Source organism: Leptidea sinapis, chromosome 43 (genome assembly GCF_905404315.1).
Source record: "Leptidea sinapis chromosome 43, ilLepSina1.1, whole genome shotgun sequence".
NCBI classification, from domain to species: Eukaryota; Metazoa; Arthropoda; class Insecta; order Lepidoptera; family Pieridae; genus Leptidea; species Leptidea sinapis.
Window position 1 is genome coordinate 2,243,332 of NC_066307.1, and position 144,179 is coordinate 2,387,510.

The 144,179-nt window shown below is 35.2% G+C and overlaps 3 protein-coding genes across 4 annotated transcripts; 2 read left to right on the forward strand and 1 right to left on the reverse strand.

The window, feature by feature from the left end:
• The first annotated feature begins 13,844 nt into the window (after positions 1 to 13,844).
• Positions 13,845 to 58,509, forward strand: LOC126977112 (transmembrane protease serine 9). The gene is made up of 12 exons (XM_050825815.1): positions 13,845 to 13,980; positions 35,590 to 35,692; positions 38,300 to 38,384; positions 41,119 to 41,242; positions 42,539 to 42,614; positions 45,382 to 45,491; positions 46,658 to 46,779; positions 48,025 to 48,263; positions 50,806 to 51,008; positions 54,861 to 55,017; positions 55,140 to 55,298; positions 55,994 to 58,509. Exons 2-12 carry the CDS (start codon positions 35,633 to 35,635, stop codon positions 56,111 to 56,113), a joined length of 1,455 nt encoding a protein of 484 aa, XP_050681772.1. The 5' UTR covers positions 13,845 to 13,980; positions 35,590 to 35,632; the 3' UTR covers positions 56,114 to 58,509.
• Positions 58,510 to 77,327: 18,818 nt separating this feature from the next.
• On the reverse strand, positions 77,328 to 93,394 carry LOC126977116 (glutamine synthetase 2 cytoplasmic-like). 2 transcript variants are annotated; one of them, XM_050825818.1, is made up of 8 exons: positions 93,277 to 93,394; positions 89,270 to 89,448; positions 88,406 to 88,567; positions 87,279 to 87,492; positions 82,503 to 82,575; positions 82,102 to 82,286; positions 81,463 to 81,602; positions 77,328 to 78,274 (listed from the first exon to the last, which is right to left on the reverse strand). In XM_050825818.1, the coding sequence occupies exons 2-8, from the start codon at positions 89,433 to 89,435 to the stop codon at positions 78,126 to 78,128; spliced, it is 1,089 nt and encodes a 362-aa protein (XP_050681775.1). In that variant the 5' UTR covers positions 89,436 to 89,448; positions 93,277 to 93,394; the 3' UTR covers positions 77,328 to 78,125. The 2 variants fall into 2 exon arrangements, with proteins under 2 accessions (XP_050681775.1, XP_050681776.1); XM_050825819.1 differs by lacking the exon at positions 93,277 to 93,394 and adding an exon at positions 89,877 to 89,893.
• Positions 93,395 to 101,181: 7,787 nt separating this feature from the next.
• LOC126977111 (uncharacterized) lies at positions 101,182 to 109,613 on the forward strand. Its single transcript, XM_050825814.1, has 5 exons — positions 101,182 to 102,325; positions 103,100 to 103,322; positions 105,861 to 105,990; positions 107,062 to 107,163; positions 109,537 to 109,613. Exons 1-5 carry the CDS (start codon positions 101,306 to 101,308, stop codon positions 109,541 to 109,543), a joined length of 1,482 nt encoding a protein of 493 aa, XP_050681771.1. The 5' UTR covers positions 101,182 to 101,305; the 3' UTR covers positions 109,544 to 109,613.
• Positions 109,614 to 144,179: the final 34,566 nt, after the last annotated feature.

Below are 144,179 nucleotides of genomic sequence, written 5' to 3' on the forward strand. Positions count from 1 at the left end.
TTATTCTTCGACACTACGGCAGTCATTGATATATATAAAGGATAAACTTTTTGGTGGTAAGGCTCAAAATACGCATCACCTTGTAAAATATTCACTTTTTTGACATTCACAATCGTACAAAAGTATTATTTAATGAGCAATGAATTGACATTATTTATATAATTATATATAATATGATTAATTTATATGTTAATATTTTTTTTGAGTATTTAATTCAGGATTAACATTCCAACCGAAAAGAGTAATTGTTAATATTTTCCTAAAACAACATTAGAACACCGGCTCCTTGTGACATTGTAGTATTTTGTGAGTCCATCAATTCGTACAATTAAATACAGTTAAATAAATATTTTATGACAAGTTGTTCGTTCCTACATAACTTAATTTCACTAACGATCTGCGTGTTGTACGTTCTCACTCCTGAGGGCCTACCATCAACTTTTAATAAGGGATTTAATGTGCGATTCCTATGCAGTTCAGTTTGGGTACCTAAACTGAATCGCTAAAATTTGTACCATGAAGTGCCTTTTACTGAATGGCGTTTGGATCGCTTATGAGGAATGAACGAATTAAATTTGTCTGTGGTCCGCGGTGTGAGAAAGAGATGACGCTGTACAGTCGTTGCATAAGTTTGTCTCTCTTACTTGAACCATATGCGTTGCGTTTCGAAACCTAAAATGATATGATTTAGCGATTTTTTGCGTAGAAAATACTAAAAATACATTTTAAAATTGCGCTTTATAGCGTCAAATTATAAACCATTAAGCCCTTTTTTGTACTTATTAAATAATAGTAATATAAATAAATATATTTCTTTGAATTACAAATTAAATGTTTGCTTATGTGTTTTCGTAAAAATAACGAGTTATGAACGCACCTCCTGTGTTATGTTTCATTTGACAGGAGCACAGAGTTCATTTTTTTTTTATTAAAGCCCGGGCCCTTACTGCCTTGTCTTTAGTCATTTCATTTTCGGTATTTATTTTCAGTAATTTGTTTTACAAAAAAGTCCAATAAACTATTCTCATCGCATCTTTCATCAATAAAATTTTCCTTTTCTGTATGTTTTCACTATTTTTTAAAAGTTATTAACAACACGATTCACTTTCCTCTAAGGAAGTAGCAACTTTTTTCGAATCGCTCACTTTGACACATAAGCTATCCAGTTTAGGTTGAAATATTACCTCATGGTACGAATGAATGAGCGAACTAAATCAGTTTGCGATTCAATTGACATCATTTTTGACCTTCAATTGACAGCATTGCGACTTAATCAGTTGATTTGACGTCAACCTTAATTAAATAGCTCTAATCACGTCGTGGTACGAAATAGCAAAGCAGTTCATTTTAGGTTGTCAATTGAATTCATAAATACCGATTTTGAATGTACCCAGGAGTTGAAGTTAAAATAAAATCAATCTGGGACCATTATAAATGGTAAAACTGATTTAAAACAGATTTAATGCCTAACTGTTGCACACGAAATAGATGTATCGTCTACAGACAGCTGTCAAAATAAACTTAACATATGTGTTTATATACAATACACAAAAGAGAAGTCTCGCTTCAAAAACACCTACCATAAAGTGAGCCCCACGTTCGTCGTGATGACTGACATAAGAAACCGGCCAAGTGTTAGTCGTATTCGCTCACGAAGGGTTCTTAGTTATCGTTCAAGATGTAACTCTACGTCCTCTTTAAATACTTTTGTATAAAATAATTAATTTTCCTTTTAGGCTGCTTTTGAATTCACCATCTCTCCGTCTTATCACTCTCTGTCAATATACCAGCTTTCTAGCTATTTTTTTTTATGACAATAAGGGACGGGTAAAAGGGTGAAAGATTTTCAAGTATAATCCAACTGTAAAATTGTTTAATGTATGATCCAATAGAGTATAATAATAATTTATACGATCGGCTTAATGTGTAATAGGTGTCATAAACACAATTAAAATGTCATTATTGGTAATTAGCTCGTACCGACCGCGACGTGAGCACAATGGTGACACTAACAACATTTTATGACACTGTTGATAATTTGTTACTTAGTAAAAAGCCTCCTCAATAATGAAATTGAGCTAAAATAGTGGCTTGTACAACGGAATTGCAACAGTACGGTTAGCAAAAAAGTTATACCAGCTGCGATTTTGCATTTTATGTCATTAACTGTCATTGATTTTAATTGCACGCACTGATGCCGCGTGTATAATTAATAATAATTGGAAATGAGTTGTCTGTTAAAATAATAGCTAATGTCATGCTAATGTGGTCATGGTGTCATGATAATGTAATAGACGAACCCTGTGTAAAAGTGAGATAACTATCCTCACTTAAATTAAAAACCTAGGTGTGAGAAAGAGACGGAATAGGCGAAGACCATGAAACCATTTTGAAACATTTTAGTGTCTTGTGAAATTGGGCTTCATTTTAATTTTAGTGTTTTTATAATAATTGTTCTGTGTTTTAACGGATATTAATTAAAAATATATAATATAGTATAACGTTATCGTGTTCTTCTATACTGCTTTCGTGGTGCTTATTTTTGTATTTTTGTAGAACATATTCACTAAAAAACTTTGTATTACATTTTATATACGCAGAACACAGTTTATTTTCTAAAGAATATTTTAATTAAAAAAAGTATGAATAAGAAAATAAAATATCGTATACGTGAATATGACTCCATTTAGTTTAGTCAAGATATTAACTAGTTCGTCTGTTTAAGACTAAATTTTTAAATAGAATGATAAACGTGACAATAATAAATAGACATCAGCCGATATCAATTTTAATATTTATTAAATAAAACAAACATCATAACAGATAATTCACAAATTATTTAAAACAAATAAAATTATTAGTTTTGCTGACTGTACTACGTTCGACTGTTAGGTTCGTCCTTGTATCAATCTTTGAGGATTATACTTAGGTACTTGTTAGAAGTACCATAATTATTGGTTATATGTGTAGAATGAACACATAAATAAATTCCGTCCATTTCGAATACAAAGAGTACATTTAAGCTTGTATGGAATAGTTAATTGTATAATGAATGTTGCCATGAATGAGATAGTCACAATATATTATTGAATGAACGTCAGATAACGTATTGAGGTGGTCCGTGTATGGCGGTACCTTGATTCATGTGTGAAACTAAGTTATTTGAAAATAGAACGCGAATTGATAAAAGAGGATTCTATCTTTTATTATTTTACTTACATACAGTTCTATTCAGTAAATTCTCTATTAAATAAATTTCGAGTAATACGTATTTTGTTGCATTACTTTACATATATTGTATTTGAAATGATTTGTAAAAAATATGAAGCTATAAATGTTGTTTTTAAAGAGTGGCAATGAGTTTCTTGCCACTTCTCATTAAGGCGACACTAAATGCCAGCGACCTTGAACGATATGAGTTCACGGCTGCCGGCCCGCCATCTATGTAGCAAAGCCAATATTTTCAAAATTCTTGGGTGGAAAACAGATTATATGCTTACAATCCTCGTTATTCACTACTTATCTGAATAAATGAACCTACACAAAAAAGTACAAGCTATAAGAATAACTTTTCTGAGAGAAGTACCAAAAAAAATGCGTCACGCCATGCCAAAAAACTTGTTTAACTTCAAAGAAAAGTGGTAGTTCAAAAAGGCTCGGCAGCTGTGAACTCATCTCTCAAGGTCGCTGGCATTTAGTGTCGCCTTAAGTTATAATTAGCATGCGCTTATATTATATAGACGCTCCTTTAATTAAGTAATGTTATTGATTGATGCACATACTCATATTAACATATTGTGACACATTATTATCGAACCATACTATTAATATTAATTCATAACTACACAATTTTGCTGTTATTTTGTAATCATATTTATAGTGATGTATATCTTATGTAATATCATATTTTGTATTAAATGATGTTTTATAAACTTTGTATTTAAATCGTTTGAATTTTATCGTCTGTTACTACCTACTGTACCAATTCCTAATTTTACTTTTCCATTATACACGTGGTTCCATATAAAATTCAGCCAATGCCAGTGCTAAAGTGTACAAGAACTACTTAAAAAACAGCAACGCCCCTGGGATGCCTTAAGATTTAACTATTTGCACGTGTTTGTTCCTCTAAAAGAAAACCGAACCCTTTCATAGGACCATGTTGTTCGTCTGTCCTTTTATCAATATCCTTGTAATAATTTGTACAATAAAATTGTTCTTGTGTTAATTTATACTAAACTCTGCGATCTCTTGAAACTACAATATAATGTAATATAGTGACTTAACTCGGCCACTACACAGAGCTGCAATAGGTTCCATTGAAAAATCGGTACTCGTATTTAAGTGATTTTGAAATTTATTATCAAACTAATACTACCAGTTTACGATGAAAATGCTTACTACTTGTGCTATAAATTGCTGTACGTAGCATCTTATGGGAAGTTTTTGTAACAATCCAAGCCGCGGCGACAATAATTAGCGGCGATTGCTCCTCCACCATTTGTATTTATTCCAGGTATGATACAAGTTTCTAAATTTCAATGAAAGAAAAACTAATATTATACCTTACGAAACCAGATCTATCAGAACACCTTAAGAACATTTTCGTTATTGGTTAGAACTAATTCGTGTAACACTATGGCAATAAATATTATATGCCCTCCCTTGCCCAAAACATTGGCAAAAACGAAGCATGTACCAAAAATAAAGTTATGTATATAAGTCATGACTGCACTTAAAATTGTATTGAAAAATCAAACATAAATCCTCAAATTGCAACACATAAGCCGTCACAAAATTGAAATTACGGTGATATGTGGTTAAGAAGGGGGTCTTAGACTTCGTGGTATTTTTTTTATAACTACCCAAAATATTTCCGGCTGATCAGAGCAGATCCGAATTGTGATCTAACTTTCTACATTATAGGTTACTTTAGAGTTATGTATTTGCTTTGAGCAGGATAGAATGCTGCTAAATTATTACTTATATTTTGATACGTAAATCGGTTGTTTTAGTAATCTCTTCCTAGTTGTGTTGACTGTACAAAGTGCGTTTTATTTTATCACATCGGATGATAAAAGATTCTTGAAGTGTGAATCCAACATAATGTAAAGCGCCTGCAATACATCGATAGCAATAGTGTTTCCTCCTGTGTTAATTATAATAATATAGTATGATATTTCTCTTTTCTTCCCCCTTTGATTCCCATTTCTTTAATCATCATTCATTTGAAAATCAGTTAAATTACATAAATTCTCGCCTTTAATAATTAATTCAAAATGTTATACTTATTTTGTTTCGTAATCGGCACTAACATGTTTAGCCATTGACCGATTATATTTACACATAATATGCCCATTATTAATCTTGAGGTCTCATTGAAAGCGATATTAAAACGTAGTTGGTACTTGGTAGTGCCTTGGCGTGCATTGCATTCTACTTTACGGACAACGGAACACTAAATATATAAAATTTACCATACCAAATGTCAAAAATGTTGATGCAAGTATTTTGTTAAACGGAGAGGTGATAAAACCGGTGGAATCTGATATATTTCTTGGCATTATTTTGGATTCTAAATTATAATGTGACCCCCATATTGAAGGATTGGCGAACAGACTTAGTTCTGCAGCATACGCGGTTAAAAATATTAGACAACTAGCTGACCCGGCAGACTTCGTACTGCCTCAATCGATAAATATAAGACCTTAACTTTTGTATAAAATTAACTTAAAACCGTTACCCGTGTTTTAAGGAAGTTTATTTATATAATTATCATTGTTTATTTACCTCCTCAGAAAGTTAGAAAGATATAAAAATTCTAATTAGTTATTCATTTTAAACTATTATTTTTAATTGATTTCTGAAAGACGGGGTACACGTCGGAGAAAAATCAAAATTGTTGTTTTTATATAAAAACGGGGATATTCATGTTTATTCAAACCTTTTAAACCTTCCCTGGACTTCCACAAATAATTCAAGACCAAAATTTGCCAAATCGGTCAAGCCGTTCTCGAGTTATAGCGAGACTAACGAACAGCAATTCATTTATATATATATATAGAAGATTAACTGACATAGATACGGCGCGACTACTCGTAGTATACTTTAGTTATTTCCATAGTATTATGTCCTATGGTATATTGCTATGGGGCAACGCTGCCGATATTAATACAATATTTGTGCTGCAGAAGAGGGCTATTCGCGCTATTTATAACCTAGGTCCTGATGAATCATTGAGGGCAAAATTCAAAGATATTAACATCTTGACTGTTGCTTCTCAATATATTCTTGATAATGTAATGTATGTTTATAGGCACATAAGTGAATTTGCTAGAAACTGTCATAACCCTAACGTTAACATCAGGAACAGACATAAGCTTGTAATGCCTACTCCTCGAATAAGTCGAGTTAGTAAGTCTTTTGTGGGCGATGTATATGCTTGTAACAAGATACCAGAAAATGTTCAAAACAAAAGTATTAAGTTATTCAAAAAAATTGTTAAAAAACATTTGCGTTGTAAAGGTTACTATAACATAAATGACTTTCTTAATGATACCACAGATTGGGAATTATTAAAAAATAAGTTTAATTGTACAATATTACTTGCCATATTACTTACAAAAGGCCTGAGCGATTCATTTTGGAATGGGTGGTAGTTTTTTTTAGGTTAATCCTATTTTGAATAAAAATATTTGAATTTGTACCTTATTTTTGCGTTTTAACCTATGTTTAACGCTTATGGTTTGTTTATTACATAATATATCTCAGCCATAATTTTTTGACCAGAGCTATTTAATCTGGGTCCTATCACTACTGTTAAATAAACACTAATTTTATTCTCCCAATCTGTATTTGTAGCGTTCCTCTACGGTGCGGTTTTAAATTTCCTTACTACTACTATGTACTTACTATAGAATGAATTTATGTGTAATACTTTCAGATCCTTAAACAACTTATAGCCCTATCGAAAAGGCCGGCCACTCTGCTTTAGCAATAGAACGGCAGTTTTCACTTACCTAGTCTCATCATCATCATATCAGCCGGAAAATGTCCACTGCTGGACAAAGGCCTCCCCGAAAGGACTCCATCGGTCCTGCGCTGCCCTCATCCAACATATTCCGGCGATCTTGCCCGGATCATCGGTCCATCTTGTGGCGGGCCGACCAACACTGGGTCTTCCGGTACGTGGTCGCCATTCAAGGATTTTGCTGACCCAACGGCCATCTGTTCGTCAAGCTATGTGCCCTGCCCACTGCCAGTCTACTGCGTATAAAAATAAAACGCAGTCCTTGACATTCGCCGGGCCGACAAACTGATTAAAGTGTGAAACAAAATAGATTCTACCTTACGTTAAATAAACAAACAGTATAAATATATCTCCGTGCAGAGTTTTTGATTCGATGCAGACTACCTGTCTACTGTCTACCGTCTACTGTCTACTCCTACGCATTATTATACTGTTAGTCATAGTGTAACTCACCTGTAGAAAAGAAAGATTTTATTTTTGAAAGAGGCATTGATGAAAAATAATTTAGCGTGTGACGAAAAATTAAGTACATACATATACAATTATGCCTGTTTTTGAGAGGCACAGATTATGGAATTCCATTTTCCACGGTCCGTCTGACATTCTTGTCTAGCTTCTTCGACTAGTATCAAAAAAGTCAGATTCTACATCGATCGAAGACCACATCAATGTTCTTTATACGAAACGGAATATTTCCTGTTGGCAACATTGAATTGTGCTATCATACTAAATCAATTAACGCGTTTTAAGAGCGTCCTGAGCGTGGAACTAATTGTGGGTTCAAGGTCTAGAGAATACCGTTACGAAATACGAATACTTTTCACTGTCTGCGTGTAAGGCCGTTACCACGTCCGCGAGCCTGCGGATACCAATACTAATTATTTGTGACAAGCTAATTACTGTGGAGTTACATTTTAAAGATAGGTATCTCATGCTGGCATTTTAAAAGTTAATATTAGTATTTTTTATAATTCAAATCATAAGGTTATCGTGTATTTTCATTGGATTTCAAACAAGTCGATCATAAGTTATCTTGTAAAAAGGTCAAATATCTTTAGGACCTAAGACAGCAATATAATTCGATCATGCTTGGAATTTATCTTAACCCTTTTTTATGTAGGAGGGGGACAAACATGCGTGTCGGTCATCTGATGATAAGAGATGATCATCAGCCACACTATCTTGCAACATCAGAGGAATCACACGCTTTTTTTGGTAAACATGTGATGTCAGCCTTTATTATTCCAAGACGTAACGCTAGAATTGTATACTAAGCCCTTGCATGTAAAAGGGTACAGAATCAATTTGGGCTTGAATAGCTTGCTGCCGCAGAATGGTCGTTGTTTTGATAAAAACATAAGTAATTAGTTGTACCTACGTGGCGGAAAGTTCCTTGAGAACTGCACCGTGGCGGGAACTTACTCATGTTGAAGAATATATTCATGTTTATGGCATATCTTACAAAGGTGAAATTCAATCAATCAAGTCAAATAGCTCGTCGCAAGGTCTTCGGAGCACTCCCCGTGATAAATGCGGCCGAAGACATAATGAAGCGACGTCTCTCGTCTCTAAACGTCGAGTTATGAAGCCGATCATAGAAACAGAAACCTACTAGACAAAAACATACCTACTAGATACAGAAATCGAGTATATCTGTATTGTATGCGGTCAAACGGTTCGAGCTGATTCTGGGGTTAACCAGAGATGAGAACAATACACCATGTGTGGCTGGACCCTGGCCGCGCTCTGTTGATGACTCCCAGTGTCTTAAAATCCGTTATGTCTTTAGCTTTCACATGATTGCGGAATTGCCAATTGCTTGAAATTTTGAGATCCTATTTTCTGAGCAAGGCATTATAATTACTAGAACTTAGCCCCGTTTTTTAGTTTAGTGGCGATACGACAATTTTTTCTGTGCTTCACTTGCAAACTTGAATCTTTTTGGGGTTTGAACATTGAACCATGTTCATTTAACCCATTCCGCCACCACCTCTCAAGAGAGGATTCGATAGAAAACTCAAGTTTGATCCTGCACAGGTGGATATTCTTCAGGGAGTAGGTATATAAATAATAATAATACCTTTATTATTAACAGTATCTACAGTGTCTCATATTATGCCTCAATCATCAGTGTATTCAAAAATTTTAAGCTGAGCTTTTCTTTATGATTTTTAGTTACATTTTAAAATTTTTGAGTAACGCAAATTACATGAAACGTTTTAGTATTGTTGTTGCAACACTTTACAAAAACTGTTTTAAAACATTTTTTTAAATAATATCAACAGATAATGATTTGAAAGTGTGGCATTGAGTTTCTTGTTAATTTTTCTCATTAAAGATCAACATTTTTGCAGCGTTGGTAAATGGTAAAAATGTATAGCTTAGACACATTCATAAATATAATTTATTTAATTATCTTCTGATTTTGAAAACAAAAGTATTTACACAGTCAGTCTGTTTGCTATAGGCTCAAACAGGCGTAATAGACACCTCCCCGGACTTAACGAAATATATTGGGAGAAATTTTGAGGACAAGCAAGGATTTAAGGTAATTTCATGCGCTGAAGAACTTGCAAGAATTGGAGCCAAAATCTCGCAATTAGCCCTGAACCCTTTTGTGGTGTCTTAAGGTGTACCCTAAGGTGACCCCATAACAAACTTTGGACCGTCACTCCTGATTTAATACACCCCAAAAACCTAATCCTAGCCGATACCAAAAAGGCTGCTTGTGAGGCAGCAGTAGGTACTTAACGCTAAGTAGGGAAAACTTAGCCTAACTTAACCCTGGTTTATTAGTTAGGCTAACCTGACCCTAACCTTCGGACTGAATAAACACTTCTAAATCCGGGTCGCAGGGAGCCTAGATTCTGTGATAGTACCATTGAAACCTCGTTACGTATTTTATGCGAATATGGCTGTTTGTGCGTAAGCGATACAACTATTTGGGGATACTAATTCTTGTCTGAGATTTATCAGCGCATCGCGAGAGGTGAAAAGAAAATCAATGTTAGCAATGAGCTAATGTAAATAGACATAAGAGATCATATTGGATACACAGAACTTCATTCAGCCACTTTTTTTCATACTTACAAATATAAATAAAAAAAATTATGGTATCATAACACTCTTTAAAGAATAGATCCCCATCAAAATAAACTGATTTAGTAAAGTTTTCAAAACGTTAAAGTATTGTTATTTTTTTTTATATAAGCTGGGTCATATTTTCAAGAGGGCTACGTGACGGAAGGTGGTGAAACAATCACCCATCGACATCCGCAGCACCAGGGGTCCACAGATGAGTTGCAGGTGTTTTTATTTATTTAAATGTGAAATTATTAACATAATTATATTGTCTTCATAAAATAATGATGACACAGAACGATTATAACATATGAACCTATTCCTAATTTTTTTGCATACCAGGAACCCTTCTTATTTTAATTTTTATTGAAGGTTTCGAATAAGTAATCACCATAAACTATATACTAAAACCTTCTCCGAAACACGCTGCATTTTATGTTATTTATATTATTCCGATCTGTTCAGTAATTTTCGCAGTATAACCGAACAAAATAAACTAGCACATAAAAATAGATAGACTTTTATAGTAAGCGAAAAGCAATGAAGGTTCTCACGTCTGGGGCATACTATTTCGACTAGGTGGCAGTTTATTTATTTATTTTATTTATTTATTTATTGACACACCAACAGCATTACATACAAAACATTAAAAATAATTATGGTCTTATAGGTTTATAATCTGGTATGAATGCCAGTTACTGGTGCATACACCACTCTCATTGTAAGATATTAATTTAAATACAAAATACAGTTCGACCTACAAATTTAACAAGGATTTTAAGCAGATTACTAACAATAATAGATACAATATAACGACAGTTTTAGACTTTCAATACGTGAATGCTATTTTGAATTCAAATATTTGTATTTTTAATATTTGGTTCATATCACTTCATATTCATTAGTTGCAGTGGGCAGACCCCTTTAGAATGATGATTAGAATGATGATTCAATCATTGTAATCAATGTAAGTCTATGTAAACATTTTATAACACGGTCAACGATCTGAGATAATCTCTGATTGAATTTATACATTAATATGTATACATTAATATGTATAATACTATAATTAGTAGGTTTTGTATGTCAGTTGGTTGTATCATTATTCAATGTCTCTACTATTACCTAATGATGTTCATGTCGAATGATTTATTGAATGATGACTAATGAAATGTTAGTACCTATTACCGCCAAATCAACAAGCCAAAAGGTCCTTTTGTGTCTAACAAGTACTTTCGAATTTAATTTAATAATTTAGTCGGAGTCCTCTTTGAACAAGATGCTTAATGTAATACCTACCTACTACTAAAGAGAACGTGGTAATTTAAAATAGTCTTATGTTTTTTTCTTTTGTAGAATTTATCATTTTTTTTTATGGAATAGGAGGACGAACGAGCGTACGGGTCACCTGATGTTAAGTGATCACCGCCGCCCACATTCTCTTGCAACACCAGAGGAATCACAAGAGCGTTGCGGCGTTGCCGGCCTTGAAGGAAGGTGTACGCGCTTTTTTTGAAGGTACCCATGTCGTATCGTCCCGGAAACACCGCACAAGGAAACTCATTCCACAGCTTTGTAGTACGTGGAAGAAAGCTCCTTGAAAACCGCACTGTGAAGGACCGCCACACATCCAGATGGTGGGGATGATATCCTAATTTGTGGCGTGTCGTGCGAAGGTGGAATATTTATATGTCTGCTGTTTAAAATTCAATTAATGTAACTAATTGGGTCATATTTCAATGAAAATATTAGGTCAGAGTTGAATCGAATTTGTTACACTTATTCAGCCATAAAAATATAAAATTATCTATTTGAACTCGTACATGTTTTAACCTAAATTTTTACGATATTGCTTCGTGGAGTTCTAACAATAATTATTACTCATAATGTTAATAAAACTACTGTTGCATTTGTATGACGATATACTCGTAACCTATATTAGGGTGGCAATGTGCTTGTAAGTTTATTATTATATATACGACATACTAAGTTAAAAATATTTGAAGTTGTCGATGCTTTTGACTGATATTTTTACGGTTGTCACAAAAAAGTAAACTTTATTTTAAATATTTTTTTATAATAAATTTTGCTGAGTAGGAATGGTAAAGATACATTAAAAAAACCTAATATTTGTTGTTATATATAATAAGTTGGTGTTGTGTGAACGCAAGTAGCTCTTGTTTCAGATTTCGTCATGCTCGATTACATGTCATTGCTTGTGGTGGTGTTGTAGGGCAGGTCGTTTCCTTCCATGAGTCATGCTCGTGACCCGGCGCTACATATTGATGATCCTATCTGTCATCAAGAACCCTGAATTATATTATTTGACAGTGTGTGTGGATTGATGCACCTATACTCAATAACACACGCGGTATTTATGTTATGATTTACTAACATTTTTTATTTTTTGATATAATTTTGAGTATTTTTGTTACATTTATTTATATTCATTGTTCCTATTTAAAATAATTTGTAGAATGATGAAGCTGTAAATAATGATATTCATTTTAAATAGTTGTTCTTTCTTTTCATTAAAACGTTACTTTTCCGAAGTGATGATAAATTATAAAATTTGGTGACAAAGTAAACAAAATTTGTCTTTCCTAAGTGTCATTTCCTTGACGTAGATGAATAAAGTGACTGATTTGATATTCATTTGTTTTGATCGTATTATTGTCAATTTCGCGGAATATTCCGCTTAATAGACTATGGCTAATCTGCTCGTATTTTATTTTATAGTTAGCTTGTGACAAACATTCTTCTTAGCATGCAATTTCTTTTCATAATCTGTAACGCCCTGCCGCTTCTTCTGTGTGTCACTCGTTTTGTGGAGTTATAGTTATTATTTAACAGTACTGATTTAGATTTTCTTATAATTATGGCTCATAACATATTATATTAATAATATATTGGCAGCCTTTTACACAAATAATTTTGTCCCCAATTAGGCATAGCCTGTGCTATGGATTGCAAGACAACGATAAATTTAATACCAATATATTGACTTAAACATACATAAATACAAATAAACATCCATGACTCACAAACAAACATACATATTCACCATACAAATGTTTTGCACCTAGATTCGAACACGAGACCTCACTAACCACTGGGCTATATTGATGGTCAAATGTAGTCAAAGGGTATATGGGGAAGGTTAGTCTAACATGGTCAACGTCTTGGTCTGAAATCTTTCGAGGGAGGCTTTTTTCCATTGTTTTTTGGCTGGCTGTATGTGTACTGCGCCTTATTCTGCCATCAAGCTATAATGTGCTAGCAGTTTGTATTTCGGTATGAAAGGCGCCGTAGTTTGTGAAATTTCGGGGAATTTAACTCTTATGAAACTGACAAATCTAAAGACCGGCAATGCTCCTGTGATTCCTCTGGTGTTACAAGAGAATGTGAGCGGTGGCGATCACTTAACATCAGCCGACCCTTATCCATAAAGAAAAATCAAAAATGTTGAGCGGCACTGAATTGTAATGGGCAGGGCGTATTACAATCAGGTGAATGTCTCGCTCGTTTAGTAATTTATTCTCATAACAAAAAATCTCAATGTTTTTGTAGAAGTGTTATAGTACTAACATCGGCAGGACATATTATGTACTACAAAGTTTTTTCAATTTCATCATAATATTCAGAATAGTAGTAGGAACCAACGGGATTGCCAAAGGTTTCTTTGTAGAGTGTACGCTTTGAAACTTATTCCATAGATAATATAGTGGGCTATTGGCCGTCTGGTAGCGCCGGCCGCCGGCGCAGTTTAGTTTAGATTTGGTTACCGGAGAGTCGCATCTCGCGCAGATCAGAGCTACGATGTTGGTCACGCGTGTGGTTTGTGAGACATAGACTCATGTTGGATGAAGGTAAGATGTTTGTAAATATACTAATGTACAACAATATACATTTAACATGATCTGAAAATTCAATAAACTTTATTTGAATACGCGAATAGGTTTTCAATCGTTTTCTTTTAATTTTTTGAATTTAACAAATGATTTGAAAGAGTAGAATTCGTAAACTATAAATAATACCATAAAAGAAAATCAGAGTACACTCTTCTAATGCACAAGTTTTTGTGTAGTTTTGGAATTCATGTTTTTCAAAAAAGGATTAACTGGACTGGGCAATGTTAAATAAGGCTAGATAATTAAATTAATTTAAATATCTTCTCTATTTCGTAATATTATAATTTAAAGCAATTTGAAAAAGGTTTACGTGTATTAATTATTTTATGACAATAAGGGAGGAGACGAGCAGGACGTTCAGCTGATGGTAATTGATACGCCCTGGCCATTAAAATGTAGTGCCGCTCAGGATTCTTGAAAAATCCAAAAATTCTTAGCGGCGCTGCGATTGCGCTCGTCTCCTTGAGACATAAGATATTAAGTCTCATTTGTCCATTAATGTAACCAGCTACGAAACCTCTGACAGAAACACAATAATGCTTACACATACATTACTGCTTCGGCAGAAATATGCGCCGTTGTGGTACCCATAATCTAGCCGGCATCCTGTGCAAACGAGCCTCCCACTAGTTATAACATACTATTTTATGTATAGTATAATATACAAATTAAATAAATTTATTCAAACAAAACAAATCTTATACCTATATTTTCAATACTAGGACTACATAAAATTAAAACTATCACTACGTGGAAGCGTACCAAGAATACTGGTAGTATTACCACGTTGGATAGCTAGGCTGATTCGTTGACCAAAATAGCTGCCAGCGCTTTGGTTCCCAATAGCTCAATAGTTATTGAGGCGAAGATAGTACTTTGTACATTTTCCGCGCATCTGGGCCCCACGGGCCAAGTGTCTCGACACCAAACGACACAAAGATGTACTCACTGAGACCGACGATTTGCGACGTTTGCTGTCTTCGGCAGTCGAAGCAGCAGCCCCAGCACCAACTGACATAACTTGGACATGAGAAGGAGCCAGAGTGTCGACGCTAGTGGCGTCGTGTCCAAGCCACCAGGGTCATTCCATCAAGACGCTTGCCATCGCGGCGGGCATACTGTTTTGCTCTAAAACATCTGGTATATTAAGAGCGACAAATGCCGTGCGGATGACTTCATTAATGCTGGAGTGACGACTGATACGACCTGCCGATTTTAGGCAGGATAGCCCGTGACGCCCAAGAGCATCTACCTGAACACCACATCTACATTGATGTAGTTCATTAATTTCATCATGTCATTCAGTTTTATACCTAGCCGGAGTTATGCGTATATTGGCAATGTCATGCTATCAAGTAACGTTCCAATCGGCGCAGAAGGCAAGGCCTGTAACCAAAAGCGTGACTCATTTTGTGTCACGGCCAAAAGAGGAGCACCCTCTGTTCTGTCAGTAGATGAGATCAAAAGATCATCAAAAGCTGACTTACAATTAAGTGCGTCCCATTCTTTTTTACACTTTACAACGTCTGTCAAATTTTGAATATTTGCAATATTTTCTCAAGCATTGTTAGATTCGTTCAAATACGCAATCTCGTGAGTTACCTGATACATGATTTACAATTCTAGTAACGAAAGGCTGCGCAATATAAACTCAAGATAGAAATGCTGGTAAGGCAACGCCCGATACTTTACGAGTACCCAACCCACCAAACCGTATCGGTAAAGAGGCTTGAGACCATGCAAGATCTGTAAACGCGCAATTCAAAACGGTCTCTCAAATATTTTCAAGTGAAATTTCAATCACATCAAGTAAATTTGGGAATTTAACGGGCGAGACCTTGGCACAATTTTGCAACAGATGTAAACAATATATTTTATTTTTATTTTTTTTGTTATCTTGTTCAATAATTGCATTTGATGTCGATATTCTATTTATAAACAGTATTATGTAATAATATATATAAGTAACGAGCATTTTATTAATTGGGTAATGAATTAATTTGAGCTATCATGCTCGGCTGTGTTACGCTCGAATGAAGTCGACTCGAATCGACTTATAGCCAAACACGTGATCGGATCTGGTACGGCAGAACCATCGCAGTCTGGTAGCAGACTATTATGATGGTATGTCGCATTCTCCATCGCAACAAATTTTTAACCCTCCGGACCGCACCGAGTACGACGCCGACGCCGGACCAACTGGTGTGAGGCACCAAGGAACCGTCCGAACCAAATCCCATCATATATTTAGGCTATAAGGGAGCGGGGTACTAGGTAAGAATCATAAAATATAATGATATATATTTTTTATTGTTATAACTTTGTTCCCCCTAGTTTCCCTTTTTGTTTAACCCCCAGGTTACCTTAATCATAAACCTTTGAGAGGTATGTCAATTTTGGAACAAATAAAATAGTAGTAAATAGTTAAGGCCATATGAGAATTAATTTTAAATAATCTGTCTAAAACGTTATTAAATTTTTTAATGTCATCTTTATAGGCAATATATTCTTTTGCAAAAAAAAACGAACACTTAGGTAAATAACCAGTTTCACTAGCATCTTCACATTATTTCATAATTGTAAGTAGCTTATATCATCATAATTCTTTAAATAAATAAACAAAAAGTTGTTTCTGTCAATTTCATCATTACATTTGGATGGAATTAATGAAAAATTATCCCAGAGTCTAAACAGCTAGTTGCGTATCTGTTCATTAAATAAAAAAGCAGGCTAAAAACTTAAATTGTTTTTACATTTGTTGTTACATTGTTTTACAAAAAATTAATATCGGGTTGAGTGTGGCCCCCTCTTGCTAAAATAAGCTGTATTCGTCCGGGCCTTCTATCTATGCTATTCTTAATTCGTTATTGTCCATAAAAATCAAATTTTCTCCAAGAACCCAATAACGATTTTTCAATGCCTGGGTTTCCAGAAAGTGATCATCTCGAGCTTCAGTGCATGGTTTTCTTACAGACCCAACGCTCTACTGACGGAACCAGTCACTTGATATCGTTGCCAAGTCCTCTGGACAGTCGATCGACTCACACTTAGCCTCTAGGACACATAGTGTTGTCGTTCTATCACAACACTATGTGTCCCAATTTAAGAGACCGCTAAATAATGGTATCATGACTTAAAAATATCAAGGCAATAGGACATTTCGATAATAATTATCTAAAAATAATGTAGACTTAATACGAGCTATCAACGATTCCCGCCATGATACGTAATTAACTGCAATTTTTGTTAAAGTCCGACGATGTCTTTAATTTGAATTTGGAATAAACTGTTTTATGAACCAGAATACTTCATAAATGTGCCAGTAATGTTCTCCAATGATTAAAATTTAAAACCTCTTTTGGTATTGTATTTTCTAAAGACGGAAAAAGTTAAAACCGCCCGATTATTTTGCGAATGAGTTTAATAAGACATTGTTTTATTTACACCAGAATGCTAAAACAGTATTCGTTATAGCATTAAGAATGTGAGAAAATATCAAATGAAATAAAAATTGAAAACTGAAGGAATCTTAATAAGTATAAATTTCCCTTTCCCTTTTCAAACCCTTTTATTGAACTAATATTTTTACGTAGGGTAATATATGACCGCCGCCCACATTCTCTGGCAACATGAGAGGAATCGGAAGAGTGCGGCCGGCCTTTTTAATAGTTTCGTAACTATGGTTTACTTTAGATGTATTTATAGAATAAAATTCATTTTCATTTTTTAATAATACCTAAGCTAAAAGTGAATTGCTTTGTCGTAAAATGATCAAATCACCACAATGCTAGTCTTATCATAATAAAAGCCAGTAATTTTTCATAGGAAACTACTGAATATTTTAAGCCCAACTCCAAAATCAATCTAAATCTGCGTTTGCTTAGGGTTAGTAATCGCTTTGTTCTGCCTTGTTATAGTAATATGCAAGCATTTGTGTATTTAAGCGCGGAATGAAGTGGCTAGTGCAATAATTGTTCTGAACGACTCTTGGAAGGACGTATCACTAAGACGAGAACAGGACATTAACGCTCCTGTGATTCCTCTGGTGTTTCAAGAGGCGGCAGTGATCAGGTGGTGTCATCATTATTTATAAAATAAGATGGGCCAGTTCAATAAACAGTCATGAGCCAACGATCAAACAAGTCAAGCCAAGTCTCAATAAATGTAAGATCTAGCCAACTCAGTCTTATGCGATCCTTATTTACATCAAAAGACAGCTTTTAACCTTAGGTAGGCTCTATTGACGAGCCAGAGTTTAACTTACGAGTGGCTTAAGCATTTGTCTGTCGAGAAAAGATTCCGATGTTTTATACTCGAATGCGCGACGCAAAGACAAACTCATCGAATTCAAGTAATTTCTTTTATTCTTCACTTAATACAGTTCAGTGAGACAGTTCTTTCCATTTACATTTTTATTTGGGATATTTTTCTTAAAAAAGAAATTCTATTCACCGCGGACATGGATTTTGAGCGGTGCCGTCAATTAAGAGGGCCCTTCCCAGTCCTATCGCCTATATAAGCGGTATGCTTATTGACATCAAGCAAGAGAAAGCGATAGCATTGAATGAAAAATAGTGTGCAGAAATTAAATAAAACTTCTTCCTGGTAATAATACTTATTTTTGAGTAATAATTTGTGAAATAAATGTTTTTCATATAGAATCTATTACTTGTGCGAGGTTTCTATCGTAACGTTACTTTTACATTTTCAATTTTGTAAGTACATTATGAACGGCCAAAGTTCAGGTAAAATTTGTGCAAAAAAGAAGATCTCGGAGGAAGAGGAAGGAGGGTAATACTGAATTTGTTTCTATTTTCTGCTTCGATAGAAACCTAGGTAGGTACAATGAATACCAAACAGTTAATTTTTAATAAAGATTTGTTAAAAGGCCATAATCACGTATGAACGTTAGTATGAAAAATATGAGGGGTTGGTCGCTAAAAGTAGGTTCTGACAGGATCGCTGGGCGAGATGCGTACTCCAAAATCATTGCGTGAAACTGTAAGATTTTGAATCACTTTAACTGGTCGGTCGGTCTGGTATTTCGGAAAACAAGATAGCGCTCAAGTAGGGAAGAAACAGCTCTTACTGGTTTTGACTTAGAATATTGTTAATGAACGAAATATATTAAATATATTTAAAAAAAACTTTAAGCTTCTAACACGACTGAAATATATTTATTATTATTTACTTACACTATTAAATATATGCTTGCAATACTCTTATGATGGAGACTTATTAACCAGTTCTGTGCTGTTAAACGTTGAAGATATTCCCTTAACTCCCTTGACCTTAAGGTTAGCGCCTGAGTCCCGGTCATGGTAATTAAAACGAGTTGGTGTGTGTACTGATCAAGAGTTCCTTGATGTGGAGCTTCTTAATGCCGCTCCAGCTCATGCTTATCATGATATTATTATTATGATAACAAAAGGTTTATGCTTAAGGTAACCTTACATAAAGGGAAACTAGGGGGAAAGTTATAACAATAAAATATATATAAATAATTATATTCTATGATTCTTACCTAGTACCCCGCTCCCTTATAGCCTGAATACATAATGGGATTGGTTCGGACGGTTCCTTGGTTCTTCACACCAGTTGGTCCGGCGTCGTACTCGGTGCGGTCCGGAGAATAATAATTTGTTGCGGTGGACAATGCGATATACCATCATAATAGTCCGCTACCAGACCGCGTTCGATGGTTTTGCCGTACCAGATCCGATCATGTGTTTGGCTATAAGTCGATTCGAGTCGACTTCATTCGAGCGTAACACAGCCGAGCATGATAGCTCAAACTCATTCATTACCCAATTAACAAAATGCTCATTACTTATATATATTAATACATAATACTGTTTATAAATAGAATATCGACATCAAATGCAATTATTGAACAAGATAACAAAAAAATTAAAAATAAAATATATCGTTTACATCTGTTGCAAAATTGTGCCAAGTTAAAAAAATTATATTCAAGACTTATTTGTTTAAATTATAAACTTCAAAAAAATTTAGAGAATATTTTTTTTATAAATTTTAATTACCTTTTTTAAAACATGAAAAATGTTTATACCTACCTACATAAATTTTAACAGTTTCAAAATAATCATTCACGATAAAGCTGTTTAAATTTCTAGTAATCGACATGTAATATTAATAATTATATGATAAAACAAGTTATTACTTACGAATCGTGTGATATTTGGTAATTTAACACGGATTTGTGATTTCTATTAGTAATTAGCACCTTGAATTGAAATACGGCCCATATTAGTCGTTAAACGCACATTAATTAGCGATTAGCATCTTAGTGTAGATACTTCATATGAACATATTATTAATAACATGATCCAATATTTACAATTAGTAATCATTCATTTAATAAACCGTCAAGTGCGAGTCGAACTCGCGCACGAACCATTATTTATAAAATACATTATCAATAAAAATCACATTTGTTGTATGAGCCCTTAAATATTTATTTTATTCTGTTTTGTAGTATTTGTTCTTATAGCGGAAACAAAAATACATAATCTGTGAAAATTTCAACTGTCTGTCACGGTTTATGAGATACAGCCTGCTGACAGACGGACAGATGGATGCACAGTGGAGTCTTAGTAATAGAGTTCTTCTTCTTCGTCGTTACACTCTTGACAGAGTGGTCGTGGTCATCACGTAGTGAGATCTTTTTGGGTAGATGTGATTCGCCCTACGAAACTTCGCCATTTTTCCCCGCTGGCCGACAGTCTGGTGCACTCATTCAATGGACCGCCCACAGCGGACTTAATTTGGTCGGTCCATCGGATGGGCGACCGTCCCCGCCCTCTGGGGCCCTCCACTTTGCCCTGAACGACAAGGCGCTCAATGTACTCACTCTCGTGCCGGGAGACGTGTCCGAAGAACTAATGCGACTCTGTATTAACACCCAAAGGCGTTGTTTTATGCCAAGTTCTTGGAGTATGGAAACGTTGGTGCGAAACCTGGTCCCTGAAACCCCTAGCATTCTCCTCCATCACATCTCCAGAGCATCAAGTTTCTCGGCTTGTCGCAACGTCCACGTCTCTGCAGCATACAAAAATATGGGAAAAACAAGTGTTTGGACGAGCCGGATTTTAGTGGCTTTTGTAATGTTTTTGTTCTTCTATTTTTTTTTCAATTTGTCCATCGCAGTTCTTGCTATCACCATACGGCGCTTTACTTCATCTACGCATCCTCCATTGTTTGAGATTAAAGCACCAAGACATACATAAGATTGTACGACTTTGCAGTTCCCAATCTGCGTGAGGTCGGGTGTGTTATTGTTGATTCGATATACAATCATCACCTTGGTTTTACTGCGGTTAATCTGTAATCCAAACTCTAGACTCACGCGCTACATTTTGAGAAGTAGCTCTTCCATATGAATAACATTGGTCGCAAACAAAGTAGTATCATCGGCGTAGCCCAAATTTGATATTTTGTATCAGCCAATAGTAACACCACCCGTTCAGTCTTCGAGAGTAATGCGCATTATGAGTTCTGTGTAAGCATTTAAGAGAAGCGGTTATCATACTATAACCGCTTCTCTTTCCGCATCCTTGGCGAAAAATGTTGATGCAAGTGTTTTGTTAAACAGAGAGGTGATAAAACCGGTGGAATCTGCTATATTTCTTGGCATTACTCTGGATTCCAAATTACAATGGGGCCCCCATATTGAAGGATTGGCGAACAGACTTAACTCTGGAACTTTTAATTGTAGCATACGCGGTTAGAAAAAATTGGACAATTTCCATAGTATTATGTCCTATGGTAAATTGCTATGGGGCAACGCTGCCGATATTAATACAATATTTGTGCTGCAGAAAAGAGCGATTCGCGATAGGTCATAAAGAATCATTGAGAGCAAAATTTAAAGAAACTAATATCTTGACTCTTGCTTCTCAATATATTCTTGATAATGTAATGTAACATACATTATACACATAAGTAAATTTGCTAGAAACTGTCATAACCATAATGTTAACACCATGAACAGACATTAGCTTATAATGCCTACTACTCGGTTAAGTCGAGTTAGTAAGTCTTTTGTGGGGCGATTGATATGCTTTTACAACAAGATGAAAGTGTTCAAAACAAATGTATTACGTTATTCAAAATAATTGTTAAAAAACGTTTGTGTGGTAAAGGTTACTGTAACATAAGTGACTTTATTAATGATACCACAGATTGGGAATGGAGTGACCACCCTCAGGATATTACATAATAAGTTTAATTGTAAAATATTACTTTGTAAACATATTTTTGATGAAAAAAAAAGCCAGCTGAGTTTGTTGCGCCCGTTCTTCTCAAGCCTGAGGCATAAACGGGTGGTAGTTTTTTTGACTTTCAATAAGTGAGAATACTTAAGGATAATCAAGAATTATTGAGTATCGGTATACATGGGCTGCACAAATTATAATGCTTACTGTATTTTGTATGTGCAATATTTGGCCAAGCATTGTAAGCTTCGTTCAAATACGCAATTTCTGAGTTACTTGGTACATGATTTACAATTCTAGTAACGAAAGGCTGTGTACTATGAACTGAAGATAAAAATGCTGGTAACGCAAAGCCTGAAACTTTACTATTACTATTATTTTAATATTTGTATTGTATATTCTGGACAGTAGAATCCAACATTGAGTCTATAATTTTTGTTATAAAAATAATTAAAGGAGCTGGGCTGGTTATAGTAACTGGCCAACACTGCACGTTCAATGAATCCAATGAAGGGACTAATTGCAGAGCAAGAGCCCCCACACCATTTTATTTATTTCCAATATTCGTAGTTACTTGCTAAGTCACCAGTGGGCTGCTGCCAGTCAGCGCTGTGGTGGTATCTATATATATTTGAATCAGCTCATTATTATAGCAACGACTGAAACCAAAAAAAAAATAATCGATACTTTATGTACTTGTGTTTTCTTTTGTAACTATTTTGTTAAGATTTTTTTCTAAACTCTGTAATACTATTTTTCTGTATTATTCAATGTGGTTTATTTCTGGTTTTAATCAATTATTCAGTCATTCAATTTTAGACTAATTCAGCCTTATATAATATTGATTATGAATCATAATAGACGATTAATTAAATCGCATGTTAGGCAGAATAATTTTCTGCAACTCAAAGCCACATTTTTTGCAAGTGAAATAATGTGCAAGCATTATTGAGGTTTATTAGCAAACGAACACTGATTGTACATGATAAATGCTAATTCCTTTGACCCAAATATTAGGTTGAGATTCCTAAAATTCTTATGACTTATTTACCGATTCGTGTTACATAAATCAAAAAGTTGTTCTTTCTATAAAATAGTAATTGTTGGTGAAAATCTTCAAGAAAAAGATAAGATAAAGTTTAAGAAATATTTTTATGTAAAATTGCTGGTAGATCAATAAATAAATAATTAAATTGATCGTAGTGTGGAACACCAAAGGCAAATGAGGCCGCGGGCGGTCTCCTATACCAAATCCATAACGTTATCTATATTGTAATCGTTGTTATAGAATATTATAATATGCCATTATATTTTGGCGGAATATTGCTTTCAATAAGTTTACACCAATGACCCAAGACTACGAAATGAAGCCCATTAAAACTTCGAAAGCTTTCCTAACGACTATTGCTATTTTAAGCAATGGAAAGCTTTTGTGTCGCTGCAACATTTACGATTTTACATTGTCTTTCTGCCTTTAGTGTCTATTACTCATGGGAGTATTTAAAAGACGCTTTACTTGAAATTTTGGTGAACTAGAATTATTAGTTAATACTAACATAGTGTATTCAAAAAGTTTTGAATTCTGAGAGGTGAGAGGTTTGTATTACAATAATTGAGAACGCTAATTTGAGACAAACGAGCGCACGGGTCACCTCATAGTTCTGGTACACAGTATTCTTGAAAAACTATTATACATTAAGTCTCGGCTATGGCGCCCTTCAGCCGAAACAAATAATGTCTGCTACTAATGGATTTCGGCAGAATAGAGCGGCGCTGTGGCAACCATTTATATTTTATCATGTGTTAAGTTTAAAGGTTTGCGGGTTTAATTTGCACTGAGAACGTTCTGTGACTGAACGACTGTTATTCCAGTTTGGATGTATGTGGTATGATGTAACCAGTATTTTTGGGCTTACCACATATTGAAAACTTAACTAATATATTATATTAACAAAGAAACTAGTGACCGAATTCGAAATTCGATATCGAATATAATTAAACAAATTATTATTATTTAATCTAGAGAAGTAATTCAACTGCAAATAACTCTATTATATTGAGATAGTTCAAATAAAACAACGTAATTTGATAGCTGTGAACAGACAGAATCAAATGTTTGAATAAAATGGTTTTTACAAGATTATAAACTGAGTTCAATTATTTCATAAAATCAGCATCTTTTATTAATCCCGGTGTTTAGTTGATTCTCAAGCTTTAATTGTCAGAGATTTATTTTGCATTAAGTAGTCTAAAGTGCGATTCTATAATTCATGTAAGCACATTGCTGGAAATGAATTATAGAATGTGACGAGTTCAATACATAATTTTAATGCGCATTGCTCGAATATATGTGAACGTCTATCGAGGATCCGCCAACGTTTCAAATCCCATCCAATACGCTATTTTTCTGTCTTTTCTCTTAATTGGAAATCGTTAAATTTCCAACGGGGCACAAAAGAGAAATAACCATACGAATATGAGTTCAGTTCCTTAACGGCTAAGCCAATGGTGATGGAATTTTTATGGTATATTTTGATGTGCTCCTGAGATGATTCCTGTTGGTGCTGTGAGAAGAATTTTTCTTCTTTTATTCTTTTTTGTTTCTCTTACATTTTGTAATTATCATTATGTTGATGCTTTATAACCAACGTTGACCGTTTCATCGCTTTTTGTATAAACTGTATTTGTTAGTAATTACAAACTTAGACAACCTCACGACCTAGTGTATTAGTAACCCTAACTTCCAAGCTTTGGTCTTTGGTTCAAATTAATTATAAATACCAATGTTTATTCTAAGTCATGGATGAATGTATTTTTAAGAAATTTAATATACGTTGTCTGACGCCCATAGCACGTGCTATATCTAGTTAGAGGCTAGATGATTTCATGCTGAAGTCCTTAGAAGGCATGATTTGTTCTAGTACACTCACCCCCCAGTGGAACCCCTCGCATCTATCGATGACTCGATATACTTTAATTACTATGAATTGAACAAAATATCTATCTCAATTAATTTAAACCAAATGAGCGAATGATTCATCATATTTAACGTCAAGTAAGAGTTATGCCTCTGACGAATTCTCATATAACAGCAATAAAATTAATTAACGCGTAATTCATGCAGATTGACAACATATCGTTTGAACCGTCCAATGTAGGGGCAGGGCGGTGATTGGTGGATTTATCGTCGTATCTCGTGTCCATTGAACCGCAACACTTGGCTTTATTTTGAAACACGTTATGGTTTCCGGTACGCTACGATATGGATGACGAACAACTTTTATTGTCAAATATTAACCTTGACTGATACATTTACCTTTTGGTGACATCTATTAGCGAGCATAAGATAAACTGTCTCGTTTTCTTGTTTCTTCATCAAGATAACCACTGCGATGGTCCACTGGATCAACTCGCATCAACACTTTGAAACAATCTCTCTCCCGATACTATTGACCTGAACAGTGCCTCCCTAATCTGATCGTTGAATGTACGTGGATTTCTTCCACTTCTGACGTAACAGTCACGCCTACTATGCATAATAACATGACCTAGCCACTTCAAGAATCCATATTTATTTATTGTTTTTTTATTTACATTATATTACAATAAACAATAGCTTGAGTGGATCGAATAGGACTTGTGGGATACGGATTATGTGAGCAAGGAGTGGTAAACAAAACGTCCCAATCGTTAAGTCTAGGGCGCGCGTACTGGGCCATACTTCATATTTAAGATATTAATAATGGGGTTCTTATTCCTCAAAAGCTGAGAATAAAAACCAAATTTGCTTTTTTTGAATTTTGTAATCTACCATTCTGACTATAGTTTGACATCGATATAAATAAAATGATAGATATTTTCATCACGGAAGAGCTACTAGAAAGATATCTATCTATAAAAATTAAATATTTTGTGTAAAAGTGTGTCAATATAATAAAATCATTTCTTCATTTAATATAAAGTTATTAAAGTCTTAAGAAATAACATTTTTATACACATTACGTAAAAAAAAATATTGAATTAGGCGTTACTTTGCGGAAATCCATAATTATACAAATGATTTAAGTTTTCTAAAGTTCTAGTTCTAGTTTCTAGTTTTCTTTTCTAAAAATCTGGCACGAGACTAAAAAAACTATTGTGGCGAGACAACACGTCCTGAGGATGCCTCGTGTAGAGGCGAAACACGTGTCGCATTGTTTTAAAAACAAATATTGGCGGAATTAACACTAAAGAAAACTTAAATCATTTGTACACATTACGTACTCTGTCAGTATAAACAAAGATCGAATTATTTAATTTAATTTCTTAATTTGTAATGCTTGCTATAATGTTATTCATTTCAACTTTCAGTGCTTATTTCCTCCAAACCAAAGTTGTCGTATGAAGTATTAATATAAACATAGATAGTTGCTATATTATAAGTTTAATCCTTTTCATAACTATCAGCCCAGTTTGCGGAGGGTATTTTTAAACGTTTGTAATTTGTTTTAACAACTTTTTTCTTAACTTTATGTGAGTCATTCGATTGGGCGCGTTATCTGATGTGTATAACATTACATCATTGTTTATACAAAATAAACTCTGTATTTAATTTATCGTTTTACTCTGCGGTAGGTGGTTTGTAATATACTTGGATTTGTTTCAGTCACTATTTGTTTTATTATATATTCACGAGCTAGACGATGAATTTAAAGTGAGGTTTAAATATATATAATGTTACGCATTGATAGAGCGAGATGCTTTTTAGGGTACCCTACTACAAGTGTAAGAAACACTATTGCTAGGACTACGTTTACATTTTGTCTGTGTGTCAGAAGGCTGTATCTCATAATAGACAGCTGAAATTTTGACGATATGTGTATTGCTATTACTAATAGCCAGTATAAACATAAACAAAACGGTGTGTTTATAAAGTTTTTCAACGATTCTTAAAAAATAATTTTAATTTAACGAATATCTGTGAGAAAAAAACCTTACTCTTTTATAAACAGTACATACACCATTCAGTGCGATGTCTTTTTCTGTTTTGAAGTACAACTAAGCGTAGTACAGTACTAGTAGTAGATATTGAGAGTTTGACGCAAGACTATATACAATACACACACACCGCCATGTAGCTCGAACTGTATTTAAAACAGATTTTCTCGTAATACTATGCGTACATACACCGTCATGTAGCTCCAACTGTATTTAAAATCTAGTTTGTGTAAGACTGTGCAAACACACACCATCACGTAGCTCCAATTGTATTTAAAACTGTGAGTTTGTCGTAATACTCTGCATACACACACCATCACGTAGGTCCAACTGTATTTAAAACTGTGAGTTTGTCGTAATACTGTGCATACACACACCATCACGTAGGTCTAACTGTATTTAAAGCTGAGAGTTTGTCGTAATACTGTGCATACACACACCATCACGTAGGTCTAACTGTGTTTAAAGCTGAGAGTTTGTCGTAATACTGTGCATACACACAGCATCACGTAGGTCTAACTGTATTTAAAGCTGAGAGTTTGTCGTAATACTGTGCATACACACACCATCACGTAGCTCTAACTGTATTTAAAGCTGAGAGTTTGTCGATATACTGTGCATACACACACTATCATGTAGCTCCAACTGTATTTAAAAGACAGAGAGTTTGTCTTAGGACTGTGCATTCCATATAACAGAATATATCAGATCTTATGGGTATATATATAGGGTTCATCTTAAGCAAGACGTACGTCAGAGTAGTCTTAATAAACCACATCACCAGTGGTCATGGTTGACCTGCTCTCTGGTATGGAATCGGTAAGGCAGAGTCTAATTTTAAAAACAGAAAGACTCTTAGAAGTAGTTTCAGTAAGAATATTATAGAAGGTGAATTTTGACCCTAACAAAACACTATTTATAATATGGATTGTATAGCATCAATGCAATTTATCTGAAGTGCGGATAAATCTTGGCAATTTAATTCAAACGTTTTGGCGGGAATCTCAATGACGCCATTATGCCAGCAGTACAATACAGAGCTGTCATTGGCCAATGAAAGAATAGATTGCTAGTTTTATTAAACTTTTTCAATTCCATTCCAAATGTCTTTTCTACGCTGCATGTTATTTTATGTTATTTTGAGTTTGAGGGATAAGTCAATAATGTTTTAGATTTCATCGTAACAATACGATCATCGCAATTCTTACAGTTAAGCTTCTACTACTACTTCGATCTACATTTAGTTTAGCTTTAGAGATAGTATCTATTTATTTTAGTAGTATTAAGAACGAATCTTTTAAGCGTACATGAGTTTTTATAATATTTAGAAAAAATATTTGTTTATTATAATAATTACTTATTTATGGAGTACATACGATGTTGATGATTTAGAAAGTCGTTTCTTCATATTTCTATAAGTAGGACTATTATGAAAATAAGTATAAAATTTATTTATTTTGAAACAAAGACATCTCTTTGAACGCTTGATTAAACATAGGTAAAATTTCTACCTTAATGTTAGGAGAGCCCTAAAAACGCTAACCAAAGTGATATTTTAAAAACATAAAAATTAACACTTCAGCTGAATCCACTGCCGGACAAATGGCAGCATTTGTCCAAAAACCTCCACGACGCTCGGTCTTATGCTGCCCTTATTCAATCCATCGAACAGGGTTGGTTGGATAAACTGAATTATTAGTTGTTTAAGAGTTAGTGGGAAAAGTTGTTAAAGTTGGTAAGGATTGAGTCCCCGACCATAACGCTACTACTCTTACTATTTAAAGACATCACATAAAGCTCAAATCATATAAAAAGCAGACATGGACTGAACGAAAACGTGACACATCGAATTCAAATCAAATCAAACATTTGATCGAAAACAAAAATCAAGGTCGATGAAAGCTTTAACTTTTGAATAAATTGTGAATGTTTTATTCATTTTTATAACATTATAGAATTTTAACTTTGAACAAAATTGGGATACTTACGTGATAATGTGTGTGCGTTTCAAAAAAAGGAGTTTGTTATAAAATATTTATGTCTAGCTATTTTTAATTGTTTGTCAAAATGAATTAATAAAGAAATGGTGTATATTTAGAAATTTTATTACAAAAAGGGGAGAAATGGAAAGCAGATCGCGAAAAAAAAATTGTGACATTTATAACCTAATAACCTAATGCAGTGTCAGGAAGAGTTGAACAAAGTTAGTTTAACTGTTTCCAATCTGGAATAGTATAAATGTAAATAAACTTTTTGGAAAAATATCTTGAGTTTTCCTATAAAATGCGAAGATGCTTATTCCCCAACCAATTATGTGCCCTGGGTTTCTAGTGCTTAACTCTTTAGAGTAAGGGTTTTGAGATCTGCTAAAACAATTTGATTTTCTAAACAATTTGTTATGTTTTTAAAGTGAATACCCTCACTTCTAGGATTAAAACACAAATAAAATTTGAATAACAACAAAATTTTCCCGCGTCGTTCATAAAATTTTGTTGTTTTTCAAATTTGATTTTCTCCAAAACGATACATAGGTAAGGTAGGTACATAGGTGTAATAGATTCATGCTAGGAAACAAGGTAGTTCCTCAAACCAAAAAAAAAAGTTATGAATTTTAGGGCTGTAAGTACATGTTTCTATAGTGTAAATATATCATTGACCTCATTTTCTTCAGTATGCGTTAATATGCGTGTCGAGCCCTCATTGTTAATATAAGTTGAGTAATTAAAACATGTGTCAAGTCATGTGTCTTTATGTCAGAAATGGACAATGACCCTTTGAATGAGCATCTCTACAGCCTCTTTATTATCAAACTCCTTTAATTCTACTCTTCTTTAAATAAAATAACCATTAAAAAATTTAACAGGAAACACTAATCTATTCAAGTAATACTTCTTTTATGGTTTGACAAAGTAAATTAAAATTAGAACGTAAATTCATTAACTACAAATATATTTAACTATAACATATTTGTAATATTCTATTAAAATATCTCGTCCCCAAATAAATAAACATATTCGTGAAGTCTGTAAAAAACGTGGTTAAATTTATGTTAACGTTTCGGCGTAATTTTACTTTTGTTGAGGTTTCCCTGACAGTAACATCATGGCGGCTACAAAACGGGCCAATAAGGTACAGAATTCCGTAGTTACCTACAATATTTCGGTGAATACTGAGGGAGAAATTCGCGCCCAAATTACAAATTTACCTTCAATGTTCCACAGAGTTGTTCAAAGCATTTTAGACGCACAAGATTTAATGCGTGAAGTAAATTACAAAGTAGGTATGTTCGTAAATTACAAAGTCAATTTTCTTCAGCGTTCAAATTAGAATAGCTCGCTTTAGAGAAATAAATGAACGTATTCACTGGATTATTTCTACGTGTTCGATAAACTTTTCTGTAAAAAACCTAAACGTAAAAAGGATTGTGTGGTTTTATGAAACCACGGTAAAAGTGAAACTTTTTTTCACATTTAACTAAAATTACATTTAACTAAAAATTTTGGGAATAATATTCCATTAAGGGTATAAAAATCGCTTTATCAATCTTAATTTTATAATAATAAATAACAACATTTACATAAAACACTGATAAAAACAAACGAAATAGCGTGGAGCACTTAGACAAATGATGAAATGAGTAATAGTTTATACACTACACGGTCAGTTGATGCGAACTATAGGGGCCTCCCGACCGTCACGCGACATGCAACACACAGACGAAAAAGTTTGAGACGATGTAATAAAAGTTTCACTTTAAAAAGTAAAAATATCAATGCTATTGGTACAAAATGTCCGAAATATTTCCGATTTTGAACAAACTAACATTAGATTTTTATATTGATATATAAAAACACACTTCTGAATGTTTTGTAAAAATATCAGAACAATCAGTTATCTTACAACTTTAGCAGATTTGCGGCTGACAAAATTAGTTTTTTTTTATAAATGAGTATATTATATTAATTATTTTTCAAAAGTTGAACATTGCAATAACTCATTTAAAATAATAGCTCGCTAATCTCTGAACCTATAAGTTGTATTTGAATAATTTTTGGTGTATATTATCTTATTGTGTAATAATATTTTTTTTAAATAATTTAGAAATAAGCAAAGCCATTTTAATGAATAAGAAAAAAGAATAGGTATAGTATAGGCTACCTAGTGTTAGTCTACGCCTAGCCTCTTTGATTAATGTGAAGTAAGCTGGAAGAATAAGAGCTCTTCTATGGCTTGTGGTGGTATTCTACAAGATATCGTACATCCTAGAAAAGTCCATCCACTATATTATCTTTCGTATACACAGTAGTATTTTATAATAAACTAGCAGCCCGCTCCGGCTTTGCACGGGTATAAAATATAAGGCCTATGTCATTCACTGAAGATATGATTAAAATCGATTCAGTAGTTTTGATTTATTCATTAATTCCTGTGGCCCGCACTCGTGAAATTTAGAGTAAAACAATTCTTCTTTCCCTAAACCATGAAGAATGAAGACTATGGTCTATGACACGTCTAAGCTATCGCTATTTATAGGCACGCTCCCGCCGGCCCGGCCAGCCGGAACCGTCACAAACGCTAGGTCCCGCAATTTTTTAAATCTGTAATATCTTCGAAAATATTCATTTAAATCATATGCTATAAAGGGCCATATAGACCTATATTAAATCAACAATGTATTGAAGGTATTTACTTAGATAAGGATTAATGCTGTATTGGTTAAAATCGCTTCGAAAATTAGCCATTATTAGTCGTAAAAAGTAAATGACAAAAAAATGTTATTGTGGGATATCCATAAGAGATAGACATATACCATAGCGGAGTTTTCTATGACCTTTTCAATGTGTACAATACTTAGTACATTATTTTAATAAATCTCGTAGGGTTCAGTCTGCGTTTGCAATGTAAGCGGAATAAATGTAATTATTTACGACATCACAGTAGAAACCTCAAAAAAAAAACAGTATTTCTCCACTATTTAACGGATGTTATTATACATATAAACCTTCCTCTTCAATCACTCTATCTATTAAAAAAAAAACCGCACCAAAATCTGTTGCGTAGTTTTAAATATTTATTTTTTAAAGTTTTAAGAATGCATACATAGGGATATAGAGACAGAGAAAGCGACTTTGTTTTATACTATGTAGTGAAAATTAATAAATGCGGGAAAAACAAAAAGAAAATTATTATTTAATATTAACTTGCGTGTGCCATGTTGACAACCGAAAACCTAACATCATACCATAGGTAGGTCAAACACACACAAACAAAACAAACAAACACAAAAAAGTAGGCTTCATAATAAAGATATAACTAACTATATCACTATATAGAGATAAATATAAACATGTTCATGCAAATTTCATAAAAGAGCTCAAAGCAGTAACAACTTTATTGCATTCAGTCGTTTTATTTACAATTGTAAATAAAATCCTTTTTCCTTTATTTACACAGCTTTAGTATTGCGACGTCTTAAGAGGAAACCTGATTTAAACTCTCCTGCGTTCTTTTAAGTGCACACCTTTGATCTGAACTCTCTTTATATTATAAAGCTTCTTTCATCTTTATCCTCCAAAAGTATTATTCAGCCGCCTAAGTACTTATACATTTAAATTATACATCAATCATATAACGCCCATAGCCATGTAAATTCATTATAACATGACACGATACTCGAATAGGTTTGAGACATCTATGTTTTGTAGTTACAGTCTTGACCTGTTTTACCAAATATACACATCGTAATTTTGTGTACAGTTACTATGGCCTTTCAAGAATAAATACATGTCGAGATGTTATGACAAAGTGCAAAACGTTAACTAACACTTACTAATTGTATTGTTCTTGATACTGCTACGGTCGACTTTCTGTCTATTTTTGGTTTGCAAGTGGGCATTGTACTAACATTTGCCGAGACCTTATTGAAACAACTGGGTATTTGCTTTGTGACACTTAAGATCTAATTACTCTTGATTGAGAGCTTGATTTATATGTTTTCAATACTTAGTCTCGCCATAAATACTGTTTTAATTAAAAATAAACAATATATTACATTTAAATTTTGAATCTGTCATTTTTATTTTTATATGATTGTTCATTGAGTGTACTCATTTTGGAGCCAATATATTGTACAATATTTTGCGATATTAAAATCGGGTGGGGTGATAAAGAGAACCGAATGCTGTGATTGTATTACACAAAGTAGGTATCGAGCCAAATGCAATTTGCTCGATATGCAACGATTATGCAACTCTCCATAAGCTTGGTATTAGTAAAATGTTGTTAGTCTGTGTGTGACAGAAAAATAAAATATCTGGCCGTCCACACGGACGAGTAAAAAAATAAGGACTCCGTGTCACCTTATATAACAGTGAGGCACCAAAACAAGCCGGTAAATGTGTAAATACATAGCGCCACGCATACACTTACACTAATACAAGCCGATCGGCCGCCGTTGTGAGATTTGCCATCGTCTGTGACAGATCAGTTTTCGTCGCAATAAAATATTTTAAAAATGCCGTCGTGCATTGTGAAAAAGTGTAAAAACAATAATATAAAAGTATTTGTGGATATATGATTATTTAAGGGAGAGAAAATTGTGTAACTGGTATACCCCGTAACCACACACACACTAGCATAAAGGTGCTTCACTTGCTAATATCACGGCGCGTCCTTCTTTTTTTACTAGTCCGTGGCTGTCCACGTAGTGTTTGTAAGAAAAAGGACCACCTTTTTCTAAGCAGCGAGAAAAGAATTCGAAAAAATCCTGTCCAAAAGCAAAATATTATATGATGATATAGAAGATGAAGATAGCACCTACAACCATGTCGCGTATTTTAAAAGTTGACTTGGGACTTGCAGCCTATATTAAGAGACGTACCTACTGGTCAATTCTTAACTGATAATTTAAAAAAGAATAGGGTGGTAAATCGAAACACCTACTGAAGCGGTACTTAAAGAGAGGTGAGAGAAAAAAAATTTTTACGGTTAAAATTTTTTTTTACAATTGAGCAACATTACACATTTAACAGACTTCAGTGATGGTTTGGTGGGGTATTAGCTATGTAGGACTGACTGAGTCATACTTTTGTGAAAAAGGTATCTAATTATTTTTTCTGTTTTTGTATATAAATACTTTAAATTGTCTTACCATAAGGTAAGACTAGGTAAAATGTAGAGATTGAACACTGTAATATATACAGGTAATTAATTACAAGTATCCGTTAGTTACAAAAATAAAAATGCATTTTTTATAATGTTATGTTATCTTTAAAGATTTTTTTAACGTCTCAGCAATAAATTAAAAATATTATATTAGTCTATTTTAAATTGTTGTAATTGGCTTCAATGCAGGCCTTTAAATTGTCTTGCAATGACTCTATGGGTTTACGCAGTTTCAACGGGAATTTTATCCACTACTTGCTCTAAGATATCATTGGCAACTCGACGTCAGCGTACCGTTTAGTGCATGCCATGTCTTATTACAATGGCCATAATTTGTGTAACCAGGTGCACAGTATTGCTGGATTGTAAAGGCCACATTTTTGAATAGCGTATTGCTTAGAATCTCTGAATACACTTTAGCTGAAGTCCACATATTTTTCACAAAAATGAAGCCGTGGAAGTTGACTGACAGAGAATGGTGACCGCACTATCCCGTATATTACATTGACATTATATCAAGAAGATGTGGACGTCGGTGATCACATAAAAAATATATCCGTACCCCAAAGGCCCCGTTACTATGACTCCATTATATATCCGTCTGTCTGTAAACTGTATCACAAAAAAATTAACTGTAATTGTTTAATTGTTTAATTTATAGGAGATTTTCATATTTTGCAAGTTGCGGTTTTTGTTTTTTATCATGCAGTTGTTGTTAAAACAGCTAGGTCTCAAAAGAATCATTGAGAGCAAAATTTAAAGAAATAAACATAATGACTGTTGATCAATATATTCTTGATAATGTATTGTATATACACATAAATCAATTTTCTAGAAACTGTCATAACTATAATGTTAACACCAGGACAAAATTAACTTTTTGGGCCTACAACTTGCCTACTACTCGCAAGATGATTCCAGAAAATGGTGAAAACAAACGAAATTCAAAAGAATAGCGCCCGTTCTTCTCACGTCTGCGGTATCTAATTTCCAAATGGGTTTTTGACTTTCAATAAGTGCGAACTAACTAATTCCACATTAGTTACCCTTCAGGTACGGAATCCAATAAGAATACTTGTATTATAACATATTCTTTGATGAGAGTGTTATTTCTTTTAAGATGTCAGGGAACGTGTGCAAGAAAGACCAAGTGGTATAAGTATGTACTGAGCGTTCTTTACTGTTTTAGATGCGGATTTCTGGCGATATCCTTGTATCACGGAGGTACAACAATGGCACCGATTTATATTTTTTTACTATCGCTCTATGTTCAAGTTCTCGCAGATCAAAAAGTAAGTTTGAACATTTTTACTAATTTACGTGTGAATGTGATTTTGTTTCTACATAACTAATGCCAGGGAGGTTTACCAGTGGGAGGCTCCTTTGAACAGTATGCTGGCTATATTATGGGTATCACAACGGCGCCTCGTTCTACCGTGAAGCAGTATTGTGTTAGCATTATTGTGTTTCGATCTGAAAGGCGCCGTAGCTTGTGAAATAACTGGCCAAATGAGACTTGACATCTTAGGTCTCAAGGTGACGAGCGCAATTGTAGAGCCGCTCAAATTTTTGAGTTTTTCAAGAATCCTTTCATTGTAATGGGTAGGGCGTTTCAATTACCATCAGCTGAACGTCCTGCTAGTCTCGACCCTAACTGTCATAAAAAAATAATGCTTTTTCGCTTTATTTAAAGTGACCCTTTCCTCACGTAATTACATAAATGTTGCTATTTTTTTGTAATTAATTAATTTTAAAAATAATTAATTAATAGAAATCTCTATTGGAATTTGGGATTGTTACTTATAAAACAAAAATGCTCAAGTATCAACCTACTTTCAAATTATAGTTGCTTCAATTAAAATATAGGAAACAAAAATCAATAAAATTATCGTAGCACCAACTAAGACAAAAAAAATGAGGCACGATTACAGATTGTGCACTTTCGGTAAAAACTTTATTTCAGCAATAAAATCAGCTGTAGGTAAATCAAATTACTGCATTTTTATCAATCTACTCTCAATTATGCGCGAATACGCTCTTATGTATCGTGGAGGTCCAAGACATCAGAAAAGCACCTCAGAAGTCAATCGATAATAATATATCGTTATCGCGTCGCTTGAAGTTTGTTATATATTACAAACTTCAAGCGACGCGGTGACGAATACTGAGATGTGACGTCATTCATGTTTCAGTTGACATCGCCGATTTCCGTATTTTATACTTTTATTTTATTGAATATCTTTTTAATTCCGATATAAATATTACAACTGGAGGGTTTCTTAAAATCGTTTCATCATATATGTTTTCCTAAAACTATTGTTATTTAATTCTTTGATTGATCATTATGTCAACCGAAATGTGGCGTTCTATTTTATAGCTAATGCTTAGCGTATTCAATTAGAGCGGAAGTATTCCGACAATCCCTCTTTTTATAACGAGAACTCGCATGCAGACATGCAGTTTTCATTCATATTTGTCATCAATTCAACAATATTGCCTCTGGGAGAATGAACTTGGATGCATAAATTATACTCTGCTTTGAAAAGATTTGACCTAGATATTTGAGCATTCAATTCAATAGGAAATGTATTGTTAAGTATTTTAACATTGAATTTAGCATATTATGAACCCAGTGTACTACAGTAATACTTCAAAACAGCTCAGGGATAGGGAGTAGAATAAGATAGTAAATTTACTACCGTGGCCCATTCGATTAAAGAAAAGCTTAAAACTAACTTATAATAATTATTTTTTATATAAGAGGGGTCAAACTTGCATGAGTCTCATGTGGTGGATAGTGGTGAGGCAACAGCAAAACCATGGCTCAAGATCTCTTGATTTAAATTATACTTAATACAGAATCATTTAGAAAAACAAAGGTTTTCTTGCTAGAAATGCTTTGCAAACTTAAGCCAGATTAATTTATTTAATAAATTAGCAGATGAGTTCTAGTCGTAAATCTGCTTCGGCTATATTATGTTAAGATAAAAGAACAAAATCCCAAATTGAATAAAGATGTAGTTGAATGCTCCAGATTTGTCCTACACAGATTTATTAGCACTGAGCACTCCAGTCCAGATAATATGCGTAATTTAACATTAAATAGAAGAATTATATAATAGTTTGGAGAAAGAGTGACTTCGCATTTTATTTGATTTGCAAACTCAAGACAATTTACTTATAATTTTATTTACGTTTCATTACAACCATTTTGTTTGCTGACTTTTTAACACCTTGTTCCTACATGATCCCGTTGCTGTAGAAATATTGGAACTTCTCGTGAAATAAACGCGACAAGGAGTTTCAGCAGTTCTGACCTGAAACTGAACGGTTTGCGGTGCATTTTCTTCTCCCTTTTGTAATAAAATTTTAAATGATTTAATTTTATTTATTATAGATATTCATTCATTTTGGCAGAGAACAAAAACAAATAATAAATAGCAGTTAACAACATTTTAATAATATGCCCAAACAAAGAGATTTATATATATTATTTATATGTACTACTTATGTGTTCGAAAAGACTTTTCACCGAAGTTTTATAATTATGGCCCTACTGGATGTTTTATACAGTAGAAGAAGGTAACAGAAATGTTATAAGTAGTAATTGGTTGCGGGAGGACTGCTACCTACATTGTGTTACTACACGTATGATTGCAATGTTCCGAATATTGAGGGACTTGTGCAGAAATGGCGCGCAAAATAAAACTTGTGTCTTAAAGATAAAAAAATCATGCGTTATCTTTTAATTGAAAAAAGAAAATAGTAGATAATATTACATCCGGACTTATTAAATGTTACTTACGATATTATTTTTAAACAGTTCAAGGCGATATACCATTTTGTTTATTTAAAAAAGGATTGCATTTTTGTAAAAAATTACCAAATATGATTTTCAGAATGAAGAAAATTTGGCTGCTCAATTTAGCATACACCATTATGATTATGAGACCGACCAGTCCTACCTCAAACAAACCCATAACGGTAAGTCAATAAGCAAGCGGTATATTATATTATTTTTTAACTATGCTGTTAATTCTTTTAAAATCACAAAAAAGTTATATTTATATATGCACGAAAAAAATTGTATGACAATTGGTGAACTGTCAGGGTCTATAGTTCACCACGCGACGGTGGCGCTACCAGTCGGGCTACCGTGGTGTCCCTAAGCTACCAAACTAGACACCATACAGACACCTCATTTATGGACATGTCCGAGCTGGTCGCGCCACCAAATTGGTACAAAAAATATAACAAACGGACGCCAGGTGAGTAACTCTCTATAGAGATATATGTATACATTATGTTGGTAGCGGCGACTGGTAACGCCACCTGGTGTCCCAGTGAAATATAGCTCTCAGTGTCTAATAAAATGATAACAGTTACTTATCAAATGTATGTTTGTTCAAACGAATTTCGATCTACTTGTTTATGATGACTGTAGGAAAATGGCGTTAAGGTAGGTCACGATTTTGTCCATAGTACCTAACCACACGATATACAATTTTTTTATTTTGGATCATTGTTTTGTTGTTTCGTCATTGTTTTGGAGTTTGTGACTTACAATTGCATCATGAAATTATACATGCACGTACACTTTGGTAAATACATGGGGCACATTTAATCCAGACATTTTTAAGATACCCCAAGGATGTGCAATAACGAATTCACTGCGGACGAAGTCGCGGGTAAAATATAATAATTACAGCCAGTCACATAATATATCTACACACCAATTTTTATCAGCATCGATGTAGCAGTTCTTTGATTATAAAAGAACATACAGACAAAAATTAAATACTAACTAATACTCACATTTCAAATAAAATCATCGTTCGAAAAATTAATCATTGTTTTAAAGTTTCCATTGAAAACAAGCTGATTTGTTTTATATATTGAAGTGATATATTAAATTTCTTAATTAGTGTTAATGGGTTTGATGTCTTGATTGCAGCTTGCGATATACTCATAGGTTGTTCACGGACTATTCTCCTCAGCAACATTCATAAGTGTTATATTTTAACCAACATGAATGTTGGTTAAAATAACACCAACCACTTTTGAGCTATAAGACTGAACATCTCCTCTATTTGTTTTTCTTCCAGTACTTTTTCTTAGTCGACAACGTTGGCCCAGTGCCAGGTGATCAATTTCTCACAAAACGTTTCAAATTCAAATTCAGATTCAAATTTGTTTTCCTTCACCGTAACAGCGCCGAATAGCCTTCGGACTTCGCAAAAATATTTAACAATCAATCAAACACAGAAAATCGGGCCCTTTTTTGCATGTCCTCAATCTAAACGTGGAATGTAACACTTCTTTCCATTCACCCTATAAGAGGCCATTTTTAACCGACCTTAAAAAGGTCAAAAGAGTTACCCTCAGTAAGACTGTAATGATTATTTAGATTTTTCTTCGATGAAGATGAATTTGGTAAAGTGAAACTCATCGAGAAGACGACAAATGAACACCAGATCTTTTCAATTATCTATATATATAAAAATTAATTGCTGTTCGTTAGTCTCGCTAAAACTCGAGAACGGCTGTACCGATTTGGCAAATATAGCTCTGGAATTATTTGTGGAAGTCCAGAGAAGGTTTAAAAGGCGAATAAATAGGAAAATGCTCGGAATTAAATAAAAACAACAAATTTGTTTTTCCTTTGATGTGTCCATACATAATTTCTATGAGAGAATTTATTGACGCACGGTTTGACAGTTCTGCTGTGAAACAATTTCATTACGACAGCAGGGTGTATATTTTACGAAGTAATTCTTGATGTTATAATATATTATTGACAAATTCATAAACAAACATTATTTTATTTATTACTAGCTCACCCGACAGACGTTGTTCTGTATATTATGAAATTTAGTGTATGACTGAACTTAAGCCATTGTAAATCAATGTTATGAGTTCAATAAACGTTTTGATTTTGATTTTATAATAAATAAAATAATGTTTATATATGAATTTGTCAATAATATATCATAACATCAAAAATTACTTCGTAAAATATGCACCCTGCTGTCGTAATGAAATTGTTTCACAGCAGAACTGTCAAACCGTGCGTCAATAAATTCTCTCATAGAAATTATATATGGACACATCAAAGGAAAAACAAATTTGTTGTTTTTATTTAATTTAGCAGCATTTTCCTATTTATTCACCTTTTAAACCTTTTCTGGACTTCCACAAATAATTCAAGACCAAAATTAGCCAAATCGGTCCAGCCGTTCTCGAGTTTTAGCGAGACTAACGAACAGCAATTCATTTTTATATATATAGATATACAGAACAATGTCTGTCGGGTCAGCTAGTATAATATATATTGTAATTCACCTCACACCGTGGGTGAGTATCATACTATAGTTGCGCGACTATAACAAAATTTTAAGTGAATAAAAGTTGTTATATTGTACTTATCTTATGATGAAGTCGGAAGGTAGACATCGCTACTTTTTACATTTGCCATAAGGTTATTTCTATAATACTTTTTATAGTATACTATATATAGTTCTTTAAATTGTTAATATATTTTTATAGTAACTACTTTTTTTATAAATTTGATATTTTTTTTTACGCAATAGATATGAGTTGGCTACGGTCTATAGTTCAGTCAATATACTATATGACCAAACTACCTTAACATTATCTTTTCAATAAGTGTCACTTTATTCTTAACACCAGTTAAATTAAACTTTTTGTTCCATTCTAGGTGTGAAAAGGCTATATTCAGAATGGGGAAAATGGAGCATTTGCCAAGACGGACATAGAACTAGGCGACGTCGTTGCTTACATCGGCAAGTTTGTGGAGACTCACTGCGAATTGAAATCTCCCGGTACGACTACACGATATTTTGGAGCTCCTGCAGAATACTTTAATTTCGCTAGGTTCAATTTAACAGAAATGAACTTGTAAATTTACTACTGTCACTAAGTTTATTTCCTTGTGACTTTGTGGAAATCTACGGTCCGTGTTTGAGAGTGTTATTAAATTTTAGATTTTAGATGTTGGAGTATTTTTGTTGCATCGCTTGACAAATTATATTTTGTTTGAAATAATTTGTAAAACGATAGAGCTATAAATGTTGCTTTAAGATAGTGCCAATGATTTTATTGCCACTTCTTCTCATTGAAGATCAACTTTTTCGCAAGTGATGGTAACTGGTTAAAAGATAAAAACTTTTGACATTCACAAGATGAAAAAAAAAAGTGATTTTGATTTGATTTGTCTCAATACGTAATTGATGATCAAGTGTCTGTTCCGCATATCATATGATATCTATGAAGATTTAAAGAAAATATCATACGGGTTACGTATTAACACTGTAGCTTTTAGATCAGTTTGTCGTTTGGAATATTTATTTTATGGAAGAGGAGGAAAAATGAGTGTACGAGTCACCTGATGTTAAGTGATCACCTTCGCCTACATTCCCCTGCAACAGCAGTGGGATCACAGGAGCGTTGCCGGCCTTTAAGAATGACGTACGCGCTTTTTTTGATGGTACCCATGTCGTATCGTATATGATTACGGAAATCCCAGTTGCCCCGTATTTGAAATTATTCTATCTTCTCTTACTCACACGTTCGTTCGTTCGTTGTACGCTCTTATTCGAAGGTCTATTTTATACAGTCAATTTATTTCTATCCAGTCACTCTGCCATGACCAAAACACCTTCAACAACCCACACAATATGTCCTTAAACAATAAACGTTACTATACTAGCGGCTTATACTAAGTTCAGTCATTCAACGTTACTTTTCTGTCACTTTTATTATATAATATAATCTTAGATAATTTATACGTCTAGATTAGTGTCTCTTGGTGTTAGAGAAGCAATGAAAACAGGCTAGGGTTATTATTACTTTAATGAGCGTGACAAGCTACGTCTTACATACGCGATTTGAATGTCATTTTGTGTTAGTGTGCGTGTATCACTCAAAATAGAGGCTAACAGTCAACCTCAATTATTTTCGTCGTTTTTATATCTGCCACAATCTACGTAGACGTATAAATGATCTAAGATATATATAATACTTGGGTAGTAGGTTGTAAAACAAATGTTTAGTAGTTTGTGAGAAACTTGTTTACATTACATTGGTATGTAGACATACAGAGTGTAGTTTGTTTACAGTTGTAGAGTGCCGGAGGTACCCGCGGAGAGTGACGAAGGATATGTGGACGAGGACATGTCCCCTGCTATGAACGTGGTAAATTGTTAAAGATCTTTGAACCTGTCTGACCTCTACTTGTACATTCATCCATATCTACAACTAAATTTTATGATAAAGAGAATCGATTATATAGAGCTTGAACGATTTTATTAATTCTTCTTTTATGCTATTTTGTCTATCACTTATTTTAATGGCCTGTGTTAAAAATTAACTTTAAAACAATTTGAATTCTTGAAAATTAAAAAAAAATGACGAATAGATAATATATTTCTCTTTAATCACTTCATATATATACCCTCTTTTGCAAAAAAACGGGCACCTAGGTTAATAACCTGTTTCACTGGCATCTTCAGATTATTTCATAATTCTACGTAGTTCTACTTTTAATAAATAGTTAAAAAGCAAAAAGTAGTTTCTGTCAATTTCGTCACTACATTTTGATAGAATTAATGAAAAATAATCCCAGAGTCTAAACAGCTAGTTGCGTATCTGTTAATTAAATAATTTTAACATAAAAATAAAAAGTAAACGTTTAATAACGCATGTGGCCCCCTTTTGCTAAAATGACAGCTTGTATTCGTCCGGGCATGCTATCGATGCTATTCTTAATTGTTTCTTGTAGAATATGCTCCCACTGTGTAGCAATTACATTCCTTAGCTCTCTGATGTTTTGCGGAGCGGGCTGCACCGATCTTATTCTTCGTTTGAACATCTCAAATGTGCTCTATGTGATTGAGGTCGGGACTTAGAGCTTCCCGTAACAGGATCATCCTGCCAATCCAAACGACGAATCCCTACTTCTTGAATATACGCTTCCACCACTCCAGAAAGGTGAATGTGAGCGTTACCTTCCAGAAAATACAATTTTTTTTCAAAATACCGTTTTTGCGGGTTGTACGTAAGAATTTAGGACTTCCGTTAGGTACCGGTGTGCATTCAAAGTGCCGTTTTATATGTAGACTAACTACGCATGGTCCAATACATTAATATAGTTATCCTTGAAAGCAAACTTCTGCGAAATGTTCCCGTACGTTTTGCCGACGTCGGTCCTCACATATTCTGGCTTCAGCCGAGTATAATACTCTACCCTAGTCCTCTTGAGTCCGCGGAGTAATTTTGGGCCACGGTCTAGACGGTGACTACATATATTGGCAGCGAGAAGCCTCCTCTTGACAGTTCATAAGCTGCCCAAGTGGTACCTAATCATAAGAAGATTTGCGATTTTTCAATTCCTGGTTCTCCAGGAACCGGTCATCTTGAGCTTGTGTGCATGGAATTCATCCAGACCCAGGCCTTCTACTGACGGAACCAGTCTCTTTATATCATTGCCAAGTCCTCTGGATAGTCGAACGACTCATATTTAGCCTCCAGTACACATAACATTGACTACACCCTTCCTCAAGTAGCGTTATAATTTTGCTCGCAGTTATCGTTCCATCAACAGTTTTAGAGACCACAAAATTATTTTATTAAGAGTTAAAAATATCAAAAAAATAGAACAATCCGACAATAATTATCTAAAAATGATTTAGAGCTAATACAAACTATCAACGATTCCCGACACGATACCCAATTAACTGCAATTTTTATTAAAGTCCGACTATGTCTTAAATTTGAATTTGGAATAAATTTTGTAATGAACCACACTTCATAAATGTGCCAGTAATGTTCCCAAATGATTAAAACCTCTTTTGGTACTGTACTTTCTAAAGGGACGGAATAAATTTAAACCGCCCGTTTTTTTGCAAATGAGTTTATATAAAGATGCGGTGGGGGATTTTTTTTAACCCCATTCTTGTTTATGGTTGGGTACCTGTGGTGGTACCTTTTATGTACGTTGATTATTCTTTAAAAATATTATTTTATAGTGTGTGTATAATAATATAGGTCGGACTTATTAAAGTACAGACAAGATTAGCTTAAATTCAAAAAAATGTTCGTAAATTTTTGATATATTTTGTTCAACTCTCAGGTTGTAGCTCCATCTTCAGGGCTTACATTACAGTTGATAACCTGCTCAACCCCAATAAATACATACCTATCGCTCTTTCCACCAGAGCCAGAGGCTTGAACCGAGAGTTGAACAAGATATACCCAATATTTACGAGCCATGCGTACTCGAACCGTTGGCTCAGTTGGAGAGGGTCGATTCCCGCAACGTTCATGAATTTTGGTTACAAAACTTGGGATCATCGTAGATGTTTTCAAAGATCAATGGAAATAAAACAAAATAGCGACGATCAGGGTTTGCTCAGTGCTGTACGGAATCTCGTTAAGTTGTCACACCATTTTGAACGATTGATGAGATTTATTTGTCTTTGTACAAAACAGAACGATTTTAACTTTTATATTATTTTATATTGTACATTTCTTTGGTGAGGCAAATAAAATTCTTTTCTTAACCCATAATTACTGATTACTGAATTATTTAGAACCATAAATGAAAGAGGTATCTTCTTCATACCGGAGACACGTAAATAAAATTGAAGTGTGTCTTGTAATGTCAAATTAACAGCTTTTTATTAAGGCTGGGTTGTTCCAACTTACTTAAGCAATAATAAACATGTTAAAATATCGCTTAAGGAAAAAAATCAGTTGCACCATTAGAAAATTTTTTGGGTGACGTCATGACTTTAACTGTTAACCGTCACCATCTAATCTTCGCTGGTTAAAGCAATTGTATACTATACCTATACTATTGTAGTTTATGTTAAAGTCAGCGTCACTGTTAAAATTTTTGCCTTTAACCAAAACTTAAAAGATGAATGAAAACAATATTTTAATATTTATGTTTTGATTCAAGTTCGGGTTAAAACAATTACCGGATGTGGACGTCCAAAAGAAGTTTCGAGGATTCTCAGCTTGGAGTTCTTGGAGTTCATGCTCTAAGACTTGCACTACGGTCAGGAAAAGGTATCACTTTTCATAATTTTTAGCTGTTAATATCATTTTTATTCACTTTTAGCTTTCGGCCATCGAAAAGCGATACAAAACATAAACAAAGCCAAAGCGTGGGTATACTTATATGTATGTATGTTCATGTAATTCTTTCTATGTCGCATGCTTGAGCGATGGTTATCACTTAAAAAAGATTATGTGAGGTCGTTAGCTAATGGAGACTTTTCACTACTCTTATTAAAATAACAACCATTTATTTTAACATGTATGTGATACTGAAAAAGCCCAAATGTTCTACGTACGGAGCACCGGATGATATTATGTAATCATACACTCATATAACAGCAGAGGAATCACAGGAGCGCTGACAACCTTATAGTGTCGAATAACCATACTTATTAATTCGAAAATCGAAAACACATTGGTACGTGGAGGGCTGGGATTGAACCGGGGACTCCGTGGTGAGAGTCTGCGGTCCAACTATTGCATCACGCTTCTGTATAATATGTAAGTTTATGGAAACACAATTAAAACATATGTGCAATATGGGTGTCCAGGAACTATCAGTGTAACATTCTCAAATAACTTCACATTCAATGACATTTGGAAACAGATAGCCAATAGTTTCTAAGCTGCATGCTAGCAGCATTTAAGTACAATTTTTTATGTTTAAAATATATTAAATGTATTGAAAACCGTTTTGACAAATCCCTTTCCGAAAGGCTACAAAGTTAAAATTCATCGTAATTTGAAACATAAAATTGTGTCTCGTGCGGGATTCGCCAAGTCAATATCTCAATAGAAACGCCTCATATAGAAACGAAACACGTGTCGAATCGGCTAACGACAAATCTTAGCTGTATTAACACTAAAGAAAACTCATACGGCCTTTCCAATAAACTTGGTATAAAATTATACCTGAGTATAAATCAAGAATTTGTAAAATGTTTAAGAATAGATATTTCGCTTATGATTCCTTTATTCGGACGTATTATGTTTCCCGCGTTTATTTGCAAGGCTGCCTGATATTCGGAAAACTTCACAATTATTATTGTATTGACAGTGTTTTCCGCGATATGGTCAATATTTTACATATTCTTGGTTTGTTCTCAGGTATAACTTTACACCAAGTCTATTTGTAAGGCCGATAAAAATTGAATTTAAAATTTGTTTTGTTTCAGAATTTGTCGCATGAAATCGATTTGTGGCCGGAAAGTCATAAAACAGTCTGCGTTTTGCTATCTGGAGGGGAGCTTTTGTCATCTGTGGATAAGAGGTCGGATGCAACGCCGCAAGGATCCAGGTGACAATCACTAAACTCTGATTCAAACTGAGCTCATGCGTATTATAACTACTTGAAAAATTGTTCATTTAGATATACACTATCGGCCTGACAAATAAACATGACATTAAGTTATACCTGAAAATAAACCAAGAATACTCAAAATGTTTACAAGACATTTGCATATTATTGATTTATTCTCAGGTATAAGTTTATACCAAGTTTATTTGGAAGGCCGTATGTGTATAGACATACAATTTATGTAACATAACATTTCTAACGCAGATACAGCAAGATATAAAAGGAAATTTAATCATTTAATGTGATTGATTTTGCTTGACAAGTCGTAAACTATTAGTTTCGTGCACTCTCCAACTGTTCTGGAAAAACCCCTTTGGATAGATATTTGTTGAAAACACGAAAATGTTTAATAAAAAGTGGTGGTAGTATTCTTAATCTAATGCAAAACACATTTACAGTTACACGAGTTTTAAACTTAAATAAGTGTTTTATTTAAGCCTTTATAGTTCTGACAGTCGTCGCCAAGACACAACTCTCGTTAAATATATTTGTATTCTAGTGAACTTTTATTTTAGAGGCTTTCAGTGCCATTAACAATTTATATTGAATCAATCGAGCCAAACTTCTCGACACCCTTTTACATAATTTAAACTTCAAGGTTAACCTGGAATACTTAATGAAAAATTTTAAAACTCCAAACTTGGACCATTTTATCAAATAGAATAATAAAGAAGTCCAAAATAAGTTAGTCCCTAGTTGGCCTGTTGATGGTTTATGCCTTTTAACAACCGTTATGAGCGGTTAATAGGTTAGTTCTTTAGTATGTCCTGTTACATCCAAGTGTTACTCTGTAACACATTTCAAATAGGAATACAATTAATCTGAAATTGTTGCAATAACATTTTTTTTATGGAAAAGAAGGCCAAACGAGTGTACGGGTCATCTGGTCCTAAGTGATCACCGCCACCCACATTCTCTTGCAACTCCAAAGGAATTACAGGAGCGTTGCCGGCCTTTAAGGAATTGCATGCATGCTTGCATGCTTTTTTTTGAAGGTCGTATCATTCTATAAACACTGCACAAGGAAGCTTATTCCGCACTTCTGGAAAAAAGTTCCTTGAAAACCACACTATGGAGGAACCTTGAGTTAAACATATTATGTTTTGTCTTTTCCTTTTTATAGAGGATTTGTTTTTATTATTTTACTATGGCGGATGTGACATTTTTATTCATATTTATAATCAGATCAAGTACGTGATGATACACTGGAACAGTTGCCAGCGCCAGTGCCAGCGATACATCCAGAAGATTCTAGAAGCTCATCAATGACAACGCCAACTTGCGGTAGGCTGGGGAGATACCATCGGGGTTCACCAGCTGAAAGGATTCGATATCGTATGCAAGAAATGATTAAAATTATTGGTGGAAGACCAGCGCCTCCTGGGAAATGGATCTGGCAGGTTGCTGTGCTAAATAGATACAAGGTTAATTATTTCCATATTTTAGCTACTTATAACAACTCGATACTTGTGCATATACTTATATTAATATACTACTTAATATTTACTAATGGGGGTTTGGTAATGGGCTCCCTTGCACAGAATGCCGGCTAGATTATGGGTACCACAACGGCGCCCTTTTCTCCCGCAGTTATGTGTAAACATCATTGTATTTCGGTCTGAAGGGCGCCGTAGCTGAAATAACTGGACAAATGAGACTTAACATCTTACGTCTCAAGGTGACGAGCGCAATTGTAGTGTCACTTAGACTTTTTGGGTTTTTCAAGAATACTGAGCGGCACCGTATTGTAATACGCAGGGCGTATCAATTGCCATCTACAGCTGCCGGCGCTTTTGCCGGCGTAGATAATGTTGATGCGGCAATCTGACGATTGAATTGGTTTTTGTTCACAATATTGTATACGTGCATCTGCTTATTAAGTATAAGGTCGTGGGATTCTACGATTTCTATTGAAAAGACTACGTATTCCTTCGGTTACGGTTTTGCTATCGATTATATTCCAGATGGCAGTAATGTTTAATTTGTAAATTATTACAAAAAACTAACCACCATTCATAAAGTAAGGACCAGGTACTGCGGTTTGTAAATTCCAGGCTTCAAGTGATCCTAATTATCGGCCGTTGGTCACTGTTGTAAATATGTATTAACTTACTACATACAATGTCATCACATTTATAGATTGTAAGTACTGGTTGCAGTAATAACAGAGTAAATAAGACATTGCATGTGTGCGGAGACCAAGTATTCAAACTTTAATAGAGTCAAGTTAAGTTAGATTGAACACAATAATTAACGTGAAGTAACACGTGCACTTTACGTCACGTTCAATTTGTATCGTGCTCTATCTACTTGATGTTCCAGGTATTAATGCAGTAAATAGACAACATTCTCCGTGCTCGAATGCTATATGCTATATATCAGGATAACTTTTCATAGGGATCGGTGATCCCATACAGAAGCTTAACCGAAGATATGGTGCAGCACCACATGGTGTTGAGCTGCAAAGTGGATAACGAATGCGATTCGTCCGATACGGTCATGATCAATATTTCTACAGTGATTATTTAAAAGTGTTGAAGTAAAACGAAAATGCACATAAATATATATATGGAGGGTCCGTAACTACTACGTAAGTCGGTACTGGCTAGGAGCCGATCTAATTCCTAGTCAACAGATAAATGTTTGAAGCTCTTAAGCAAAAAAAAGCAATCATACATCGTGAACTTGGTAACTCTTGGTAACTTCAACCAGCCGTCCCTGCCACCGTTGCACATGAGGCAATGACATCCTGGCCCATACGCGAAAAGAGAAAGCCGATCTACTGTGAGCTCTTTTTGCGTCCAACTCGACTCTTGACGACAACGGAAAAACACTGCCGACCATCCCGCGGTGTCAGAGCTCTATGCCTGAAGTACAGCTCAGACAGAAAACTGTTAGGCGAGCTCTGTTTTCGTTAACGTCAGTTCCACGTGCTGTGTTTCCGGGACGATACGACATAGGTACCTTAAAAAAAAGCGCGTAGGTTTTACACATTCCTCAAAGCCGGCAACGCTCCTGTCATTCCTCTGGTGTTGCAAGAGAATATGCGTGTTTGCCCTCCTTTTCCATAAAAAACATATTCACATAAAATGTTTAGCTTAGTGTAAACAGAACTAACAGAGCGACGAGAGCCTGTATTATAAACAAAACTTTCCTTCACGTCTATTGTGTAACAGTTGGTAAACTTTCACTTTGATTTTAATAGATAAGTTTTAGTTTTAGCCTTTAGTCCAGCGCTCTAGTTTTACGATAAAATATTAGCATCATAACTTGCTTACAGATAATATTCATCTCTACTATATTACACAAATTAAATTTTGAAAACAACATCCCGCACAAAAAATTTCGAGTCCCGCATCGTTCCTAAATTTTGTTTTCAAAATTTTATTTGTGTAATTAATCCCAGAAGTGAGGGTTATCACTTTAAAAAAATAACAAATTGCTTAGATTAGCAAGAGCGATATCTCAAGTCAATTTTCTAGAGCAGGTTGTCAACTGTAAAGTAGATCCTGTTGATGAAGCCACCGTAACCTGAGAGTTGAATAAAGACATATTATTAAGATTTTTGAATTTTACGTCACTCGAAAGGTTGGCTCAGTGGTGTCAGTACCGACTAAGCGCTGGAGGTCGCGGGTTCGAGTCCCGTATCGTTCGTAAATTTTGTTTCCAAAATTTTATAAGTGTTCAGAAGTGAGCGTTATTAACAAATCTCTACTATATTTCAGAGAAGAATATTATCGCTATTGGTTCAAATTTGAATTAAACATAGTACCCAATTTACGATACGTCAGGTTTTTGGAGGAACAAACTTATAGAATACTACTACACTAACACGTGTGACATTCTGTTGTTTGTTTTTACTGTTTGTTGAGTTTTTATTCTTTGCTCTTGCATCAATAAATAAACTTACTTTGGTGGCCGTAGTCTACTGCCATAAATAATCTTATGTTAATTATACAATTCTAGGAAGCATTCTGCGGTGGTACGTTAGTATCTCTTCGCTGGGTTGTGACAGCCGCCCATTGCGTCCGTAGAAGACTATACGTCAGGCTTGGGGAACATGATCTTCTTGTTAGAAGCCGAGGTGAACTCGAGATGAGGGTTATGGAGGCTGTCATACATCCACAATACGACCCTGATACTGTCGTTAACGACGTCGCCATGTTGCGGTAAGAAAGTGTCTTCATACTTAAAAAAAAACAACCGACTTCAAAAAGTATTGCAAAATAATAGATATAATAATATGCACTAAAAAGTAAAAGAAAAATATTTGTGTATTTATACAATTTCCGATAAAAATGAATAATCGAAATCGGTTATTCGTCTAGTTGACGCGCACAAACTTCATGCAAAATCTTATTTTTATGGTTCCTTCAATGGATGCCACTGTCAGAAATTAACTAAATTGGATCACACGGGCAACACCAGCTTTTAAATCGTTTCACCCAGTTGAAAGTTCTGAGGTAACAAACATAAAAAAATACAGTCGAAATGTGAACCTCCTCCCTTTTTAAAGTCGGTTAAAAAAAACAACTTAAACCAAACTTTTTGAAAATCTTTTTGAGCTTCCAATATTGTTATGCGTGTAAATGTTCTTAATATTATCAATCACAGGTTCGTATGTACGAATTCGACAAACATAACATGACACCACCGCTACATTTGGCACTACGACGAAATCCACACGACCTCATGCGATTTCTCAAATTCATATTTATTTATTTGCTCTCGCTCTCGCTTTATTTTGTCATTCTACTTTGAACTTATAATAGAATAAAAGTCCGTTAAATTCTTAACAATTTAGAAAAAATACAATGGGAATACAACAGTTAACGGAAAAAGGGTGCGGGGACTTAAGTAATTATGTTGTCAAAATATAGCATTACATTTAATTTTATAATATACACAATTGATCTCGCACTTCAAGGTCAATCAAGGTCAAGGGATATTCTTAGTCTTTCGGAACGAATATCTCAAACTATTACTATGAAAGCAATATTTTTTTTAGAAAGATTATAATGTAGAGTTGTTTATAAAAACATATACACTAATAAATAAAACCAATTGTTTTCATTGAAAATACGAATTGTTTCTTAAATATAACGGTTTTTCCTTTCTTTGTGTCGTGTGTGTAAAATAATATAAAATGCAATATGAATAGTTTATGCATGGTCTTATAGCTTCAGATTACATTCACTGAAATTATCCTATACTATAAGCATTCTTTTGCTATACGTAAAATAATACGCATACATACACTTTCAAACACGTAAAATTTGCGCGCCAAAATCGATCGATAATCGATGGAGTTGAATCTTAGAGGTATCGGATCGCGAAGGGTTAAATACAAAGTATCAAATCAAATCAAATCAAATCAAATCAAATCAAATCAAATCAAATCAAAATCAGTTTATTCACGTAGGTCACGGAAATGAAACTTATGAATGTCAAAAAAAAAAATTTTTCTTATTGAATCTACCGCTACTTCGTAAAGGGTTGAGCTAATGAGAAGAAGTAGCAAGAAACTCATTGCCACTCTTTTATATCAAGATTTACAGATCATTTCAATTACAATATAATATGTAAAATGTAAAATGATGCAACAAACTTGTATATTGAAAAAAAACGTCAGCGTACCTACTACAGTATATTGGAATTAAAATAGTATTAACTTTTTATACTCCGGCCATATTGTTGTGAAAATGCAAAGATAGGCGTTGTCGTGCCACTTACGGACAACAATTTATATATTAGTATGTATATTATATAATAATTTATTATGATATAATATTATAATACATACATAAGAACGCAAAAATTTTCAAAAATAATTGCCACCCATTTAAGTTACGACCATAAATCTATTATTATGACTATAATGTTGGATATGTCCTGAAAACTAAAAAAATATCGTCTCACTATCCATGCAAGCGGTTTTCAAAGATATGCCGTGTCGTAACAGATCATGGAACACATCAGTCAACATACACAATACCTTACAGTATATTCTACTGGAACTTCTAGCTAAAACCTAGTGATTTTGGCGTAAGTTAATATGAAAAATGTTAGTCATTGATTCCAATAGTTTGGCCGACAAGAGCCTTTATTACACGCTTTTTATTAGCTTCACCTGTACGTATATTTGTTTGTAACTGACTCATTTGGGCACGATTTTGACCCACTTTCAAAGGCCAGATTTACTTCAAACTTCGTAGATTTATCGAGGACCGATGACAATAAATTAATTTGGATTAAATTAATCCATTTTTCAATTTGCAAAATAAGATTGTTGTTAATTTATATAATTTTCATCAATCGTCTATAAGGCCGGGTATGGTGTTAATTTTAAATTTCAAAATTCTTAAATAAATTAAATAATTTTTTAAACTACCAATTGTTGGTTCAATTTTTTTCAGTAGTATCGGATAAATACGAATAAGTTGTCATTCGATTCGCGTAATAATAGCGTCTAGATGATCTATGAATAACTTATAGCCACGATTGCATATAAAGTTGAGATTATAAATAATATTTGAACACACAATGTTTACCTATCTTTATAGCTAATAATCATAATATTTTTTACTACTGAAGCCAATAACAGAGAGTACTTTAGATATTATGTGAAGAGTGCTGATAAGAAATGGAGGAGAAGCCTATAAAAGAGATTTACGTCCAGATTCCGCCATTTGCAATATTACCACTTTCCTTTACAATAAAGTGCAACATTTCTGTGTAGATTTCCATTTGAGCTCAGTGTATATATTTCGTTTATCTTTTCTTCCTCACGGCTGCACATTCAACTAACGGGACATTTAAAGAGAATATAATACCAAATATAATTTATTATCCAAGCGATCGCGTCTGGAGGATTTTGAATTTTACATTTATCTCACTTCAATATCTTTAATATATTTTATATTTTGAGATTAGGAGATTCAGAAGACAATAATTCGAACGGATAATTCTTTCTTCTTCTAATTTTTTCGGTATTCCTTGCCTATTCGCGCTGCAGTATCCCCTATTCCCTGACCGACCGCTTCTATAAAGATACAAATATGTAGAAGTTGTTCATTAGATAAAAATTTACATATTTTTCATTTAATACAATTTTATAACTAAGCAACCCCTTAGTTTCTTGACGTTCTTTTCAGGTCTCAGGCTAATATCTATAGAGCGTATTTAGACTTTGCTCAGACTTAACTTAGGTTAAACTTTGCTGATTGTGATAAAATGCGAACTTGTCGCGATGCATTTGACATCTTCACAGGTGATGAAAGCTGGATATATTGCTATGAACCCGAAACTAAAGACAATTAGCTCAGTGGGTGTTTCCTTTCGAGGATCGGCTAGGAAAAAATATGATTGCCTCATTCTTTGGTCGGAAAGGTCATTTCGCGACAGTTGTGCTAGAAGATGGAAGGACAGTTACTGCACACTGGTATCTCAATCGCTGTTTGCCTGTTGGCTTGGAAAAAAATAGACAGTAGCACCCTCGAATCAGGATCCTCCTTCACCACGACGGTGCTTCAGCGAACTGCACAAAATGGACTGTTGAATATTTGACTATGGCAGGTGTCGAGATAATGAGTCATCCGCCATACAGTCCTGACCTGGATCTCTACAACTTTTATTTATTCCCAAGATCTAAATATAAAATTTGAGGTATTCGCTTTACGAGCCCTGAAGATTTTTCTTACGTATGACGCGAGTATATCTTAATATATTCTGACGTATTACAACATAAATACCAGGAGAACATATTTATATTAGTAGTGATAGTAATGTCTTTCACAGCGGTTGAAATCATGTGTCATCTAGCAACAGGTACCAGAACTTTATACTATGCAGTTTAGAGGTTCAGGCACAATGCAGGTTTCACTTCGGACATGTGTACTTTGTACGCACGCAATTTTATTTGTATTGATATAATATCATTAATAACACGGAATGCCACTGACAGGTCTTGATATCAGTTTTGTGATGATATTTATATCTTGTCTGTTTGTTATTGTTAAAAGGTTACCGTCATCAGCCAGACCAGACCTCGGCCACGGAATAGCGTGTCTGCCGGAGCCCCAGAACGTGCTGCCACCTCACACCACCTGCGTCATTCTGGGGTGGGGCAAGAAGCGTCCCACCGACGCTCACGGCACGAGGATACTTCACGAAGCACAGGTATATGTAGCTTTCATTTTTGGCTTCACATACCCTTAATGACCATTAACGCGGTAATCTGCTGATCGCCGCCATTGCTTTAAGGCTTAATGTGATCCTAGCTTAAATGAACAACGTTGTAGGTGTCAACGATACAGCAGGGTGTGTGTCGACGCTCGTACTGGCAGTACGCCATCACAGACAACATGGTGTGTGCGGGGCGCGGACGGCGGGACTCCTGTGCCGGGGACTCCGGCGGCCCGCTACTGTGTCGAGACCGCTCGCTGCGATATTACTTACAGGTTCAATAATGCCACAATCTTGTTGAATAAAACAAACCTTATAACAATATTTAAAACACTATAATTACATTAAATTAAAACTATCATTAAAATAATACTGGCAGATATTTTGCGTTGGATAGCTAGGCTGATCCGTTGACTGAAAAAGCTGCTAGCGCTTGGGTTTCCAGTCAACCTATGGAGGCGCGTTGATAGTACTTTGTACATTCTCCTTGCCTCTGGGCCCCACGGGCCAAGTGTCTCGACACCAAATGGCACAAAGATGTAAAACTCACCGAAACCGACACATTTGTGATGCTTGCGCTCTTCAGCAATAGAAGCAGCAGCCCTAGCACCAACTGACGTAACTTAGACTTGAAGGAGCCAGATTGTTGGCGTGTCCCACACCAGCGCCCTTCTCCGCTGAGGACGAAACTGTCACTCATGAAATCCTGGAATGTGCAGGAGTATCCACACAACGGGCAAAAACCTTAGTTAATACGAGATCGCTCCGAGGAGTGTGCGAACAACCCTGATGTTTTCTGAACTACTAGGAGAAGCCGAGCTGGTTGGAGTGAGGGCCAATAATGCACATAAAATTGACCGAACTGAGTAGTTTAATTGCGGGAACAGGAGTCTCTATACCAATACCAATATCAAAAAACTATTTTGTTTTTTCTTTTCAATATATACTAATTACTTAATTTTATTTCTAGGGTATCACCAGTTTCGGTGATGGGTGCGGTAAACGTGGTAAATATGGAATCTATACGAGAACTGCCGGTTATGTGTCTTGGATGAAATCCGTTATGAGTAATAAGTATTTTGACAATTAATGACACTCGAATTAACTCGAAAAACTCTGTTGTTCACTATTATGACGGTTGTACTGTGGAGATTGCACATGACGGTTTAATTTCTCTAAGATCACCCCGTTCGGTGATCAGTTGGATCGTTTGTTAATTTCTGCATAAGCTTCAAGGCTATATATATGCTTCAGGGCCATAGTTTGGGTTTGAAGAACACCAATTTTTTCGCTAATAAATTAATACGTAAGTCCTAGCTGTTAGTACAACACTTCCTACTTAATAAGGTACCGATTACTAGTTAGATATCAATTAACTCGAGTCGCAGTTATATCGCTTATTATAATCGCTGTTGGAACATTCACATCGCTGTGGGGACGCTCCGTCACAGAATAAATAAATGCATCAACTGCGCTTCTAAATATAGGTATAGGTACCTGGATTACATGGATTATTTTCGAGTGATGTCGAACAACATAGTAAATAAAATACTATCCAGAATAAATGATTAATATTTAAGCAGTTATCCTGGATATAGCGAAGGCCTTTGATCGTGTATGGCGCTCCTCTCCAAACTACCATCATTTGGGCTTCCCGAGAGCTTGTGCAAGTGGACCTCCAGCTTCCTCACTGGGCGCAGCATACAGGTTGTTGTCGACGGATATTGCTCGAACCCGAAGCCCGTGAATGCTGGAGTGCCCCAAGGCTGTGTGCTGTCTCCCACGCTGTTTCTTCTGCATATCAATGATATGTTGGACACCTCCAACATTCATTGCTATGCAGACGACAGCACTGGTGATGCCGTATACACGGGCCATGCAGGTCTCTCTCCTGAAATCGTCGACCAGTGCCGGGAGAAACTTGTGTCTTCTATCGAGTCCTCTCTTGAGAAGGTCTCGGAATAGGGAAAATTGAACCTTGTCCAATTTAACCCCCAGAAGACTCAAGTTTGCGCGTTTACCACTAAAAAAACCCCATTTGTCGTATCACCGCTCTTCGACAACACTTATCTCAAAGCCTCGCCTAGTATTGGAATACTGGGTCTCGAAATCTCGAGCGATTGCCGATTTCGTGGTCATCTGGAAGGCAGAGCCAAATTGGCTTCAAAGAAACTGGGCGTCATTAATAGAGCACGGCAATAGTTCAAACCGGCCCACATACTAGCGCTCTACAAAGCGCAGGTCCGGCCACACATGGAGTATTGCTGTCATCTCTGGTCTGGCGCACCCCAGTATCAGCTCGATCCATTTGACCGCTTGCAACGCAGAGCAGCTCGAATTGTCGGGGACCCAGTGCTCTGTGAACGGCTGGATCACTTGGCGTTGCGTAGAGACGTCGCTTCATTGTGTGTCTTCTACCGCATTTATCACGGGGAGTGTTCCGAAGAGCTGTTTAACCTGATTCCTGCTGCCGAATTCCACCTTCGCACGACACGGCACAAGTTAGGATATCATCCTCACCATCTGGATGTGTGGCGGTCCTCCACAGTGCGGTTTTCAAGGATCTTTCTTCCACGTACTACAAAGCTGTGGAATGAGCTTCCTTGTGCGGTGTTTCCGGGACGATACGACATGGGTATCTTCAAAAAAAGCGCGTACACCTTCCTCAAAGGCCGGCAACGCTCCTGTGATTCCTCTGGTGTTGCAAGAGATTGTGGGCGGCGGTGATCACTTAACAACAGGTGACCCGTACGCTCGTTTGTCCTCCTATTCCATAAAAAAAAGCAGATTGTTTATGTAAAACTCAATCATAACATGCGACACATAACACCGAGATTCCCTTATACAATATGTAATATTTCTTCCTGTGTAATAGTAGCCCTTCTTCTTATTTAGATTATTGATGTGTTCAGAGAGATAAACTAAAGACTTAGGTATTACAACTCTACGGAACCGTCACATTGCATTATTTATATAAAATATGAATCTTAGCAATAAGTTTTATTTTAAGGTGTTTTCGTCATCCTGTACTGGGATTATAGTATGTATTCAAATTTATATTTAAAAAAAAAATTAAGCAATTGTGGTGTCATCGACAGGATCTACTAGCATCCTAATACTTCATACTTTCAGCTCTGAGGTACTCGTAGATCCTGAGATCAACAAACATAACATTTATGATAAGTTGTAAGTGCTGGTAGCGAAGTAAGCGCGTTTGTATCGTGGGATACAAATAACGCATAAATTTTAGTAAAAATTTGTAAATGTGAAGGTGATTGTTACTCGCTAATGTAATATTTAGTTTTAAAACCAAACGGTCTTAGTGAGATTTTCCAACATTGTATGAAGCATACCACTGGTCTTTGTAGTTAGAAATAACATTATAATATGCTAAACAAAGAAAATGCAAAATGTTTACAATTTCGTTGACAACACTGTCAATACAATGATCTTCCATCTTATGATACTTTATATTACTGTATAATTGTATTTATAAGATAATTAAAAGTGTCATTAGTTACAATAAATTTTTGAAATGGAATTGTAGTTTTCTCTCGCAGGCATTCTTTTTAGGTTATTCAAACTTACTTATTTGTCACGCTTGTCTTTCAGAAGGGTTTAAAGAACTTCCGTACACACGGCCTTCACATAACATAGTATCACAGTTTTCTTCTATTTGCGTTAGAGCTACAGCCGTGACTAACGCGTACCGCGTGAAATGCCTTAGCTTTTCACATCAAGTTAATATCGAGTTAATGGACACACTGTTTCAATTATTGTAGTCTTTTCTTAAACTAGGATTCTCTTGTAGTTCTAATAATATCCATTCCATAGTTAATTGCGCTAAGTTTTGTCTTTAATCAATTCGACACGTGATTCGCCTCTACACGAGGCATCCTCAGGAGGTGTTGACTCGCCTAATTGTGACCTGAGACCGATTTGAAGAGCGGCTTCTGAATTCGTGTAGAGTGGAATAAGATTGATAACTTAAAACATTTGGATATATATATACTATTCTATATATCTATACTATAGATATATTCTATATATCTATACTACTATTCTATATATAATATATATATATATATAAAGAATCCGCAAAATAGAGGCTAATTCAATAAATGTTCTAACAACACTTACATCTCCTATATTTCGAATGATGAAGTGCTTTCATACAGAACACCTCAACACACAGTTGTCGAAACCGGTCTCACTTGAGCTGACTTTCCTTTCAATCCCAGGGGGGGACGAGGGCCACATCAAAAGCTCTCCACTTTTACAATTCTGGGCCATCTACTGCACAGTCAACCAAACACATCACATAAATTCCGCACAAATAAATAATTCCTAGAGATCGAATCGTATTTACAAAGTTCACTGATTTACTTGCACTATAGCTCGCTCGACTAACTTAATTGGACAATTCAAAAGGAAATAAGTATTATGGAAGCTCTTTATAAAACTCTTTTAGTAGCAAAACTTTCCACAGAAGCTTCTCAAAGAAAATATTTTTCAGAGTTATTGGATCGCTAGTAATATTGTGCATTGAAAATAGTTTGATGCTCAACAGTATTTATGCTCTATAAGATTATAATTAGCTGCACATATTCAAAAACAATTATTTTAACATTTCTATATATTTTTGTTATGGAAGAACTAGTCTAACTGAAGTACAAATCCTATAATAAAATATAATTAATTGATTTAAAAAAAGTTCATAAAATTTTCATTTTATGAACATTTTTTATGAAAATTTTTGTCTACGTGGTTGATATTATAATTGATTTTTGTGTACGGCTTTTTTAGGAGCTTCCATTGAGGTTGATTATATATTATTATAATTATTATTATTATTATTAGGCATTTATTTTCTCAAAATTGATTCCTTTAGAATACTTTTACAATTAATTTTTAAAATTTAAGTCGGTTCTTATAAACTTAGTTTTTTTTTGATGTATTATTAAAAAATCTGTATTTTTCTGTTGCTTAGCGTAAAACAATCTGTAGACATTGCTTATATTTCAACACGAGTCGAATCTTGTCTAACGAATGTCTCATGGATATATTATATTCAAAGAAGATTTAGATTATATTATGATGACAGATAGATGAAAGCTGTCAAAAATTGCGTTCCGTTCCTATTGTTCTGAACGCTTCTATTTATGACGTGCTTAACGACCTTTTAGTTAAACACAAGCTAAATATTGTTCTGTAATAAAAAAGATAAACTACGTTTAAGACTTCGTTGTTGGTAGGTCACAGACGTTGAACTTATCTAACATTTGGCGGCACCAGTCCATGCGAAGGTGTTTCTGGTCGTCAGTTAAAGTATGGGGAATCCATCTGGTACAAAGCTTCCTGACGCCTAAATGTTCGTGTAATATTTTTTGAACTTGACTCATACCAATGCCTAAGCTTGCACGTATCTGCTGATAGGTCACTCTCGTATCTTCCTCTATCATGCGTCGCACAGCACTGATGTTATCTTCAGTAGTCGCTGTTTAAGGACGTCCCTCACGCGGATCATCACTGAGATTACTACGTCCACGCTTAAACTCATTAAACCAATTGTAAATAGTGGCACGAGATGGGGCTTCATTAAGAAATGCTAATCGCAGCCTATCATAGCTTTGTTGTTGAGTAAGCCCACAAGGAAAGTCATAATCAATCATTGACCGAAAATTTTCTCGCGTTAGGTTCATTTTCACGTGTCACAAGAGTTTAAGATTTGCCGCCAATACACAAAAACAAATGACAAATGAATGCAACTACATTTGGTTACCAAAGAGTTCTAAAATTGAAATTCAAAAAGTTTTCATTAGCAATGTTACTAACTGGCCAGTTCTAAACATTGTCAGTGTTACCCACGTACTAGAACAATATGGTTATTGTTGTCATGTTTTCGGGATAGAAGTTAACGAATTCAGGGTAAATTTTGAAATCCAAGATGGCTGCTACGCAAACTTATTATTAGAACAATACGGTTGTCGTTGTCATGTTTTCGGGATAGAATAAAACGAAATCGGGATATATTTTAAATCCTAGATGACTGCAGCGTACAAGTTTTATGACCACAATATCAGTATCGTATTTAAGAGTGGCTGAGTTCTAATTCAAAATAATTGTAAAGACAATTTTTATTTACATGTGCATCAAATGATGATATACACATACATACCTATGTTTTAGGGCTCCCTACGTCTGATTGAAAAACTCAGGAGACAGATATCCTAATATCTGTGTGTCTGTCCGTCTGTCAAGAAATTTACATCTTATTCGGGATCAGTAAGATCCTAAATAGGTTTCGGTTTACATTCGTTAGTTATAATGAGTATAGATATATATACATTGAGAACTTTCACTGGACAACGCGATATATTTTTTAAAAGTTCCCATGAGCGATACACAATTTAACGCAAGCGAAGTCGGGGGTAACAGCTAGTAATCTTATAAGACTAGTCTTATTCATAGCCTAGTAGATTGAATATACCGTTTACTATTAAATTCTTGTTTAAAAAATATCTTATTATATACATGGCACATGAAAGCTGAGTGCTTGTAAATTATCACGTTTGTCCTTATCAGATTGCAATCACCATGAAAAAGGCGATCAATTTTATGCCAATCAAGATCAGCGCAACGTATACAGGTAGGGAGTGGATAATTATAACCCATGCATTCCATTAAGCTTTTCAGAGTAATTGGATAACTGCTGCCGTTTATAATTTGTAGGTATTCATTGTCATCATTTGTTTCCATTGATTTTAAAATGTTGCTGACGAATTGAACTGGTTGCCTTATGTCGATTGTCTACACGTCTCAATTACTGTACAAACAGAACTTTTTACACATTTAGTTGTTTTTTTATTGTTTTTATCTGATTCTGGAATTTATATCGCCATAAATTTTAGTTGAACTATTATATTTACTAGAATTAAATTGCACCGTTCCGCCTATTTCCAGTCCAAATAAATACCTAATACATAACACAAATTTACTAGTCGGCATTACCTACTAATTTACTATTGCAAGCTGCGCTACGCAGCTTACAATTCGGCCATTGTTGCAAATAAAAATGTTAATATTGAATTTTTTAATCTTTTACTTATCTGCCATTTAGGCTCATGTTTGACTTTCTTAAATAAAACGTGAACAACGATTCAAATATTTCATTGTATTGTTTATTGGTTTAGCTTTCTGCTCTTCTACTCCTTGTAAATTATGCTAATTGGTAATTTCTCTTTTGATACCGCTCTCGTATTTTGTCGAGGGGAAGGGGAGGGGGGATGGGATGGCCTCCGGTCCTCGACACTAACCTATGCGAATCATAGCGGCACTAGGCCGCTACTTCACGCGGGTATTCTGTGCGAGTGTGGTAAGTAACCCGGACGAGTCTAGCCCGATTGTGCTGACGTCAAAAGACGCTAGCGTGACTCTCCCACTTTCAAATTACCCCAGGAGGGTACCGGCTCCTGTAGAGCCGGAGAATCCCTCCCCGAGCATTTCCGCTCGGGCTGCCCCTCGTATTCTGGGGAGGGCACAGTACCGCGACAAACGAGGCAGTATCACCACGGCAACCCGCTCTACGCTTAATGTGGACTTTTGTAACATCAGGGGACATCACTCCAACTTAAACGCCGTCCAACACCACCTTGAGACGGCGCAGCCGGCCTTGTGTTTCCTTACGGAGACGCAAATATCTCGACCTAGCGATAAGTCATATTTATCGTACCCCGGGTACAAAATTGAGCACAATTTTATGCCTCGCCCCAGCGACGTACATACATACCCCAGTATGTGTGTACGTTAGGGAGGATATCTGCTGTCGCCGTCTCCGTAATTTTGAGGGTAGGGACCTGTCTACTCTCTGGCTCCGCGTAGATTTATTGGACCGCGTCCGCATCTATGCGTGTGTCTACAGGTCCCATAGTGGTAACACAGAAACGGATCACCTCATGGGCTGCGTTCAAGCGGCATTTGATGACGTGCTTGCTCAGATCCCCTCCGCTGAAATCGTAGTCTTGGGTGATTTCAACGGGCACAATGCCGAATGGCTTGGATCACGTACCACAGACTACGCAGGGTGATCTGTGCATAATTTTGCATTGGCGTATGGTCTGTCCCAATTGGTTGAGTCGCCGACGCGGCTCCCGGATGTGGACAGCCACATGCCGTCCTTATTAGATCTTCTGCTGACTACACATCCCGGTAGTTACCAGGTCTCTGTCGACGCCCCTTTCGGAACGTCCGACCATTGCTTGGTCAGAAGTGTAGTGCCCATCCGACGCCAACGACGCAGACCACCAGCGACCCGCCGCGTTTGGCACTACAAGTGAGCAGATTGGGATAGGATGCGCTCCTTTTTTTGAATCCTACCCTTGGGGCAAAGTTTGTTTCCCTTCGGATGATCCTAGTGCCTACGCCGTTGCAGTAGCCGATGTGATACTGCAGGGCATGGATATTTTTATACCAAGCTCTGTATTACCGATCGGTGGCAGATCATAGCCCTGGTTCGATGCGTCAGTTCAAGCAGCATCTGACTGCAAAAAACAGGCGTATCGAACTTGGGTTGCGGCGCTGGGCACAAAGGATCCGAACTGCAAAGTTCTTAAGAGGAAATATAACCGTGCCTCCAGATTTTTTAAGCGGCAAATCGCCCGTGCGAAGTCAAAGCACGTCGTCAAAATCGGCGAGCAGCTTTCCAGTAACCCGACCGGAACACGCAAGTTCTGGTCGTTGTCGAAAGCTGCTCTTGGTAACTTCAGCCAGCCGTCCATGCCGCCATTGCACATGAGGAATGACACCCAGGCCCATACGGCAAAAAAGAAAGCCGATCTCCTGTGCGCTCTTTTCTCCTCCAACTCGACTCTTGACGACAACGGAAAAACACCGCCGACCATCCCGCGGTGTCGGAGCTCTATGCCTGAAGTACAGTTCAGACAGAAAATTGTTAGGCGAGCTCTGTTTTCGTTGGACGTCAGGAAGTCGAGCAGACTGGATGGCATTTCTCCAATCGTGCTTAGAACGTGTGCCCCTGAGTTGACGCCGGTGTTAACGCGTTTATTCCGGCACTCTTATTCCAAAGGCGTAGTCCCTGACTCATGGAATTCAGCCCTTGTCCATCCGACCCAAAAAAAGGAGACAGTTCGGATCCGGCAAACTACAGGCCTATTGCTATAACCTCCCTGCTCTCCAAAATCATGGAGAGCATAATTAACCGCCAGACAATACAGCTTTCGCCATGGTCGGTCGGCAGGTGATCTTCTGGTATACCTAACACATAGATGGGCGGCGGCTCTCGAAAGCAAGGGGGAAGGCCTGGCAGTTAGCCTGGATATGGCGTAGGCCTTTGATCGTGTATGGCACGAGGCACTCCTCTCTAAACTTCCATCATTTGGGCTTCCCGAGAGCTTATGCAAGTGGCTTCCTCACTGGGCGCAGCATACAAGTCGTTGTCGACGGTTTTTGCTTGAATCCCAAACCCGTGTACGCTGGAGTGCCCCAAGGCTGTGTGCTATCTCCCACGCTGTTTCTTCTGCATATCAACGATATGTTGGACACCTCCAACATATATTGCTATGCAGACGACAGCACTGGTGATGCCGTATATACGGGCCATGCAGGTCTCTCTCGGGAAAACGTCGACCAGTGCCGGGAGAAACTTGTGTCTTCTATCGAGTCCTCTCTCGAGAAGGTCGCGGAATGGGGTAAATTAAACCTTGTCCAATTTAACCCCCAGAAGACTCAAGTTTGCGCGTTTACCACTAAAAAAACCCCATTTGTCGTATCACCGCTCTTCGATAACACTTCCCTTAAAGCCTCGCCTAGTATCGGAATACTGGGTCTCGAAATCTCGAGCGATTGCCAATTCCATGGCCATTTGAAGGGCAAAGCCAAATTGGCTTCGAAGAAGCTGGGCGTCATCAATAGAGCACGGCAATACTTCAAGCCGGCCCATATTCTAGCGCTCTACAAAGCGCAGGTCCAGCCACACATTGAGTATTGCTGTCATCTCTGGTCTGGCGCACCCCAGTATCAGCTCGATCCATTTCACCACGTGCAACGCAGAGCAGCTCGAATTGACGGGGACCCAGTGCTCTGTGAACGGCTGGATCATTTGGCGTTGCTTAGAGACGTCGCTTCATTGTGGTCGCATTTATCACGGGGAGTGTTCCGAAGAGCTGTTTAACCTGATTCCTGCCGCCAAATTCTACCTTCGCACGACACGCCACAAATTAGGATATCATCCCCACCATCTGTTCCACCACCAGGATGTGTGGCGGTCCTCCACAGTGCGGTTTTCAAGGAGCTTCTTCCACGTACTACAAAGCTGTGGAATGAGCTTAAAAAGCGCGCACACCTTCCTTAAAGGCCGGCAACGCTCTTGTGATTCCTCTGGTGTTGCAAGGGAATGTCGGCGGCGGTGATCACTTAACACCAGGTGACCCGTACGCTCGTTTGTCCTCCTATTCCATAAAAAAAAGTGCTAAATCTCACACTCTTCCTTTGTGCTTAAAAGATCCAAGGTTTTCGCCTCACGATAATATAATACATTTTATTATATAATTGAATACACACCAACTATATATATATTATAGCGGTTAAGCTCTTCAGAGAGCTTTTGTGCCATTAATCAATTTCTTTCTCTGAGTCTTGATTCGCAAAAACTCTATTCCATCTTGAAAAAGGGTTTGGCTAAAGTTTATTGAATTAAGTATTCTATTTTGAAGGAACGTTTTTTACTATTATATTGTGTTAATGTTATTGTGAATGTATAGTCATTAAGCTATGTATAATGTTAAAGTCAGTTTACTTGAAAAAAATTATAAAATGCAAGTTATTGTATAGCGTAAGAGGATTCCTTAAAAGCAGAAAAGGCTTGAAGAAGGCAGGAAAATGTCAGTACAAACCATATTCGTAAAAGTTTGTCCAAATTAAGTATTTAAAAAATAATAAGTATGTAAATAATAATGAGATCCGTAGGAGAACTAATGTCATTGACATAGCCCAGATAATTGCGAAACTGAAGTGGCAGTGGGCACGGCACATACTGCAACGTACCGAAAGCCCGGCCTACCAACACTTAGTGTTGGTAGGCCCCCCATAAGATGGACCGACGATCTAGTCAAGATCTAGTCAAGAAGCACCCACAGCGTCAGCAATAAACCATTTGATTGGAAATTTTCGTCAACATGGGTCTGTAAGAACCCTTCCTGGTGCCGGAAAAACACCGATCGTGCACACTGGTCAAAATATGGAACGTGTACGATAGAACGTGCAGGATAGTCTATCAACATCAACAAGGAGGCGTTCAACACAACACGGACTATCACGTACGCCGCAGAGAATTTTGAGTACATTAGACTTGTTCCCATATAAAGTTCAAATTGTGCAAAAATTTAAGATGACAGACTACCAGAAACGGCTTGAATATGCCATTCGTTTCCGTGAAAAAGCGGAGGCAAATCTAAACTTTATTCACAATTTGGTAATGAGTGATGAAGCCCATTTCCAATTCAATGCAAAACTGGCAATCAACAAGCAAAACTGCAGGATTTTGGCTGCGGAAAATCCAAAAGTAGTTGATCAGTGATAATCACACCCACTTAATTGTACTGTTTGGTGCGGTGTATCCTTTGAAAGGATAATTGACCCATATTTTTTTGAAAAAAAAAATGGTGTCTCAATCTCTGTAAGCGGTGGTGCATATCGGACGATGTTTGAAAATTATGTTAGGCCAGCTGTGGAAAACCATCCAAACTTGTGGTTTCAACAAGATGGAGCCACAGCACATACTGCAGGTGCCTCAATGGCTTTGTTAAGGGACATATTCGGCGGACGCATTATTTCGCGCACAAGCGAATTTAACTGGCCTCCTCGTTCACCAGATTTAACAGCTCCTGAAAATTTTTTTGGGGATATTTGAAAGAAAGAGTGTACGTCAACAAACCAAGAAACATACTCTAACTAAAAACCAACAATTGAAATGAAATCAAGGCCAATACACCCGAAACTTTGTGATAAGTTGTGGAAAATATGCTAAAAAGAGCACGTAGGTGCGAAGCAGAAAATGGACATCACTTACAGGATATCATTTTTCAAAGCTTCTTGCAAAAAATTCCCCAATGATATACTATATTTTTTGAAAAACAAAATTGTAATAATCGTATTTAAATAAAAATTAAAAAAAAAAGTAAGTTTTTCATAGCACATCTTCTTGGTATAAAAGCCCCAATGGAAAATTAAAAAAAAAAACTTGATAAATATCGTTATACAGCTCATTTATTTCTTACATATAAAACAACAAATAAATATGTAAATTAAACTTGATAAATTAGATATAATAAGAGTTAGGCTGTGTTGGCTTGTCGTTCAGAGTTAATTTAACTTTTGGACAGCTTTAAACTTTCTTAATTCTCATTAGCGGCGGATTTGAGGTATTTGTTGGTTTCATCAAATGAATGAAATTGAAAGTTATTTTTGTTATTTCCTAGAAATAAATATATATATAATATTATAAATTTCGTCGTATTAATAATTGCTAATATTTAAATTTAGTACTTATGTTCTTTTCGGTCATGTTCGTCATTGCTGCAGGTCGTGTCCACTATTGTTTTGAGTCTGGTCGACTGTTTTAACCAGTTTTGTCCACTCCGTCCTGTCCTCGGCCTTTCTCAACTTTTTGGTTATCTTTAATACGTCGTATTCTAGAACGTTGAGACAAGAAGCGAGTACAAAGGTTATTTGCAATTCGTCTTAGCTCAGGAGGTCTACTCGCAAAATCGACAACGATACATTCGGAACGATACGATAATACTCCGAATATATCGCAACTATCCTACTCTAACAAATGTTCGAATTCCTTACCATAGACTAATATTTTGATTTTTTTACTATGTTAGTGTGAATGAAATATGTTCAAACCTAAACATTATCTGTGCTAAAAGTGAAAACATAGTTTAGGCGCTAAGGACCATGCCAGACTCTGCACCACCAATTTGGTATCATTTACACATAATGTAAATGTAAAAAAAAATGTAATGAATATAATATGACCATTTAAAATTGAATAAATAAAACAAAACTCGCGGATAATGTGAAAAATGTAAAAAAAAGTAACTCAACCCTTCTCGTCGACTTCCTATTTCTCAGGCGGCCATTTGCATTATTTCTATGTATAAACGATCAACAAAATGAATTAAATGACTTAGTAGTAAAATAATCCTGTTGAATAGTAAATCACATATTATAATTATTTCAATAATATTTATTAAGTATGTATATTGTATGGCAAATATATCTATATAACTTGAAACGATAATAGCATCGACAGCCTAGGAGGTGTCGTTGAGATTATCGTAAAAGTGACGTTTGATTATTTGTAAAATTCAAATATTCGTCTCTGACATTTTCAACTAAGAGTAGGGTTAGGACCGATAATATCGAATAATGTTTCATTCGTTCAATCGTTATAAGAACGTCACAAAGCCTTATGGCTTTGTGAAGTATAGCTACCATTAAAATTGTAACGTTTGTTGTTAATAATGGTGTTTGTAAGACTGTGTTTTACTTGATGTCGTGACCACTACAATGGATAACCACGAGATCCTGACATGTGACCAACCTTACCTCATCATGATCACGATAATCATCCCTCAGAAAATATTTTGACCACTCGCCGTCTTCCCATATTATCATCTAATCATATTTAATAATTAGAAAAAAGTGCCACTGACTTTCTTCTCATTTAGGCATAATCCCAAGTAGTGGTAAATTGTTGAAAAATTAAGTAAAACATAAAGTTATCTTATAGATTCTTCATCATTTTATTGCAAGTTTTAGTAATGGTCTCTTCAACGATCACTCCAACTTTGTGTTTCGCTGCAATATATTTATAGTAATTAATATTCAAACAAAAGTTTAATTAAAATTAGCATAGACAAGCGCGGTAGTGAATTGAGAAACTCAATCAAGAAATTATGAGCTTTTGTATTCCTGCAGCGCAGTTACGTGAAATGGAAGTTTAACTTAAAACCAAAAGTCAAAGGACTTGATGACCAAAATATACCATAGTCTGCTTTTGTTTCGTATACCAATATTTTATAGAATTCAACAAGGTCATGAATACCTTTCTAAAAAAAACAAACCAGAGCTTTTATCATCTTTAGGAGTCGTATACAGAACGCAACTTGAAAGTTGCATATTCTCTAATTTAGAAGGTACAAGAACGCTGGAGCGGCGGTGGTCACTTTTCACTATCTTGTCTCTTTCCGATTTAAATGAATGTGTGTGTCGTAGTGAAGCGGAACATTGATTGAATTAGGAGTTATTTTGCGGAAATCCATAATAATTATAAAAAAGAACGTACTATGGTAACGAAAACTTCAGAGATAGCCCAGCGTGACTGCTCAGTCTCATTCAATACTCTCTAACTAAAGTGCCAGCGCGTCTAAGAAGATTTCAATTTAAATAAAAACTTCCTCATCGTTCTTTATTCGCAATGTAAAGCATTTTAGTACTGAATCAGTTTCCCTCTGGTGTATCCGTTACAACTTCTATACCATCCACAATCAAATCAGATGTTGTCATATTGATGGTGGAAGGTGAAAAGCTCCTCAGCAGCAAAGTTACGCTAATACAACAATAAGCTACTCGGATGCTAGACTCTTTCTGCCTTATTAATAAACGCAATGTAAACGAACGTAAGAGAAAGACGAAAACTTTTGGAATAACTTTACTGCGCGTTTAATAATAACACAGTTTCTGTCTTATTAATATACATACGCAATGAAAACTTACCCTAAGTTTAAAATTATTTCTCCCTGTCATGTAATTCTGTAGTGACAAAGGTAAAGATATTCAAGGCAAAAAGTTTTAAATTTGGAGTGACTTCGCGTTTTTTTTTTATGGAATAGGAGGACAAACGAGCGTACGGGTCGCCTATTGTTAAGTGATCACCGCCGCCCACAATCTCTTGCAACACCAGAGGAATCACAGGAGCGTTGCCGTTTATTAATAACACAGATTTTGTGTGATATCCAGAATCGGAGTGTATATCTTGCACTCGGTGTGCACTTTTCGAGTTGCCTCGGAAATTAATATTATATTATTTTCATCTATACTAAGTTTTTTATTTTATCAAATATCTTCATAATCTAGCTATGAAAGAAATGAATAAAAATGTAAATACATGTTTCATTGAAATACAAATTGCTGTAGAAAGGCAGCGACAACACAGAGACGAACACGATGTTTATCTGTCGCGTTTGAATGAATGATTGATAGAAACGGGTCGTCTTTATGTCTTTTTACTGCAGATTCCTGAAGTGTTTAAAGTTAATACGAATATTTATAATTTTGAAAACAGGATCTGTTAAATTGTACTCCTTTTTCTTAATTATTCTAATACTATAGAGCTGGAGAGCTTCTGAATGTTTTGGTTTAAATAAACTTTATTTTCATTAAATGTATTTCACTAAAATGAAATACTTACAATTACTGCAATGTGATTTTGTACTTCTTCTAACAACCGAATCATTATTACGTATTATGGAACTAATATGTTTTATATTTGCCACTCATATTTTCATATTTCAAAGTAGAATCGACTCCAAATGATATTAAGCAATAGATATACTGTGGTCAAAATTTTAATATTTTTAATGTGATTAACAATTCAAATATAATATAACTATTCAATCGTTGTGCGTGACTTATTAATCTTATCGCGAATATTACCTTCAGCGGAGAAAGATTAATGGTTAGGGCTTTGAATATGTAACCATTTCCCTTTCTCATAATAAATGTTGAGTCATGTTGTAGAAAATATGGTTTGTGTAACATAACGATATTGTTATACAGTTATTTTTCAGAATATTATATTACAGTTATCATTTAAGAAAGACGTCATCCAGTATACGTATGTATTATATATCTTTATATATATATTTCTTGTGTGCGTGTGTATGTCACTGAACTCCTCCTAGACGGCTGGACCGATTTGGATGAAATTTTTTGTGTGAGTTCAAGGGGATTCGAGGATGGTTTAGATTCACAATTGAACTACCTCCTAAACGGCTGGACCGATTTTGATGATATTTTTGTGTGTTCCAGTGAATTTGAGATTGGTTTAGATTCTCAATTCCGTCCATATAATATAATTCTCTCCGTCCATATAAATAAGAACTCCTCTTAACGGCTGGACAGATTTTGCAAATTTAAGACGTGTGTACAGGACAACGTCTGTTGGGTCCACTAGTATATATATAAAAGAGAATGTATGTTTGTATGTTCCCTAATACCTCCTAAACTATTCGACCGATCTCAATGAAATCTTTTGTAATAGATTCGTTAAAGCTCAAGGAAGGTTTACATATATAGTTTGTCGTGTCACGATCCCACCCACGCACTCACCCACGCATTTACCATATCTCTCGAACCGTTTATTGACAGAACAAAGTCTGTCGGGTCAGCTAGTAATAATATATAACCCGGTTATATTACTAGACGTAAATAAATCACTTATTCATACTCGTATTATTTTAACTCGTTCTTTTTGGTTTTATTAAGAAGTATTAATATTTCACAATTTCATGTTGCATCATAACATGATGGGCATAAGCCTTGTATAGAAAAAAACTTAATTAAACAAATTCTGACGAGCTAAGGACGCTTAAAATGCAAACAATCTCTGGTGTACTAAACCGCATCGTAAGATTTTATAAGATCTCCGACGTCGCGCTGCTTGTTTTATTAAATCTGTTGACAATGTAACATCTTATAAACGAAGTCAATATAAAACCTATTAGGTTTGTAAAAGAATTTGCTTATTTATGATTTACTAGCATGTTTTCATGATAATTATAATAATAATTAACTTAGGTAGATAGATACATGTGTATTATATGTTCGTAGTACACACGTCTTACTCAACTTGGTTCAGCGATCCTGATATTTATTTCAATTCCCATCATACTGTTTAGTTTATCCAGCGCCGCTTATACTTTATTATATAAAATATGTTTTATTTTGAACTGGAATGGACAGAATTTGACTAGTTTGGGATAACCCTTGTAATCTTAATACAGTAAACTTAATATGCGGACTTTGACCCGTGCAGCAAATGTCGTCTAATGACACACGGGCACATCTGATCAGGAAATGATTAACTTGAAAGAACTTGGAAAGTTTCCCTTCCTTAGAATCCTTCGTGAAACTGGTGGCTTGGACCATCACCACATACTTACTGGTGTCGGCAGTTAAGACATCTAAGGTGGCAATAAAATTAACTTCCACTAAATTACAAAGGTCATGCATCTTTATCATAGGCCCTATGAAAAATTCTTCTGCAGCTATGTGATATTTGATCTCCACGTATACCGATAGCAGTGACAATAACCTCAAGGATAGCTATCATTAGAATAAAAGAATACCGATATTAAAACGCATGAAACATGGTCCAGTGACTCCTAGATGTTCTGGCGACTAGGACAGAAGACAATGAATCCAGTGTGAGCAGATTCTGCTGCTAGCTTTTGAAGACCCTTAACACCCTGAAGTGTGACCCTATTACTAGGGCTATATCAGTCTGCTTCAAAGTACTTACTTAAAGAAGAGGATATACCCCACCTGAATTAACTAAGGATTATACACCCCTTAAAAGTTATAGATTACGAGGATGTGGTTTAAACCTCAGCAAATCAAGAGCACGCAGTAAAATGAGGGCATATTGCATAGGCATTCTTGGATTTATGTGCTTTGAAAATTTATTTAAATAGGCGTTACTTTGCGGAAATCCATAATTTTTAAAATGATTTGAGTTTTCTTTAGTGTTAATTCCGCCATTATTTGTCTTTAAACAATTCGACACGTGTTTCGCCTCTACACGAGGCATCCTCAGAACGTGTTGTCTCGCCAAAAGTCTTATTTAGTCTCGTGCCAGATTTTGATAAAGATAAAGTTATATCTCAACTATAAATACTAAAACAAAACAACAAATTTAAAAGTACTTGTAAAGCAAGTCCTCATTGTATTCATGTAAGTATAGAGTTAACTATACCTAAAGATATCAAAGGAATATCGGAGATGATAAACTGTTTTTGCAAAAACAGGTAATATTGTGTATTATTTCTAAACTTTTGCGGAATTAGAACGTATTTAATATAATGGATCAAAGAGAGAATCTAAATACAACTTTATAATAAAAATGATGTAGTCGCAAATATTTGTATAAGCATTTATATATTTCTTTAGGTTAACAAATAATGACAAAGTATACAATATTACGAGTACAGTAAAGTATTATTGATAGTGGCATCCATACCGTAAACCACAATTTACTACAAAGGTTATTTATATTTACAAGCTGATCGAGGGCTAAACATATTAATATAGAATTAATTATAAGCAAAACTCATCATTTGACTACAACAAGCTAATAAATCTAATCATTTATTTCGCCCTTCAACTTTTGGGGTACCGAAATACTTGATAGGTTTGTTAATCTCTTTACATGCAATTATCCAATTTGAACGAAAGCAAGAGCGATTCCGATCTTCGAGAAGTCCCTTTAAAGAGCGTTTCGTTTATCTGGAAACACCATCGGCTATTCTCTAGATAAATGCTCACAGTAATTAACTACTGGATAACAAGTGCTCGAGTGCATGGACTCCAATTTAAATTTTACAAAAGATGTTAAAATAATGGTTAAGGTAGATATATTGTGGTCTATTTTAAGCATTGTGGTGTGGTGTGGTGTGTGGAATATCTTTTTTATGGAAGTGGCACATAAAAGAAGTACATACGAATCACCTGATGATATGTAATCACCGCGATCCATACTGTCCTGTTATCCCAGAGGAATCACAAGAGCATTGTCGACCTTATAACGCATCGAAAAACCGTAATAATATATATAATAAAAATATATATATGGGGTCGGGTAACTGGAAAGTTGCTCGCCAATTTTGACGACGTACTTTGATTTCGCACGGGCGATTTGCCGCTTAAAAAATCTGGAGGCACGGTTATATTTCCTCTTCAGAAATTTGCAGTTCGGATCCTTTGATCCCAGCGCCGCAACCCAAGTAGCTTGTACGCCTCGATACGACTGTTTTTTGCAGTCAGATGCTGCTTTAACTGACGCATCGAACCAGGGCTGTGATCTGCCACCGATCGGTACTAGAGAGCTTGGTATAAAATATCCATGACCTGCAGTATCACATTGACTACTGCAACGGCGCAGGCACTAGGATCATCCGAAGGGAAACTAACCCTGCCCCAAGGGTAGGATGCAAAAAAGGAACGCATCCTATCCTAATCTGCTGACTTGTTGTGCCAAACGCGGCGGGACGCTGGTGGTCTGCGACGTTGGCGTCGGATAGGCACTACACTCCTGACCAGGCAGGCAGGCAGGTCGAACGTTCCGAGAGGGGCGTCGACAGAGACCTGGTAACCATCGGGATTTGTAGTCAGCAGAAGATCTCATTAGGACGGCATGTGGCTATCCACATCCGGGAGCCGTGTTGGCAACTCAACCAATTGGGACAGACCATACGCCAATGGAAAATTATGCACAGATCGCCCTGCGTAGTTTGTAGTACGTGATCCAAGCCATTCGGCATTGTGCCCGTTGAAATTATCCAAGACTACGATTTCAGCGGAGGGGATCTGAGCAAGCACGTCATCAAATGCCGCTTAAACGCAGCCCATGAGATGATCCGCACGCATAGATGCGGACGCGGTCCTCTAAATCTACGCGGAGCCAGAGAGTAGACAGGTCCCTACCCTTAAAAATTGCAGAGACGGCGACAGCAGATATCCTCCCTAACGTACACACATACGGCATGAGGCATAAAATTATGTTCAATTTTGTACCCGGGGTACGTTAAATATGACGTATCGCTAGGTCGAGATATCTGCGTCTCCGTAAGGAAACACAAGGCCGGCTGCGCCGTCTCAAGGTGGAGTAAGTGGTCCCAAGTAGGAAAACATTCATTTTACGTTGTTCCTTTCTTTAAAAATATAGTATTTTTACTTTTTAGTTTTTTTTAGTTACTGAAGAAGAGTTATTAGTTTTTGGCCATTCTTTCGATTGGCATCATAAAAGTATTAGTTTTTTTTTTTACATTTCAGTCGGTTTGATTCCTAGACGAGGCAAGTAATTTTGAAGAAAATTTGTAGAAAATCTTTGAATGCAGAATTACTTACTTTTAAAAATAACGTAGTCTTCTTTCAGTAAAATAGCCTATCTTCGATATTTAAGGTACTTTCCCTTCAAGTCCCATAACTTTGGGACATCCTGTATATTATAGTATAGGTTATAGCAGTTTATGCCTTGTTTGGGGTAAGATAATTTCTGTAAAAGTGAGTCAATATTATATATTATATTTGATATATTATGGATGACCATTTGAAAATTTTGAGTATAAATTATACAGAAGTAAATACATGATTCTCATCTCATATATTATAATCTTCCACCAAATTAATATCCATGTTTTATACAAAATGAATCAATACACTTTCATTACCGCTATGATAATTATAAACGCAAATTCTTCTAGGAAAATCAATCTCACGAAGTGAAGCTTTCATTATTACGATGACAAGCAATATTCATAAGTGGCAAAGTTTGTTTAAAAGTACATTGAAAATTTTGTATTCCATATTTGAAAAATTACGGTTGGTAAGGCAGAAAATGAGAATTTGTTAACAAGTAACAGATACCCGACATTTAATTTTAAAAACACCATCTCACATAACGGTGAATTTTTTATAAGTGTACTTCCCGCTCTTTTATACTTACTTGATTCTTAAGAGGCATCTTCTCAATTAAGGTTACGAGTAGAGTGCCCTTATTCGTGGCTGTAATTTTTAATTTGTAAATGCGTCAAAAATAAATAATGATGGGGACGCATTTTATGGCCTTAGAATTTATCTTAATTTTTTTTTATATTATAATATATAAATAAAAAGTATGAGTGTATAAATGATTGTTAACCAATATGTCTTGTCACCTCTTGTTACCGTTACAGAATGGTATCCAAAAGACGGGAAACGAAGGAAAGTTAGACAGATTAGAAGGTGGGAGGACGATTTTAAAAGTTTAGCAGGGCCGGACTGGATGAGAGTAGCTAGAGACCGAATAAAGTGGAAGTCCATAGAGGCGGCCTTTGTCGAGATACAAATTACTAGTTAAGCTAAACTAAGTTTTATTTATAAGAACAATTAAGGCACTAGTAATAATAAAGGCTATTTCATTTTATTTTTTATTTAACCTATATATATTATGGTTAACAATAATAATAATTCGTAAGCATGGGCTTGAATCCTATTGAATTCATATGAAGTATATTCTTATGTGATTTTGCACAAATTTGTCACGATTTATTCATCTATACTAATATGTATAGTATCGATAACAAAACTAACACAGAGTTAATATATATACAGGGTGTCCCAAACTTATGGGAAATGAAGGAAAAGTACCTTAAATATCGTAGTTAGGGTATTTTACTGAAAGGAGACTTTATGTTATTTTTAAAAGTTAGTAATTCTGCATTCAAAGATTTTCTAAAAAATATTTGCCTCATCTGGGACGCGAACCGACTGAAATGTAAAAAAAAACACCCCTAATTTTATGATGCCAATCGAAAGAATGGCCAAAAACTAAGAACTCTTCTTAAGTAACATAGTATTGTAAAAGAAAGGAGCAACGCAAAATGTTTGAGTCAAATTCCAAGAAAGTTATTTATTGCCGACGACGACGTCCGAAAAGTAGAGATATTATCATTCGATAGATAGCATTGATTATTCGTAAATAAGTACCCTCTTCATAATTAAAATACTTTATAGCAAAGTTTTTTTTAGTTTAAAAGCGATACGAGAACGTGGGCGAGTTACAAATAGAATTGTGCTATATCATATCGAGTATTTGCTAGAAAATGATAAGAAAATCAAAAGGCAAAATAAAATATTGGCGATTTGCGTAAGACAGGAGGGTTCACATTTTGAGAATTTAATTAATTAATTTACAAAAAAATTCCCACTCAATTGACTTCTTTCTTATATCAACATATTATCATAAAAGTAGGTGTTTTTTTACATTTAAGTCGGTTCGATTCCCAGACGTGGCAAGTAATTTTTAGAAAATCTTTGAATGCATTCTGCACTAAATTTCAAAAATAACAAAGTCTTCTTTCAGTAAAATACCCTATCTACAATATTTAAGGTACTTTCCCTTCATTTCCCATAACTTTGGGACACCTGTATATACACGGATATAACATAAATGAAACATTCAATTATATTAATTATATACACTTTATTTTGAGCTGTTTGTAACATAGGGCTAACCATGAGGTATGTTAACGATTACTATTTGTTTTTTGCGCAAGTATGTACTTCCGCACACAAACATTAAACAAAACACTAGGTGACCCGACACACGTTCTTCAGTTCATATAAAAAATTATATCTAGAATATTCCTACCAAATTTCAAGTCTCTTGGCCTTATGATTCCAGAGATATCGTGATGAGTCAATACATGGAATGGACGTGGAAATCTATATATATATAAATATATATATATATATATATATATATATATATATATATATATAAATGAATTGCTGTTCGTTAGTCTCGCTAAAACTCGAGAACGGCTGGACCGATTTGGCTAATTTTGGTCTTGAATTATTTATGGAAGTCCAGAGAAGGTTTAAAAGGTGAATAAATAGAAAAATGCTGCTAATTAAATAAAAACAACAAATTTGTTTTCCCTTTGATGTGTCCATACATAATTTCTATGAGAGAATTTATTGACGCACAGTTTGACAGTTCTGCTGTGAAACAATTTCATTACGACAGCAGGGTGCATATTTTACGAAGTAATTATTTTGATGTTATGATATATTATTGACAAATTCATATAAAAACATTATTTTATTTATTATATACCGAACAACGTCTGTCGGATCAGCTAGTCTCTTATATTTATATTTTATATAGATACCAAAACACCAAAAATACAACAAATAATGCTTTGTCACATAAAATACTTTAATCTGTTTGAACTTTAGTGACATATAATTAGTTCGTGTCATTCGTCAAAGATGCACGTGCGCAGTAGAATGCTAACAACTCGATAAGGGTCGGCGTTAGCAGCCGGCCGGCGGTCTTCTAAGTATCCTTTCTTGTCTTCGGCCACTTGAAGCGGTATCCTGACGGAGCAACCACGGTTCGCCACCCCTGTTAATTATTATATTAGTTAATTTAGTACTCATTTCTACTTGATATACCGATCTTGATAGTAAGCTGGAATATCGCTATGTTTTTTATTTTATATTTTTTTATGGAAGCGAGGATAAATGAGCGTCACCTGATGTTAAGTAATCACCGCTCCCCATATTATCTTGCAACACCAGAATAATCAGCGTTGCAGGCCCTTTTAAAAGTGTACGCGCTTTTTTTGTAGGTACCCATGTCGTATCGTCCTTGAAACACTGCACAGGGAAGCTCACACCAAAGTTTGGTACATGGAAGAAAGTTCCTTGAAAACCGCACTTTGGTGGAACACGCCATTCATCCAGACTCTTGCACTACGTGTCTGAAAAAAAAATTAAAAAAAAAAACTTTCCTGAAATAGGCTTAAACTAAATGCTTTTAAAACGTTGAATTTACAATATGTTTGGAACAATTAGGGCATATGAGAAAAATATTATTTCTTTCAAACTGATCAGCAGCTCTTAACTTTTAACCAAAACAACATTAATGTAGTCTGTATACTATGTCGTAGATATATTGTCAAAGCCGTGATATTACATTTTTACTAGTGATATTTTATTTAAACGGTGGATTGTCAATCGACTTTATTTATTACAATTTAACGGCCTGGTTTTAGTGACATTGTAATGTAACATATGATAACAACAATATATATATATATATATGTATGATAAAAAGTGATATTATCATAAATCTTGGTATATTACAAATGAAGTTAGCAGTGTAAGACGTCTTGCGTTCTGATTGGTCTTTTTTTTTCGTACGTAATTTTCAAAACTATAATAGTAAACATTAGAGTAAGAAAGAGTTGAAATAGTAGTGAACACGGGCTGATTCAGTTCTGGCACTTCCGGCCGCTGCCGCAGCACGCTCGTGCGTTGTCATTAACAGTGTTTATTTGTTATTGAGACCTACTGGTGATCAAAGGCCGATTCGCTTAGATAACAATTAGTTGATTACACTAATGCATTATTAAAAAATAATGACAATACAATAAATATAAGAACCGAAGAACACTTCCAATATCACTACCCGTGTACCGCGACATTACAATGTCACTAAAACCAGGCGGTTAAATAATAAGAAATGAAGTCGATTGACAATCTATCCGTTAATTATAAAATCAGTAGTAAAATTATAATATCACGACTTTGACAATATACCTGCGACATATATAATAAATTTGTTAATAATATGCTACTTTATAACATCCAATATAGGAATCGCATTCGTCACCGAAATCATCATAAATACGAAATATTATTTCATGGAAACAAACTTATTGCACAGTGGCACAGTTCTCCTTCATTCTGATCCCGTATTCACTGTCGGATGATTGTCGTCCTCATGGACCAATTATCGTCCTTATGAATAATAGAATAGAGATCATCTCCAAAACCATTGTGAAATGTTAAATTTAAATCCATTCCCTATGTTGTGAGGTTGAGGTCTATACAGCGTACTTAGACTTTGCTCAGACACTTACTTACGTAAAACTAAGCTGAGTGTAATACATATACATACTTAGTCTGGCCATAAATACTTTTACAATTAAAAATAAACAAAATGTAACATTCGAATTTTGAATCTGTTATTTTTATATATTTTTTTTTATGGAATTGGAGGACAAACGAGCGTACGGGGTCACCTGTTGTTAAGTGATCACCGCCGCCCACAATCTCTTGCTACACCGGAGGAATCACAGGAGCGTTGCCGGCCTTTAAGGAAGGTGTACGCGCTTTTTTTGAAGGTACCCAGGTCGTGTCGTCCCGGAAACACCGCACAAGGAAGTTCATTCGACAGCTTTGTAGTACGTGGAAGAAAGCTCCTTGAAAACCGCACTGTGGAGGACCACCACACATCCAGATGGTGGGGATGATATCCTAACTTGTGGGCGTGTCGTGCGAAGGTGGAATTCTATTATGAATTTTATTATTATGATTGTTCATTGAGTTTTCTCATTTTGGCACCAATATATTGTACAATATTTTGCGATATCAAATTGGAGTGGGGTGATAAAGAGAACCGAATCGCTGTGATTGCATTACACAAAGTAGGTATGGAGCCAAATGTAATTTTTAAAACTCTCCATACGCTTGGTATTAGTAAAATTATTGTACTGGGCTATTAATAGGTACAATGAGACCTCTTCTGTTTGTGGGAGAAAAAGATCTGGCCGTCCACTATCGTTCGTACCTAAAAGGTGGTCAAAGCAGTAAGAGAAATAATTCCAAGAAATCCTGTCTGAAAGCAAAAGTTTTTATCTCGGGAGATGAAGATAGCACCTAGAACCATGTCGCGTATTTTAAGAGATGACTTGGGGCTTGCAGCCTATAAGAGACGTACTGGTCGTTTCTAATCTGACAATTCAAAAGTAATAGGGTGGTAAAATCGAAACAACTACTGAAGCGGTACGCAAAGGGAAGTCACAAAATTTTTATTTTCGGATGAGAATTTTTTTACAGTCAAGCGTAATCGTATTTATTCTCAAAGCTCTGAGGAAGCTTCCCAATTATTTGACAGAGTGCAACGTGGGCACTATCCGACTTCAGTGATGGTTTGGTGGGGTATTAGCTATAAAGGAGTGACTGAGCCATACTTTTGTGAAAAAGGTATCAAAACATTGGCACAAGTGTATCAAGATTGTTGATTACTCGCTCCTGGCCCCTCCTTGATACCAACGCAACATTTTCATTTTGATGACGTACATTTTTTCCCAGCATTCGGATACGTAGAGCAAAGCTGGTCTCACCGCTCGCTTGTACACGGTGCCCTTGGCTTAAATTGGCATCTTTGCGTCACATACAACACCAGTAAGAGATCTTAACTTTAGCCATCCTGTTTTTATTCCATTTTTAATATCACTTTTGATATTGGCTTTACGGTTGATAACGGACCCGAGGTATTTGAATGCCTCTACCTTATTCAAGGGATCTCCTCGATTGAGGGTGGTGCTGGTGACCTAGTTGAGAGTCAGCTTAGCAAAATATTTTATTTCGGTTTTATAGTCATTTGAAAGCTGAAATTATGTTGAGCTTAAGCTAAGACAATGCAAATGTTAAGTTTGCGTCTTATCAGCCTGAGGGTTGTGGCCACAAACAATTTACGAAAGCTAAATTAAATAATCAAGTAGATGTATATAACGTCGTTACCTGCAGTAAAGTCCCGCATGTGTGGCATGCCGTTCTTGCCAGTAAGACGTCTCACGTTGTCGGCGCCATTGTTTGCGTCATACTCGTTGATATGAGCTCCGTGACGTCGAGCTAGCTTGTCGATCGCTCTTTCTATAACCCTGTTGCACATAAATATAACTTACTAGCTGACCCGACAGACGCTGTTCTGTACATAATAAATAATGTTTTTTATGAATTTGCCAATAATATATCATAACATCAAGAATTACTTCGTAAAACATGCACCCTGCTGTCGTAATGAAATTGTTTCACAGAAGAACTGTCAAACCGTGCGTCAATAAATTCTCTCATAGAAATTATGTATTGACACATCAAAGGAAAAACAAATTTGTTGTTAATTCCAAGCATTTTCCTCTTTATTCACCTTTTAAACCTTCTCTGGACTTTCACCGATAGTTCAAACCGAAATTTGCCAAATCCGTCTAGCCGTTCTCGAGTTTTAGCGAGACTATCGAACAGCAACTCATTTTTATATATATAGATTAGTCCCCAATGGAAAAAGAGACTACGACGCTGACACCATAAAAGGCAATTAAACTTAATAAATGTTATTATAAGATGAGAAAGGATCACAGTTAAATAGAGCGTTATAATTACTGTATTCCATCATCATCTCTCATGTCCTTGGTGGAGAAGTAGACAAATGTTCCGTTCCCAGGCCAGTCCGGGATAGGCTGAGGCTCAAATGTCGCCACTGTGCCGTACTCCTCAGCCAGACGACAGAGAATGTACCTGGCCATCCACAGGTCATCTGCAGCTCTAATACCAGGGCTAGGACCAACCTGGTAAAGCAGAAATTCACAAATCAACCATTTATATATCTCCCTGGCTATGTTGATTTAGAGTTACCCTGTAAGTTACCCTGTGGTAAATCTAAATATGATGTGTCTAATCTAAATATAATTTAGCTGTGTGTGCTAAACAACTTCCATATTATGTAATAAACAACAAGTGATTTTTTCATGATTTTAGGTAATCTTTTACATTCTCATTCTCACCTGAAAGTTCCATTGCGATGGAGTAGTGCCAGTGTTGATGCCATTGATGTGTACTCCAGCGTACAAACAACATCTGCGGATGTTTTAAAGTTATTAACTTACACAAACAATTTGTAATAGAACAAATAATGTATATATAATTTAATTTTCATTTTTAACGCCCGTTTATCCCATAATACCTTATTTAAAACCCATAAAAATATGGTTAATAACATTATATTATGTTATACAGATAAATTATTATATAATTGATGTGAGCAGTTCAATACACGATATGTTTTTCTTCGCTACATAAAAAGGGGAAAAAGTAATACAAAAGTAATAAATATATATTTTTAAGTATTTTAAGAGATAGGTATTTTTATTTTGAAGGGGAAACTGTCTTAGGTTTATAATGAAAGTCAATTTATTATATTATATTATTATACCAAAAACAAAACGGCTATCTCTCGCGGGCGGCTACATGTGGCTATAATTATGTACCGCGTTCGGATAATATGACGTTACCTATTCGATGGAAAGGAATTATGACAATAAATAAATGTAATAATTTAAAGTTATTAATATTCCAAAGGAGAGATCCTTTGCCCATACAATGGTGACATGACCATACCAATATCCAGTGGAGTATTGCGGTCATACGCTTTCTGGTATGCTCTATTATGCTCTTAAGAACAAGCCAGCGTTTGCGCATGTCATGCGCTGGTTTTGTTCAGTGGCGAAACGATCTAAATGGCATAGTCTTTTCTTAATTCAGAGCATATTTATTATATTATATTCCCTGGAACGTTCCTAGCACGAATCGTTTTGGTATTACGAGTATATGCGGTAGAAGATAGATTGACTTAACGATTCTTCAGTCCTAGACTATATTGTCAAATTTACTCCGCACTCGTTTCTTTTCGAACAATATCTATAAGAATGATGATGGAAAACGCACATGATGACTCGATCTAAGAAGATATCAATGCTATCCTTGTGGTAAGTATAGGTTCTACTGTAATTATCGTAAGAAATATGCCAGATTATCAGAGTTTATTCGACGCTCATCTGAACAAAAACGTATCTAAAAATGCTTAGTAGTTTTTTTAACGACGCGATAAGATCACTACATAAACTGTAATCACAGTATCGTAAAGTTATATCAACCTGCTTCTGAACGACGTATGGCCAATAAAAAGCGAAACAGGCGCTATTACGGACACCCTGTGCTAAGCCTTACTTCATAGACCACTTCGCCGGTAACACAATAAAGTAAATACGGCGTCTGTGTAACGATCGGATACGTATTGTTGTTGTGTTTACGAGTAATACTAAAATAAATTGTACAGAGTGACAGGAAAGGAGGGTGAAGATTTCTATAAAAGGCGATGTCTCCCTGGCGACGACACATCCACAAAGAGGTTGTAAATACTACGTAATAAGAGGTGGGACTGCCTAATTTAAAATTGAATTTTAGTTTAGTATGAAACGTGCACTCATTTGACATTAGTTTAAAATATTAGTAATTACCTTCCTTACTTACGTTCCTTTTTTGCATCCTATCCTCCAAGGAAGCAGGGTTTGTTTCCCTTGATGATCCTAGTACCTGCGCCGTTGCAGTAGCCGATGTGATACTACAGGGCATGGATATTTTTATACCAAGCTCTGTAGTACCGATCGGTGGCAGATCACAGCCCTGGTTCGATGCGTCAGTTAAAGCAGCATCTGACTGCAAAAAACAGGCGTATCGATCTTGGGTTGCGGCGCTGGGCACAAAGGATCCGAACTGCATAGTTCTTAAGAGGAAATACAACCGTGCTTACAGATTTTTTAAGCGGCAAATCGCCCGTGCAAAGTCAAAACACGTCGTCAAAATCGGCGAGCAGCTTTCCAGTTACCCGACCGGAACACGCAAGTTCTGGTCGTTGTCGAAAGCTGCTCTTGGTAACTTCAGCCAGCCGTCCATGCCGCCGTTGCACATGAGGAATGACACCCTGGCCTATACGGCAAAAGAGAAAGCCGATCTCCTGTGCGCTCTTTTCGCCTCCAACTCGACTCTTGACGACAACGGAAAAACACCGCCGACCATCCCGCGGTGTCAGGTGGTGCTCTATGCCTGAAGTACAGTTCAGACAGAAAACTGTTAGGCGAGCTCTGTTTTCGTTGGACGTCAGGAAGTCGAGCGGGCCGGATGGCATTTCTCCAATCGTGCTTAGAACGTGTGCCCCTGAGTTGACGCCGGTGCTAAAGCGTTTATTCCGGCACTCTTATTCCAAAGGCGTAGTCCCTGACTCATGGAAGTCACCCCTTGTCCATCCGATCCAAAAAAAGGAGACAGTTCGGATCCGGCAAACTACAGGCCTATTGCTATTATCTCCCTGCTCTCCAAAATCATGGTGAGCATAATTAGCTGTCAGCTCTTGGTATACCTAGAGGGTCACCAGTTTTATTTATTTATTATATAAACCTGTAAACTTACAGTTTTACCCAAAGCGTTTACAAGCTAAAATTGATCAACGACCGACAATACGGCTTTCGCCATAGTCGGTCGGCAGGTGATCTTCTGTTATACCTAACACATAGATGGGCTGCGGCTATTGAAAGCAAGGGGGAAGGCCTGGCAGTTAGCCTGTATATAGCAAAGGCCTTTCGTGTATGGCACAAGGCGCTCCTCTCTAAACTTCCATCATTTGGGCTTCCCGAGAGCTTGTGCAAGTGGACCTCCAGCTTCCTCACTGGGCGCAGCATACAGGTCGTTGTCGACGGACATTGCTCGAACCCGAAGCCCGTGAATGCTGGAGTGCCCCAAGGCTGTGTGCTGTCTCCTACACTGTTTCTTCTGCATATCAATGATATGTTGGACACCTCCAACATTCATTGCTATGCAGATGACAGCACTAGTGATGCCGTATACACGTGCCATGCAAGTCTCTCTCGGGAAAACGTCGACCAGTGCCGGGAGAAACTTGTGTCTTCTATCGAGTCCTCTCTTGAGAAGGTCGCGGAATGGGGTAAATTGAACCTTGCCCAATTTAACCCCCAGAAGATTTTTCAAGTTTGCGCGTTTACCACAAAAAAATCCCCATTTGTCGTATCACCGCTCTTCGACAACACTTCCCTAAAAGTCTCGCCTAGTATCGGAATACTGGGTCTCGAAATCTCGAGCGATTGCCAATTCCGTGGCCATCTGGAGGGCAAAGCCAAATTGGCTTCAAAGAACTGGGCGTCATTAATAGAGCACGGCAATACTTCAAGCCGGCCCCCATTCTAGCGCTGTACAAAGCGTAGGTCGGGCCACACATGGAGTATTGCTGTCATCTCTGGTCTAGCGCACCCCAGTATCAGCTCGATCCATTTGACCGCGTACAACGCAGAGCAGCTCGAATTGTCGGGGACCCAGTACTCTATGAATGGATCACTTGGCGTTGCGTAGAGACGTCGCTTCATTGTGTGTCTTCTACCGCATTTATCACAGGGAGTGTTCCGAAGAGCTGCTTAACTTAATTCCTGCCGCCGAATTTCACCTTCGCACGACACGCCACAAGTTAGGATATCATCCTCACCATCTGGATGTGTGGCGGTCCTCCACAGTGCGGTTTACAAGGAGCTTTCTTCCACGTACTAAAAAGCTGTGGAATGAACTTCCTTGTGCGGTGTTTCCGGGACGATACGACATAGGTACCTTCAAAAAAAGCGCGTACACCTTCCTTAAAGGCCGGCAACGCTCCTGTGATGCCTCTGGTGTTGCAAGAGAGTGTGGGCGGCGGTGATCACTTAACAACAGGTGACCCGTACACTCGTTTGTCCTCCTATTCCATAAAATAAATATTCCAAACGACAAACTGATCTAAAAGCTACAGTGTTAATACGTAACCCGTATGATATTTTGTTAAAAAAATTACTGTATGGCGATTTGCGACGAAGTATAATCCGGCTTATATTGAAAGCGAACAGTTGGTTAAAGCAAAGTCAATTTTGGCTATCCCCGTTTGTTACAAGATTATAATCGTCATCTGTCAATCTACCAAGGACTGCACGTTTCATACAATCGATTGAATCAATTTTTTTCTTAGAGGGTTTCACTAGTCTGCACTTTCACTTCAACCGTTGACTAGTGAGGGCGTTACTCTGTCCGATTACTGACTATGAGAGATTGTGGCATTATTTGTTATTTATTCTTAGAGTTTGTTTTGTGTTAAAGTTTTGGAACATTTTTCTATTAAACTGTACTGTAAATTAGCTGTTAGCTTGTTTCTGAGTTTTTGCTTGGTGGTAATATTTTTTTTTATAAAAAATGATCTTATTTCCTAGAAAATATATTATTGTATTTAGTGCTGGTTCGTTGGAGAAGATGTACTCGGGCTCTGAACGCTGGAAGTCTTTCAATATACGTTAGTTAAACTTAAGAACTCGAATATGTAAGAATGTCTTTTATAATTAATGCTTTTGCTGCTTGAATACTAGAATTGATCATTGTTGCCCCTAGTCTTTCCAGAGGAATTATGAGCTTTACCATCCTTTTAGCTGTACATTCCATTCCACAGCTTTGTAGTACGTGGAAAGCTCCTTGAAAACCATACTGTAGAGGACTGCCATCAGATCGTGAAGACACATCACCTTCACATCCAGATTGTGAAGATGATGTGTCTCATATATAAAAGTTGTTTAAGGGCAACGAAGAAAAACCATAGCTTTAAACGGTATATAGAAAAAGTAGCTAATTCAATGTGAGGTAGTATAAAATGGAGGGATAAGCAGTTCTATAATATTTGAATTGAGTCAAGATTCAGTTACCTATAAAATGCCTCCATTAGATCTCTTGCTACTATTTTATTAGCTCCAATTGCACAGTAGTAGGGTCCAGGAGGCGCTGGGAAGCCACCAGGAGGCCATCCCAGTGGTCTGTTGTCAGTGGTGGTCAGGAAGAACTCCTGATTGAAACCAAACCACGGACTTTCCACTTCACCCTTTTCACATAACGTGACACAGGCCTTGCGGAAATTAGTGGCTGAAAATAACTATAGAAAGTTAGCGATTCCTAACGAGGGTGGACTTGGAGGCACGAGATGAAGTCGACTGCCCCAACATACCTGAGTAGTGGAATCTCACTTTTATAAAACCAATAGGTTTAGAAAATTTAACACAAAGAGAACTTCTTAATCTTGTTTGAGGAATGCTTATAAAAGACTAGAGCTGACACATAGTTCGAGCGCTCCAAATAATGATGTTTATAAGAGTGATCGCATGGTTGCTGCATCTCTAAGTACTCTAACCTGTCCAATTTCACAGCACACGCACACAGCTATTCACAATATATCGACATTGATCGCCTGTCACGTACGATATACAACCTACGTTAACTATTTTGGCATACAGGCATCATCTTCTGAATTCATTTTTGCTATTAATTATATCTCAAATTCTCTTAATAACGTAAGCTCAAGTGCAGTCAAGAATCGAGACAGTGCATAATTTTATTAATCTTTTCTTTTTACAGGCATTTCATTATATATAATAAACAATAAGTGTGACGAAGGAACGATAATTACCAATGTTACCTTATTAGCTATTGTTCCACTGCTGCCACATGAATATATAAAACAATCATAATATATATTTCATTGTTAGGCAGTATTAGTAAGACACGGTTTTCTCCGACTTAATTTACAAATCAGACATTCACAAAAGTCTTATTTTGGATTAATATAATAGCTTAAGCAAATAATATACACTGTACACTTACAAATAATTTGTTTTTCAATTGCTTGCCTGAATTTTCAAAAGCAGATCAGTAGATGATGCCGAGATTCCTCCCTATAAACTCACAAACTTGCCTTCTTAATATTAGTGTAAAAGAACATAATATACAGCTTCTTCACAGTATCTTGCATCGTGTAATCTGTGCTATAAAGTGTACTTACGAGTTGGCTGATAATTGTGCTGGTAAGTATCCGCTAACACCAGTATATGGTTGCCTCGACGGAAGGGATCATGATAAATTACTACCGGAAAGATAAACGTGTCAGAGTTCTCGCTGTTCGCCTGAGCTGTGTTGCTGCCATCAAAATACCAGACCGGTAGATCTGCAACAATTATTGTATTTGGCAACATTTATGCTGTTACGGATTGATCGGAATTTGCAATACGGAGTGTGACTTACAACAGTCTAGGCTACAAAGTTTACATATATTTAGAATTATTTTTAAGTACCAATGACACTAATGAATTTATAAATTGTGAGTCATGTGATGACATTAAATATGAAACTTTTTTTAAAGAAACATATTTTAGACTAATGATTTAATTTTATTATGTACTAGTTGACCCGACAGACGTTGTTCTGTATATAATAAATAAAATACTGTTTTTTATGAATTTGTCAATAATATTTCATAACATCAAGAATTATTTCGTAAAATATGCTCCCTGTTGTAATGAACTTGTTTTACAGCAGAACTGTCAAACCGTGCGTGAATAAATTCTCTCATAGAAAAAATGTCCATACAAATCAAATATCGGACGACGGGGGACACATTAAAGGAAAAACAAAATTGTTGTTTTTATTTAATTCTGAGTATTATCATATTTATTCAACTTTTAAAACTTCCCTGGACTTCCACAAATAATTCAAGACCAAAATTAGCCAAATCGAGTTTTAGCGAGACTAACGAACAGCAATACGAACTGTCAATTAATAAGTAGACAGACAAAAAACAGAATCAGTCCTTCTCACAACAAACTGATTATTTCTAAGGGCTCAATCTTATTATAAACATTTACTTTACCTTTATATGTTTTAGGTACAAAATCAAAAGTTCTATCTTTCGATCGTAAGTTAATGCCAGTTCCATCGACCCATACATAAGTTGCCAGGATTGCTTCGCAAGGAACCTCCAGATCTTCGTATTTCCGCATGGCCGCTTTGTTCAATACAATCGGTACAGAATTCATCTTGATAATTTAACTGGCAAATGAAAAATGATAACATTATGGAAACACATTTCACATATTAAGTCAATATCTATTGGTACTAAATAACTAGAATCATTTATTACATCACTCACGAATTGGTGCGAGATTTCAGAGTGACTTTTTTACATGACAGCTAGAACATTTTAGACTCAAAAATGCAACACAACGACAATTTCACACTTTAACCTCAAATATATTAAGAAGGCAGAGGAGCTCCAAATGTTTATATTATGTTGGTAGATACTAGATAGTATAGTATAGGTATCTTATAACGAATCACACTGAGTGACGCGTCTGGCGGTATTTGTGGAGTGTCCACACTCGACTGTAGATAAGGACAACATTCTACGATAGAGCGAGAACATACGATTCAAAACATTATACGAGAGCACGATACAAAATAACGTATTTTTAACAAACCTCTTTATTTTTCCCAAACGACCCGATGCTCTCGTTTTTCGTTTTGTACACTTTCAGTTTTCGTGTGCGTACCGACTACCGAGAGTGCGTACCTACCTGCTACTAAGAGTGCGTACCGGCCACCGAGAGTGCGTACCTACCTGCTACCATGAGTGCGTACTGGGTACCGAGAGTGCGTACCTAGCGGCTACCAAGAGTGCATACCGGCTACCGAGAGTGCGTACCTAGCGGCTACCAAGAGTGCATACCGACTACCGAGAGTGCGTACCGGCTACCAAGAGTGCATACCGGCTACCGAGAGTGTGTACCTAGCGATGTACCTAGCATAATAATAACACTAAAGTATATACTCTCGGTATTCATAAATACATAGTTTTTATAATAAATAGTTTTCAAAATAATTTTCGAATACTGAAAACAGTTTACGTGTTGGTTTTGGTGAGTGCGGGGCAGACGCCACTCTGTTTACCTATATATATAATTATATCGTGATTCGTGTAACGGTCCTAAATCTGACGCTAAGCTTGGTTAGAGAGCCCACGTGGCAAGCTGCCCGAACGTCCGTTTAAAAGCTATGCTTCAAAGAAGAAAGTTTCATTAAGTCACAAAATTATTATTATTTTATATACGGTGTTACGGATGTTGAAAAACTGGAACAAGTTTTAGTATTTAAACTTGGTAGACACTTCGACGGACCTCAGAATTTATTTTTTGAAACAATGAATTTGTCAGTAAAAATCTAAAATGAGAGATCAACTTATGGATAAATAATAAATACTCTTGTATCTTTTATTATTTTTGATATAACTAGATCAGTGCTTCCGCAAGTCACTGTGGCTTCGGTTAGTCTTTCGTCTATACAATTTTATGAATTGAGATCACTTAGAATGTTTATCAATCATCCTCTTTATTGGAGTACAACAATTCGAATGAGGAAAACGCGTGTCATTATTTACATATCTTCTAAATTACTTAACATAAACTGATCTAAAGCGTTTTAGTTTTATTTTGATATACAAGAGGAAAGATTTGGTGTTTGTTCGTTTGTTTTCAAGAGGCTCCGAAGCTAGTGAACCGATTTGAAAAATTCTTTAACCGTTAGGAAGCTAAACTATCCCCGGGTGACATACGCTATATTATATATTCAAAAAATTAGGGGTCATTACTGAAAATCCAATAACGTAATCTAATGTGAAAAAAACCTAAATTATTGTTTCATTCGCGTACCCTGCGAAAACTATTGATGATAGAATAACATAATGTACTACGACTTTGTAGAACACATCAGTATTTACAAAAAGTGTCGGGACAGATTATGTTGTGTTTTTCTATTTTAAAAAAATAATTGAAATGTCGCTACCACGTGCCTGTATACGCGGACGAAGTAGCTTTTATAAATTTGAAGTCCTCTCTCAAGTCCAAACGATTACACTAATATGAAAGTATTAGCTTATATATCAATTACAATAAAATGAAAATTAAAATGTTGAATTATGATATAATCATTACCAACTGCGGTATAGACCACTACCCTTTATTAAACAAATCTATATAATATTTGGATCATTGCCACATCGGTAAAAGCCCGATGAAGGCTTAAAAGCGGAGTAAGAATGATGATATCGAAATGACAGAGCAAAATGACCAACCACTCAACTTTTGTTGCTTCTTCTTTTCACTCAAATATTGTATTGAAGTATACTAGGTACAATTGCTGTTCGTTAGTCTCGCTAAAACTCGAGAGCAGCTGGACCGATTTGGCTAATTTTGTTCTTGAATTATTTGTGGAAGTCCAGAGAAAGTAAATTTAAAAGGAATGACTTATTAGAATTTTTATATCTTTCTAACTTTCTCAGGAGGTAAAAAATAAACTTAATTTTAGCTAACTATAGGTGATAGACTTACTACAGTTGTTAACTTTCTATCACATTATTTTTATGTAAACTGATAAATCTTAAGTTTTAACACAATTAAAATGTCTGAACGCAACATGAATAATTTAACATTGCAATAGCACACTACATTACAATTACACGTCAAAGAAGGATAGTAAATGCAATTATTATCGCAAGCGAAAAAGAGATAACTCTAATTTGCTAATTCCTTCGTATTTGTATAGAGAAAATACAGTTAATTCATCAGATATAAAAATTTTTACCGTACACCGTGATTTATGCCTAAATTACGATTCATTCATGAGTTCATGTAGTAAAAGTAAAAGCTATAAAGTAGTAAAACTGCATTGAAATTAGGTAGATAATGTGTCATTGTTTTTATAAAAAATTAATTTAATATTGATTATAATATATAGCCACATTGATGATATCAATTATTTATACATAAAATAATGAAAAACATACAGACACCAAAACAAAACCGAAAGGAATCTACAGTAAGGGTCCCATTTTAACAATTTTACTAACGACGGCTCCCAAAAAGTTTTAAGATTACAATTATTATTTTTTGTATCTTATATTATTTATGAATGTCCGTTTGTTGAGGGTTTATTACAATAAGCTAATTGGAGAAGAAGAAAAGAATCCATTGATTCTTATGCAGTTAGCAAGGGATATACTGAAACGGACAGTGTTACTGAAAAAACTCCTACGTAAACAAATCACTCCTACGTAAGCACTCACTGTCTACATCCGCTACCTACCCTAAAACTTGTTTTAGTAGTTTGATAGTTCAGCTACCTATATACGCACTTGTTTATTAAAAATTATTACATTCACTGCAACAATTACTTTTTTACATACTTTCCTAAAATATTCTACCTCGATCATAGCGCAATAGACAGCATCAATATTTTGTCATTTCTGTACGTTTATCTATGATCGGCTAGGCGGCGATCGGCGTTGTCATGGCAACATACTTATTATGTTAGATAAATAATGAAATCAAATAAAATGTTATAATTCATGATTTCTTAACTGTGGTATATAATTCTATGATTTTTTTTTTACTTTCGTATCATCAGTGCATCTTCCCATAACACAAGACGGCATTTTAATGTTGTACCTGTATCAAATTGTAAGCAATGCTGTCAACAACAAACGCGTGCGTACCGTTTTCGTATCGAGAGAGCGGCTACGACCTAAGAGACCAATTGTCTCCATTTAGGCTATTCATTTTCGGCGCGCTAGTGACATATCTACCTCTTTTAATACTATAATATCATTGTGTGTACGTTAGTGTTTGGTAAGTGTATCATTTTCAAACACCGAATGATGTCTACGTAACCTATCCATACTTTAAAATATCATTATATATGCGCGCTTTTTTAAAAGTGCGCTTTGTTAAACTCGTGTCGTATAATTTATGATCTATTGATGCAATACCTCAGAATATAATATTAAACGTTATATGTATCTAACTAAAAGAAATATAGCAAACTTACTGAAACGCTTTTTTGGTAAAAAATATACAAATAATTTTATATGTATCACATTAAATCAGAAAATTGTGTATTTATGGGAACACTACATAATTTCGTTCATGTGACAACGCTTTGACAATATTATCATTTTACTTAATTTTGACTGCATCAAAAAGGTTTCAATATTGTGTTAATGAATTATGGAAATACCCAATGATTTGGACGTATTGTGATCTCTTACGACCGTTCCCATTATACTATCTACATCAAGGTAGTGATCTATCTTCTGAAGCTGTTCTAATATTACCGATTAGTGAGTCTTATCGCCATGAGGTCGATCTTACGCAAAATAACGGAGTGAAATTAAGGGAGAAATTCGTCATCTCAATATTTTTCACTTTTCTATCTCAAGTTTTTTTACAACAAGACTACAAAATATAATAATACAAGTTATATTATATGTTTAAATAGATGTGCTGACAACGTAACGTATTTCTAATGTGGACCAGGGGCGTGCATTGGTTTTCTAGCAAAGTAGGCACTGTGGATTTATTAATTTATTTATTTAAGATAAGATTAAGATATAATTAGATCTAACTAGTTGTAGTTGAGCCTACTTACCGTACTTAGGAAATCTATGAGTGGGGTTCAATAGAAGTTAGTTATAAAATAACGGAACCAAATTAAACAAAATTAACTTTAATGTTATATTTATTTAGGTTCATAACAAGGTAGGCGCTGCCTAATTGCCTATATGATATACACGCCCCTGGTCGGGACGTAGCACTGTGTCCGTAATCCTACATGTATAATAATATTGTTGAGCCAATAAGCATGTAGATGCTTGCTATGCTGTAGAATATCGTATAAGTTTTAATCTGGCAAACCATAAATTAAATTAACTAATTATTATGCTCAATTCTATTTGTATCATTTACACAATTGTATGATATAGAAAATTACATAATTATTATTTATTGAAATCATAGAGAAACTAGAAATAGCTTCTATTCGTGCTAAATACCAACAGTGCACAAACCATTAATGTTACCAACTATAGTGTGCCGTTTACCTGAAGAGACTTCTCCGATCCTACTCCATGTTGGTGGACCTAATGAGGATCTTATATAATTAATTAATATAATTGATTGCTTTTCTCCTTGATCATCTTCAATACTATCTGAAACCAAAATTCTCTATATTGTGATAAATAAATTAACATAAAGCAAAATAAATCCCAAGTATCAAATTGTTTTGAGTTACGTACTTGCAACTGAAATGATTTCATCGAAAATACAACATTTTTATTCTTGTGTTTGATTTTCATTACTTTTAACGATCGTAGTTATTTATCATTGTTTATAACAAGCCATGAATATTGCTTTTAATAGGTTTTCTCGTATTAAATACAAGATATATCAAAAAACACATAGTTGCGAGGATACAATTTTAAACTATAGTCTGGCTAACGAAAGCTGAACCTAGCAAAAGGCGGAAAATTCAAATTGTAGGAATAAATAATTTTGATACTATTTGATAGTTTTTTTTTTGATAACTCCTTACGGGTTATTTATTATGTATGTAATGGTTTTGGCTTTTCAATTTTATACAGTCATTTATTAGATAATTCTTGTACATACATTATTGAGACATGAGTTCATCATCATCATTATCACTTCAGCCGGAAGACGTCCACTAATGGACAAAGGCCTACCCCAATGTCTCTCCACGACGATCAGTCCTGCGCCGCGCTCATCCAACGACATGAAACGAGCTATTTGCAGTAAAATGTATTATTTAAAATTGTTATTTCAACGTACAAAGGGATCATATTATAAGAACCTAGAGTATTGATAGGTAACAAATACCAACAGTACAAGAACAATATTTAATGAAAACCATTACACAGCTGAGGTGAGCATGAAAATAAAAGCCATAAAGGAAGATTAACAGACTTTATTCATTATAATCAAAAGCTGATACCAACATTGGTATTTCCATAGATTCGTCTGAACTACTACTGGAACAATCATCCTGCACCCTTATGAGCAATGGTTCTAACTCTTCTATTATTACATCCCTCGTTTTGTTCTGAACTTCAACCGGAAGAATATGCTCTGTCATTCTCTTCCAATATTCTGGTGTTATACTTTCAAAAACATCTTTTATAACTGTTTCCATTTAAGCTACGTAAATGTATGTTTCGTCTAGGTATATTATTAGTTTTCTTGGTCGCAACTGTCGTCAAAATAATCTGAAATACAATATTATAATATTCAATACATTCTAGTGATCTAAACTAATGAACGCAAATGAACATTACACAGAGACAATACTGTGTAAATAGAAGGTGAACAATGTGAAACACAATAAACTGATACTTAACAATTTTTTTAATTACTATTAAATTAAATTCAAAATTAAGTATCAAATTCATTACACCGTACTAACCTACGAATTCAGTCAAGACGTCTAAACATTTATTGTTTTTGCCACAACATCGCTTCCTTCTCTTCTTGTTCTTGCTTAAATTTACTCAACATAATTAATAACACTCACCACACGCCACTTTTTCGAAGTGTCTAGTCGTCCGTCAAGCGGAGGAGTAAAATTTGTTAGTCGTGGTCGTCTCCGGCAACGCTCTTGTGATTCTACTGGTGTTGCAAGACAATGTGGGCGGCGGTGATCATTTAACACCAGGTGACCCGTACGCTCGTTTGTCCTCCTATTCCATAAAAAAAGACGTCCGATTAACGGATGAATAACATTATATTAATAGTCAACTAAAATTTTTTCAACATCTCCCTTCTGTGAATTTTTATTTACTTATTTCATGACCATGGATGCTAGGTCCTAAAGTTAGTCGTAAAGTGTATTTTTTTATTTTATGATTCCTTTTTTGTGTATTAAAAAACTTATCATAACACATTTGTCTGATTTTTTAATTACGTATTCAAATGTATTTTCTGTGTTTTATTTATGTGTTTTACCCGTTTAGAAGTTGTAATTTTCTTTTATTATGTTATTTTCTTAAAAACTGTGGCTTTGTAATAAGATTAGTAGCACTATAATGGTGGACCAAGTCTCTATCAACTATAATTTATAAAAATTGGTAAGGTTAGGTTATGTTAGAACAATTAGTACTATTACTAGAGTTTCCCTTTATTTCCTCCCCATAAAAGTGTCCCAACCCTTAAAAATGTCATAATTTGTGGTTAGGTTATAATGCTTTTTTCTCTGGAACGGTGCATTGCCTTGTAATTAGAGTGGTAGCATTATAATAGTGGACTAAAGATCTATCAACTACAATATTTTTAACTCATACTCATATATTCATGCTACGGGATACTAAGTTATAACCCCCGATAATCGGACGACTAATTAAATTTATTCATCCGGTTGGTGGACGATTAGCAATAGTCAAAAAAATTTGTGGACGATTAATTTAATGTTATTCATCCGATAATCGGACAACTAAATAATTTTAAAAATAATAGCTACAGCCGTTTTTATCGCACTTTTTATCGTTTTTACCCAATTATATTTAAAATTATAGGTAGATTACCTAGATTATATTCGGTGTTTGTAAATGAAACACTAACGCACACATGAATAATTTAATATTTCAATAGCACACTACATTACGATTACACGTCAAAGAAGCATAGTAAATGCAACTATCGCAAACTAAAAAAAGATAAATCTAATTTGCAGATTGCTTCGTATTTGATAGAAAAAATACAGAATAATTCATCAGATATGGTTTTTTACCGTAAACCGTGATTTATGCCTAAAATACGATTCATAAAGTTCCTGTAGTAAAAGTTATATAGTGGTAAAACTGCATTCAAATTGGGTAAAAAAAGTGTTATTGATTTTATAAAAAAATAATTTTATCGTGATTATAATATATAGCCACATTGATGCATCAATTATTTGTATATAAAATAATAAAACCCTACAGACATAACACAAAACAATAAAACACAACACAGTATATTTACGAGGGCGGCACTGAAAATTTCGGGAATCAAGGAAGTGACAACATTACTGTTTAAAAATGTATTTATTGCTTTTTGAAGTATTCTCCGCGAAATTTGACACATTTTTCCATACGATGGAACCAATCATTGAAGCAACCATTCCATTCGGAAGTTGGGGTCTCCAAAATGGCCGTTTTGTAAGCGTCCACAGCTTCTTCAGGTGATGAAAATCTCTGACCACGAAATTTATTCATTTTTTTAGGGAAAGTATAGAAATGATTAGGGATTAGGTCGGGGCAGTACGGCGGATGGTCTAATAGTTTTATGTTTTCTTGCTCTAAAAACTCTTTTGTTCTGTGCGCGGTATGAGAACTCGCATTGTCGTGATGGAGGATGATGCGGCGGTTGCAGTTCTCTTTACGGAGTTCAGAAACGACCTGTGGCAAACAAATGCTAGCATACCATTCTGCATTAACCGTTCTTTGTCCCTCAAGAGGAATAGTCGCAACATGGCCGGTTTTGGAGACAAACGTGGCCACAATTTTTTTTGCAACACTCCGTGAACGAACAATTTTTGTTGGCTTTAACTCATTTTCGAACACCCAAACTCGTGACTGGTTTTTTGTTTCGGGTTCGTACGCGTATATCCACGATTCGTCACCTGATACGATGTTGTATACAGCATTTGAAGATCCTGCGTGGAATCTTTCGAGAGTTCTGATGCACCAAGTAACGCGAGCCGCTTTTTGCTCTTCACAGAGCAAATGCGGTATCCATCGGGAAAACAACTTTTTTACACCTAATTGTTCATGCAATATTATTTGTATTTGACGCATGCCAATGTCTAAAGTTGCCTGAATTTCGCGGTATGTCACATGTCGATCTTCCTCAATCAGCTTACGCACAGCATCAACGTTTTCTTTGGTGACTGCAGTTTTTGGACGACCTTGACGGGGATCACCGCTGAGCTTGACACGTCCACGTTGAAATTCAGCAAACCAGCGATAAATTGTGGCTTTGCATGGGGTTTCATACCCAAATGCAGAAATCATCCGGTCAACACACTGTTTTTGTGTTAAACCACTTCGAAAGTCATAATAAATCATCGCTCTAGAATTTTCTCGAGTCAATTCCATTTTCTCAACGACTAAACAAGTTTGACAAGACCTTGTGACAAGACCGAGACTCTTTTTTTAAATAAATAAATGGTATTTGATTTTTAAAACCAAGGAGTTTTCAATTGATTTTAATATGACAGGGACAGTGGAAATATTCCATTCCCGATACTTTTAGTGCAGCCTATGTACATACACACACACAACAGACATAAAACAAAAACGAAATGTATTTACAGTAAGGGTCCCATTTTTACAATTTTACTAACGACGGCTCCCAAAAAGTTTTTAGTTTACAATTATTATTATTTGTATCTATCGGCGCAAATACTACAACACGAATTGAAAACACGTGCACGTGCGCCGAGCCCCATAAATACGGCCGCATTTCAAAACACGTGGATTAGCACGTGCGCCGGGTCATATAAATACAGCCGCACGGTCGACACTTGGGTCAGTCGTGCTCGGGCTGTCGTACGGTACGGACCTCTCTGTGACGTCTTAACGCTGCCTGTTGAATAAACGAAAGTAATAAAATACCTACTCGTGTAGTTTTCTATAGAAGGACCAATGAGTGATCTTCAGCAAGATAGCAATAATTGTGATGTCAACAGTAATGACGTCACACCTTTTAAAAACAATACAGAGGTTCTTTCCTCGTCATATCTTATATTATTTATAAATGTTTTTTGTTGAGGGTTTATTACAAAAAGATAATAGGCGAAGAAGAAAATGATCCATGGATTCTTCTGCAGTTAGCATTGGATATACCGAAAGGGATAGTGTTACTGAAAAAACTTCTACGCAAGCAAATAGCACTCACTGTCTACGTCCGCTACCTACCCTAAGACTTGTTTTTGTAGTTTGATAGTTCAGCTACGTAAATACGCACTTGTTTATTAAAAATTAATACATTTCGTATTACATTCACTCCAACAACGCCTTTTCTACATCATTTCCATGTATACATATATATACCTGGATCATTCCGCAACAGACAGCATCAATATTTTGTCATTTCTGTACGTTAATCTATATCCGCACTCAAGACTCGAGTCGCGTTGTCATGGCGTCATATTTATCTTGTTTGAGAAATAATGAAATCAAATAAAATGTTATAATTCATGATTTCTTAACTGTGGTTTTACTTAGTAATTAACATTTTAACTTATGTAATTAGTGCATGTTCCCATAATACAAGACGGCATTTTAATTTTGCACCTATATAAAATTCTAAGCAATTCTATCAACAACAAACGCGTGCGTACTGTTTTCGTATCGAGAGAAACGACCAAAGGAACCAATTGTCTCCATTAAGGTGAATCATTTTCGGCGCGCTAGTGACTTATCTACCTATAATATCATATCAAAAAATCAATAATTAAAAATTTTCGGGTATAAAAAATAGATGACGACCGATTCTCAGACCTACCAAATACTAAATCGTACATTAAATGTATCATATATACTACAATAATTATTATATTCGAAGTGGTATGTATTTTTTAATACTGAATTATAATAAAATAAAATAAATTGTTAAAAAATAAAAAAAATATGTTAGGGGGTACCTGGTAATTATCATGCAGCTCGTTCTAGACTTACAAGAGCACTGCGTCTGCGGAATCGCTCACTTCATCGTGCTTGCTGTTGTTGTGTTTGATGTGCACGAACTCGTTGCATTCTAAGCCTTGTGTACTTCATTATCACTCACTACAGAACGCAATTCTGACATAGCAATACGACTATTTTCTTGAAGTGTCTCACTCTAGTTATCAGTGCGGTTAGCACGTGATAGCTTTTCGCACATTTGATTGACTGCGAAGACCTAAGTTAGGTCATCTTCTCCTCAGCATCGTTAGTTAAAATTAATCAAAGTGAGAAAACTTCTCGCGCACTTAGCAGTAAAGTGACACTATCACAAAAGATCAACAAAAAAATAGTACACAACTTCAAATGTCACTATCGCAAAGGATAATCGAAGTAAAGAAAGTTCTCGCGCACGAAGTGGTAATCGTTACTCACAAAGAGAGAAGGATGCACTCTTTGTCTAAGGTACCAATCGACATAGAAGATGGATCGACATATTGGCTGTCAAATGTCAAATATTATGGTTAGGTTCAGACAAAGTTGTGACAAAACTTAAAATTTATCAATCTATATAAAAATAATCTGATAAAAAGTTAACAACTGTAGTTAATCTACCTGCTACAGGTAGCTAAAATTAAGTTTGTTTTTACCTCCTGACAAAGTTAGAAAGATAAAGATTCTAATTAGTTATTCATTTTAAACTATTCTTTCATTTTGATTTCTGTACACGGGGGACACATCAAAGGAAAAGCAAAATTGTTGTTATTACTTAATTCCGAGCATTTTCATATTTATTCAAATTCCTTTTAAACCTTCTCTGGACTTCCACAAATAAATCACGACCAAAATTAGCCAAATCGGTCCAGCCGTTCTCGAGTTTTAGCAAGACTAGTGAACAGAAATTTATTTTTATATATAGAAGATTGCCATTCCTATAAATAGCTGAGTTCAGCTTTTACTAGCCAGACTCTATAAATAAAAGTATAAGGTAATTAAGATTTAGATTTCATGTAAATTCGACTTTCACGACGCTGGCCAGACTCTATCTACTATAAAGTAGAAACAACTCCTATCAATGCTTTCAATAACAGTCAATAAAACTTTAGTCTGTCAATTTGATTTGTTACACAAGATTTTGTCATAGTTGGCGAAGAAATTAAAATGTTTAAATTAAATGTTTTAACAAAAACTGTGTGTTTTAATAAAATTTTATTATACTGTGTCTTCGGGGAAATGATTATAGGAACTGATAGCATTGTGAAAAATTATAAATATAATACAACCAATCACACTGAAAGAATAGGAGTGACCAAGAGAGTGAATGATGATGGAGTAAATCAAAAACAATATGAAATAGTAAACATGATCTGGAGGAAAACTAAGATATTTATTTACGATGAATTGACTCCATCATCAATAAAATTCACTGACACGTTCAGAAAGCGGAAAAAGGGATCCAATCTGCTGGTACAAAATAATAATAAACTGCTCTCAATAAAGCCCACTAATAAAGAATTTTCCACGCCAAGATATATTGATTTTTATTATTCTGATTTAAATGATCATAGAAATAAACGAAAACATTTTAATTTTCTACAAAACCATACACAACCAAATCAAAGCAGCATCGCTTATTATTATAATAAAGAAAGAAATCGACCATTATTTGATGCTTTAAAAACACCCTTGGAAGTTGTTAATGTTAAATATGCAACACGCGACACGATACCATCACCTAGTCCATCAACTGCTGGAATGTGTCAAGCACTTTTGAGCAATATATCAAATGCTAATGTGACGACTACATTGGCTACAATTCCTAATTATATACAAGTGGAACAGACTACTCCAAATCCAACAAATTATACCATCGACTATAGAGCCAATTTTCTAAATTTTAGTATGGCTGAAGACATAAGCTTAGAAACAAGAAATGCACAAAAATTAACGATGATCCGAGAGGGGATGACATCAGAAGAAATGATGACAATAGGGGAAGCTACGCCGAAAGTGGATATATCAAAAGTGTCTAACGATAAAATATATTTTTTTGAATTATACGACAGAGATACTCCTGAATCATATGGATTCACTAAACAGATCGATAGCGGGAAAAAAATTCATCTAGAAGATGTAGATAATGATTTGATCAATCAGAACTACAGTAATAAAACAAAATACGTTAAGAAACATGCATTTACAAGTACATTTCCAGCCGAAAACTTTATCAGATTAGAGGAAACGACACATAAAGAAAACGGGAAGCTGTATGCTAAAACAACAACTGCACCAAAAACTGCTTCAACAGCGGTATATAGTAGCGGTAGTGCGACTTGGTCTGATTTTCCTTTCGTAGCAGTTTATGTGTATGACCCTTTGCAGGTGAGTTAATGTTTAAATCGAATAGGATAGCAATGTGAGAAGGTTAGTTTACATTCAATGCTAACAAATAATGAATAATCTTAGCAATATTCCATCTGTTTACCATTGTATATAAATGAATAAGTTATATTTGAATTGTTGGTACAGATGAAGCAAGACAGAGTTGTACAGTTGTTGCAATATTTACAAGCCGTAAAAGTGATCACAGTTTTTCTTTCATACTGCGATTTATTAAATTCTCGCACTTTAAATAAAACCATAATATTATATTGTTAGTATTAACGATGTGAGCTGGGGTGATAAGCGAACGACTGTTTAACACTTGAACAAAATGCTAAAACACAGGCAAATTTTTATAATAATATAGTCATCATTATCAGTTTATTAGGTTCCAAATATTAACTTATCTTTTTCTAAGAACATAAAAAAGTGTTGTTATTTTAATTTTAGTGCACAATGTGGAATAGCTTGAGTTAAGTGATCATCGCCTCGCGATCATATCCGATGTTCTGCTCAAACCGCCTTTATGACACACCTCCTAGGTATCCTGCACTTCAAGGTAAACTTGTAAACGCCAATAAATAAATACATTTTCAAGGTGACTAGAAATTAGTCAAGCGATGTATTTCAGAAGAACGTTAAATATTTTCTCAAAGACATCCTTAAAACCAAAAAACATTTTAAACTTCTTCAGAGCAAATGTTTCTGCAGTAGTGTATAATTTAGAACATAATATTCATAAGATTGTAGGTAAACATTGCAATGTTATTTCAGTTACGTTGTGATGCGGCCGCTATAAGTGCACACTGGCTATTGGCATCCGCCTCTTGTTTATGTAGACATCGCGAGAATCAATACGAAGCACAACAATCTGCATACGTGGCTTACTGTTCTGCTAACTGGAGAATGCCGGAATGTATATCGTACGTGAAGCAAAAGCTGATTCATCCAAAATTTAATAGAAAAGATCCTTCGAAGCAACGACTTTATAATGTTGGTTAGTTAGTTTTATTTATTTAGGGCATTCAAAAATGCAAAAACTCTAATATGTTATTCAAAATAGCATATTAAATCACTTATTGAAAGTAAAAAACCCAGTCCAAAAGGTATGCCTCAGACCTGAGAAGAACGGGCGCAACAAACTCAGCATGTTTCTTTTTTGTATAAAAATATCGTAACAATGTAAAATCGTACAGTAAAATTTATTATTTAATAGCTTGTGGGCGGGCGGTCGCTCAGTTCCCAATAAGTGGTATCATTAACAAAGTCATTTATCTTATTTATTTATTAAGGCTTACCAACTAGATACATAATTTAACATATTGGAATAAGAAAAGCACTAATAAGTGTTACTATTTAAATATCTAAATTAAAGATATGCACAACGTTACTTAATTAAAAAACTAATGCTAAAATAAATTAGTTAAATAAAAATAATGAATTTACTAAATAATTACAAATTACATATTATAATTTTTATCTATATTTAAGCTTTTTAATGACAAGGACACCTGTGTTTATAAAAGTTAAAATTTGAAGAAATATCAATATTATGATCAAATTTAAATATTTTATTATAGCTTACACATATTAGTTGAATGGAAGAGTTTAATCCCTAGATATTTCTATAAAATTTAATAAATATTGAGGAATAAGTACCTATTCGACAATTAAATGCTGATACTCAAATGCCAATATTTTGAAGAACATCTGGAGTGTCTATAAGGTTGTTTATGAGTTTGTAAAGAAAAATCAACAGGGCCGCCTTTCCACGCATTTCCAGGGAACAAGTTCCATTTTCAAGTTTAATTAGCCTTTTTTGGTAATTATAAATATAATAAGTTTTATCGATATAACTGAGTCTAGACACGAATTTTTTCTGCACTGATTCTAGAGTTATGTATTTTTTATAGCATGGACACCAAATTACAGAATTATATTCAAGGATAGGTCTTACTAAAGATTTAAACAGTATTTTTAGCGACTCAGTGGATCTATAGTGTTTCGAAAAATAAACCAAGCAATTTTGACTTTTTTGTGCAATATTATCAATGTGGCTTTTAAAACTAACTTTACTTTCTACTACTACTATTCATTGTTCGATATATATTTTTAAATCATCAGCATATTCATAACTAGGATCAATTATATTTTTGGAGATATCGTTGATAAAAAGTCTGAATAGAACCTAAATGCGAGCCTTGGGGGACGCCAGAGAGTTGCTGAAATTCATTGGAATGATATCCACTGAGTTTGACAAACAGTAGTCGATGTGATAAGTAAGATTTTAACCACGCTATAATTAGTTTCGGAATATTTCAATATATATCACTCACGCAATACACACAATATACAAAAATTATCAAAAGAATCGTGATATTTAAGTGAAACAAATAAAAATAAAAATTGATTACTAATTAAAACCCCAAGCCTAAATGAGTACGTTAATATTATAAATTCACACACTCCAAATATACAAAAATATTGTGCATTATTTTTGAATCATTTGAACCATGAAGTTTTGAAAATAAATAATAGAATAAGAAAAATAATAATAATAGAATAACACACTGACTGGTTTGTAGGAGGAATATATTGGATTGTCTCTTTGTTGTTTTGTTATAGGTTTATTTTGTTGATAGGAGAAATAACTGTTAACAGTGGAATTGAATGCCCCGAAATTCTCTCGTTTAATTAATGTATCCGCTCCCAGGAGACTCCCGAGAATCAGCAGACTCGATACATTTTTAACAAATACTGCAATGTCTTGCCTAGGTCACTTTCGTACTCTTAATAGAATTGTTCGCACTTATAATAGCCTTCCGAAAGTTGATTGAAGTATAGACATTTTTAATGATAACTTCTCTGATTTTCGGTATAATGTTCGGAAATTGATGTTGCTAGACAGATTTATAATTTGCTGTTCACCAAGGATAATTCATATAATGTAATATTTAAGTTCTGCCGTATTTAAGTAAATAAGTTTTGTTCATTTTAATTAATTTTCACTTTATAGAAACTAATTTATAATTATAGTGTATCTAATATATAAAATTCTCATGTCGCGGTGTTTGTAGTTAAACTTCTTCGAAACGGTCATGATGTCATTGCCTGTAAGTGCAATAACACTTAGACTTATTTAGAATAATATTTCACGTAATTAGTTAGTGATTATTGTGTTGGCGATGCAAATAAATAAATAAAATATAACTTAGATATTATCAAGAAAAACATGCTTCCCGCTGACAGAATCATCCATCTACCACCAGTTCACGAGCATGAGACATGAACCAGACATCGCTCAATTAATGTGGCTTTCAAAATCAACCTCACAAAACTTTATCTCTTTCTAATATTAGTATAATATACAAGATATTATACAACAAGAAGAAATTACATTACGTTTATTATTATTTGTCTTGTAAATATTACATGAATTCTTTTTGATAAAGTATAAAAACTCCTACACGATATTTCAACTCTGGTTATCATTATAGTAAAGCCAAATTATGTGTGCATTATTTATGATACACAGGCGTTGTACAAATTGTGAATTCGATGCCCGAGACGTGCAGAGGTTGGGCGCCTGTCACCCTGATGTCTCATCAATATTCTACAGAAAACGAAGGCTCATTAGGAAACGCTGTTGGCTGGGGATTAGATAAGTAAAACATATATTTCTTTTTTAGCTATTTTGTATGAATTCTTATTTGAAAAAAAAAATCAATATCTAAGTCTTTCCACAACCTTCAATCGTAAGTCAGCGATTTCACTCTCCCCGCAAAGTGTGTGCAGTCGGATCACTACTCATATTATACTATTAATTCGTTCGAGTGCACTCGGATAGTGTGAGCCCCGCTTAACCAATTTACAAAAGGAAATATCACATGTGCTGATGAATGAATATTAACTTATAACTGTCTTTGGCTTCTTATTTTGCGTTTAAACCTAGAATTTAAAGAAAACTTAAACAAAAAACAAAAAAAGGAGTACTTATTATTATATATTATTATTTTTAGTTTGTCCAATAAAAACTACGATCAGGCATAACAATAATATCATCAGTCATAGCATTAGTTACTAATACTATTTTATAAGTTTGCAAATTTTACTAACAAAATATATAGATGTAATCTCCGGATGAAACTGAAATAAATGATATAAGTATTATTATTGTATCCTTTACCGTGCTAATAATTATGCCATAATATTATGGTACATATGTACTAAAGTAGTAACGTTAGCGAGACATCGATAGTACATATCTGCTCAACGCCAGAACCCACACGATCTCATTCGATTTCTCGCCTTATTTTGTTACTTTGAATTTATAATAGAATAAAAGTCCATACAAATTAGAATTAAATAAAATTAAATTCTGTACAAATCAGAACAAAGACAATAGGATGTTAGCATACAAAATATAATGTGGGTGCGGGGACTTCAAAATTTATCGGTTGCCGACGTGATAGTGAAGTGCACAGAATTTTTGTTTCTTTTCGAAGTTTTACCCAATATCTGGTTGCTATTTTAAAATACATCTAGACTATATTAAAAAGAAATAAGCATAATTATAATAGTATAATTAATTGTTTTTAATTAAATAGAAAATTTCTACTAAATGAATAAAAAATTAACCCTAATGTCAAGTTTAGCTCAACAATCCTAAAAAAGATTGCGACGCATTCGATTTACGAAAAAATGATCCGAAAGAAATTTTGTTTTTACAATTACAGATATCGTGGCACTGATTTTGATGTTGCTAATTATCAGCTGATGTGGTATCAGAGTTTGGTATTCAAGGAATCTGTTTCGTGTCCTGGCGATGCAAACTACAGGTGAACAAATTTTTCATATTCTCTTGGTTAGCTAGCGTTCAAAGTCAATGTCAAAAATAAACTTTATTCAATTATTAGGCTTAAGTTAAGCGCTTACTTAAATCGTCACTATAAAAATTTCTTTTAATTTACTGAATCTACCATAATATATAATAATAATAACATACAAGAAACTCAACGGCCACTATTTTCAATCAAATAGAGTATTTTACAATGTACATAACAAATTACTTTGTAACGTGCTGCATCGAATATATGAGTCGTGTTAAAATGATATTAATTATTTCATAAAAAGTAATAAAGAATAAACTGTATAAATATAAATTATCGTTGTTTCAGAGCTTGAACTCAATGTTTGTGTAAGAATGCTTCGTGAATATGATGATTTTTATTACTGTCATAATTAGTAATCGTATCCAACAAATATTGAAACTTTTTATTGAAAAGAGCGCAGAAAAAAGAATGCTGGGAGAGTTTCTTGCGCCGCTTCTTCTCTCTCAGAGCGCCATTTGTTTCCGAAGCGGTAGTAGTATCTAGTAGTATAAGAAATGACATCAAAAAGAATTCTAAAGGAATCAATTTTGAGAAAATAAATGCCTTTTATGCCTTTTATGCCTTTACAATGATTTATTAACTATAACAGGTAGCCTGACACCACAAGCGTTACACGCGGGTTAGTCCACATTCAACAACACAAGTTAGTCATAAAACTCGCATTACGACATAGTTACCTTCAAAAAAAGCGCGTAGACCTTCATTAAAGGCTCCTGTGATTCCTTTGGTGTTGCAAGAGAATGTGGGCGGCGGTGATCACTTAACACCAGGTGACCCGTACGTTTGTCCTCCTTTTCCATAAAAAAAATAAAAATGGAATATTTTATAATTTGTAAAGCGGCCATTTTTTATTTCGCCACCGTAGTTAACAGCCAATGCTTGGTATGTATCTATGTAACGGAACCTTTAATGTGTGTGTGATTTTCACCTAGTTCAAAACTACGGATTAGAATAAAACTTTGCATACTTATCAAGAACCGACGACAATGGACTGATGAAACTTCAATAATTACTCTATATCTTCAGGATAAGTGATTTTTTTATATGTGATTTAGTCTTTGTGCATGCATGCGCTAATCAAAGGGTTATTCGTTGCTACGAAATTATCGTCGCTTAGACTAAAAAAGCAAAAATTTATTATTATAAAAATACTCAGAAAGTAAAATAACGTTACAATAAGTTTACACAAGGAATAGTGTGACTAACAAAATAAGGTATTCTATTATTAGAAAGCGTCTGGTCCAAATGTTTCAAGTATTTATGACTCTACTTTTACCAACATCAAAAAAATATAGGAGTTGACATCAAACACCGCATACTATGTTCAAAGTCACTTCCACGTGCTAAACAAGTCAAATGCTTTGATTAAATTTAATATGAAATTATAATATTCGTTATAATAAGTAACCACACTATAATTACTAAGACCGGCTCAATAGAGTTGAATAACTTAAATCAAGCTCAGCAGAACCCTCATAATGATGCTGCTAATAACTCATATTAAATTTGAATAATATAATCAACAATTAACGGCAAGTTGCTTAAATACTTGTATACTAGCGTATAGACAAACAAAGCGTGTAAGAAGAACATCTCTACGGGGATGCAGTAAGATAGAAAAGGAAATCGAATCTATTGTTTTTGTTACCGATTTTGATAAACCAGTCGTAAGCAGCCAGCCACTCTTGGAGTTAACTCGTTAACGTGCTGTTATCAACATTGGTCAATCATTATTTGGTATCGGGTCGTCTATACTGTAGTATATTATATTATTTGATATAAACGGTTTTAAAAATTGTATAAACACTGTTAAAAATCATATTAAATACACTATGTCTGATAAATCTTGAAAATAATTTATAAGTGTTTAATATAATATTGTATTGTTATGAAATAAGAGGGGTTGTGGTCTAACTAATTTGTATGATTTTTAAACATAGTACGAGATGAACAACTATAAACATAAAAAATATCAATAATTGTATCCGAGTTTGGTTTGAGGCGAGAATGTTATCACATACATTGCCTTCACAGATGTTATAGTGAAATCAGATCTTAATTAACATAACCATCGCTTAGATCGCAGGGACTGACTTTGTAGATGTTAAACAAGCGTTCATAGTTCCCGTTAAACTTAACTTTTTTTATATTTCTGTTCACTAAAAGCTTTAATGTTATCATTTGCAAAGTTTTGATTTTAACTTTATTCCTAGTAAAAGTTAGCCCATAGCTACTCAAACCGTAAGAAATCGTGTGGAGATATAGGACGGTACACTTTGTTAATTTGTATTTTATTTATCAAGATATGTTTCAGTAAAGTACTTAATCAAAAGAACAAAGTTAGAAACATTTATTGCCTATCTTTGCCACAATATAACGGAGAGACGCAAGATCCGGTCCACGGGGCACTACTCTTCATTGGCGGGAAACTAATCGCCAATTATTTACAGGTACGTGAATGAAATCATAATCAATTTATACATTGAGGTCAAAGAGATAACACTTATGAACGTTAAAAGTGTAACATTCTATCATTTTTTTTCTATAAAAGGGGGCAAGCGGGCAAGAGGCTCACGGGATGGAGAGTGATGAGACAACCACCCATGGACATCCGCAACATCAGGTGTCAAGAAATGCGTTGCCGGCTTTAAAGGCTCCTCCTTGCTATTTTCTTGAGTCTCAAAGTTGTATCGGTTCGGGAAAACAGCAGCCGGTAATTGATTGTGGCTGTGCGAGGCAAGAAATTACTTGAAAGACAACGCGTGGTTGTCCAATACCAGACGTAAACGTGATGCGGGTGGTATTTTGCTTTTTGACGTCCGGTAGTGGAATTCACCCGCTGGTATCAACGCGAACAGCTCCTCTGAGCACTCCCTGTGATAAATGCGGTAGCAGATGCAGAGATCACCACATCTATACGCAAAGCCAAAGAATCAAGCCACTTACAAGAATTTACCACCACTCCGGAAAAGGTTGAGCTTTAATTACAAACGTCACGACTTACACGAGTAAGTTACATATACTAAATGTAAACTAATTAATAAAATTTTGTTTTTAAATTGTTATAAAGAAGGTGTTAAATACAACCAATGAAAATAATATCATACCGCATAATTTAGTTAAATAACGTGTTATTAAATAACACTATTTTCAAACTTGTACAGATTCGAATTTAATTTAATTTAATTCTCGTCCATTGGTTGTGGGTTGAGACAAATGAGTTACAAGAGGCTAATGGTGGCTGAAGTATGATACAAATGGTTTAGTTGACCAGCTAACGTCAGGGTGTCGAATTTTCGTGACGGTGTGCGCGCGTGTCGTAAAAATTCACTTTAATAATTTTTAACCAAAACGCGCTAAGAGTAGTATAAGTTCACAATTCTGGAATTATAATATTTAAGAACAATCCAAATGCACACAAATCACAATTTTCTGTAATTGAAGTGATTTAAAAGTGTTATTTTAGAAGTGAAATGAATATTACAGGAAGAGCGACGCACCGTGGGAGAGCAATCAGCTCAATACACTGGAATATGGCGTCTTATATCGTGGATATCAAACACAGCGCAAGAACCAGACGAATTAGAAGCCTTCCCCTTTGAGATATTGCGGTGAATCACGAGCAATTAATTTATTAACATTATTGAAAATTCATTTTCGTTCATTGAAGAAAAACCTGAAAGGATTGAGCATTCGACAGTTGTCTTGATGTCTTAAGTTTTTGGAATAGATAACAATTGATAATTAATTATTCTGTATCGAAAGACTCTTTATATTACATAAACATATTTTATTTATATTTACTTTTAGAATGTTTTAATTCTGTTTTAAAATAAAAGTCAGGTGTACTATTTAATTTGAATGTGTGTGGTACCTAGATTTTTTTTTATAAGATAATAACGAAGAAAATCGTCCTTTTTAATTTTGTGCTTATTGAATGTGGTATTATATTTTAACAGCTATTCCTAAAACAGCAGAAGGCTAGAATTAGAAACAGATACGAAATAATGAAGTCAACAAACATTTATCGTATGTGATGTGAATGTAATTGTTTTCTTCCCACAAGCTCACAGCCGGTCTGAGGTTCGAGTCTCCTTAGGAGACGCCCCGTGACTGTTGTTGCGTAGTCTTTGCGGCCTCCACGGCCCACGTCCTACTTCGCTGTGAAAGCCAGGGCTGCTAACAGCACAGAGGAGGTTTTAGTCGGTATGGGGTGCCCGCGAACGCTGACACTCGAGTCCGACATATTACGCCCCGTTCCGGGGCGTAAATAAACCGTATTTCCTCCTCTCAAAAAAAAAAAAAAAATAATAATGTAATTGTTAATTAAATAATTTGGTGTGTTGTAAAATAATGTGTGTTAGCCACAAACATATCTTTTACATACTTTCTAAAATAAGCTTAATACATAAGTTTTAGATAAGGAAAGTTTTGTTTAGGAACAAGTAAGAAACTATACACAAAATTAAATTATAGAGCTTTCAGTCACTTAATAACAACGAAATGATCTAAATAATTTAATTTCTTATAATGGAACATACTCTACGGCTTATTCAAATAAAAACTTGTTCAAAATTTGAATGGCCATCATTTGGGAAAACGAGAAGTAGCTAAACGACCGCGACGGTTTATACAGACTGGGAATGTTTCCGAATCAAATGACTTTACGGTCCTTGAAAAGACAAGGCTAAATGGATGTGAATTAAAGTACTTTTTTATGGAAGAGGAGGTCAAACGTGTGTAAGGGTCTGAGAAATGTGTAAATGGTAAGTGATAGTACGCTGCCCCAAGTCTCCTGCAATGCAAGATGAAGCCGGACTGAAGCAGTGTACACCTCACACACAGATGGTGAAGATGATTTCAAAGTTTGTGGAGTGTCGTGTGAAGGTGAAATGTGATGACAGGAATCAAGTCAACTGCTTCAAACCCAACACCGACGATCCACCCCCCATTTACTCATAATATATCGGGTGCAACCTGTGCCGGGTTAAAACAAGCGCGGGTCTGTAGCAAATTATTACAAAGAGTTACCGAGTGTCTGACGTGGATTGTCTTAGTAGGACAATTTGTAAAGGTTCACGTTTTTGTGAAATTAAAGTAAATTCAATATAATATATATTAATAAGTTTCACTCGAAAATTCCGCTCAGGCAGAGATGAGCGGGCTTCAATATACGGGACCCTTTCGTGCGGTGCCCGCAGCAATCGCTACTCTTGCTACGTGGATTATCCGGCACTGGGTGCAGCCATCATCACAGTTATTGTAACAGACTTGAAGTGTGTTTTAAAGACTCAATCGGCGTCGCATTGGCAAGCCCCGTTCAATAATCTAATATTATTTATACCGTAGACTAACAATACAATAGCGTATAGATACAGCAAGATAGAAAAGGAAAGCAAATCTATTGTTACTGTGACCGATTTTTACAGACAAGCCATAAACAGTAAGCCGCGCTTGGCTTTTTGGTATTTTGATCAAAACACTAGTAAACGCATTCATTGAAAATTCTTCAATTCTTGTTATTAGAAAATGTTAGCTGCTTTGAAATGTTTGTCATCCCTGGCTGGCACGTCTTGCGTCTTCGCAATCAAAACCAGTTTTTATACCGAGTGACCACGCTACGCACTAGTATTTCATTTGTGATGTTACTGCTTTGCTTGTGCGTATTAAGTATTTTATTATACCTACGGCTCGCTAATTGTAGTTCAACGTTATAGCTTAATTACTTTACTTTATTTATTCACTTGCATTGTTTATAACGATATTTGGGAAGTTTATTATCGTTTTGTTTATATAACATGTATTTTGATTGTTTTTGCTTCATTTTTTATAAATGCTGAATACTAAAGTAATAGCTAAAGACGTGTTGAACGACATGTCTATCTATTATCAAAACGCAAGGGGTTTACGGACTAAGACTAATTTGTTTTATAGAAACGTATGTACACAGGAATTCGATATTGTTATCATAACTGAGTCTTGGCTTCTGGATAGTATATGTGACGGTGAATTATTCGATACCAGGTATTCAGTATGGCGCCGTGACCGTCACTATTCGAGTACGGGTCAGACCCTTGGTGGCGACGTCCTAATAGCAACGCGGAAAGACTTACAAGACCTATGGATTACACTATCCGTAAAACTAGCTTCAAGTAACAAATATGTTAATCTACATGTTTGTGTGGTCTATATTTGCACTCAAAACCTGGGAAACTCATTCTCTCTGCAATTATCAAATTATTTAAACAATCTTAACAATATTATTGCTGCCCATCCCGACGATAAATATTTATTAGTAGGTGATTTCAACCTTAGCAATATTATCTGGCTACCGGGTCCCGATGGTTCATTGGTCCCTACCAACGTATCATCTGATGACGAGTACTTATTGACTGACGAGATGACCTCTCTTGGGCTTAATCAATTCAATGGTGTGCGTAACTGCTTCGGCCGTACCCTCGACTTAGTTTTGTCAAACGACTCAGTACAGGTGGCTGATTTTAGTCATGATCCTCTTGTGCCCATAGACAACCATCATGGTGCTCTCTTAATAATTTTTTTTTAGTATACCAACCTCTGCTTACTAATCCATTTACTAAAACGTTTTTCAATAAAGGGGACTATACCTCAATAAACTGTGAATTAGAGAACACGGACTTGTATTATGAACTAAACTCAAGGAGTATCGATGACGCAGTTAATTATTTCTATGAAGTATGTAGTAAAGTGATCAGCGAGCACATTCCTTCTAAAATTGTTTCATATGGTCGATTCCCGAAGTGGTACTCCTCGAGTCTTAAAAAACTAATCAAAGAGAAACATAAACATCTAAAAAAATTAAGACTATATGGAAATAAGGCCGATGAACAAGCTTTTAAGTATTTACGGGCTCGAGTTAGAAGTGTAGAAGAAGAATGTTATAGTAAATATATTTCGTCAGTTGAAGCTTCTATTACGTTTAGCCCAAAAAACTTTTGGTCATTTTTTAAAAATAAATAAAATCGCATTATAATCCAAATAATATGTCATATCGAAATAATGTGCTTACTTCCGGTGAGAATATATGTAATGGTTTTTCTGACTTCTTCCTAAGCAATTTTATTGCAGGTTCTACTGCTACTTCTCTAAATACCTTAGATAATCAAAATGTTTCATCCATATCAAATATTGAGGGTAGACGCTCGTAGAATAAAAAATCTTCTTTTAAATTTGGATCCCTCTAAATCTGCAGGTCCAGACAATGTGCCAGCTATCTTTTTAATTAATTGTGCTAGTACTTTAGCCGTCCCTCTGGCAATTCTGTTCCAACGATCACTAGCTGATGGCATTGTCCCTACCATCTGGAAACGCGCCTTTATTACACCTATTCATAAAAAGGGTTCCAAAAACAATATTGAAAATTACCGTCCTATTTCCAAATTATGTATAGTATCCAAAGTTTTCGAACAAATAGTTTATTCTTAGGTCAGTCTTGCCTTAAAACAATCTTTAAACTCCCAACAACACGGATTTTTAAAAAATAGGTCAACTACAACAAATTTAATTCTCCTTAATTCCAGTATTACCGATGCTATGGCTGATGGTCACCAGTTGGATGTAGTTTACACTGATTACAGTAAAGCCTTTGACAGGATACAGCATCGTATACTTATTGATAAACTCAAAAAGATAGGCATCAGCGGTGATTTATTGCGATGGTTCACATCATATGTTCTTAACCGAACTCAAGCAGTGGTCATCAACAACTATATATCTAGTTGGGTTCCTATCCCTAGTGGCGTCCCACAAGGTTCCCTTTTGGGCCCTTTGCTCTTTGTAAGCGGGTGACATGAAAATATACATGAATCACATCCTTATCTGATGCTATGTCTTTGCAATCTGATTTGAAACGCCTTGATCACTATTGCCTTCAAAATCAGTTAGAATTGAACGCGTCTAAGTGCAACATTCTGACATTCACTCGTAAACGTAATGTCCTATTGTTTGATTATATGCTTAAAGGTACTAAACTTCAACGTAGCTGTGTTATTCGAGATTTGGGTGTTCACCATGACTCAAAGTTACTTTTTGACACTCCAATTGATACAATAGTTAATAAAGCCTCTAGAGCTCTTGGTTTCATCATACGTAACTCAAAAGACTTTAAAAATATCAAAACTTTAAAAATTCTGTACTGTTCATTTGTCAGGAGCAATCTAGAGTACGCCTCTCAGGTCTGGAACCCATCATACTTGAAATATGTTAACCGCATCGAAAATATTCAAAGGAAATTCCTCAAACATCTTTGTTATCGTGTGAAAGTCACATACCGCTCTGATGACTACCTCAATCTTTGCAGTAAATATCACCTCCTGCCTTTAAAGAATCGTCGCGAAATAGCCGATTATACTCTCCTTTTAAAAACAGCCCAAGGACTAATTGACTGTCCAGACCTTCTTGCTAAGCTTCAGTTCAATACCCCTGTTAGATTACTGCGACAGCATGATTTACTAAGACTTCATCACACTAACCTAAACTATAAAATAAATACTTTTACTTGGCGAGCAAGTAATAGCTTCAACAATTTGTCAAGTAGTGATAATAATTTAGATCTCTTCTGTTCAAGCGTAGACTCTGTAAGACGTGCCTTAGCCAACAAATTCTTTACATTAGTAATTTAATAATACATACACTTACAATATTTTTTTTATTTTATTTTATTTTATTTATTTGGAAAACCAACAGCTTTAAAAACTTAAACGATACTTAAGATAGTTACAGAGAGCCAATTATAGGTTTCCACAATTAGTGCTAGAGTAGAAAAATTTAACTGACAACGTGAGCATATACAATTCGAAAATTACAAAAGGGTTATTAAACCCTACATCTTCTTAAGTTGTTACATTAACTTTAACTTTAATGATAATGTAAATTGTTTTTCTACTCTAGCACTAATTGTGGAAAACTATAATTGGCTCTCTGTAATTATCTTAAGTATCGTTTAAGTTTTTAAAGCTGTTGGTTTTCCAAATAAATAAAATAAATAAAATATTGTAAGTGTATGTATTATACATGATAGTTAAGAAACAAATATGCTTGTACAGACTTAAAAATATTCACTGAAACTATTCTCAAACGATCGTATCTAAAATTCATGAAATGCGCATTTAGATTAAGAGTTAGGTTAAATAATATACATTTGCTTTAATCTTTTGAAATGGAAACAATTTCAACGAGTCATAATATTATAATATCACACCGGGTGGTTTTAAGTGGTAGCCAACTAGCCAGTCTCATATTCGTGCACACGTAACCGAGTGTCTTCGAGTAAGCTTACGCACGCGTTGAAAAATACGTTCTTCATTTGAATGTGGCTTTCAAATAGAGCATTTTGTCTTCTGGTAAACATTGAATAGAAATTTTTCACAAGGCTAGTAGCCTGTACTGTGTGCCAAGACAACGATATATCTAATAACCATATACATAATTTAATCATTATATGAATACGTAAAGCGAAAACTTTGTACCCCTTTTAAAAAATATTGCGCGAACGGATGAATGTTATATTTAATTTGAAGAACAATTAAATAATGCTATTTTTCTTGTTTTAAGTTCAGCTCTAATGATTAAGTTCTTTTGTCTACTTTTAACTGTCATTTATACAGCCACGATCAGTATTATAAGTACATACTGAGTTATACTGAGTGCTTTACTGGGTCTTTGAAAAAGTTCATACTCTTATGGCCTAAGAAAACATTGTCTACGCAACTACAATGTCACCAAAAAAGCACAGTTGTTTTGGTGCCACAGTCAACTAAATCTAATCTAGGTTAGATATGGTAGATTCATAGAAATATTAGGTAGTACGTAGTACATACTATGTTACACAGTATTATAATTCCATGTTCAAATCATTAGAGTAAACATTTTAATGTCAAGTTATGAAAAAAAAATTTTTAATATAATTATTTGTCAAGATAAATTTTATAATTTTAAATTTTCCTACGTTGGCTGTATGTGTGTACCTTCGCCAATCTTTGAAGAAAAAGAAAACCACCAGAGATAAGTGTATTACTAAGTACATTCAATACATGTCCCGCACATTTATGCGGCAAGTTCGTGGCGTCTTTCATTGGCACATCACTCGTATTATTGACCCTTTTCATTCATTGCGATTCAAATTTCAAGCTCTTCGCGATAACTAGTACACATAATATAAAAAATCCATGGAAACAAACATCTATAATATGTTTCATATACATTTTTGCACCTTCCAGGATCCGAAACCAGGACTTCGCTCAATCGGAAGGGTCACTGTCCAGAAGGAATCGTCGGTCATAAATATTTATTTACAAGTTTCATACCATTTCATACCTATTTAGTGCGTTGTTAGAATATACGATGAAAATAATATCTACTGGAATAAATTTTGAGTCTATAAATTACACACACCGTATATAACTAATTCTGGCAGAAAATCACGTTATTGTACTAGCTTGCGAGTGTCCAGGCATGAGCAATGTACAGCGTGTTCCAACAAAAAAACATTATAATTATTGTGATAGTGAAACCTTGCAACAAGAATTAAATAAAATAGACTGGTCTAGCACAGTAAATAGCACAGTAAATATGACATGTCCTAGCAAAATATGTAACTTTATAATTTCAGGTTTTCAACATGCGTATACTAAATCCCGCAGATCTAATAACAATAAGTATAAAGTGAAAAAAAAAATTAAGCAACCATGGATAAAACCGTATATTATTCAGTTATCAAATCGAAGGGAAAATATTTTAAAAGAATGAAAAAAAGATAGCTCAAATATGTGTCCGTCTTCGTCTTAGATATAATAATTCAAATATTTCATATCAATAAAAAAGTTAGTTCAGTACCTAACTGCAAATAATATGTGAGAGTAAACACAGTATTTTAAATTTAAACGGGTACAACAGGTTTTTTGTTACAACAAAGGTTTTTTGTTACAACAACAAAGAGGTTTTATGCCCTGAAAATCCATTTACATTTTTGAAATAAATAAAGGTGTCCCTAGTTAAGACGAAAAAACATTTATAATTGACAAATTATTTATAAATCACAATAATTTGCTATAAAATGCATTTTATCAATAAACTTATAATTTTTATTATTTTGTTTGATGTACTTACTCGTACTACTGTGATGTATTCGTATGCAATGTTTGTTTTGTCCTCGCACACACGTCTTGGTGTTGAAAGAGTACGTATGGCTCTCGCACTCGGATGATGTACGCCCTCGCCTTCGGCTTGTGCTGCAACCATGGGGTTGTTGCATGATAGGAGCTAAGTTGCTCATTATGGAAGGAGCAACTTAGAACTTACGAACCAAGTATCCTTGGATCTTCAACGATCATCGATTTTACGAATCGATCTCCTCTAATAAAACTCTGTTAATAAAAACCGACATTCACCTTAGTGCGGATAGTAAAAAACACATTAATTCAAAAAAATATTCTCAGAGAATTCTTTTTGTTGTTAGTCAAATCTCAACATCCGCTAGGAAAACAGGCGGAAGGAGAGAGAAGCAACGGTCCAAAAAACTTTGTCAGTATTCTTATTTTGTAATTTTTTAATAATTACATTACATGAGTTATTGTTAAACACAATCACAGTCTCGTCTCCGGCTGTCCACTGAAGTAAGTACAGTTATTACTGCACTCATTTTTTAATTATTTTCTCATAATATTTATTCAGAGACAATGACTTAACATAGACTACGCCTTAATTAGAAAACTATATACTAGTGAACGATTCTGTATTTCATGGAGCATACAATCAATATTGGTAATTATTAATTATCGCTTATTTCTTGTATTATATACCTTATATATAACCACTATTTGCCGATTTTTGTTGTATACTGAGAATTAACACTCATAATTTTTTTTAAGTAAATTTTTCTCTGATAGACATAGGTATAACGATGTCTGCTTCGATGAACAAACTTGTAGCTGCCTCGTGTAATTTTAGGATTCTCATTGTAAAACTGTCAAATAAAATTATGAACTAATGTCGTATTTTACTTTTTGTTTTACTGCGAACATGTAACGATATTGTACAACAAATGAACCGTGTGAGTCATTTTAATGCCAGTTATTACCCAATTATTACGGAATGAATAATGGATGGATGGTTGGGTATAATTATTATGTTCACGTGCATTTTGGTCAGTCCCGATTGATGGAAAGTTTAACGCTCTGACATAACCTGACTGAAACTCGATAACGGTTAATGATTTAAGAATATATATATAAATTGAATTAAATATATATATTTTGTGATCTAACGATATTTTATCATTGGCTGTATTGACATGTACAGTCCAGCATGAGGCTCAGTTGACGATAGTGTTAGTTATGTATTTTTAGTAATGTATCGATCAGGATTTGTTAATAATTCCTCTCTTCCTTCACAATGCAGTTTTCAAGGAACATTCTTCTACTTACTACAAAGCTGTGGAATGAGTTTCCTAGTGCGGTGTTTCCGGGACGATCCGATAAGGGTTACTTCAAAAAAAGCGCGTACACCGAATAATATACATGTATATTCTTCCGAAAACAAATAACTAAAGATATAAAACCATATTTTTTAAATTGTCGAAATATAAGAATGAACAGCAATAATATTGTTACCAAAAAAAATAATACATGAATAACCAATTACAATACATAAAAATATTACATAGGTACAGAAACTTTATATTAAAACAATTTATATCATTTACTATGTATATGGTGTCCATTGTATTGAAATAAATATAATATACCTTTCAAATCGTAGCTCTAAATAAAAATAACTTCAAGGCAATAAAGACACGAAATTAAAATTCCAGAGTTGTAATCCAAGTCAGCTTTAACTTCTACAAATACAAATGTTTATGACCAGCATTCTGTACGTTGCTAGGACCTGAAATTTGTATCTGTAACGAATTTAGCGCCGAGGACTTATCACTGGCCCAAATACCTACGTGGAACGGCTGTTAAAGGGAGAGTTATAACTGGGTACTAATATTGTTACCTATAAGGTTACGCTGCAACGTTTTAATATTGTATACTAGCTTCTACTCACGACTTCCCTTGCATGGTTTTTTCAGAGTTGGGCTTTAAGATTAAAGGACTCTACCCACTACAACGTATCATACCATGACCGTGCTATGAACGTATCAGACACGACAAGCAACACGATACTTGAGCGTATCGTGTTGCTTGTCGTGTCTATGCCCACTAGAGTATCAAAGACGTATGTATCGGCTTTAATGACCGGAGCGTCAGCATATCATCTCATTATCATCCGCGTGACAAGCCCGTGCGTAACCATTTTAGTGACGGGAGGGTCCGCATATCATCTCCGTATCATCCGAGTGCCATATCCGAGCGGTCCCTGTGCGCTGTTGTTGCGTTTGTAGTAATTCACCTGATTGGCAACGCGTTTATAACGGCCATCTTACGCGGTTATAACGCGGGTGCTCACCATTTCGCCGCCTGCGCGAACCGGTGTGGCAACGTCGCGTGTCATGCACAGAGCGTATCGCCAATGGCAAAATATTCTCGCCGACAATACTTGCTCGTCCGTGCATGGCATGCTACGGTGCTGGTCGGTAACGGAACGGGCTAGTTGGCATGGTCTCATACTTTGAATACAGAGAATATTTTTTTGCCTGACACGTTCATAGCACGGTCATGGTATGATACGTTGTAGTGGGTAGAGTCCTTAATAGAAAAATGGGTAACCTGATAAATATTGTAAAATAAATGCGCAAAAAGCGCAAGTCCAGTCATTGTGACAAGATTTGGAGAGAGTTAAGTTCACAAGTGGACATCTTCGGCCTTTTTACACGTTTATACCATCTTGGGCCTCTTCTTCACTCTCACCCTATCCCATTTTATTAAGGGTCGGCTCTCCTAATCAATCTTCACGAGGACTTTCTGTTTGTGTTGTCTACGGATCTAATGGGGCTGTTGCAGATTTTTATGACTGATTGCCATGTTAATCGGGGTCATCTTCACCCTCTTAGTCTGGTCTTCATAATATCACGTCAATTATCACTTTATGTGTCATTGTGTCACGAGATAGATTTAACTTACAAAATATAATTCATTTAAATATTGACGGTAGCATAAAATTATTTTCAGAAAGAAGTCATTCGAATTTGTTCGACAAAATTCAATTTGTACGTAATGAGGGTGACGAAAAATAATGAACTTACTATATATATTCAAATATCAAAACCAATATTCTAAAATTCCTCAAACTACTCCTAGATACGAAAACAAGATCCATATGAGCATTACAACCTTATTAAGTTTCTCTATTACGTTCTATTTACCTACTGAGTTGAAATTATTCTGACCAACAATGGTTTGGTAAGATCCTGTAGCATAAAATGCTAGTGCTATTAATACCTATAATTTAAAAAAGCACATGATTTTATAATTTATTTAATTAAAGTCTTAATTATAGTAAATATCTAGTCGGATAAGTAGGTAGGTACCTACTTAGATCTTTCTGGGTAACTACCAACCTAAATAGGAAACTAAGTATAGTATTACGCTCTCATGGAATTAGAGGAACGAGGTCTTCAATAAGACCAAGGACTAAATCATTGGTAAAGCGAAATGTTTTCACGAACTCCGTATCTGTCATTTCGAAAGCAAAATATTTGTTGATCCTCATATTATTTCGGCGTCGACTTTCTCTTCCCCGGTCTTACCTTTCGGAAAGATCCAAAAATACCCAAGACAAGCTGATATTCATGTTTATGAAAAATCTTCAACAGCCAACAACTGCAAATTTATAACTTCAGTTCAGCGACTACTCAGACGTTCAATTTGACATTAAATAGTTGGTAACCGATTGTAAAAAGATAGCAGAATACCACTGACACAACGATTGAAGTCCGTCTAGCTGACGTGATTTTTGGATAGGATCGTTTCTTGAACGTATTTAAATCACATGAATACGAATCGTAGGTGAACGACAGATGTCGCTGCGATATCGCTCATGTAAAATTACCTGAATCGGGCCACTGATCTCTTGTGCGTTACAATAAAAAGCTGTATTTCAAGTTCAAATATTATTTTATTCAAAATAGGATGTGACATCACTTGACATTGAAAGTCAAAAACTACCACCCATTCCAAAAATTATACCTCAGACCTGAGAGGAACGGGTGCAACAAACACAGCGGGCTTTTTTTTCATAAAAAAATATGTTAATATTATTCTTGATTAGCTCAACATCTGCATCCGTTGTTGAACATCCCCTAGTAAAGCCAAACTGTTTCATATGAAGTAACTTATGAGAGTTGAAGTAAGTAAGCATTTGGTTTAAAATTATTTTTTAAAAATTGTTACTAACTAAAAAAAAATCTCAAAAGCCGAAGCAACTTCTCGCTGAGATTGAATTATAGTATTGTTTACTGTTAGATTTCACGAATTGTCACGAAGGTTGTACAATGATATCACACGGCTTTGATAGTAATAGCAATGAAATTATTTCGTTTTCTCACTACCTTTTAATTTTTTTTATTATTATTACTTTGAATGTGACCGGTAAATTTAATGCTTATCAAATTATGTGGGCTTAGATCCTTTATCCCAGTTTTCAAATGTAACAGTAATGGCAATTCTTAACAAATTGGTTTGCTTACAATAATTCTAATAAATCTTATTTTATTTTAACGGTGCCATGCGAGGGACGAGCGGGTCGTCACCTGTAGTAATATAATAATCTATACTAATATTATAAAGCTGCAATATTTGTTTGTTTGTTTGAACGCGCTAATCTCTGTTACTACTGGTCCGATTTGAATGTTTCTTTCAGTGTTGGGTAGTCCATTTATCGAGGAAGGCCGTAATAAAATTGCTATTTTGTAACACAAGGTGTAAAATCGAAAACCTATTTTTGCGTGCGCTGCAAAAACTATTGACAATAGAACAAAATGATGTACAGGCTATAATATAGGCAATATTTTATTACTTATAAAACTATCGCGTGAATTATACTTTATATGGCAAAACAACGTTTGCCGGGTCAGCTAGTGCTAAGATAATGCTAATGTAAGGACTACCTTATAACAATTTTATTTTATCATTGCTTGCTATGCAATCTTTAAGCAGTTCCTACTTACGCGATTGCTCAAACCCGTGCGAGTTATAAGTACAATAATTTGTACCTACTTAAGAAACATAACAAAACTTTACATATTAAAGTTGCAGAACTTAATACGAGTAACAAAATAGATCTAGTTAAGCTTTAACAAGTCTCATAAATATATTTAAGAGATTATTCTGTAGTAGTTGTGTTTTTATGGTACGTGCACACCGCTATCCATTGTCTCTTGTAACACCAGATGAAATAACATTATTTTTTTTGTTTACGGAATTATACACAATTTACTTCGCTACTTTCAAATTTGACTCACTTTCTTAAGTGTATCTCCTTTTGGATGGGAGTGAAATGAAAAAAAGGAAAACTGTCTTTTTATAGAATAGAAAAGAAATATATTAATATATATATCTCTATTTATTAATGATAGGGAGTGACAGTAACATAACATATTGCAACAACACTAACTGTTAACGTCATGACCTACCATGTATGTTTATGAACATACATCAGTTCGTAAAGGGGCTTTGACATGGGGAGAAGAACTGATTTAAAGATATAAACATTGTGACTGTTGCTTCTCAATACATTTTTGATAATGTTCTGTGTGCTCATAAGCACATTGAGGAATGTTTTAGAAACTGTGACATTCATAATGTTAACACCAGGAAAAAACATAAACTTGCTATGCCTACTACTCGGTTGGGTCGAGTTAGTAAGTCTTTTGTTGGGCAATTTATATGCTTTTACAATATGATCCCAGAAAATGTACAAAACAAATATATTACGAAATTTAAAAGAATTGTTAAAAAACGTTTGTGTGGGAAAGGTTACTGTAGCATAAAGGATTTTCTTAATGTCACCACGGACTGGGAATAAAGCGAGCACCCTCAGGCTCTTTAATTATAAATATTTATTGTACGAAATCACATTGTAATCCATATTTTTATGTTTACAAAAAAAGCCCGCTGATTTTCTTGCGCCCATTCTTCTCGATCTGAGGCAGTTTCTTTTGAATGGGTGGTAGTTTTTGACATTCAATAAGTGATTTTGAATCCTGTATAAATTATAATGAATTTTATTTAAAAATATTTGAATTTGATAAGGAACACCCAGCCTAACTTTTAAATCATATAATAATAAAATCGCATAGCCTACTTAATATAATATTGACACAAGAGTGGGTTAGGGATTGGAAATTATACTCCGCTTATAGGAACGAGTCTTTATTTGCGTTCACTTTTTCTGAACTTGCACTTGCCGGCCTGCCGCTGTTCCTCTTGTGGGCGGCAGTACCTTCAACGCGTCACACTGCACCGAACACTAGGTCTCTTCTATCTTCTTCTTCTTGGAACACTTCCACTTTTCCACTACTTCTTCTTTTCTTCTTATTTTTCTCTTCTTCTTCTTCTTTACACTTTCGAGTCAGAACTAGAACTGCTGTAGGTCAAGCTTAGTACGGCTTATATACCCCCGGATCTGTTCCATTTTCAAAATGATTCCCCCATTCCACCATTTAAATTTAATTTGTACTAGAAAATTCTTTTAACTATTTCTATCCTGCTTACACATTTTCCATCCCTTTTCTTCTGTTCGATTTGATCCTGAACTTACTAGAATTTTCCATTAACTTTACAAAACGCAAAAAATTCCATACAATGGTAGGTGTATCGTACCTGGGTCTACAGCGTCTAAAGTAAACAATTTTACGCCAAAGCTACGAGTATTGCTGACGGAGCTGTTGAAATTATCAATGTCTTGAAGTTTGACAATTCTCATTATAAACGTCAAAGCGTTGCTACGCGACACTGCCCCCTCCCAAGATATTTATTTATTTATTTATTGGAAAACAAACAGCTTAAGTTATATACACATTGTAACACATAATTTATATTACACAAGCTAATAAAGTTTCCACTTAAATGTAAACAAAGTAGGAGTGAATATAATACAAAATATAACGATTTTATATACAATTAAACATAAGGCGAAAAAAGTACACAAAAATACAAATGAAACAAAATTTATCAAATTTATCGGTTGGACATATTTTAAGAATGTTTAAGATATTCTTTAATTTTTTTAGTAAAAGTTGGATAGCTGCTATGAAAAATGTCTAAGTGACTATAATTGTTATTATAAGTGTTGCATGCTCTTATAATAAAACAATTGCTAGTATAATTAGTTCTACGAACAGGGATAAAGAATGTATCTATAGAACGTGTATAATGTTTTGGACAGTTAAGTTTAATGTTACTTAAAATACGATTGGAATCAATTAAGTCATGTAATATTTTGAAAAGGAAAACTTGATCTCTGTATTCTCTACGCTGTTGTAAAGATAGGTAATTAAATTTAGGAGTATTACAATTTTGAAACTTATAATTTAATCTTTTAATAAATTTATTTTGTACACTTTCTATAGCATCTATATATTTTGTATAACGTGGGTTCTAAGCAGTCTAGGCATATTCTAAATATGGTCTGATATAAGCATTATATAAAAGATTAAAAGTATGAATATTTTTGAAGTCATTTCCCTGTCTGAATATAAAACCAAGCATTTTATAAGCTTTTGCTGTCATATTGTCTATATGATTTTCAAATAAGAGAGCCGAATCTAGCGTTACCCCAAGGTCTTTTATTTCTGACACCCTTTTAAGGGGTTTATTGTTTATTTTATATTTGAAGAAAATTGGCATTTTTTTCCTCGAAAATGTTATCATACAGCATTTGTCAACATTGAGGTATAAGTCATTAGCGGAACAATAGTTTCCTAACTCAATTAAATCGCTTTGTAGGTCAACACAGTCCTGTTTTTCTTTTATTATTTTAAATATTTTGGTGTCATCCGCATAAAGTAAAATATTAGAATTTTGAAAAGATTGCAAAACATCATTAATAAATATGTTAAATAACAATGGGCCAAGGTGAGAGCCCTGAGGAACGCCCGATGTAACAGGGACAAAACTAGAAATAAATCCTTTAACAGCTACCGCTTGTGTTCTGTTACGGAGATACGACTCCAGCCATCTTAGAAGATCTCCTTGAATACCGATACGCTCAAGTTTAAATAATAGTCGAGCATGCGAAATTTTATCGAACGCCTTTGAATAGTCGGTATAAATTGTGTCTACCTGGAATCCATTGTTTAAGGCATCCATTACTTCATCTAGAAATTCGCAAAGGTTAGTTTCCGTCGAGCGTTTATTTACAAATCCATGTTGCTGTGGAATAATTAGTGGTCGTAATAAAGGAAATAAAGTGTCATAGATAATTTTTTCAAATAATTTTGGGATGACCGATATCTTTGAAATCCCACGATAGTTTTTAATATTATGTCTGTCACCACTTTTAAAAATGGGAACAATTAAAGACATTTTCCATATTGATGGTAAACTACCTGAATGTAATGATTTCCTAAAGAGTATATCTAAAGGTATTGAAATTTGTCTACTACATGCCTTCAGTAAAATTGGGTGTAAATGATCGGGACCACTTCCTTTGGTTGGGTCAAGTTTTAACAAGTACTTTTCTACCTTTTCACGTGTAATGTCTATTGTTCTCGCAAAAGTTTGAGTATAGCTTAATGGTAAGTTATCATGGCTAAATCTAGTATTAGAATCGGCTGTAAAAACGGAGCTAAAGAATGTGTTAAACATATTAGCTATCATTTGACCGTCTGATCCAGTATCATCATCATAGTACATACAGTCTGGAATGCAATTACTACTTCGCTTAGATTTTACAAATGCCCAGAATTTTTTAGAATTGTTATAAATATTATTTTCGGCCTTATTAATAAATAAATCATAGCATTCTGCTTCTAAACGTTTTGTTTCACGGCGTAATTCCGAGAACCTATCATAATCACTAGATCTTCCGTATATTTTCCATTTTTTATGAGCTTTCAGTTTTTTCTTAATTAACTTTATTAAAGATCTAGAGTACCACGACGGAAACTTATCATTTTCATGCACTAGTTTTGTAGGGACAATTCGATCTATAATATGGTTAAGTATAAAATAAAATTTTCCTTCGGCACATGTTATATCTTCTGATGAGAGCTCTTCAACCCAGTCAATTTTTGATAATTCATCATTAACTGCATTGTAGTCGGCGTTGTGATAACAACGAACAACACGAGTCGGTGCTCGTAAGTACATGTTATTTTTTTCACTCTCAACCTTCACCACTAAGGATGGATGATGACCGTCTTCTGGCAATGCTAATGGTTTTGTTCTATTGACCACACAAACAGTATTAGATAAAACAAGATCTAATAGTCTATTATTATTGTTGTAAATATTATTATACTGCTTAAATCCTGTAAATGTCATAAATGCAAATAGCTGATTAACTAAATTATTATAAGAAGTGTTTACAATGGTAATATGTCCTCCGGGAACATGCAGCCATGTTGCATCCTTAACATTGAAGTCTCCTAATACTATGAATTTATCATTTGGGAATTTAATTACTAGATCAGATAAATATTCAAAAAATGTAGCTTGAGAGTTACTTTGTTGTGTGTTTTGTGGAAAATAACAGCAGAAAACCCTTAACTTTTTTCGGGTTGTATACTTTTCCAAAAGTAGGTCCAGAGAAGTAATGTCCGCATCAGGCAAACATGGAGGCACGTAAGAGTGACGCATGTCTACAGTAACACAACTACGACGTACAGCAATCAGTGTACCCCCACCCATAGTCATTCCTAGACGCTTGTAATCACGATCATTTCGGTATACACTATATCGCGAGTCAAAAAATTCTTCATTGAAAAATCCTTCTGACAACCATGTTTCGCTCAAACAAACTATATCATAATTCATATTCAAAAGATTCAAATAAAATTGTTTTGTTTTGGTGCGTAATCCCCTAACGTTTTGGTAAAATATAGTTAGAGCCATACTAAGTTAGAAGAAGCATTAATAAATAGTAATCATAAGTACAGTTTTCTACAAAATAAGTTTAAAAACATACACCACAAAATTGTATAGCAATAAATAAAAGCACTTATAATAAATAATAAAATAACTAGCTTATAGAAACATTCCCTCGTAGAACCAACCACATTATAAAGCTTGCAAAAACAGTTGCAATATGATCGCCCCGATCATCGTTGCTTCCGTAGTACTTAGCCACCCGATCGACATGTACGATTTTCGGGGGACTGCGGGGGTACGCTGGATTCTGAGAGTCACATCCTTTATGCTTGTTGTAGCTTCGGTGACTTCCCCTTTCGCCTTATGGGATTGTGTAACCAAATCAGGGTTCCTTCTTCAAAACTAGGAACATTTGCTCTTCGATCGTAGCGGGTCTTTATCCGTTCACTTGCCTTAAGCCCAGTTCTTCTAATTTCCTTGTAGATGTCAATCATCTTATTCCGTAACTCATCCACATATTCTGTTATACTTTTCGGAGTATCCGGTGGACAACCTGAGAGTAAATCAGCTGGCAATCTCAATTCCCTTCCAAAATTGGCGTACGCAGGAGTCACCGTAGTCGTCTCGTGTATTGCGGCTCTATACGACATAAGAAACAGTTGAATATGCTCATCCCAGTTACCCTGATGACTGTCCACTACTTTTGCCAGATGCCGCTTCAATGTTTGGTTAAACCTCTCCACCATCCCGTCCGACTGTTTGGTTTAATTACTGTTAATTTTTTTTTTTTTACTTAGTTCACTTAATTCTACTTAATATTATTATACTATAATAACAATACAAGTAATGGAACATACACGATATTTTTCTGGACAAACAACACCAAATACATCAAAATAATTTTCAAATATTCACAATGCTTTTGAAAATAATCGCACCACTAATCCCGTAGGATAAGTAGTGTTTCTAATAGTTAATTAAATATTTTATATTATTTTAGTTGTCACTAGCATTAAACTAGGCCGGGCCTGTATTTTAATACTAGTTACTTCCAGATACATTGTGTTTTACAGATAACTTCAATACATAAAAGCGTATATAAGAATTTAACTTATGGAAAAAAAAAAAAATTTTAACAGTTCTACGAGAAAATAAATAACATTTGTCTATCATACATATTACTGGTTAGTACTTGAGCGGTCAGTAATAAATTTGAGGGTATACTTAAAAACATTTGGGTTGACTACAAAGACTGTTGACTTGGGCTATTTTCATATAATAATATATTAAGGTATTATTGATTGGGTTTATTTTGAACTTTTAAAGTAATAATGTATAATATAGTATTAAAGATAATAAATTTTAAAGATAAATATATAAGGATACATGTATACATATAGATAAATAGAAATATTAATTTATTGTAGATGTGAAATATAAGCTATTATTATTCATACTATAATTTTATAAGATAATGGTATAAAATAAACAATGAAATTTAATGTTTTTTTTTTTTTTTTTCTGTATGTTGTGTGTATATCGGTAAGGTAAGTAAGGCTGGATAATTAATAATTTAACGTATAGCTATAAACAAATTTTCAATTTCATCATACTTTTTATTTTTTAACCAAACAGTTAGCTTTTTTTTACAGTTAAATTTGTTTTCAGAGTAGATATTAATAATTTTGTTTAATTTATTATAGAGCATGGGACCAAGATAGCATTGAAATTTACGTATAAAAAAAGTTTTAAAAGTGTTTGTAGGACAGACTTTATCTTTACGTCGTTTTGTTACTGCTTCTGGAACAAATATAAGTTTTGAGTGCTGTGCCATTATAGTGTCCCTAATAAACAATTGTCTTACAGACAAGACATCGCATTTAGTGTATAGTTCATAAGTAGGATACCGAAAGGTTTTGCAAATAATAACCTTTAATAGAGCACGTTGGGCCCGTTCAAGCTTCAAAAGACATGATTTTCGAGCGCCACCCCACGATTTAATACAATAAGTTAATAAGGATTGTGCTAATGCAAAGTAAACATTTCTCAAAAGAGTGAAATCAGCAATCTGACGTAAGGTTTTAAATACGAAAATAAGTTTTCTAGTCCTTTCTGACAGTAGATCAATTTGCGGTTTCCATGATAGGGTCTCATCTATTAGAACTCCTAGGTATTTAATTATTTTCGTTTTATTAAGGTAAACACAAGAGCATCCTTTATTTTGAGTCAAGACTTTCTTACAATTATGAACTTGTACGGAAAAATTTTCGTCTGAGGGAATTTGTCTTGTAGTAATGCCAAAGGTGATATATTTTGTTTTAAGAATGTTTAGAGTTAACAAATTCTGTTGAAGCCATTGAAAAGTTTTTCGAAGTCCTATTTCAACCTTGGTTTTGACATCTGCCCAAGAATCGGCATGAAAAATTAAGGCCGTATCATCGGCATACATAAATGTTTTGCAGTTAATTGGATTAAGATGATAAAGGTCGTTCACATAAATCAGAAACAAAGCAGGACCGAGCACACTGCCCTGAGGTACACCGTGAGTTACTGGATGAAAAGAGCTTACATAATCACCTATTTTTACACTTTGCTTTCTGTTTGTAAGGTAATCCTTAAAAAGTGAATGCACCTTTCCTCTTATTCCAATTGCCTCCATTTTGTCTAAAAGAAGTGGTATAGAAACGGTGTCAAAGGCTTTCGCAAGGTCAAGGAAAACGCCCACGCATTTTTCTTTAGCATCTAGACGGGCTGCCACAAATTCTGATAGATCCGATACTGCATCCCCTGTTGATCTTTCTGCCCTAAAGCCATACTGATGCTTAGATAAGATATTTTCTTTATCTAGAAAGGACATAAGTCTTTTACTCATAATTTTTTCAAATAATTTGGAAATAGTCGGTAAAATTGAAATAGGGCGATAGCTATTGGCACATGATTTTTCTCCTGATTTATATATGGGTAGAATTATGGAGAGTTTGAAAACCTGTGGAAAAGTACTCGTTTCAATACATAAATTAAAGATGTGTGTTAAAAGTGGAACAAGGATGTGTCTGCTCAATTTTATTATTTTTGGTGATATATTGTCCCATCCAACAGCTGAGTCATTTTTAAGGTTCGTTATTAAGTTTTCTATTTCTTTTTCTGTTGTTTTCAACATCACCATAGAGTTTGATGGCGTCATTGGTTTTTTATTAGAACAATTTAAATCTACGGGACATTGAACGTGAGGAATTTTGTCTGCTAGGACCTTGCCAATACCAGCAAAATAGTTATTAACTTTCTCAACTGCGTTTTCAGGCTTAGTGTCAATCCTCAGGAGATCCTGTTGTAATTCTTTTTTGTTAGTTGTGTTTGTGAATTTTCTTATTAGTGTCCATGTGTTTTTAGGATTTTTAGCGTGTTTTTTTAATTCATTTTGTTCATATGTTCTTTTTAATCTTTTTAATAAATCGTTACAGTGGTTTTTGTATCGCTTGTAAGTAATACTGAGAATTTGATTGTCAGGTTCTTTTTTAGACTTTGTATGCATTTTGTCACGGGTTTTGATACAACGTATGAGACCAGGAGTAATCCAAGGCTTGATACAGTGATACTTCTTGGGAATTAATGTTGTGGTTGTATATTTTGAGATTGTTTTAGTTAAAGTATCAACTATTTCTTTAGAACACCAATTGGGATCATTTGAGTTGATGATAGGCTTAAAGTCTATTTTCTCAATTTCTTTAGCGATCAAATCATATCTTATTTTGTTTTTTAATATCTTGGTATTTTGCGTATTTTTAGAATTTAAACTAATCTTAATAATGACCGTTGAGTGGTCTGTAATCGATGGTGTTATAACAAGGGTCGTGGATGGTAATTTCGCTTTTATCATAGCGTGGTCTAAACAATTTTTACCTCTGGTAGGATAGTTGTGACCAGCCATGAGCCCGTGACTTGCCAATAAGTTTAGATAATCAGCAGAATTAGAATCAATGTCATTTCTTACATCAATGTTTATATCTCCCAATATAGCAATAGTTTTGTGCGTTTTATAAGTATCAAGTAAATTGTCAAGAGAATTCACAAAATTGCTTGTGTTTTTAAAAGAAGGAGAACGGTAGAGGCCAATAACTACTGTATCTGTATTGACCTCAATTAATATGCAAGTTGCATCACTTAGTATGTGTTCTTTTACTACATAATTTAAGCCTTGCTTAACATAAACAACGATCCCATCGTTTTGATTGGAATTGTTCTCAGTATAGTAGGTATTATATCCTACCATAGAGGGAAAATAAATTGTTTTAGAATTCCAGGACTCTGTTAATATGTAAATATCAAAGTTCACGTCAATTCTTGTTAGTAATACTAGTAATTCTGAAAAATTACGAGAGATACTTCGTATGTTCTGTGTAAAGATTTTAAGGTTTGAGGTATCATTCGGGGATATTAGCAATTCTTTACATGTTTCAGGACGACATTCATATGCGTCCCCGGCAGATATTTGATCCAGGTCATTAGCTAGAGTTATATTATTTGCGACATTGAATTTTATATTTGATTAAACATGACTTTTGAAATCCTATCGGAAAGGGTTTGAAATTATATATTATGTCCCTAAGTGTATTGTTACCCAGTTCCTGCTCTATGTTTATATTACTTGATGTTTTTACTACCAGTTTTTTACCTTGAGAAAAATACAATAAATATGAGTATATGCACAACTTATACAGAAATAATGGAAAATTATTTGTATTCAACAAAATCGAATCTAGTCACTTTTTGCTTCTGAGACTGATTAACTGAAATTCGTTTTTGATTTCCATGTGTTGCGATTGATCGGTTTTCCTCAAAAATATTTTACCGTTACTTACCCAACAGTACTTAAATTCTTCTGTCTTGGCTAAGTCACGCGCTAGATAGAATAGTCTTCGTGCTTTGTAAGTAAGTGCCTCAGATATATAGATAGGTTTTTTATCACCGTCTAGTCCTATAACATGATGTGGATGATATGGCGTAGTTCTGGTTTTATGGATTCCCAAGATCTTGCAAACTTCTTGAAATACTTGTGACTCGAAGTTCCGCCCTTGATCACTGTGTATCTCCAAAGGCACACCGAATCTGCAGAAAACTTCATTCACCAGCTTCGTCGTAACGGTGACTGGTTTTTGATTCGGTAGAGCAAATGCTTCCGGCCACTTCGTGAAATAATCCATCACCACCATTATGTAATGGTTTCGAAATTTGGTGACTGGGAACGGTCCGGCCATATCCAGAGCTACTCTTTCCCACGGAGCCCCAATATTGTACAACTTCATAGCTCCTCTGCTCCGGGTCTGAGGTCCTTTGACAGCTGCACAACTCTTGCATTTTCGGCACCAGTCTTCCACATCATCACGGCAATGCAACCAGTAAAAAGGTTCTTTAATTTTTGTGAGAGATTTTCTTATTCCCAAATGTCCACCTGAAGAACCATCGTGATAAGCTCTCAGGATCTCGTTCACCTTATCCCTGGGAACGACCAGTTGCAGACCGCAATCCTTTCCTTGCGGGGTTTCCCATTTCCGGCAGAGCCCGTCATGCATCACCAAACTGTTCCATTGTGCCCAGAGACTCTTGGTAGCCGTACTGTGTCTAGCCACTTCAGACCATTTTGGTTTAAGTGATCCACTTGCTAGCCAATGTAAAAGTGGTTGAAGATCCTTATCATTTATTGAGCTCTCCTCATTGTATCGTTGCTCCATTTCTCATCGATCGAATCTATTCTGATCAGCTGGATCATAAAATTCTCTTTCTCCTCCTGACGAATGCAATGTTTGCATTCCATCGGACAAGGTCTTCTAGATAAAGCATCTGCATTTCCATGACTTTTTCCTCCTCGATGCTCGATTTCAAAGTCATACTCTTGTAGTTGCTCAATCCATCTGGCCACTTGTCCTTCCGGATTCTTGAATTCTAGTAACCACTTCAAGGTGGCATGATCAGTCCTTACGAGGAATTTGTGACCCAGCAAGTACTTTTTTGAAATGTACTACTACGAATTACACAGTAGTTTCTCTCCGGCTTCGATAAAGATTTGCTAAAGTATGCAATCACAACTTCTTGATCTCCTCTCTTCTGAGATAGTACTCCACCGATTCCTGTGTTGCTAGCATCAGCATCCACTATGAATCTTCCCTCTGTGTCAAGATATCCGAAGATAGGTGATTCACATAGTCTTTTCTTCAACTCTAAGAAAGCTTGTTCGCATTCTTCATCCCAGGAAAAAGATCTTTTCTCCTCTGTCAGTCGATGTAAGGGCTTAGCAACATCGGAAAACCCTTTCACAAAGCGTCGATAATAAGAGCGTAGTCCTAGAAATGCTCTCACGTGTGTCTCTTCTGTCGGCGTCGGCCAGTCCTTGACAGCACTTATCTTGGCAGGATCCGTCGCAACGCCTTGCTTCGAGATAACGTGCCCCTAGTAATTCACCTGACGTTGAAAGAAGGAACATTTCTTTGGACTCAACTTCAAGTTGGCACCCTGCAGTTTTGCGAAGACTTTTTCGAGCTTCTTAAGATGATCTTCAAAACTTCGTCCCATGATGATTATGTCATCCAAGTAGACAAGGCAGGTTTCTCCCAACATACCTGCCAGCACATGCCCCATCAACCTTTCGAAAGTAGCTGGGGCGTTGCATAATCCAAAGGGCATTGTTTTGAACTGCCATAACCCTTTTCCGGTTGAAAAAGCCGTCTTCTCCTTGTCTTCAGGGTCCAGATCGACTTGCCAGTAGCCACTTTTCAAATCCAGAGTAGAGAATCACGTCATGCCACAAAGTGAATCTAAGGTGTCATCGATTCTTGGCAATGGATAATTGTCTTTCTTAGTTACATCGTTCAAACGCCGATAGTCGACACAAAATCTAGTTGATCCATCCGTCTTCTTCACCAGAACCACTGGAGAACACCATGGACTCGATGACGGTTCTATCACACCATTTTCTTTCATATCCCGAATCATGTCTTCCACTCAAGAAGTGGAAGACATGATTCGCGTGCAAACGGAATACGTCTTGGTCTTTGCCGTATCGGAACAGTGTCTCCTGTGTCGATCTTGTGTTTCACCAAGCCAGTTCTTCCGATGTCCCCGTCGTTCTACGAAAACATCCCGGCGTAGCGTAGCAGGAAATTTCTCGCTTTCATTAACTGTAGCTTGGTAAGATTGTCCTTACAGCCATCCAGAAGTTTCTGTTTGTTCACATCTTGGCTTGCAGCTACGGTCTTCCTCCCTTCTTCACACTTTCTTAACCAAGCTATCTCCTCACAAGCTCCGATCACTGTTCCCTTCCTAATGATTTGCTTATCCTCATGAGGATTAAACACGGGAACCATCGCAATTTGTGAGTTTCCCACAACAGTCCTGGCTGGGATCCATGTCGTGTCCGGTGTCTCTCTTTCTATTATAGCGCATTTACAAGGTCTTCCTCTGTCATCCCTTGGCAGGACTACCGGGACTAGGGTCTGCGATCTCGGACTTAAAGTAGTGTCTCGTAAGCACAACACTTTCCCAAAAGTTCCGCCTTTTATTGGAATTTCTTCACCTGCATGCTTCAATACACCATGTCCCATGGCAATGGTACACTGATGATTTCGAAGAAAATCCAACCCAATGATGCAGTCATCTGTGATATCCGCGATAACCAGTTTTTGCCAGTATCCCCGATTTTCATGGCCACGATGTTCTCTCCCTGTACTTGTATGCGCTGGCCGGTAGCTGTTGTCAGTGTTAAGTGTATATTTTCTTGCATATTTCGTCTTCCGATGCTCTCTAGTCTTCTTTGGCTAACGACTGTACGTGAGGCTCCCGTATCCAAAGTGAAACGGCAAGATTTTTCATTTATCATTCCTTCTATAACCAAAGTGTTTCCGTCACATGCTTGCTTCACGAAAATCCTTGGGGCTTTGCTTTTACCGGCCAGCGCCCACCCCACTGCTCTGGCCTTTTCCTGTTGCTCCAGCGGTGACGTTGAGATTGTCGCATCCTCCCTACCTTGCGTTATGCGTTCACGCCTGGGGCAAGTGCTCTTGAGGTGTCCTCGCTCCCAACAGCCGTAACATACCGGGTTGTATTCTCGCATTCGGCTGGAATCTGCTGGTACAATTTTGCGGAGTCTCAACGCCCGAGAATCGTGGTGAACCGCTTCCTTTTCCAACGCATGTGCCACCGTTTCCTTCAAGCTAGTATGATGACTCAATCGTACGGCTGCTCTTACTTCGGCGTCCCGTATTCCATCGATGAACACTTGGAGCAACATTTCTTCTATTGCAGCTGGCGACGACTGATATGCCTTACGCACTAGCTTCTCAGCTTCCACGGACCACTGCTGCAGAGTTTCGTTGGCCCTTTGACTGCAGTCCTTAAGTTGCGCCCGATACACATGCTCAAGGTGTTTATCGCCATAACGTGCCTCCAACGCGTCAAGTAGGTCCGTGCAGGTAACTGGAATGGTTGTTTCCATCTCCCCCATCTTCCTTTCCACAGTGTCAATCCGGGCTATCTCCTTTTCTACAGTGTCAATCCGGGCGGAGTTTTTCTGCACCACGGATAAAATCCTTTGAGAGGCCTTCATGCAGACCTCGCAGATGCTCCTCCTATCGACGTGCTTGCTCGTCCTGCAAGGCTCGCAGTTGCTCCTCCTGTCGGCGCGCTTGCTCTTGCATCATGGCGGCCATCCGCTGCATGAGCGCGCTGATGTCTACGGCAGGAGCCTGCGGTGCTGACACGGTCGCACTGAGTCCAGAGCCGGATGGTTCTTGTGACTCGTCCTCTGCCGCTGCAGCTGCTGCCGCTCGCGTGCTCACTCCCTTCTCGTTCCTGGGCACTAATGGCATCTTTCCAAACCCACTTCTGACACCAATTGACACGAGAGTGGGTCAGGGATTGGAAATAATACTCCGCTTATAGGAACGAGTCTTTATTTGCGTTCACTTATTCTGAACTTGCACTTGCCGGCCTGCCGCTGTTCCTCTTGTGGGCGGCAGTACCTTCAACGCGTCACACTGCACCGAACACTAGGTCTCTTCTATCTTCTTCTTCTTGGAAGCTACGAGTATTGCTGACGGAGCTGTTGAAATTATCAATGTCTTGAAGTTTGACAACTCTCATCATAAACGTCGAAGCGTTGCTACGCGACAATATTATACAACTTTAGCTGACCTGCGTAGAGCTAGATAAGATCCATGTATCATTCATTATCTTCTTTATAATCTCCTACTATAATGAGTCAATAAATAAATAAATAAATAAATAAATAAATAAATAAATAAAAGTCTTCCTTGTCAAAGAAACTTTAACTCTAGCCAACCTATTACACTTTTGAATGAATGCAAACTACAATTTTGCCTCTTGATAATAATAATAATTCATAATTTTCTGTTCTAAATTTTTTATCAATCACAATATGCCCCAGATGTAAGTATTTGATGTCTATTTTAATATTATTATGATCATTTCACATGTTATTGAGACGGGAGGGTTGATAGACAGTACCATATAATGGATAGGTTTTCAATTTCTATACCTATTTATATATTATATTAATTCAATCTAAATTGTATGCAAATGTATTTTTATTTTGAGAGCTTAATTTTCTAAGCGAATATTTTTATAACCACTTCGTCCCTCTGTCCGACTGTTAATATTCCCCATGAATACTTTGAGGCAATTTAGGACGTCATTGATTTGAGGAGTCAAGTTGAAATTCCTATCAAATTGTTATGGTTTTCATCCCTTAAAGCTGTACGAAGAGCTTCTTAAACAAACCAATCATAATATATTTTAACACTGCTAATTAAAAAACCTGTGTGTACCAGTAGTGTACTTAATAAATATAGTCATTACATATTTCGAGGGCCTGTTAGTAGTTAGAGTAAAAATGTCGTTTGTTGTAATTTAACAAGCTTATTGGATTATGTTTGAAGCGAGCGTTGTTGGCTCTTATTGAACAACAACGCAATCAACTGATATCATAAATGTCTTCCCCTCGTTTACCATTATACTATTTAAAGTTACTCTTCCATATTGAATGATTTTGTTTAAATAATTTTTCGAAGTTTCTGTTTGCTATCAGATCAGCAATCTGTTTGTGATTTTTAGTTAAAAAGCATAGCTTATGTCTGATAAAGAAGTTTACTTATTACTGTTTAATAATAAATATTTAAAAGAAGAATACTAAGAATTTTCTCTTCCTTTTTCATAGAGGTTACGTATATTTCCTAACAACGTTTTTCCTATCAAAGTATTTGAACAAAAGCCTGCTTTTTGCTTTCTAGTAGGCTTTTGTCGCTTTCTATTTGGGTCTAAAATGTAAATGGCTAAACTAAAAGAAATATATAAAATTCTCAAATAAAATAATTGCAAGTAATAAAATATTTTTCCAACTATCTTTTAATTATCTTATGAAACAAGCAGTTCCTATATTTTTATGATGATTGAAAGGGGGATATATAAGGGTAATAATTTTCCTTAAGTAACGTATCATCATAGAATGAAGAAATATCGCGCTAATTGAGTATAACTATCTAAAATACAATCTCCTATACTTAAGATAGTTTGCTTTTGTGACGCTTAACTGTAGGCCCTGTACATATATCTCGGCCACATCCGAAGTACATTTGGTTATCTTTAAGAGGGTCAACTGTCGGTAGAGATAGTGAATAGCACAATTAAATGACGTTGTAACTTACGAAAATCATTATTTACTATGTTTACACATTACCGTTTAAGTCTAGTAAAATATAGATACAGAAGACTTACATTAGTAAAATATATAATTCCAATCATTTCTAGGTTGAATTTTCAGTTGGTTTCAGTTGTGGATAATAAATGTTAGCTGTTATAGTGAATGAATGTTGCCTATTTTGTTAATCTGTCTTTAATTCCTTCTCCAAAAATGAACCACTTGTAACAAAATTTTCGAGAAAAAAATACTCTGTGTCGGTCTGTTTTTAACCGACTTCAAAAAGGAGGAGGTTATCAATTCGATCCGTATTTTTTTATGTATGTACACCGATTACTCTGAGATTTATGATCCGATTTGTGATCCGATCCGTGATTCATCTTTGTTCGATGCGAAATAGATGCCATTTGGTCCCATAAAATTTTACATAGTTTGGCCTAGTAGTTTTCACTTTATGAATATTTATATGAAAATTTTTGTCTACCTGGATGACATAATTGTTTTTTTTTGGAGTTTTCATTCCGGTTGATTATATATTATTATTAACTGACACTAAAACGTAAGAAATAAAAAATAAACGTAGTTTACGTTTGAAAAAACCGACTTCAAAAACTGAAAAGTATCAAATAACCAAAAATTTTATTTAATACACCTCTTATGCAAACCTTTACCTTTAATATTAATAAAATACTATTATTTCTATGTGCTACATATTGATAGCTTTGAAATCGGTGACAAGCTAAATGTAATAAACCTACACTGGCCACGCGTGACTTTGAGCGAGATAGCTTCTTCTAGAACCAAGCGGACAGACACGCGTGGCCAGACAACCTAAATAATTACAGTAAGTAAGCTGTTTATAATATTAAGTTTTATTTTATTTAGGGCTTGGCAGTGACTTAAAATCTATCAATAGGTAGCACATATAAATAATAGTATTTTATTAATATCAAAGATAAACGTTTGCATATTCAATAAAATTTTTAGTTATTTGATACTTTTCAGTTTTTGAAGTCGGTTTTATTAAACGTAGTTTTTTTTAAATAATATTACTGCTTATTATTATTGGATTCGTAAATTAGGCCTTTGTTTGCGGCCTATTTCATGAAGTCATTTTATGCACTTTTGAAATGTTTTAGCACTTACAAACACAAAAATATCAAAAAGCAGAACAGTGATACAGATAATGTGTGGATGACATTGATCTCATTTTTAAATTATTATTTTTCTGGAGCATTTAAAAGCAAAGAAGATGAGTCGAGAGCGTTTGCACGGAAAAATGACACTAATGTTTCCTGTTAAAATGTTTCACCATTTTTATAAATTCATATCTTAGGCATTAGGAATTTTAGTTCAAATTTATATAATTTTAGGATTTTTGAACAAAACACATCACCATATCTCTCTTATAAACATAACAAGGATATTATTATGCATATGGAGTTGCGGGAATAACTCGCTACATATTTCATACTTGTAATGTTTAACATTACGAGAGCTGTGGCATTTAAGCTGTACGAAAATCTGTGAATGTCTTCAATGATAAATTTAATATTATATTGAAATTTCTAGTAGTTGTTGATAGTTAACTAATTTAAGATAAGCTAAGAGATATACAAGCCCTGAGGAGGCAGTTTATGTGTTCTAAGAGTCCACTTTAAGACGTTCCTCGGAAATACTGAATACTTTACCATTGGGAGGGTTTCTTACACATAATTTCGGTAAAATGGATGCCGCCTTCACTGTCGTAGATAAATCATTTAAATGCCAGCATTACTGTACTTCGGTTTGAAATGCCGTAGCTACTGAAATTACTGGGCTAATGATACAACATCTTGTCTCTAGGGTGCTATTGTGATATCGTTCAGAATTTTTTGGTTTAATTAGGAATCTTGAGCGGCATTGAAATGTAATGAGCAGGGCGTATCATTTACTATTAGATGAACGGCTGACTCTTCTCGTCACTTTTTCTTATAAAAACTTTAATAAAAATATTTGAGATGATTATCATTCACGCTCAGGGATTTATCGAATGGAAATATGATTATAACAGTTCCTCTCATTTGCAACTAATTAATATAATTTTAATTTAGGATACCGTTTAATCGATTTTGTGGCCTTGAACAACTTGGTTCAGTATAATGATGTAAGAAATCAGAACAATAGATTATTGGATTTAATACTTTGTAACTTTGAAGGTATATCTGTAGATCATTGTAGGAGCCCATTCAGCAAACTCGATCCTCACCATCCAGCATTAGAAACGAAACATATACACAAATATATCACATTCGTATTGTATAAACAAACAATATAATATATTATTATAATATTAGGGAATGTATTGACACGAGAGTGGGTCAGGTATTGGAAATAAATACTCTGCTTATAGGAACGAGTCTTTATTTGCGTTCACTTTTCTGAACATGCTCTTCGCCGGTCTGCCGCTGTTCCTCTTGTCGGTGGCGGTACCTTCAACAAATCAAACTGCACCGAACACTAGTTCACTTCTATCTGCTCTTCTTCTCCTGGATCACTTTTCACTACTTCATCTTTTCTTCCTTCTTTTCCTATACATTTTCGAGTCAGAACTAGAACTGCCGTAGGCCACGCTTAGTACGGCTTATATACCCCCGGATCTGTTCTATTTTTAAAATAATTCTTTAAATTTAAATAATTGTACAACAAATTATTTTAATGCTGCTTACACATTTTCCATTTCCCTTTTTCTCTGTTCAATTTGATCCTGAACTTACTAGAAATTTCTCTAGTATGAGTGGCGAACACAATAGTCCAATTCTGGACGCGGTGTTACTAGGAACCTTCTAAGACCAGGAAATAGCCACCCTCTTCAAATAATAATAATAATAATAATACTAGAAATTTCCATTAACTTCACAAACTCCAAAAAATTCCATACACTGGTAGGTGTAGCGACCCCGGGCACAGTAAACATATGTGTCTTCTGTGACCCGGGTCCACAGCGTCTGAAATAAACACTTTTCCGCTGGCTATGACTATTGTTGACGGAGCTGTCGAAATTATCAATGCCTTGAAGTTTGACAACTCTCGTCATGTACGTCGAAGCGATGCTACGCGACAATATGCACATATCGTTTTAGAAAAGCAAATTATTCTTTAGTAGTTGCAGAGTTGAAAAGAATCAATTAGATGTCAGAGCTCTTCCCTATTAAAGATGTCAATGTTTCCTTTTCAAAATTGCTTTACCTCATCATAGAATCATGACATCTGGAGAACGTTTTGTCGAATGCACAGCATGGTTTCTGTAGACGCAGGATAACTCTCAGTAACCTTCTAGGTTATGTGATGGATCTTTTTTCTGGTGTAGACAACAAAGCTGAGATTTATTGCATTTACACATTTTTTTATAAATATATATCGATAAAGTGAGCTATGAGTGAAATACTTCTGCCAAAATTAAAATTCTTTGGGATTAATGGTAAATTATTATGCTATTGGTCGTTTTCACACTGATATATGATTATATACAGCCAGTATTACAAACCACACAAACTAAATAAAATTAACACGTCCTATCTTAACTATTCCTAAAATATGCAATAAAATCCTTTCGTAAGTAAACACGTCAAACTGTTAGTAGTTCACCACAAAACAAGGTACGTGATCATATTTAAAATATTGTAATATGAACTATCAGGAACTATCAGATTAATTTTAGGCGGCAGCAATGGTAGACCTGTGTGTTGGTCATGTCATGTTGCGAGGTTGTGGAAATGGCGGTCTGAAATCAATCGAAGAATCTTTTTCATAAATTTTTAGAGGTTTAATACAACACAAAGATATGGCAGTCGGGAATATGGCCAACAGAATGGACTCATACGGTTTTCATTCCACTACATAAAAAGGGTTCTACCAAGAAGTGTAGCAACTACCGCCTTATTGCACTAATATCTCACGCAAGCAAAATCATATTACACATTCTGAATGAACGACTGAAGACATTCTTGTCCAAGGAGATAGTACAAGAACAGTTCAGATTTGTTAAGGGGAAGGGTACACGTGAGCACATCCTAATTGTTCGCCAGATTATTGAGAAGGCACGAGTGTTCAACAAGTTACATATGCTTCGTTGACTTCTCGAAGGTGTTTGACTCTATAAAATGGCCTAAACTATGGAATGTTTTGCTAGACATGGGTACACCAAAGCACTTAGTTCATCTTCTCAGACGCCTTTATGAAGATAGAACTGCATCGGTGCGAATGGATGATGTCCTGTCAAAAAACTTCCATCCCAGCACAGGCGTTCGCCAAGGATGCGGAAAGAGAAGCGGTTATAGTATGATAACCGCTTTTCTTAAATGCTTACACAGAACTCATAATGCGCATTACTCTCGAAGACTGAACGGGTAGTTTTACTATTGGCTGATACAAAATATCAAATTTGGGCTACGCCGATGATACTACTTTGTTTGCGACCAATGTTATTCATATGGAAGAGCTACTTCTCAAAATGTAGCGCGTGAGTCTAGTAAAACCGCAGTAAAACCAAGGTGATGATTGTATATCGAATCAACAATAACACACCCGACCTCACGCAGATTGGGAACTGCAAAGTCGTACAATCTTATGTATGTCTTGGTGCTTTAATCTCAAACAATGGAGGATGCGTAGATGAAGTAAAGCGCCGTATGGTGATAGCAAGAACTGCGATGGACAAATTGAAAAAAAAAATAGAAGAACAAAAACATTACAAAAGCCACTAAAATCCGGCTCGTCCAAACACTTGTTTTTCCCATATTTTTGTATGCTGCAGAGACGTGGACGTTGCGACAAGCCGAGAAACTTGATGCTCTGGAGATGTAGTGCTGGAGGAGAATGCTAGGAGTTTCATGGACCGAGTTTCGCACGAACGTCTCCATTCTCCAAGAACTTAGCATAAAACAAAGCCTTTCGGTGTTAATACGGAGTCGCATTCTTAAGTTCTTCGGACACGTCTCCCGGCGCGAGAGTGAGGGCACCAGAGGGCGGGAACGGTCGCCCATGCGATGGACCGACCAAATTAGGTCCATTAATAATAATAATAAAAATAATAATCTTTATTTGCATTTGAATAAGTTCAGTTTTACTGTTTTACATTGAATGAGTGCACCAGACTGTCGGCTAGCAGGGTAAAGTGGCAAAGTCTCGTGGGGCGAATCACATCTGCCCCAAAAGATTTCACTTCGTGATGACCACGATCGCTCTGTCAAGACTGTAAAGACGAAGAA

Coding starts and splice junctions, on each gene's coding strand:
- LOC126977112 (XM_050825815.1), top strand. CDS start 35,633: ATGGCACCGATTTATATTTTTTTACTATCGCTCTATGTTCAAGTTCTC. Junction 41,243..42,538: donor CTGCGAATTGAAATCTCCCG/GTACGACTACAC, acceptor GTTTGTTTACAG/TTGTAGAGTGCCGGAGGTAC. Junction 45,492..46,657: donor TGCACTACGGTCAGGAAAAG/GTATCACTTTTC, acceptor GTTTTGTTTCAG/AATTTGTCGCATGAAATCGA.
- LOC126977116 (XM_050825818.1), bottom strand. CDS start 89,435: ATGAATTCTGTACCGATTGTATTGAACAAAGCGGCCATGCGGAAATAC. Junction 88,568..89,269: donor TGTACCTAAAACATATAAAG/GTAAAGTAAATG, acceptor TAATTGTTGCAG/ATCTACCGGTCTGGTATTTT. Junction 82,576..87,278: donor CTAATGGAGGCATTTTATAG/GTAACTGAATCT, acceptor AAACATCCGCAG/ATGTTGTTTGTACGCTGGAG.
- LOC126977111 (XM_050825814.1), top strand. CDS start 101,306: ATGATCTGGAGGAAAACTAAGATATTTATTTACGATGAATTGACTCCA. Junction 102,326..103,099: donor ATGTGTATGACCCTTTGCAG/GTGAGTTAATGT, acceptor ATGTTATTTCAG/TTACGTTGTGATGCGGCCGC. Junction 105,991..107,061: donor GTTGGCTGGGGATTAGATAA/GTAAAACATATA, acceptor TTACAATTACAG/ATATCGTGGCACTGATTTTG.